Source organism: Sceloporus occidentalis, unplaced genomic scaffold, assembly GCF_023333645.1.
Source record: "Sceloporus occidentalis isolate IW3139 unplaced genomic scaffold, rSceOcc1.0.p SCAF_8, whole genome shotgun sequence".
In the NCBI taxonomy this organism is placed as follows: domain Eukaryota; kingdom Metazoa; phylum Chordata; class Lepidosauria; order Squamata; family Phrynosomatidae; genus Sceloporus; species Sceloporus occidentalis.
In genome coordinates, this window is record NW_028316988.1 from 43,167,530 (window position 1) to 43,278,843 (window position 111,314).

Genomic DNA, 111,314 nt, shown 5'->3' on the forward strand with positions numbered 1-111,314 from the left:
CTGGCCGTGCTGTGAAGCCCACGTGTTTCGTGGTCTCTCTGGTACTCTTCGTGGGCTTTCTGGAGTCTTTTGCTCCTCAGTTTCCATTTGTGAAAGCAGTAGGTGACCAAGGAGGTGGTGATCAGGGAAAGGAGAAGAGCCAGCACCACCACCAACGCCACGGCCGACGAAAGCGACTCTTCCGTTGGTTGCGCCTCCGCATCTCTCGTGGCGTTCAGGATGGCGTAAGTCTCATATTCCCCGGCCGCCAAAAAAGCCGGGGTAGACGTGCCTCCAACTCTGGGCCGCATTGTCAGGAAACCAACTTATTAGTTAGATTTCTTTCGTCTCAAAGGCGCATGGGATAGGGATCCCTGTTTATCATGAGACAATGGGTTCAGAAGACCATTTTCCTTTGGATTACCGCTTAGTCCAGAAAAGCAACTTGGAAAGGCTGGCACACTACAAATCATGCGTATCCCAACTGTGTGTGTCCTTTGCTCTTCACTGTATGGGAACCACCTTTCGATGATGATGATGATGATGATGATGATGATGATGATGATGATGATGATTTTAAGCCTTGGACGGTTAATTTAGAAACATTGCAACAGTGAAGGGTTGTCCGCAGGGCTCCACCGGAAATGAGTTTGGATTACTTAAAATGAGTGGATTGCTCTCAACACTGAAGCGGTCATTCAAAAATCTCTTTACTGATGGCAGGAACTGGTTCTTCCAAAGGCTGCCAGTGCGACGATGAATTCCACCCAAGTAGTTTGCATTCATATATTCATGCGCCTTTCTTCTTCTGAGCTCTTCTGACGTGCAACACTCACTGCTCCTTTAGGGCTGCAAAAAGGGGGGGTTCATCCCTTGGCAGGAAAGCGAAGGGTTCTCCATGTAGTTGATCTAAGCAAATGAAAAGTCAGGGGGTTAGTTCATGATCACTTGCATACAAAAATGTGTACATTTTTTGGGAAGGGGGGACTATACAGGAGGTAGGGCCTAAATACCATAAAGACACCAGATCCCATCTGATCTTGGAAACTAAGCTGGGTCTGCTCTGGTTATTCCTTGGATGGGTGACCACCAATGAATGCCAGGTCCTGGAGGCTGTATTTCAGAGGAAGGAACTGGCAAAGCCACCTCTGAGTGAGATTCCTTGCCTAAGAAAATCCTGGATCTTGCTTAGCTTTCCAGATCAGATGGTTTCGGGTACCTTCAGGGTATGTAGGCCTTCTTTTGTTAATATGAGGGGTCTAAATACACCAAAGACACCAGATTCTCCTTTTTAAACATGGTGATTTTCAACTTCTCTTTCTCCAAATAGGGGCCTAAGGCAGCTGACATAAAGTGAAATGGTTTTAGCTAGACTTTAGTTTAATTTTTTGTAAGCCACTTTGCCTTGCTAGGAGAAAGCTGAGGTATTTATCTATCAATAGATAAATACATAGATAGACAGACGGACAGTCAAAATGCAGCTTAAAATGCAATAACGATAATAAATGCAGTTCAAAATCAGTTACTCAAACTGTCCTATTAGAGAGCAGAGATTTGAGTGTTTGAATACAACTCCGGAGACCAGTTTTCAGTTCCCAGCTCAGCCATGAAACCCATTGGTTAGTCTTGGGCAGGTCACACTCTCTCAGCCTCAGGGGAAGTCTTGGCAAAGGTCCTCTGAACCAATCTTGCCAAGAAAACCCCATGACTTAGGGTTACATAAGTTGGAAACCTTGTTCATCTGGATGTTTTGGACTTCAGCTCCCAACATTCCTGACATCTGGCCAAGCTGTCTGGGGCTGCTGGGAACTGAAGTCCCAAATGCCAAGAGGAGCAACTGTTCCACTGAGGCAAAGCCCTAGAGCTTGGCACTAGGAAATGGGTGCAGGCAATATAATGTTGCACTCCTGGTGTATGGCTGTCACCAAAGAGAACCTATAAGCCCCTATTAGCACCGATGGTCAAGAGGAATGCGTGTGAGAGAGAGAGCAATTGCTTTTAATATGAACAGAAGGCGAATAAAAGGATCACGATTACTTAGTGCGCAGAAACATATGGTTTCAGATGAGCATTTTCTTAAATGGTGCTGCAGTTCCGATAATCACTTTCTGATGAAGCGTTGCTAAACTGAGGTCTTTGGCCAGCACAGACCATCTTTCTTTTTCTCTCTCTTTCTCTCATTTATACTCCATCTTTTTCTCAGGACAAGATTGATGATGATGATGATGATGATGATGATCATCATCATCATCATCATCATCCCACCCTTCTCCCAAGACTGGGACTCAGGTTGGCTTACAAACAAGCTTAGAATTTGGCCTGCTATTTTGACTTAGTATGAAGCTTGTTTGGCTGAATTGCATGATTTTGAATGAAGCTTGTTTAGCCCAAAGGCTAGATTTCATCTTGCGCTTGTTTGGCCCAATGGCTTGACTTATTACGAAGCCTAAGGGAGCTGACATAAAGCGAAACAATATTAGCTATAGATTATTTTAACTTTTTGGTATGCCCCTTTGAGTATGCCTTGCCAGGAGAATGCTGCAGTCTAAATTAAATAACAGATAGGTGTTGGGTCCGATGGTTGGAAACATTTTGGAGGTCTTTAAGCAGAGGCTGGATGGCCGTCTGTCAGGGATGGTTTGGTTGAGATTTCCTGCATGGCAGAATGGGGTTGGACTGGATGGCCCTTGCGGTCTCTTCCAACTCTATGGTTCTATCATTTTGTGTGCATTTGGGAGAGCTGGGTAGAAGCACTATTCAGTCAGCTTTTGCACACTTGCACCTAGGCCAATAAAGTAGTGGAAGAGATGGAAGGAAGAGGACACCAGATGCTTTCTTCTGGTCTCCAAATGCTTATACCAATTGTATATGGAAATGTCACCCTGCTTCTAAGCACCCCCATTTTTCCTTCTCTACACTGTCCTCCTTCAGTGCATCAATAAAGTTGGTGGCATCCTACCAGACAAACGGATAGTCCTTCAGGAGTAGATAGGACCATTATGGAAGAGAAAAGATCTAGTCTACTAGTTGACTGGTCTTCTGAAGACGCCCGCCACAGATGCTGGCAAAACATCAGGAATAAACTCTTCTGGAACAAGGCCACATAGCTCAAAACCCCACAAAAAGCTATGGATGCTGGCCATGAAAGTCTTCGACTTCACACTGACTGGTCTTTTTCAAGTCCTTCAGACTGCCAGGACTCTCTCCATGGACAGACACAGCAATAGACATCAGTAGCCCATCACCTTCCCACAAGCGCACTAGGAGACACTGCTTTCCAAAGTGGCACCTGGTGCAGGGTCTGCACCCCCTAAAAATGCTCCCGGCACAAATCCAGATGTGCTGCCAAGTGGTGGGATGGCTGTGCCAAGGAGCAAGAGTCAAGACCTCTGCAGTAGGAAATCAGTAAAAAAAAAGGAACAACCCCAGGGTCCATATGTGCATAAATGCCCAGCGGGCAACCTACAGAAAAAGCTACAGTAACAGATAACAACAGATAACAACAACTGTGCTGCGATTCTTATGTCATGGAATGTGCAGGCTATGGGAATGCCATTGATCTGCAAGATTAGCCATTTCACCTTATTTTGGTTCTTTATCATCTTCGGCTTTGTCCGCGAATGCAGGCGGCAGAACACCCAACGCATCTTTTCTCGAAAGGCTGTCTATCTGATTTAAGCCATTTAATCCTAGTGCAAGGAGCCCTAGCATGCTATTCATTGATACATTTTAAGTTCCTTCACCCTGCTGCCCTTTATGGCTGTAAATGGGAATTCATGCGCATGTTGTCATATGGCATGTGTTTCTCTTATCTAGCAGGAACCCTTTGAGGAAAGCCTTCCTTCTTCTTTTCCCCCAAGGTCAAACGGCAAGGCGGCCACATCCCATGCATCTTAACATTGTTGCTGCCATTCAGCTTCTCATGCTTATTTTAAACCAGTGGCAAAAAATAAATAACCAGGGTCATTCGATGCGGTGCGAGATTTGCACGCTCCATCTGAAGCAGCTATGAAGTGTTCACATTTTGATTTATAGTTCGCTCCCTAGCAGTCGAGTCGGAAAAGGACAGCATTGTGCCACAGCAAAGCAATGTAGGAAGGAGTCACACTCTTTCCTCTTTTATATTAAAGATGCAAAAGGAAAAGAACCCTGCTTGGTATTCATCTTGCAATTATTGCAAAGAAAGTCTCTTGTTCCTTTTGACACTTTAGGTTGTATATATAAATATATGTATGTATATATGTGTGTGCATGTGTTTTAAAACAAGCTCCTGCACCTTTCTTTCTCTTCTCCGAACAGCATTTTGGAAACTAACTGAAAATCAAGGGAAGCAATTGATTAAAAAGAAATCAGCAAGGAAGGTTCTTCCAATCCCGCACATTGTTCTCTGTTCATAAGCCACAGAAAGCAGCTTGCGTTGGTAATATAACTATTGCAGAAGGGTTTGCAAGACCTGCAGGGAAATAATGGTGCAATAGAGAGGAGAGCTGGAGTTTCCAGGCTCTGCAGAAGGGCTTCCCTTTGCATGCTCTTTCCATGCCTTGGAAACTAGAATCTCTTTCCAAGAGCAAAGAAATGATTGGACTAATGCTTTCGGTCTGAATTCTGTATGGTGAATGGGGCAGAAAACATGATGCATTACTCTTGAGGGAACCCACCCACCCCCAGAGTCTGGGCCTTGCAATACATTTTTGTACATGATGTGTGCTTGGAAAAGGTGTAACGGTGCAGGAAAGAAGTGTGAAGATCACACACAGTTACAAGAAAATTGTGTTTTCTCTCTGTACTGCACTCACCCACCCACACCTACTACTTGTTTGCACACTGAAACAGATGCTTGAGCAACCAACACATCCAGTCGCTTACACACTTGACACATCAATGTGCTTCCCCACCGTAACCTCCACAATATATTTCGCTCCCTGAAATGCCCCTTGAACACAAGAACAAACTATCCTCTTCTTCCCACCCCACAAAAAAAGTTGTGTTGCCCCATTCAGACCCCAATTCTATGCCCTTCTCTTGATGGCAAATGGAGGTGACCACTTCGCCCTATGGCATGGCAGGGGCAGCCCTATAGAAAAAGGATCATTTCGGATGGGGCCATCAGTAGAAAGGCCATGCGCATGGACAGCCCATCTTCCATCCTTGAGGTCTATAGATTTCAGGACCATTTTATTTAGAGACCTCTATCAATATGATATCAAGATGCCATCATCATTAGTAGTAGTAGTATTACACAAAGCAACTTGTGCAACTATTGCTTAGCAATGCAGAGCTTTCGGAATCTCCATCAATATTATTGACATGCCACCCATAATAATATTAATAATACCAATTTTGCACTGCTCCTTGTTCGGTTATTACTTAGCACTGCAGCTCTTTGGAAATCTCCATACATATTGATGCTAACATGCCATTATTATTCAAAGACATAGCCATGTTAGTCTGGGAAACTAGTCTGCAAAGGTATCCTGCGGCACCTTTGAGACTAATTGAAAAACAGAAGTTGGCAGCAGCAGCTTTCGTAGACTTACATCTACTTCTTCAGATGTATAATAATAATGCCATTATAATTACGATTACTATTATTTATGCATTGTAACTTGTGCAGTTATTACTTAGCAACACAACACTTTAGAAATCTCTATAAATATTGATATTAGCATGCCACTATTATTATTACTTAGCAATGCAACATGTCCAGTTATTACTTAGCAATGCAGCTCGATGGAAACCTCCATGCATATTGATATTGATATTAACATGCCATTATCATCATTATTGAGCAGTGCAACTTGTGCAGTTGTTACTTAGCAATACAACATATTAGAAATCTCTATAAATATTGATATTAGCATGCCATTGTTATTATTTAGCAATGTAACTTGGGCAGTTATTACTTAGCCATGCAGCTCTTGGGAAATCTCCATAAATATTGATATTTAGCATGCCATGATGATGATGATGATGATGCAATGCAACTTGTGCAACTATTACTTAGCCATGCAGCTCTTTGGAAAGCTCCATAAGCATTGATATTAACATTCCATCATCATCACCACCATCCAGCAATGAAACTTGTGCAGTGATTACTTAGCAAGGCATATCTTTGGAAATATCCACAAATATGGACATTATCATCATTATGATGCAACATAACTTGTGCAATGACTGATTAGCAATGCAACTCTTTGGGTTTAGCAATGCAAGTGCCTCTGTGGGGCTTTTGTGGTGTAGTGGGACATATTTCCTCTACAGTACTAAGGTAGCAGATGACATGGGAAGGCATTGAATGGGGAAACCTCCATTCCTCTTGACTCAGGCTGCAAAGGAAATCCAACCACCTCCCTCCCTCCTTTTCCTTCCTTCCTTCCTTCCTTCCTTCCTTCCTTCCTTCCTTCCTTCCATGCAACCGCTGTCCCTGGTGCTGACTTGCATGCAAAGAGGCAAAGCCTTGCAGTACTGGGAGGCAGAGAACCCCAGAGGCTTTCTTCTTTGCATTCTTTTACAGTTCCCTATATATATACAGTATATGCACACCCCCAACTGCAAAAGCCCAGCTTGGCACATGCTGGTGGACTTGCATTTCCAAGCAAAGCAGTGGGGGGAAAGGTTCCCTTTTCCAGGAGAGCAAGGAAGCCTGCAGAGATCCCTCCACCACCAACTTAGTCCCCTATGCATCCAGGGGACCGATGCAAAATGCCAATTCAGCATCCCAAATGTCGCACTTACCTGGCTTGGGCTGCATCCCCTCCTTGCTTCCAAGGCTCCTGGTCCTCTTCCTTGCCTCTCTGTCCGTCTTTCTTTCTGTCTCTCTGCCTTTGTAGCCTTCCTTTTCCCGGAGGCAGATTTTGCTGGAGGTCTAGGAGCTCTCCTTTCTCTCTTTCTTTCTCTCTGCCAGCTGGAGGCATAGAATGCTGAATAGGAGGAATTCTTCCCCTCCTCTCTCTCTCTCTTTCCCCTTTACAGTACTGTACTGCAGCCTCCAAGAGGCTGAAATAGCATCACACACAGGCAGGTTCACAACAGGCACACACAGAGAGACACACATACATGCACATACCCAGAGCACCCACCTGGGTGGCTGCGAGCAACTTTATTTGCAGAGGGATGGCATGGAGGCAGAGCAAGGGAGGAGCATAGGAATGCAAGAGCATGCTTCTAACCCTGGAGTTGCCTCTGGTCTCCTTAGACACAAAGAGGAAGGCTGGCATAGAAGATGGATGCTATCTCTGGGTTGGAAAAGAAGAGACAGTAGGCTCCCAGGAAGGCATAATAAATCGGTTTTCAAACCGATCTGAACCGGTTTAAATGGCTCTTGTTCACACTTGCACCAAATTTCTGGTGCGCTTCGGTGAGAAGGGGGCACACCCATTTAAACTGGTTCTTCCGGATCCATTATTATAATTATATTTATGTAATTAATAATCATAATCAATCAATTAATTATGATTTTGTAATGCAACTTCTGCAACTATAATGTAATGCCACCTGTAATAGTTGCAACTTGTGTCACTATTGTGCAACTGTTACTGAGCCATGCAGCTCTTTGGAAAGCGCCATAAACATGCTACTACTATCATCATCATCATCATCATCATTCAGCAATTCTCCTGCCTCTTTTTGAAATGAATCTATTCAACACAAGTGTGAACGCACTGTCTATTTGATTCGGTTCCGGTGGCGCAATTATTCCTGTGAGGTGACTCTGTGTTGAATGGATTCACCGCTGAATGTGAATGCCAAGTGGGTTAAATGGAAATGGATAGCTGCAATCATGGCTTGAATACTGCGAACGTCTATTCGGCACTAAATCGCTTCATCGATTCAACTCAAAAACCCGATTTGTTTTGTAGTGGGAATGAGGCCCTTGTGTTGCTCCATGCCAATGGGGTTGAACTGTAGCATCCAAGAGTTGGAAGAGACCCCGAGGGACATCCGATCCAAGCCCCTTCTGCCACAGCCAAAGCATTCCCGGCAATGCATATTTTATGCACAGTCGATGCGTTTTTGCACACCCAAAAATATGGCCTGGGGATGCTAGCAGTTACAGTCCAACAGCCTGTCTTTACTTAGGCCTACACAGCAACATACAACATACAAAATTTAAAACATACTATTTAATAATCAATGTTGTGAGCCTTCAAGTCATTTCCAGCTTATGGCAACCCTAAGGTTCACGAGGGGTTCTGGGCAAGTTTCTTCCGGGGGGGGGGGGTTGCCATTGCCATCCTCTGAGGCTGAGAGAGTGTGACTTGCTCAAGATCACCCACTGGGTCTCCATGGTCGCAACACGATTCGAACCCTGGTTTCCAGGGTCCCAGTCCAGTGCTCAAACCACTATGCCATCTATCTATCTCTCATCTATCTATCTATCTATCTATCTATCTATCTATTTTTCTATTTAAAATCTACCATTTTAAATACACACACACACATATAGATATCATATATATATATATATATATATATATATATATATATATAGTAACATTTCTTTTTTGTCCAGCAAGCACAAGGAAGACTACGTAGCTTTCCAATCTTCCTTCACTTTATTTTCACAACAACCCTGTAAAGTAGATCAGGCACTGAATAAACATTTTTTCGGGGGGGGGGTAACCTTTGCTTTCTTGAGCGTTTCCTCCAAAGCCTTCTATTTTTCATCATTGGAAAGGAGTGGAAATCAATAAGTGAGGTTTCTCCCAACAAAACAAACAGCCACCATCTCTTCCAAACCTGGAATTTGTTCAGTGCGTCGAGCATTTCTTCTTGCTCCTGGTCAGATTTGACAGAGCAAGATTGATCTCCTTCGAAAGGGTGACTGTGAAAGCTGGACAGTGAGGAAAGCTGGCAGGAAGAAAAATTAACTCATTTGAAAAGAGGGGCTGGAGAAGAAGGGTCTTGCAGACCTCCAAAAAGACAAATCAGTGGGCCCCGATGCAAACTCTCATCGGAAGTCAAAATGACTACAGTGAAGCTGCGGTGCTTGACATATCAAGAGATGGCATGACTCACGGGGAAATATGTCAAAATATGAAAAGAGGAAGGCAGCAGGAAAAGAGGGAGACCACATTCCAGATGGATCGACTTAATGATGTCTCACGTTGGATGCCTTTCCTTCATGGCATCACCATAAGTCCAAGGCAAACGGATGGTGCATGGCACAGTGGTTTGAGCATTGGACTATGATTCTGAAGACCAGGGTCCGAATCCCTGCTCAGCCATGGAAACCCACTTGGAGACCTTGGGCAAGTCACATTCTCTCAGAGGATGACAATGGCAAACCTCCTTTGAAGAAACTTGCCAAGAAAACCCTATGAGAGAATCATAGAATCATAGAGTTGGAAGAGACTGCAAGGACCATCCAGTGCAACCCCATTCTGCCATGCAGGAACTCCCAATCAAAGCATCCCCGACAGATGGCCATTCAGCCTCTGTTTGAAGACCTCCAAGGAAGGAGACTCCACTACACTCCGAGGAAGGAGTGTCTTCCCCTGTCGAACAGCCCTTACTGCCAGGAAGTTCCTCCTAATGTTGAAGTGGATTATCTTTTCCTGGAGCTTGCATCCATTGTTCTGGATCCTGTTCTCTGGAGCAGCAGAAGACAAGCTTGCTCCCTCCTCAATATGACATCCTTTCAAATATTTAAACAGGGCTATCATATCACCTCTTAACCTTCTCTTCTCCAGGCTAAACATCCCCAGCTCCCTGAGTCATTCCTCATAGGGCAAGGTTTCCAGACCTTTCACCATTTTAGTCGCCCTCCTTTGGACACATGGCTCCAGTTTCTCAATGTCCTTTTTGAATTGTGGGGCCAAGAAATGGACACAGTATTCCCAGTGGGGCCTGACCAAGGCAGAATACAGTGGCACTATTACTTCCCTCGATCTAGACACTATTCTTCTATTGATGCAACCTAAAATTGCATTGGCCTTGTTAGCTGCCGCATCGCACTGTTGACTCATGTTCAACTTGTGGTCTACTTGGACTCCCAGATCCCTTTCACATGTAGTTTCATTCAGCCAGGTGTCCCCCATCCTATATCTGTGCATTTCATTTTTCCGCCCTAAGTGTAGTACCTTACTAGGTTTGCCTTAGTCACCGTAAGTCAGAAAGACTTGAAAGCACCCAACAACAACAACAAGAACAACAACTTGCTTCTATCCAGAAAGTGGATGCAGAGCAGAATGGAGGTGCAACACTGACTGGAAGGAAAGAAAGACGCTATCTAAGTACAGGATTATTTTTAGAGAATGGTGCAAAAGTAAAGCTGTTCTTATTCGGTTTCACACCATTCTTTCCGAATCAACCTGTACATAGGAGAGGCTTTGCAAGTTGCAACAACAAATAGGGGAGGCTTTGCAAGTTGCAACAAAAGTTGTTGGCAGGTTCAGTCGGAAATGACTTGAAGGCACCCAACAACAACAACAACAACATGCTGTTGGTGCAAATACAACGAAGGAAAAAGAAGCACAAAGAAACCAACTTCAACTTTATGTCCTGGTTTATTTAATATCGTGTAAATTAATCGGCTCAGTTGGGAGGAGATGCAAACCAGTGCAGTGCATAACTATGTAAACTTTGCATAAAGAATGAATAAATAAATAACAAAATTGTTCAAAATTATTTGAAGATGCACGGTCTCAACAACCCCCAAAGTGCCAGGCTTTATCCCTGAAATCGTTCCAAGATCTTGGATAACTCCATTAAAATTAGGACTAAAACCCAGAGCAGATTCCCTGTCCGATTGGCCAAAGGAGCCTCCATGAGATTTAAATCTGAGCAAAGAAATCCATGTTGCTTTTATTGGTGTCAGCATCATTCATTGGCTTTTAGAAATGGGAAAAGAGATTAAAAACCACTGAAGAGAACCTTTGATGTAGATACTTTTGCTGCAAAAATAATCAAAGGCCTTTTAAAAATGTTGCACGGATTATTATCAGGTGATGATGACAGGTCTGCTAAATGTTGTGACCCAGTTTTCAAGACGGCCCTAAATAATCCTTCCAATAAAGTCCCGTGTTCAGTACTCCTTCTATTTCCATTGCTTTTACAGGGAGCCAGAGGTCTTTATATCCGGAACAAGGCTTTTGAATGGAAACTTTGCATTGAATAAGGATATAGGGCTGAATGGAGTCCTCCCATGAATGAAAGCTGACTTTGGGATTGGTTTAATGTTTGGCTTGTTTGTTTCCTTGGGCTTTTCCCTTTTAAAATTAAAAAATAGGAGGTGGAGTTGCCATTTATTGATTGTTGGAGGGAAGGCCATTTTTTCCCCTTCAGTTGCAATGTGAAAGCTGCTGCTTTTTTACCTAACCATTCTGGATGTAGGATGCCAACCACAACAGATCCTTCAAACTAATCTCCTGACATTTGAGCCTCAGCATTCAAACTTGCCTGGGTTTCCCTTCCAAAGACCAATCAGAAAATGGTGCACGCTAAATGCAAGATGAGTAGGTGAGGAGAAGCATGTGCTTTGGTGAACAGATGGTTTTTGCTAGATTTTGGGTCTTGCGTAGCTGCAAACCACTGCCAAATGGTGACTAGGCACAGCTCTATGGGAGTGGAATAGGCTGGGAAAGATCCAGTATCTGGATATAGTGGCTTCCAACCTTTGGTCTTCCATTTGTTTTGGACTTCAGGTCCCAGAATCCACATCCAACTTGGTAAACAGTCTGGAGTTATGTGCAGGGGTAGCTGCGTTGGCCATTTAGTAAATCCAAACAAAAATCCACCAAACAGCGATAACTTTAATGTCCAACTGAAATGTACAATTTACTCGTTGCAAGCTTTCGAAGCTCCTTGGGAGCTGAAGTCCAACATATCTGGAGCACTGAAGGTTAGGAACCAATGTTCTGGAGCATGGATGAATAACAGTCAGGGTTTTACAAAGAAATAAACAGCAGCAAATATTTACATGACAATCATGCATTCCAAATGTTGGCCTGCAATCCGATCATCCTCTTTGCGTCGGATGGTCTCGGTCCCTGCTAAGAGGGCACTGTTTCTCCTTTACTCGGGCAGCCTGCCAATAATAGATTAAAGTCGAGGGATTCATGTCCGTGAAAATATTGAGCAGATTTCCCCCCAGGGCTTGTAAAGATGGATGACTCCACGCCAGCCGTCACGCGATCCTAGCTGCCGAACCTCTTCCGTGAGGTGCGCCGTTGGCTTGATTAAAACCGCCAACAATCCCGAGTAATTGCAAAACCAGTCTTGATCAGCAATATGGCGATATTCTTAGGATTTATATCCCAGGAGGGCCTCTCTTTCTTTTTTTCTTTCGGATTCGCACACAGCTTTCTCCATCTAAGCCCCAGTCGAAACCCTAAACAAATGTGTTTACTGTGCCATGAATGTGTTTACTGAACTGTGAAAGGATCATGGGTGTGGGATTCACACTTGCTCCTTCCAAAAGAAGATGGAGAACTAACTGTAGGGACTTGGTTGGGACTCGGGACCAAACTGACCCTCTTGTCTTCTCTAGAAGGCCATGGAAAGGGTTAGCCAGCTTTTGTATGGTTCTCTTCTGAAATATTGAGATGCCTTTCCTAAGGGTTTAGTTAAGACGTAAGTAAGAGGATGGCTGTGGCAAACCCTCTCTGAAGAAATTTGCCAAGGGAAAACCCTGACAAGGTTGCCTTAGGGCCGCCATAAATGACTTGAAGGCACCCAACAGTAAGAAACTTAGCTTTGTTTTCCATGAAACCACCATAAGGAAAGTGGTTACCTGAATTTTGCACCATCCTAACCAAATGTTGAGAAGCCTCTCCTAAGGTTTACTTACTGATAGTAAGAAACTGATGCTACAATTGATTGAAGGGCTAAGCTATGGTGGGGAAAAAACAGGAGCGCATAGGTCCCCCAAATGGGAATCCTGCACAGACCCCCTAAAACGTTCCTTCAGTCCTCAGATTTCTAGCATTGCAGAGTGAGACTTTGAAAACCATTGGCACCAAGAGCGCTTCCATTCGCTGTGTTTGCATTCCCTCGGTCTCTTTGCCTGCCTCTTTTCTTTGGATGCTTTAAACAATATTTTTTTGAATGTTCGGCTTCATCTTTAAGTTATTCCAACGCCAGGGATCTGGAGAGTGAGAGAAAATTTCAGGGTGGGAGGCTGAATTCCTATTTGCAATGCCCTCACCCACCCACTCCCAGATCCACTGCTGAGATGCTCTTAGAAAAGAGAGTCATGGGCGTTCGGCGAAGACAAAAAACCACAGCTGGGAAGCTACATCATGCTTATCTAGTGCATAGCTACAATCCCATAGTTACGAATAGGTTTTACACTGTGCATCCTTCTCCTGACTACTAACATTGTGTAACTAGTTGCATGGGTCCACACTGGGCAGGTCGTTTCTGCAATCCCAGTGGATCAGGTGGACATCACAAAATTGCAAAGGTGGACACCACAAAATGTAGAACGTTCCAGGAAAAGGCAGGCCATAACAACATAAAACCTCAAAACACAACTACAAGTATAAATTCATGCTCTTTAGTCATGCTCAAAAAGGGCACGTCCTGCAAAAGGAGGATGTCTGGTCACTCTGAATTCGTCTGACCCTGCAGATCTGAACTCATTCAGGTTAACCTGGAGATTCCTGACTCTCTCTTTCTCAATCTGGATTTGCAATTCATATCCAAGGATTAATGTGAGAATCCTATTCATTTCTTCATCCACACAGATATGAGTGGCCAGTTGGGGACTTAGCTCTTCCTAAATGGAGTTACATCTGCAGAAATTAAAATTGGGCAGCTCTATAACATCTCTATCTAGTAGCTGGCTACTGTTACGTTACTATATAGCAGAGACGACAAAGTGGCCATTGTGCAAAGGGACCAATGCACAACAGGATCTTGTTAAGCATTTTTACAACTCACTAACAGAGTTCCTTAGCATCTCTGCTATATAGCTAAGTGTATATAAAGTTACATAATGCAGATGGTGATGTGGGATTCCTGCATATGTTTGTGCTACTAGAAATGGTAAGACAATTTCATCGGCGTTTGGTTTCGGGTCCTCCCATGGATATCAAAATCTGTGGATGCTCAAGTCCCATTAAATACAATGGCTTAGTCAAACGGTGTCCCTTTACAAAATGGAAAAATCAAGGTTTCCTTTTTGGAAATGATATATTTTAAAAATATTTTCCAACTGTGAATGCTTGAATCAGTGGATAAAAAATCTGTGGATATGGAGGGCTGACCATGCATTTGGCATTTTGACAGGATCGCTGACAGATCCATTCGGCCAAAGTGCTGAATTTCATGGCTGGCAGTTCTGGCAGACCGGAAGGCCTCTCTAGCATCACACATGAGCAACCGTGACAAGTCAAACATACCGAGACAATATGCCACCTCAACAGCACACTTTTCTCAGTCGCGTTTCAGAGGACAACTATCGCATGCCGCAGAGAGAAAGCAGGGTCTGGATTTTGCTCGGAGGGGAAAATAAAAACTGGTGCAGGTGGCATCTCACTGGCTTGACAAAGATAGATCCCATCACATCGACCACTCAAGTCTTTAACCTTGTCAGTCTCCAGTGTCCCATTACTCCTTTTTAGCATCCCAGCTGCTGCCCTTTGCGTTTTGCAGAGGTAGGCAGTGCAAAACCAAAGACGTGGGTGTCAGGACAATTTCATTATAAAAAGGCAATTTTGCATAGCTATATTGCATGAACAGGTGCAGAGTGAGAGCAGGACATAGCTAGCCTTGATACATGCTTATTTTGGGGTCTGGAGTGACTGGTTTTGACTGGGGATTGAGCCACATGGGATGGTGGGGTAACCATTTTGATGCCCTCCAACTCCTTATATACTATTCACATATATTTTAACTGTCCAGATTTGGCAACAGATCCTTTCTCATCTCACATGGGTCCTGGTCTTCATTTGTGAAATGTATAGGATATATCCTAAAGGTGAGATAGTCAGCATGGTGTAATGGTTTGAGCATTGGACTATGGGTCTACAGACCAAGGTTCGATTCCCTGCTCAGCTATGGAAAACCTCTGGGTGAGCTTAGGTGGTTCACACATCCTCAGCCCCAGAAAACCCCATGATAGGTTCACTTTAGGGTTGCCATATGTCAGAAATGACTAGAAGGCACACAGCTACAGCGACGGTTGTGTGGTATAGTGGTTTGAGTGTTGGACTGCAACTCTGGAGACAATGTTCGATTCCCAACTTGTCCCAAGAGTTCGATTCCCAACTTGTCCAAGAAACCCACATGAAACCAAAGGTACGTCGCATGGTCTCCGCCTCAGAGAACAGCCAGAGCAAACCTTCTCTGAACAAATCTTGCCAAGAAAATCCCATGATAGGTTCATCTTAGCGTCGCCATAAGTCAGAAATGACTTGAAGTCACACAACAACAACAACAACAACCCAAAAGGTACCAGATCCTGTCTGATCTTGGAGGCTAAGCAGAGTCAGCCCTGGTTAGTATATGGATGGAAGACCACTAACAGGCGATGTAGGGTCTGTTTAGAGGAAGGAACTGGCAACACAACCTGTGAGTTTTCCTTGCCTAACAAAAGCCCTAGGAAGTTCGTGGGGTTTCCATAAGTCAGCCAGGTGACACAACACACACACACACAGAGCGAGAGCTGGTACCTCATTTTGTTAAGCATTTTAAACAAGCTTGCATCAGCTTAAACCGCAAGTTCCCAGGCAACATTGTCAAAGCGGAGCAAAGTGGATTTGCCTCAAAGGAATGCATTTTCTGGTACCAGCAGAGAACAACAAAAGGTCTGACAAAGAGGTGGCAGGTACATCATTTTCGACAATGATTTTAGGAGCTGAATAGATGCTCTTTTATTCCCCCAGCATGTGCCAGAGGCAGATTTGAAGCACCAACCAATGTGACTATCAGCACAATGTCAAAATGCACATTTGCCTCTTTCAGTTTCGACATATGGGTATACCTTATTGCCTTTATGAAAATTGACTTTGAGGGGATGTTTCTATGCACTAAGCTGCAGTTCTGGTGCAGGATATCTCCACATGCGCATACTTCCTCTATGCTGAGGAGGTGTTACATTGCAGCCTATAACCCACTACTTTTTGAAAGTAACTTTCCAAGCCTTGAATAGGACCGGTCAGTCTTTGCTGCATCCATCCTGGTACAGGAGATCCAGCAGCATTTGCAAAACAGAGCTCAGTCCTTGAAGGCAAAGAACAGGAGCTTTGCATCGTGCCGTTCGTTTGTACAATATCGACGCCGAGTACTTAAAAAGAAACTGGTCATGTTGCAAAACTTAATGTAACAACACTTTATGGAGGGAGGATAGGTGTTGGCAGATCAGTTAGTAAAGCAGCTCTAAATAGATTGAAGAAAAACAAAAAGCAGGGCAGGTTGGGAAGGGATGGTGCCCAACGAAGGAAGCAACGTTGACTTTCAGCTCCCAGCAGGTTTCATGGAAGGTGTTATTAACTTTTTCCTGGGATTGGCGTCCTTTGCGTAAGAACAAGGAGCAAGGGCTCAGCCCCTGCGGTGTGGCCCTTGTGTCACTGTTCTGTTCAGTCACTGGAGCAGAGGAGTGACATTCACAATATTCGCAATGGGGATCTCAGCATAAGCCCCAAGACCAGGGTCTCATGAGGAAAAGGAGCACATTGCAATGCGCCACAGCTGGAGACAGATTGCTGCTCTTGCTCTCCAGCTAACAAAACGTGGTGCATGGATTAGGAAAGAGTGTGTCCTCTCCCCCGCGTCTTTTTCTATTGTAACCCAACACAGCTGGAAAACTAACAAGCAGGCATCACGCTACCTCCTATTTTATTTTTTACACCCAGGACCAATTTTCATGCTGTTCTTTCTCCTTGGATAGTGGCTTAGTCTTTGGAGGATTGGCTCTCCAGATCGGAACAGGTTGAGACTGCAGAAACAATCCAGTTTGACACCACTTTAACCGCCACAATTCAATGCTACAGAATCCTGGGATTTGTAGTTTGATAAAAACACTTATCTTTCATCATCCTGATCCGCAGCACCTTGGAAACCCTTCTGCAGATCCACTGTCCCATTGAAAGTGTAGGTTTTTTGGGTCCCATATAGTCATTAATAACTGCAAACAAGAATCCCCATCAGTTACAAAATTGTACAGCTTGCAATCTCATAACTACTGAACAGAACATCAACCATTAACTATTCATAGAATTAAAAGTATTATTTTAAAAATACCCATTAAAAAGCAAGATAGAAGACTGGGACAGTGCAGTTCTTAAACAAACTTTAAAAGCCCTTTTGCAAAGTGAAGTACCAAAGGCCTGTGGAAGTAGTCAAAGTCTTTGCTTGGATTTAAGATTAGGGTTGGAATGATGAGGTCCAAACATCAGACTACAATTCCCAGCATTCCTGACTATAGACCGACTGGGGCTGCTAAGACTTGCAGTCCAACAAGGACTTGGAGAGATACAGAATTCCCATCTTGGATTTTGGCCTCATACTTCCTCCAGGGATCCTATGAGACAGTGTCATTAGAGCTATCACTTGCCTCATGAGTGACAGCCGTCACTCTCTTGGAGAGAATGAGGACTCCAACCAGACTTGTCAAATGTTTTCTCTCCTTGCCAGCGCATCAACATTCCCTCCACACCTTTCACCAAATGATGGGGGGAAGAGAATTCTGATAGGTTAAATTCCATTATAGTTGCCCTGACATGTTCAATTACATTGCATCCCAATGCCAGGTAGTGTGATCAGAAGTGACGGCCCTGAGTTAAGAGCTGGAGGTGATGCAGAGTGACAGAAATGCAAATCTTGCCTGCGACAGATGCCCAAGGCATCACTTGGATGCAGAAAAGGAGGGGAGGGAGAAGCCATTGCCAGGGGTGCTGATGCGCACAGAATGAGGCTGCCTTGTCCTTCCTTCACTCTCTTCTGAAGGCTTTGCCTGAGGCAAGAAGTCCTGTGCACAAAGGATTATTGACTGAGATTCTGCATTGTGTTCTTAAGAACAGCGCACTGGGTTTACTGTCTTTTTTGGGGGATGAAGCTCCTCCCGATGCTCTCTGCAAGATCTGATAAGCTAAGGTTTTAAAAATGGACAGTTAACCAGAATAGCTCCCCTTCCCCACAAATAAAATAATCAAACTGAGGACAAGCAGAAACAAGTCAGGAAAAGGTAGCAGCAGAAACCAACAGAACACTTTACATTAAATGCAAGGGAAAACGGCACGGGTGCTAAAATCCTACTCCTAATCAATCTAAGCTTGTAGTAGCTAAGCTTAAGGGACTAAAGACTAAAACGTACACATGGATTTTCTCATCCTTTGATGTGAAGTAGAGTCTAGGATGGATGGAGATCAGAGCAGCAGAAGGCAGGGAAGCAAGTTCTGCTCTTCTATCAGGAGCATCCTTGTCTCGCTGTCGCTTTCTCCTTTTGGTTTTATTCAACCTTCTCCTAACTTGGTTACTGTCACCTGGAATAAAGAGGACACCTCTGACTGGAAAAAAAGTGACTTCAATATTATTCTATGGAGGGTTCAAAAAGAAAACCTTATAGAAATAAGTCCAAAATCTTGTGCTAAGGTCAGATGCGAACTCTGGGCACCAATAATGACTGTTAGATGGTCTTGGTAGTCAAAAACAATGGAGTTGCATCCAAGAGGCGAACCCAATTAGGTATAGACATTAATCCTTTTACAAGTCTAGATAGGGTTGGCCAACATTTCTGGATCATAGAGTTGGAAGAGACCTTAAGGGCCATCTGTACAATCCCCTGCCATGCAGGAATACACCATCAAATCACCCACAACAAGAAGCTGCACAATACCTCACAATGGAGTGTGCGTGTACTAGTCTGAGCCACTTTGGCAGGTTTCCATTCAATGGAGGTAAACTAGAACAGTGAGAGGCTACAATTGGAGATGGAGGTATGAGCAACTGGCGGCTTCCATATCAGTGGAGGCATCTGTGTCAATCACTATAATAAAACTCAGTTCCAGAAATCTCTATCCCCATCAAGAGCTGGTCTTTTGTAAAGCTAAAGGATCATAATTGCACATTCAAGAGTAAGCTACACCCAGCATTCTGGATCATAGGAATAACTCATAACAAAGCATTGCTGCTAAAAGATAAAAATAAATTTCGTTCCTCTCCCAATCCCTGCTACTATGAGGATTGCAGCCAAACTCAAAGGGAATAGATGGGGAGGTGGGGAAATGACACCATCCGCAGCTCCGTTAAACATAAAATGCCATTGTACAGCACTGTTCCCAGGGCTTTTAGAAAAGAACATTACGGCCCAATTCACAATCTGAGTCCCTCTTTAGTGCGGCCGCAAGGAGAGATTTAACACCTCAGGACTTTTTGTATTTTTGTATTTATTTTACAACTTTCTCTGGTTGTAAAACTAAGGGGTGAAAAACCCATTCGTTAATTTTGCAGACTCCTGGAAAAGACGCATCGATGGCCACCGAAGAACGGTTAAGTGCAAGTTATCAAATGATTTAGTGCTAAGGTATCCAAGGGAGAAAGAGGAGATATCTTCTTGAGGACTTGCTGGCCTTATGGGCTGAACGCCCCGCCTCTACTTCTCTATTTTAAAGGAACATATTGGTTTGGTGTGTAACTCATCCTTCCTTCACCCCATGAGCATCCTAGAAATGATGGCTTCTCGGATACAGAACGAATATTACATGTCTCTAGGTAATGCATTTGTCAGACGTAAACCTCCGTCTGGCATGCCGACTTCGTCAGAGCCCTAATTATGAATAATTGAGATTCTAATAAAACAGACTCAGGGAATAATCTGACAAGGTTCTTTTTTGAAAGAGAAAAGAGAAAGAAAGATATGATTGGTTTTCATTGATGACTCCCTGCCATGTCTCCAACAAAGGATTAAGTTGGTAGGATGACACATCCCAGGCTCATAGCAATCTACCTGTTTAATGAGGAATGAACTATTGGGGGGGGGGGGATGAATGTTAATGTGGATTCATATTTGCACCAAAATAAGTTCTGGCAAATTATGTCCTGCCATCCTGTGCCCACTTTTGGGGGAGGAAAATGGACAAAAACAAACCCCAAAGGCACCAGATCTCATCTGAGCTTTGAAGCTATGCAGGGTCAGCCCTGGTTAGTACTTGGGTGGGACGACCTACAAATCCCAGGTACTACAGGCTATATTTCAAAAGAAAGCCATGGCAAACTACTTCTGAGTATCCCTTGCTTAAGAAAGCCCTATGAAATCCATGGAGGACCTGTAATTGATGGGTAACTCGAAGGCGCATACTAATAAACCTTGTTGAACAGAAAGGGGCTTGTAGTAGTGGTAGCAAGAAGGCTAGCTCTACCATTAGGCAATGCGAGAAAGGCGTCTCAGGTAGAAGAGGTTGGCAAGTGGCAACAAGGTGTTGGAGGAAGGAGCTAGTTGTGTGATATTCTCCTGTCTTTCCCCTCTGCCCCCAGTTAGCCTTTAGTGGATACTGTTCTATCAGGATTACCGATGGAAGATTTAGCCACCTGTTCAATTGGTATTGCTGGCCTCCTACACTGCAGTTACAGATTTGTAACCTACAGTGACGGATCCCTAATTGCTCCATATTCAACCATGCTCTGTATTCATGATTGTAGTAATATTGCAAATGGCTCCCAAACCAATGTGAAGAGCTAGTAGCTGCACTGAGCCATGGAGGTCTGTTCTGCTGGATATCAGGACACTGCAGGATGACATTTCCAGCTCCTTCCTGCAAACAATCTGCCTTGCAAAAAGGGTCTGTTGCATCATGCTGCAGTGGCCCTCACTTTCAACTTGCTTCTCAATCCAAAAGGGAAGAAAGCTGAAGACACTGTAATCCATAGCTGAACAATTGTGGCATTCCAGATGTTTCTGGCCAACAACTCCCATCACCCTTGGCCAGCACAGCCAGTGTTGACGGCGTTTGGGGACTGCAGTTCAGCAACCATCTAGAGCAGTGATGTCCAAACTCTGACCCTCCAGATGTTTTGCACTTCAGCTACCAGAGGCCTCGGCCACCTTGGCCAATGGTCTGGGATGCTGGGAGCTGAAGTCCAAAACATCTGGAGGGCCAGAGTTTGGACATCACTGATCTAGAGGACCACAGTTGCCCTGCCTTGCCATAATCATCTGTAGGCTTGCAGCTTCTGTTCAACTGGTGTATGTGTGAAAAGAAATAATGGTAGTCTCCATACTGGCCTGAGCTTTTCAGCCTGTCTGAGTCTCCTTGGAGGTCTAAATGCATTCCCAGGTGCTACATTTACTTTAATGTCGCCCGTTCTGAACTCCTATCCTAGGCATCAAATGCTTGCATCCGCATCCCACTTTTTTCATCTCCCAGATGGCTTTCTGAGAAGGGTTACAGCATGTGTTGCGATGCCCTTTTACATCATCTGGATAATATTAATTACTGGCCCCAGGGAAGACGTGGTTCCAAGTTGCTGCCTTGCAATGATTTGTGCTGCAGACGGAGCAGAAGTCCAACGCTTCAGAGGTGACAAGCGGTCTTCCGCAAAGAGATTAATTAACCACAACTGGCTTCATGCCTCTGAATATCTCCCTCTTTCCAGGTCGTAAAAGATAAACTTGGAAGTCCAGCATCAAGTCAGCTATTGCAGAGCGGTGAATCTCGAAGCTGGATGCTGTGCGAATGTGTACACAATAGCAGACTCCAGGAAGGTGTTGGATGCAATTGCTACAAGGGGCAATGGAAGTGGGGAGAGGAGCAGAATCATGACTACTCACAACACATGGCTGCCTGAGAAGCAGAATTGCAGCAGAAGGAACTACCTTGCAAGGCAATAATGGAAGAGCAGTGACATTCGGAGCCTATTGATGGGTTTTGCCCATCAATGAAAAGGTGCACCACAGTAACCAATGGGATGCAAGGCAGCCTTGGGACAAACAGGTTGTTGCATGATAAATACCAGCCAAAAACACTTTTATCCTGTTCAAATGCTACTTTGCAGCCTCATATGATAAAGTCCTACGCTGAAGATTGTTGAAGGTACACAACAAGAAATACAAGTGGCTGAGACCCTACACCGTACTTTGCAATCTATACTCATGTAGTTAACCATGTTAACTACATCACCTTTCTGCTGAATACTTTATTTTCCCTCCACTTTCACCCAACATCACCAAAAAACAACATGCCACATTATATTCAAAATTAAAGATTCAACGACAACAAACATCAACCGACATAAAATACAAAACTAACATTCATAACAAACAGTAGTACTTCCAATCCTTTAGTCTTGATTCATACTATTAAGGTGCGCTATACAGTCGGCCCTTCTTATACACGTATTTTTTATACACGGATTCAAGCATACACGGTTTGAAAATGTTCCAAAAAAGTATAAATTTACCTTGATGTTCCATTTTTTATAAGGGACACCATTTTGCTATGCCATTATACTTAATGGGACTTGAGCATACACGGATTTTGTTATACACGGGGGATCTTGGAACCAAACTCCAGCGTATAACAAGGGTCCACTGTACTTTTAGTTTCAGAGGTAAATATTGTATCTACAGCTCTCTAGCCTATCTAGCTTTAGTCCTTTTATATGAGGATGAAAAAGAAAGAAAGAAAGAAACTATAGGAACAAGGCTATAGTTGTACTGTATGTAGATTCTCTTTAGATACTACTCCCCTTCTATTCGATAGTAATATTCTGTGCGTCATTAAACATTCTCCATAGATGTTACTTCCCTTCTATTCGGCACTAATATTCTGTGTGCCTTTAAACATTTTATACATTTATTTACTAATATTAGTAAATATTACTAATATTTACTAATATTAGTTTCCTGTTGCCATCATTTATTAATCTGTAACTTGTTTAAAGTTTGTTTCTGCTGAATAGTGAGATTGTGCAACTTTGGCATCATAGTGGTGGGACAAACCAGAGGTCCCACATGTTTGTTTGTTTATCTTTCACTTTTACCCAAGTACGGTGTCCATAGCGGAGGTCATCACTTTGGTGTTAGTGATGAGATAAGTATCGTTTTAGCATGGGATGCTTAGGTTTCTGTGCAAACTGGGGCAACTGGAGTGGGATTTCTCATCCATCTGTTAGGATATAACCCCAGGGGATGATGGGAGCTGTAGTCCAGCATCACTGAAGGCCAACTGCTTGAAGAAAGCTGGTATGGGTGCCAAGACATTCCTCACTGAGACGCAAGTCATTGTAATATCACAATGAGATACAACTCATTGCAGTATCACAATGCCATTATCAGAGAAAAGACTTGCTTTTGATGAGGAAGCCAAGACACTTCACTGCATCCAAGGGAAATCGGTTTGGAAAAGCATCACCTTTTCAAGACTGGAAATGCCATTAGGTTTCTGAATGATGCCCCCCTTTTCTCAGTACCTTCCCCTAAGATCCCCCAAATCTTTGTGCCCTTTCCCAACTGCCTGCCATGCCATGACCTCCTCCTCTGGAACATCTGTATGCAATTCTGGGCTTTCGGCCAACCTGTCGGTGGCAGTCATAACTTCTGTGTCTGGCAACATCGGGGGAATCGCCTTTTCTCATCATCTAAGGTTTCGCCATGCTGTGGCAGTAGCCAGAGGTTTAACTGTTTCGTGTGAGATACACAAGGAAACTCAATCTACTGTAACAGCATTCCATTATCTTTCGGACTGCTATTCCACACAGTTGGCCAGATTTCGTATTGCTCAATTATAATGCCATAGATAGCGCACTACAATCGCCATGGCAACATCCCAGATTCAGAGAACCTTAACTTCTTGGATTCGATGCTCTGCACACCAGTGCGTTGGAGCAGGCTGCATCTGCACTGCAGAAATAATCCAGGTTGACACCACTTTAACTGCCACGGCTAAGTGCTATGGAAGGCTTGACATATCACCAGACTACAGTTCCCAGAATTCCATAGCACTGAGCCGTGGCAGTTAAAGTGGGCTCAAACTGCATTATTTCTATAGTGTAGATGCAGCCTTGGTGAACTGCTACAGCCACCTAGACCTCCAGCAACAAAGGTTGCATCTGCACCACAGAAATAATCCAGTTTGACACCACTTTAACTGCTGTGGCTCAGTGCTATGGGATTTTGGGAATTGTAGTTTGTTGCGATACTAAGGCTCTCTGCCAGGGAAGGTTAAATATCTCACCAAACTACAATTCCCAAAGTTCCATAGCACTGAGTCAATGCCGTTAAGGTTTATTTCTGGATTATTTCTGCAATTTAGATACAGTTATAGATATGTGCATATATAGATGTATATAGAGATATATAGATATATCTATATCTATACCAGTGTGGTGTGATGGTTTGAGGATTAGACTATGGCTGCATTCCCACTTACAAATAAATCACTTTGCGATCCGAATCGATAGATCGGTTCGGCAGCGGAGTGTGGTTCTCACTACATTTGCCCCAATTGCCTTTTCTTACTGCAAAATAAAATAAAATAACCCATTTGTGGTTCACATTCACGAATGAATCAGTTCAAAATGGACCCGCTCCAGCCGGCCAAAGGGCAAATTTAAATCAATTCCAACCCGCATCTGGTTCACACTTGCGCGGAATCAATTTATCCAACAAGACATGGAAAAAATCTGAGTCTAAAAGAGGCAGGTTAAACGGGTCTAGTGCATGCACCCCTCTCCGAATCGCTGCAGTGATTCAATTCAAGTGCGAACCAGGGTCATTTAAACCAGCTCAAACCAATTTGCGATCCAATTTAAAAGGAAGTGGGAATGAGGCCTATGACTCTGCAGGCCAAGGTTCGTATCCCAGCTCAGCCATACGAACCCAATGGGTAACTTTGAGCAAGTCACAGTCTCTCAACCTCTCTTCATCTGAGTCATACCTTCCAGCACTTCATAGATGAAAACACATGTGTCTAAGCAATGTCAGAGTGTGATCAAGATGGCAAAAGTTATTAACGAAGGCAGCAGTTTCCTTTTGCCTGAGACTACTGGGAAGGACAAGATCCATGCTGTTAATTGCATCCAAAGTATTTTTTACACTTTGAACTCAGTTTGCAGTAACTGAAATAAATTGAGGAGAAAGAGGGAATATGGGAAGAGGAAAGAGAAACTAGGGCATTGTAAAAGCAGCAGAAAAATTGGGATGGTAAAGGATTAATTGGGAATGCTTGCAAAACTGAGACCGTTGAAAAGGTAAGAGATCAGAGAGTGTTGGTTTTGGATAGCTTAGTATATTTTGTCTAAAAACTGAGCTCTATTTTATTTTTTCCCTTGCTCTGAAAATCAGTCTGCCTCAAAGCAGGTTTATTTTAATCTAAAGTAAAACAGCTCTAGTTCTCTTATTTTCTGCTGGGCCTCTATTTTGCAGAAGCGAAGCCTTGCCTTTGCTTTGTCATGGCAGCGCTGCAACCAAAAAGAGCTGTGCACCTGGAAAAGGCGGCTCGCAAATCGAACGTGATGTTCGTCCCACCCGCAAACAAGAAAGAAAGAAGAAAGCATTAATGCACCTCATTCCCGGAGGCCTTCAACGAACATTATGGTGTTTATCACACTATACTCTTATAGTGCTACTATTCCACTTTAACTGCTCTAGCTGCCTCCTGTTGCATTCTGGGATTTGCAGTTTTAAGGAGGGGTATTCTTCTCTGCCTGAGAATTCTAAATACCCCTCCTTAAAACTGCAAATCCCAGAATGCAACAGGAGGCAGCTAGAGCAGTTAAAGTGGAATAGTAGCACTATAAGAGTATAGTGTGATAAACACCTATGTATGAAAACCTCCCCGAAAGCAGAGCAACACCTGGCTTTAAAGGAACATAACCAGTGCATGGAAGGATCTCACATTCATCCTACATTGGGTATATACAGCATTATGACCCTCAAGCTTTCCAGGATGCATCTATATCAAACTTTGGTCCTCCAGATGTTTTGGACTCCAGCTGCCTGGATTCCTATTAACCCAGATGGCAAGGGTTTCAAAGTCGAAAACACCTGGATGGCCAAAGTTTGGGAACGACTCATCGGCACTTGTAGAAATAAATGCAGTTTGACGCCACTTTAACTGCCATGGCTCCATCTTATCCAGGCGTAGGGTTTTCTTGGCACGGTTTGTTCAGGGGAGGTTGACCATCGCCTTCCCCTGAGAACAAATCTTGCCAAGAAAACCCTAGGAGAGTTTCGCCATAGCATCACCATAAATCGGAATACAGCAACAAACACAAATATGGCTGTAAATGAACATGATATACATTTCTATTAGTGTTTTTGACTTTTAGTTGGTAAAGTTCTACGTTTTTCTTGAATGCTCTCCCTAACATAAGCGGACCTAATTAACATCTATAGGAATTAAAATGGGACACTCTTGTCAATGTCCTGTTACGCATTTTTGCAATCCACTAACTGGGTTTCTTAGTGCCTCGGCTACGTAGCTAAATATACACCAAGTTACATAAGGTAGACTATAACAGAGGATCCCAACCTATATTCCTTCCATATTAATGATCATACCTTTACCTTTATGGTCCTTCAGATTCGTTGGGATTTCTTTCCATCTGGAAGTGTAGGAATTAGAGGGAAAGAACCTTTCTCCCAGATGAATTTTTTAAATCTCCATGAGATCAAGGGAGGGGGAAAAGGCAGTTTTTAAGGATTCAAAGGGACTCTTGAAACACACCGATGGCTGTGATGAATGGGGCATATTATCTAAATGCTAATAAATACTGAGCCACAAATGGGGGCCATTTTTCTTCATTCCCAGGCAGCCTTTGCTTGGTGAGTGGCATTACATCTCAGCATCAAGGTGCCATAATACAAGCCAGCTCTGATTCCTTTCTGTGTTGTGTGTTTTCAAACACCGACAGTAGAAATAAAGCAAATCTCCGTATTTTCCCTGTTTTAACTATCAACAGAGCATAAAGGTTCAGCCATAAATCAAGGAGCTGGAAAGATGCAAACGAGAGCGGCTGCTGCACTACATCTAAATGCTCAAGAACAGATGTATTTCTTTGGGGTCGGTTTACCATTATCATCCTCTGAGGCTGAGAGAGTGCGACTTGCCCATGGTCACCCAGTGGGTTTCATGGATGAGTGGGGATTCAAACCCTGGTCTCCGAAGTCCTAGTACAATGCTCAAACCACATCACTCTGGCCCTCATTTTACATGCACTGCATTTGCAAATGCACCATGCAGAAGCTTGACCTCCATCTCAGTCCGTCCCTCAACCATCCAGGCACACAAAACACACCATTATGTGTGTGCACATTAGTGTATATATATATATATTTAAGAAATCCTTGTGCTGGAAGCCAAGGAACGGATGCTCAAGGGAAACCAGGGAGGGCACTCGGAGGACGCGCAGCTGTGACTCAGACTCATCGCTCCTAAGCGGCCGGAGAGAGACAGTTCCATCAGGTCCCTGGCTTTATCATGGCTTCGCAGATGGTCTATAAATAGGATTGATTCAAGACGTGACACGGCTCAGAGCACATCGCCCCTCGTGTTTCACGCTCCTCGACTCTCAGATCCATCACTTCATTGTTATTTCAGGGAAGGAGATGCCCTCCTTGGTTTCTGTGCCCCTGGTCCCCGGCTGTTTCAAAAGGAAGGCCCTGAATCGGTCCATGATCTTTGCATCGGTCCATAATATTCTGGTTGGATCACCAAGGGATCTTGAATAGAGCGATAAATAAAGAGAGTTAGAAAGAGCAAGATGGGATGCATGCAGGTGGGTGGTAGGGAAGGTTTCTATGACATTATTATTATACCACTGGATGGTTTAAATGGTATTATTGTAGTAATCATAGGTAATGTATAAGCTCAGCCATGTTTGAGTGTTGGAGACCAAGGTTCAAATCCCCATTCTACCATGGAAAGCCATGCTTTCTTGGGCAAGTCACATCCTCTCAACCGAAGAGGAAGGCAATGGCAAAACCCCTCCAATGAAATCTAGTGAAGAAAACCCTTGGAAAGGGTCACCATAAATCAGAGTCAACTTGAAGGGACATAATAACAAAAGACATCCATTGAGTTTTTACATCTGAATAGATAGATATAGACGCAAACTTGTTCATAGCCTGTCTTTCTAATCTTAGAGTCTTCCAGTTGAATCCATCCTGGCAAAAGAGTAGACAGAAGGGGCAAAAAACAACACCTTTACAACGCCTTCATCCAACTCTATGGTTTGAGGCATCCAACTTGGCAATGCATTTCTGAAATCTGGCAACTTCTGGCTTCCAGCTATAAAAGGACGCACGAGTCATAAATCGTTTTAGAAGTGTAAGGGACTTTTTCTTTTTGCTTTACCTCTTTATGTCTTCCAGAAATCTATTTCCTCTTCAGACGCAAAGGGCATCGCTTTGGCCCAACTCCAAACGCGCGAGGATTAACGGCGCTGGAAGTAATGAAAGGAGATTTACGTTGATGGGGAGAAAAGAGATGAGCGTGTTCTTCTAGTTCCTCTTGGCAGGCTCTCACCAAAAAGAAAAAGGGAAAAGAAAGGATTAAATTAAAAATGAAATTTAAAAAATGCCAAGCTGGCATGTTTAATGCTGCCTGGAAACAAAACGCAGAAGGGACCGAGTAAGGAATGGCTCGCTCCAGAATGGAATATATGCTCTGAGTTTATCACACAAAGAAAAAATTGCACTATTACACGAAACAATTTCGCACGACGTCGCACAAAACCAGCCATTAAAGCAGTCACAAAGAAGTAATAACATGCAATCACTCTTTAATGCTGAAAGTAGCCCCAATGTGATAAAGTCTGAATCTTCTTGTTAGTCCCAGTTGGAGAAGATCCATTGACTCAATGGTTTTGGTCTTTGAATCAACTCACCATACAACAACTAAGGGATGATGATGGTGGTGATGATGGTGATGATGATTCACCGGGATCCTATATCATGGACTTGGTTACCAATGTGTGACTACAGAGTTTCTGACATGAAGATGCGCCCCGCAGGACATGGTTTCCAGACCTTTCGCCATTTTGGTGGCCCTCCTCTGGACACGCTCCAGCTTCTCAACATCCTTTTTGAATTGTGGGGCCCAGAACTGGACACTATTCTCCTAGTTGCCCCTAAAAGGGGGATTTATAGCCACTGGTGTTTAGTCAAACCAAACCAACTCTGGACTGGCCCTATCCATGAAAACAGAGCCATGGCTCAAATGGTGGAACTGCATGAAGGAGAAGGCTGCATTTGTGCTGCCTTCTCCTTCACAGTAAAGCAATAGTGGTTGGTATGTGTACATTGGGGTGTAGTTATGGGTGGCCAAATTAAGGGATTGCACTCCCAAATCCTGTCTTCATAATTAAATTTTCCTTCTGTCCCCAACTGTATTGTCAGAAGCATTAAAAATCACCTAGAACATATCTATTTGTTGTGTTTGCACGCAACCACAACATGGGAATGTGGGGGTAAATCTGCACTGTAGAAATAATGGAGTTGGACATCCCTTTAAGAGCTGTAGCTCTGTCCTATGGAATCCTGGGATTTCTATTTTTACAAGGCCTTTTGCCTTCTCGCCAAGCAGGGAATCAAACCCTGGTCTCTCAGAGTCCTAGTCCAGCACCTAAAATGGTGTCCAACTGGATTATTTCTAGTGTAGATTGGTGGCTGTTTTTGACAAATTGCCAAAGAATCCTTCTCGAAAGCTGGAAAATTGTTTGTTTTCATGGGACTTTGTATAATACTGGCTGGTGTGAAATGAATAAAATGGCAACACAGGATGTAAGGTGTAGAGAGAATGGATTGTGTTTGACATTGCACAAATCTGACCTTAACTGATCTCAGCACTCCTTCTACTCTGGGTTGTAATTCTTTACTGCTGTTTCTTATTAGTGCTTCTCACCCTGCAGAAATAACACCTTGGCTGTTAGATTGTGTTGCACAATATACACACACACACCGGGGGGGGGGGGGGATTCTGCTTTCTGACTCTTCTTTTAAATCCCTTAGTATTCAGCTGTCACTGCTGCTGCTATCCTCATGGGTCTGCCACAGTTGCCGACCCGGTCTAACAGTCCTCTGCGGCGCATTGTTAGGGTGCCAAAACCATTTCCCAGACTTGAGAAAGGCATCGCTTGGATAATGGAAGGCAGCAGTGACAGCTCCTTTTCTAAAGCAGCCAACCAAGCATTATTCCCTTGTGCCCCTGGCAGCCTACTTCAGGATTCCTGGCACAGACTGGGTTGGCACAGAGAAAGCTGATAGGGACCGTTTTCATCTTGGCCTGAACCAGACTCACTGCCTTTTAGGAAGACTCAACAGCCTGGGGTTATGTTGGACTATATGTTTGACCGAAGAAGTGCCCTTCTCACACACACATTGGGGCAACAGGGGGGCTATTAGGGTTGCCAGAGCTCAGGTCTTAGCTCTTAGTCTCCAGCTTTTGTGAGAGTCAAGAGTGCAAATTCTCCACTTTTGGCAGGCTCAGCTCCAGGCAAGAGGAATGGGCTGCGTGTAAGGTCTCATTCACACTTAAAAATACATCGGTGTGCAATCCGAATCGATTTGACAGCAGAGCGTGGTTCACACTACATTTGCCTCGATTGCATTTTTCCCCTCTAAAATAACCCACTTGTGGTTCACATTCACGAATGAATCAGTTCAAAATGGACCTGCTCCAGCCAGCCGAAAGGCAAATTTAAATCAATTCTGATCCGCATCTGGTTCATACTTGCACAGAATCGATTTATCCAAAACGACGGGGGGAAAATCAGTGACAAAAAGCTTAAATGGGTCTAGCGCATGGCCCCTCTCCCTCTGAGTCGCTTCAGCAATTCGGTTCAAGTGGGAACCAGGGTCATTTGAACCCTGGTTCAAACCGATTTGCGATCCGGTTTAAAAGGTAGTGAGAATCAGGCCTAAATCTCCAGCAAACCTAGAAGAGCAGCAACTTATTCCTGACTTCAAATCTTTATTTGTTGTTGCAACTTGCAAAGATTCTCTATGGCTCTATGGAGTTACTGAGTTACTCCTTCTCGCTCAGGGCTAGCATACGCCTAAGTGTAAGATGCAAATTGCTGCAGATTTCTGTACATTTGCATTGATGATTGCCTTCACTTTCCTGTGCAAATTCACATCGATTTGCCCTCCTTCTGCCAAAAATACACATCCATGATATTCATGCAAATCCATGCGAAGCAGACAGATGGCCACACACTTGATAACGCACTTCCTCATGGATACTTATGGTTACTCCGGTAAAAACTGCAAACCCATGTAGTCAGATCACAGTCTATTCTATTCCAATGAGGAATATTTTACTATGTTTGTCAAAGCGGCAGGATTCACTCTCTCCTCTATTATGCATCCACCTTGTGTCTCGAAGTAAGTCGGTTAGATTACATTGCTCTTGATCCTGTTTCCTGACGTAAGCAAGATGCAATAAAACCCTCGTTTCACCTTGATCTGAGAACAGCCCTTTAATTAAGATTTCTGTCTTAATCTATAGCAAGGAGCCACTACACCAAGCTGTTTCTCCAAAAGAAGAAAAATGCAGACTGGAACTCATTATTGGACTTATCTCTTTGCATCAGTCCATAATATTCTGGTTGGGTCACTAAGGAATCTGGAATAGAGAGGTATTTATATTTTTCCCCCTTTAAAATAACCCACTTGTGGTTCACATTCACAAACGAATCAGTTCAAAATGGATCTGCTCCAGCCGGCCGAAGGGCACATTTAAATCGATTCCAATCCGCATCTGGTCCACACTTATGCAGAATCGATTTATCAAAAAAGATGTGGAAAACATCAGCATCAAAAAGACGCGGGTTAAATGGGTCTGGTGCATGGTCCCCCTGTTCGAATTGCTTTAATGAATCAATTCAAGTGGGAACCAGGGTCATTTGAACCAGTTCAAATCCATTTGCGATCTGGTTTAAATGGTAATGGGAATCAGGTCTCGGTATATAAATTGCCGAGTTTCCCTGCTTAAAATGGGTTTGTGTGTGCATTCTTCTACATTGATAACAACTTGCCATCTTGTTGTTTGGCCAGATCCTAAACAGTAGCTATTATTATTAAATAATAGATAGATAGATAGATAGATAGATAGATAGATAGATAGATAGATAGGTGGGCTACATGTGTCCTGGTTTTCATTTGTAAAACATTGGAGAGTATGCTGTTGGTCTGTAAATTGTTACGATTTGGAAAGACCAGAGATCTCAATTTTGAATAGGTTCAGGAAATACAAGACGTGAGTAGCTGACTCTAACCCTAACTCTAACCCTAACTCTAACCCTAATGCTAACCCTAACTCTAACCTAACTCTAACCCTAACTCTAGCCCTAAATCTAACCCTAAATCTAACCCTAACTCTAGCCCTAAATCTAACCCTAACTCTAACCCTAACCCTAACGCTAACTCTAACCTTAACTCTAACCCTAATTCTAACCCTAATGCTAACCCTAACTCTAACCTAACTCTAACCCTAACTCTAGCCCTAAATCTAACCCTAACTCTAACCCTAACTCTAACCCTAACGCTAACTCTAACCTTAACTCTAACCCTAACTCTAACCCTAACCCTAACCCTAACTCTAACCCTAACTCTAACCCTAACGCTAACCCTAACTCTAGCCCTAATGCTAACCCTCAACACATTGGACCTCCTTTGGGAAATTCCAGATAGCACTCCAGACTTTTAAAATCCAACCAGATAAGGGTTAATGTTACTCAAAGGCATCACAGATTTATTTCGATCTGTTGCCAACTTTTAAAAAGCTCCTGCGGGGTGTGAGCTGTGAATGTGCGTTCCACCTACACAGCCACCACAGATAGCAACTTAACCTGAACACCAAGGGAGCGCGCCAAGTGCCAGAGATGTTCCCTCGATGCAACAGAAGGTGTGCAATGAGCTGATTTACATGTTGCATAAGCGAGGCTTTGGTGTCAGTACAAAATCCCAAAGGAGGCCCGCACCCCGTCCCCGCGACCCGTGCTGAAGCCCCTAATCTGCTTATTCGGTCTCCAAATGAGAACTTGACAAAGCGCATCAAGGTTTAAGGGAAGAGCATCAGCTGAAGGAGGCAGGAGAGTCAATCCAAAATGAAATACTTAAGCAGCAGGACTCAGCGTCTCAGCGTAATGAGTTTTGGGGCGGAGGAGGCAGATGAAGCCCTGAAAGGAACAAGGATGAATTACTTTCATTTCTAATCAGCATTTCAGCTCTGTTTCAGTGTTATACATCCAGGAAGATGTGCGCGCACACTCACACAAGCTGGCATCCTCTTAGGCTGCGTCTGCACTGTAGAAGTAATGTCATTTGACACCACTTTAATAGCCAGGGCTCCATGCTCCAGGATTTGTAGTTTGTGGTGGGCACCAAAGCTCTCTGGCAGATGAAGCTGAATACAGTCAGCCCTCCTTATCCATGGATTCAAACATCCACAGCTTGAAAATACAGTGTGCCCGCACAAACGCAGGCACACTATATGCAGCTTTCAGCTTGCACTGAAAAGAATGAATGGTACACGCACATAGTGCACCTGCTCTGCTGCACCATGAGCATGAGCCCCATTATATTCAATGGGGCTCAAGGATACATGCTTTTTCTCTTACACGGCAGGGTCCAGAATGGATCCTCCACATAAGATAAGGGCCCATTGTACTTTAAAAATACACAAGTTCCCATAGGCGAACCTTGATTTTGCTCTTTTATAGAAGGGACACCATTTTCCTGTGCAATTATACTGAATGGGACTTGAGCATATACGGATTTTGGTATCCATGGGGGGCCCTGGAACCAAACCCCAGCGGATACCAAGGATACCCACTGTATCTCACAAAAAGCTACAGATCCCCAAATCCCAGAGCATTGAGCCATGGCACCTAAAGCGTCACCAGATTACACTCTTTCTGCAGTGCAGACGAAGACCTGTTGTTTCCAAGTTATGGGGACACTATCATAGGGTTTTCCTTGGCAAGGTTTGTTCAGGGGTTGGCATGGTTTTCCTTTGAGGATGAGCAGGTATGACTTACTCAAAGTTACCCAGGGAGTTTCCATGGCCAAGTGGGGATTTGAATTCTGGTCCCCTAGAATCCTATAGTCCAACACTTAAACCATGTGCGCTCTTGCCCAGACATAATTCCTATTTTGGGTGATAATTAAAACTTTACGATACCCTCTCGTATGCATAGACACATATATATTAAAGTCAATGAACATGTAATGTGTAGTTTGGCCTGCCTTTGTGCCGAAGGTTCTGGAAAGGTGCACCTTGGACAGGTGAAGGTGTGCCCTCTTTAACAAGGGCATCATCGCAAGGGACAGCAACAGTCACTCTTTTGCCCTGTCTGCCAGCCGACTGCCTCCCCATCTGCCTGCGTCTCTCATCTCCTTCCCTTCATTTATCAGCTTGCAGCGCATCAGGAGAGGGATGATGGAGGTCACCTCTGGCTCTCCTCAGCTGCTTTGGATCCGATGTGTTTGTCTTTTGTGTGACGGCCTCTCAGGTGCCAACCTTTTGAAAAATGGAAGGAAATTTGGTTTTGACAACGGCAGCTTTGGCAAAGAGAATAAAATAAGTCACCCATGATACCTTTACCACTTCACGGTTTTGCCATGAATTCTGGGGAAGGCAGAAAAGATTGAGTCAAGCTTTCGTTTTATCTTTCTTTCTTTCTTTCTTTGTCTGTCTGTCCATCCATCCATCCATTTATCATCTATGCATCTGTCCTTCCTTCCTTCTTTCCTTCCTTCCATCTCTCTCTCTCTTCCTCTATTTTCTTTCTTTCTGTATCTGTCCATCCATTTATTTACCATTTATCATCATCATCATCATCATCATCATCATCTTATAACCCACCTTTCTCCCAGGGACTCAAGTTGGCATCTATGCATCTATGTTCTTTCTTTCTTTCTTTCTTTCTTTCTTTCTTTCTTTCTTTGCATCTCTCTCTCTCTTCATTCTTTCTTCCTTTTTGATATTCATAATAGCAACCTCTTAAGCATGGATAACCTTCAAGAGGGCATCCAACTTTTCTTCTTTTTGGATTCTATATCAAGCCCGACTTCAAATAAATGACCATAATACTCAGCCTGGCTTATTTACTCATATTCTTTCCTTCTATATCCTACTTTTCCCCCCTTGAACAGGAAAGATGAAGGAGAAACTTAGCAGTTTCTTTCACACCGAACAGTTACACTTCGATATTACTTTAAATGCAATGGCTCCATCCTAAGGAAAACTGGGATAAAATAATTTGAGGAGTTGGAAGGCATCTTTGCAAGATGGATCCGTGTCTCTTGGATGTACGTACAGAGCGAGAAAGAGAGGCAGACAAATCTGCCTGCTTTCCAGGATCATCCTTTATTTCCCCAGGCGCTGACTATTGCTTGGCGGAGTTTTATTCGGTTTGCAGGAGGCAATGTGACTGGAAGAACATCAGCCCCGGGTTGAAGCGATCTTTAGCAAAACGTTTAATGAGTTTCACCAAGGCCCTCATTGAAGAAGCAGCAGTTTGTGAAGAGCTGCTGGGAGACTAAAGAACATCCTTGGTTTAGAGGAGAAGGAGGAAAGGAAAGGAGGGAGGGAGTAAGGGAAGAAAGAAGGAAGGAAAGAAAGAACATAGATGCGTAGATGATAAATGGATGGGTGGATGGATGGACAGATACAGAAAGAAAGAAAATAGATGAAGAGAGAGAGAGATGGAAAGAAAGAAAGAAAGATGCATAGATCATAAATGGATGGATGGATAGGAGAAGGAAGGAAGGAAGGAAGCTGATAAAAGTGGGGAAAGACAAGACACCAGAGTGACTTCTTTCTGTCAGCACTGTCTGGAGCTTTCCAACTTAATTCTGTTTTTCCGTGCTTTCATCTCCAAAAAGGCCTTTGCTGAATGATTTTCCCTCTCGATCATTTGCAGGCGGTGACCCTGTTTCCTTGTGCGTCTCTCACTCTTTGCATTTGCTCTTTCTTTTTCCCCTCGACAAACTCGGCAATAACATCCATCCCTATGCGTTGCTTTGCAAATAAGAAGGGAAAAAGACTCAGTACATGTGTGTGGCTGAAATGGTGGAAACTGTGGGTAGGGTGAGCTGCAGCCTTGCTGACCTACGAAAGGTCCTACGAAAGATCCTAATCCAACCTAAACCCTTCTGCTAGGAAAAACAAGAAAACTGATGTCTGGAATCCAGTTTGGGACTTATGTCTACGTAAGTGGACTCTGTCCATCCTTCTCTGTACCCTTGTGGTTACTATATATATTCAACTATAAATTGACCTCATGTATAAGTTGAGGGCACGTTTTGGGGCCAAAATTATGGTTTTTGCTATGACCCATGGATAAGTCGAGGGTAAAACCTAGGGGCATGTAGCAAAGGATCTAAAGGATTGAGCAAAGCAAAACAATGTGAAAGAACTCACAAAATCCCAGCAGAGATAACTCTTTGTGCTCACTCTTAAGGCTGGATGGATGAGAGAGTAGTTTGGGTCAGTGCTTCACATATTATACTCTTGCTTTGCACCAGGGGATGGTTCCTTCTTTTAAATATGAGTCAAGATACAGGACTTACTTTGACTCATGGATAAGTTGACTCAGGTTTTTGGGGTCAATTTTTTGACCTAAATTTCTAGACTGACACATGAATATATACAGTAAGCCACTTCCCAGTAATTGTTCCAGGAGTATAGTCAGCCCTCTGCGTTTGCGGCTTCTGAGGCTTTGATTCTTCACCAATTTGGTTAATATGTCCTCTCTAGGAATCTCTAGGTCCTCCAGTGAGGCTCTATGGTCAATATACAGGTTGTGATATAGGATCGCATCCAACTGTTTGTAGCATCCTTTACCCAGCTCATAAGGGTGCCATTTTGTCCATTGCCTCCGACAGCAAAATGTCTTTAGTTAAGCCTCTGGTAACAAAATGTTTGGGTTTGTGGATTTCCAAGAGTGGATAGGAAGTCTCTTTTGACTCCAGTCCAGAGGTAGTAGCATCTTCCATTTGTACGGAGGAAACGCCGAGGGAAATCTTCTCCTTGCTGTTCCCGGGTTTGTTTTCATTTCTTCTTAACATTCGCAAGCCCTGCCAACAAAGAGAGCAAATCTTAAAATCATTATTTGTCAGCAGGGTTGCAATTTTGCTGCCATCGACACCGGAATAGACATTGCAGTAACTCCCATCGGTGTCGCCAACCCTGGGAGCATTTGTGGCTCTTTAATGATGCAAAACCGGTTTCAAAAAAGAAAAGGAAGGAGTTGCCAATTTGCTTTGGTTAAGAACCGCGTTCAATATTTACAGCTCAAGGAATTGATTTCGCGTTGCGGGGGAAATGCCTCGACCAAACCCAGCTAATAATACATATACATACACAGGCATCCTATTTGTGAAATATACAGGCCTGAATTGCTTTAAGCCTGGAGAGCAAACTTTGGGATTGTTGTCCAAGGGAGGTATTCATGTTTCCACTGCAAAAGCAGAGTTTCTCATGTGGTGGTGTTGCTCATTGTGGCACATTGTGCATTGGTGCACTTGGGTGTGCATGGCACATGTCCCTCAATGCACATCACACATGGGCATCAGTGTGGCATGCACATTTAGCCATGCAATGCTACAATTCACTGTCCATCCATCCATCCATTCATCCATTTATCATCATTCCTTCTAAGACTTTTTCTTTCAATCCATCCATTTATCATCTATGCCTTTATCTATCTATACATATCTATCTGTCTGTCTGTCTATCTATCTATCTATCTATCTAGCCTCTCACTCTCTCTTTCCATCTCTCTCTCCATCTATTTTCTTTCATTCTCTAATTGTCCATCCATCCATCCATCCATCCATTTATCATAATTCCTCCTAAGACTTTTTCTTTCTATCCATACATTTATCATCTATGCCTCTATCTATCTATCTATCTATCTATCTATCTATCTATCTATCTATCTATCATCTATTATCTTTCATTCTCCATCCATCCATCCATCCATCCATCCATCCATCATTTATTGTGATCATCTTGGTCACCCTTCTCTGGACACCTTCCAGCTTGTCCATATCCTTCTTGAACTATAGTGCCCAGAATGGAACGCCTTGAGTCCCTATATTGGGAGAAAGGCAGGATATAAGATGATAATAATAATAATCATAATAATAATAATAGAGGTGAAGTCTGACCAAAGTGCAATAGACTGGCACTACTCTTTCCCTCAGTCTGGACTCCATGTCGACGAAATGCGCAACATCCTGAAAAATCCCTGGGCTGCAATAACACCGAAGACCAGCCAGAAGACGCCCAACCAGCTCTCCATGTTATTCATTTCCAAGGCTGATGGATGTATAGCCTCCCTTTAGCTGGAATTAACATAAGGAACAACTGGCCTCCAGTTGCTGTTGGCGCATGGACCAACGCAAGCACACATTTCATTAACCTCCCGTTCACCCCAAATGCTATAAGCCGGACTCCAACAACCGTTATGGCTGGAGTGAATTGATTCCTAAAAAGGACCCCGCTTTCCAGTAAGTCTAGGCTTTTCGCTCATGCCAGGAATGGCATTCAGACCAGCAGCAAATTCAGCAGTTTTGCCATGTCTTCTCCTCTAAAGGGAAACATCATCATAATATTTGGAGGTGCAACTTGGGACCAACTCCTGGTTAAAAAGCCTCCTCCTGCCAATATAGCATTGGAAATAAACTGCCTCCGGAGTTCATAAAGTCAAACGAGAACCTGTTTGCAAAGCAAGGCATTGGCTCCAAAAAGAGCCAGATGGCTTTGTATTGCAAAGGCTGGCTGTCGTTTAGTGAAATGGGAAGAGAGACATGGATGAAGTGTGCCTTCATACATTATATTGCAAAGTTATATATACATATACATATATATATATATGTACACATACATAGATATTATATATACACACACACACTGAGACACATATACATACACATACATATATATAATATTATACAGTTTATATATATATTTGAATTTTATACATATATATATATATATATATACTGGTAAAAACACTTGTAAAAACAGGATTGGTGACTTGAATGTCTGTGTTAGGGGTCTTGGAGGACACTTCCCATCATCCTCACAAGGCACAGCATGTGGAGAGGTCTTGGAGGACACTTCCCATCATCCCCAGACCATGCAGAGGTTGGGGGAGGTCTCCCTGCAGCCTGTCTGCGCCCTTGGCCCCCTCAAGCCCCTTTCTGGGAATTCCCAGAATCCCTGAGTCCTCCTCCAGGGCCATGGGCATGTGGGTTGGTTGGGGGTGATGGGAATTGTAGTCCAAAGCTAAGTCGCTGCACTCGCTAAGGGCGCCACCCCTTTCCCTGTTGCCCTGGACCGCCCTCTGGCGGCAGCAGAAAGAGCGGCTTCTCCCCTCGAGGCTCTCTCGCTCTCAGGCGCCCTCCTGTGGCTTCATAGCCAAAGAGCAGCCGGCTAAGATCTTATCCGGCTAAGAGCCATCGCTGCATGGCTCTCGGGCGCCCTCCTGTGGCTAGCATTGGGAAATGTGCTTGAATGCAGCCACAGGAGGGCGCCCGAGAGCCAGGAATGAGTCCCTTGGAGCCTTCAACTCCTTTGCCAGAATCGATGGCTCCAATGGTCTCCTCCTGCGCAAGCGTTTGTATACATACATACATACACACATATACACACATACATATTACACATATGGTTATACACACACACATATAATTTATACACACACACATACATAAAATAGCCATATATATATATATATATATATATATACTGTATACACACACATATATATAGAGAGAGAGAGGTTTGGCTGTAGAGTGGGCCTTTCAGGTGAGCCCTAGGAGGGGAGGAGGGATCTGTCCCTCCCAATCTTTCTCTCTGGATCCATCTAGAGGCTGCAGTGCCCTGAGTCTCCACAAGAAGGCGTCCTTGCATTAGGAATGTTCTTAATTGATAAAACCCAAGTCTATGGGGACACAGGGGGTTTTCCCATTGGCTCCCCATCCCTGAGGGGGTGTGGCCTCCTTCCCTTTACCTGCACCTTTCTCCGCTCCCATTGGCTGCCAATTTCCAAGGGGCGTGGCCTCCCTCTGCACGTGGAGCATCCTCATAATAATCATTTTAAAGGTGAATGGTTTATTATTATTATTATTATTATTATTATTCGGGAGACGTTCAAGAGCAAGGCTCCCCAAAACTGTTGGACCTCTGCCTCTGGGTTCCCAGGAGAAGGAAGAAGCAGTGGCCAGTGGGCTTTGCAAAAGGAGGCTCTTTCCCTGTGTCCCTCCGTCCTCCATTGAGGCCAATGCTGCTAGAAAGACTTACAGCTGGACAGAGGAGGAGGAGGAGGAAAGACAGGGCCCTTGGCTTTGCCAAGTGAGGGATGCCTCTGCACCTGGCACTTCCGTGTGTGTGTGTGTGTGTGTGTGTGTACACACACACACATATATACATAAACCACATTCAAACTGTGGCGTGGGGGACCTATGGGACGAAAGTGCCCCATGGACCCCAGTGGCTCTTGTCCAGGCACAAAACCATACATTTGGTCAGATAATTCTGCGAGAGCATCCCGAAATGTTAAAAACAGCAATGAGACTATCAGGAGAAACGCAAGTCAGAGAATGAAGGTTATTCATCGCTGGTAGGAACAACCTTCAGAGGGCATCCATTCCCTTCACATTCATGCCCAGCATTATTAAATAATTAGTCATGTTAAATGATGGGACAGACGTCTCCTAGATTCCCAGTCAACCGTTTTTGATCTCGACCCACGTTTTCATCCTTAAACAGCGGTGAGTCCAAGGAAATGAACAAAATGGCGAAGGCTGTCTTCTTCCCTTGCATCCTTTCCTGATGCAAAAGGAAACACAACGGTGGCTGGCTGGCGGTTGCCAAGTCCACTGGATGGTGAAGCCACTCTCGGTTTTAGCCCGAACTTCGGGAGTCATCCAAAATATTGGACACGTTTAAGCAAGAAGGTTCAGGGTTTGAGACAGTTCTTTGAGCAGAGATCTTGGCCTACCCTAAAGAGTGAAATGGCTTGTATTACATGCCAGCAAAATTAGGTTTACTGGACGGGGGTTGCATCTGCACTGCAGAAATAATGCAGTTTGACACTGCTTTATCTGCCATGGATCTCACGTTTCCCAATGGCAATTCAGTGCTGGGCACATTCAGAGAGGTAACTATGTTAGGAGAGCTGGCATGCTGTTGTGGTTTGAGCACTGGGGGACTCTGGAGACCAGGGTTCGAATTCCCTCTCTGCCATGGAAACTTTGTGGGTGAGCCACACTCTCTCGGCCTCAAGACAAACGCAAAGGCACACTGAACAAATCTTGCCATGATACGTTCACCCACCGCAAAACCCCGTCCGCTCCGTTAATGAAACTCGGCGTTGAAGAACCGGGGAGGGAAAGTGATTTGGTGCCGTTTTAATTGCAATGTCGTCTCATGTGATAAATGTTTGTATTAGTCAGAGAGAGCAAGGCGTTGGGCTCCTGCCAAAAGGTTCCTTCTCTGCCAGGAATGCTTTATGAATATGGAAATGGGATGATTCATTAGTACAATTATAAGACAAGCTTGCAGGTTCCTTGCCTTCTCCAGGCAGGTAGAAAGGTAACATATTCACTGTGCAGCGTACGATTTCTGCTTGCAGTGAGAAATATCCGTCGCATCGGAAAGACAGGTTTCATGTGCAAACCTACCTGAACTGGTTTAAGAAAGAAAGAAAGAAAGAAAGAAAGAAAGAAAGAAAGAAAGACTTGCCAAGAAACAACGCGTTTCTTGAAAAAGCGAAGCCGCTGCAGCAAGATAATGAAGGCAGTCCATCTTCTTTACTATTTACGGAGACCCGATTTCCACAGAGCTGAAGGCAATTGTGCTTCACTGAATTAAAGAAGTCTAATTGTGTCAGCATTGCCGCCGGATTTGATACGCGAAGCCTAAGTGAGTTAAAAGCCAGATGGATCCATTTAAAACTTGGCTGCAAACGTTCTGTGGGCTGGAAACCACCAATCTAAGCCTTTGCTGGAAAGCCATCGTTTCGTGGTGGTCACTTTTTGGGCGGTCATTTCCTGCTGAAGACATTTCCTCAATATTTCTTTTTTTAAAACAGAGCGAACATGAAAAATATAGTGTGACAAAGAAAATCGGAGAACACTTCTCTAGGCATTTGTAGGTCCTCCAGCTCAATTCATTGGCCATAGTCATGCTGAATGCCATACAGATGCCTAGAGAAGTTTGTGGAGGACCTACAAATGCCTAGAGAAGGTTTCTCTCTAGGCATTTGTAGATCCTCCAGCAAGACTCTATGGTCAGCACAATTCTGTGGTCAACTTCCACCAGATATTGACCATAGAGTCATGTTGGAGGACCCACAGATGCCTATGGAGAACACTTGGCTAGGCATTTGTAGGTCCACCAGCACGACTCTATGGTCAATGCAATTCTATGGTCAACTTCCACCAGACATTGACCAGAGTCATGCTGAACACTTCTCTAGGCATCTGTAGGTCCTCCAGTTCAATTCTATGGTCAGCTTCTACCAGAAACTGACCAGAGTGTCATGTAGCAGGACCCACAGAGAGCACTCCTCTAGGCATTTGTAGGTCCTCCAGCATGACTCAATGGTCAGCACAAATTCTGTGGTTTGATGCCACAGCTGCTGGCCAAGGTTGACCATCGAATTGTGCTGGAGGACCTACAAATGCCTACGAAGGTGTTCTCTTGGGTAAAAAGAACAGCAGATCTATAATCTCTAACGTCCACAAAAGTTGAGGGATAACTGTATTTGGATAAACATATATACTGTAAAGAAACTCAAGAACCACAGCAACAAACAACAAAACCTCCAGAGACATTTGTCCAGTCTGGAAGGGTCTGCTGCCACCTGAAATGTTGTCAACAAGGCCACCAAGTTCTAATCTCTTAATATGTACAGAAAAGTAACCTGCGGCATCTTCTGAAAGACCAAGCAGAAAGGAGGTCTGCCAGCTGACAATGAAGCAGGATTCCTCCTCCCCAATCTGCAAAAAATCCAGATAGAAAGACCTCTCTGGACCTAAGTTATTTATTAATCATCATCTTAAAGTGAATCTTAGGGTTAATGTGCGAGCCCTAAAAAGTACATTTTGAATCTGTTTATCATTACACCAATGAGTTACCTTAACTCTGACTGTAGGCCATGGCAGTTAAAGTGGGATCACAGCAATACAATTGCTGTGTAGTGTAGTATTGTGTGAAAGGGCCCCAGGTCTTTGCTAGTCAAGACTTTCTTTGAATTCAGCAGGGACAACTCACAGTGAGCAATGCTAAGGAAGCATCTCTTCCTCCCATTTTGAATTCCAGTTCAATTCCCAGTATTTCCAGTAAGTATTTGCAGTTGTTCCGTGACTGGAAACACCGTTAAACATTATGCAAATGGGTAAAAATGACAAGGTAGAGATAGGGAGCAAAGTTGCCGAATTAATTAGAAAAACAATCACTGTACACAGATTATGCAGAAGCATGGATTCTCTTAAGCACCAAACTTCACTGTTTTGTTTCTTAAAAGCAAAGGAGACATATCCAGCAAGCCTGGGGAACTAAAACAAGAGTAAGCAAACATTACGTGCTCCATGAATACACATTTCTCCCATGAAAGATTCTCAAGCTTTGGAGACGACTGGAAAAGTAGAACCTCAGTACAAAAATACCGTAGCCATCAAAAGCAAAAAGGGGGAATGGGAAGCAAGGGCAGGTTTGTGAGATGAGTAGAAAAAAGTCTTCAGTCTATCTACTAAATAAAAGATGAAATGTAAGCTGGACAGAGGCCATCCTTCATTTTCCCTGTACAACAGGTCCTTCCACCTTCACCCGAAGCCTGGTACAGGACTTATTTGTGAGTTCAACAACAGGGACGACCAACCTATGTAGCACCATTAATACTTTCCTAAAAAGCAAAAGGATCCAAGACTAGACCGAAATAATAATAAAAAAAGAATTAAGCCCCAACAAAACAGTTGTGCTTACATCACATTATTTAAAAAACGAAGCTCAAATCACACTCTTGTTTTGCCTTGGGGTGAATTCGGGTCACAAGTACAGTTCTACCGGAAAGGGAAGGGGACGACGGGTCACAGGGTTCCTCCTCCAACTGCCTTTTCATTCATCTTGCTTCCTTTTGGGCTTTTTGGGGTTTCGGGAACGGCTTTTGGCTTTGCACAGAGGACAAATGGGTGCGTTCCGGTGGATCTGCTGATGGCACGACAAGCAAGCCTGAAAACAACACAAAACCATTGCGTGAGAAAACGCAGTCAGCCCTCCGTATCCACGGATTCCCTCCCCCACGGATTCAACCATCCACAGCTTTAAAATATTAAAAAATAAATGCAGTGCGCCCGCACCGTACGTGGGCATGCCATACACGGCATATATATAAGTTCCATTTTATATAAGGGACACCCTTTTACTATGCCATTGTATATAATGGGACTTGAGCAACCACGGATTTTGATACCCACGGGTGGAGGGTTCCTGGGACCAAACCCCAGCGGATACCAAGGGCCCACTGTACAAGTACAGATTGTCATTGTGGCTCCTTTGATCAGACGCTCCTCCAAACGGATGCACGCGCACATTATCAGTGCACAGAAATATATGTACTGTACAGCCAGTGCTCAATATCCATGGCTTGAAAATATTCTAAGAAATATATATAAATTCCAAAAAGCAAACCTTGATTTTTCCCTTTTATATAAGGGGTAGCATTGGACTATGCCACTGTACATCATGGGACTTGAGCAACCATGGATTTTGGTATCCATGGGGGGATCCTGAAACCAAACCCCAACAGATACCAGGGGCTAGTTGTACAAGTATTCCCATTAAGGCGGGCAATTCTGGCTTCTGCCTCTACACCAGCTCAGCACTCATCCTACTGGAAGAAGGGTGGACAATGTCCCCAAATGGCCTGCTTTCACAGACACAGCATGCTCCTATCATCCCCCAGAAAGCTCATGTGACCCACTCCACCCCCATGTTTGTGTGCCTTTTCCAAATAACAGGCTTGTTTTCAGTCTTGACACAGAAAAGGCCTCCCATGAGCCCCCCCATGCGCTAACGTTTTGCTTTGCAGCTGGCATCAGTTGGTGGCCCAAATGCCCATCCTTACCTTCATGGGTGGCGGCTGCTGTCGGAAGGTTGCCGTCTGTCTGGTGTCCTGTTTTCTGGCGACTTGCAATTGCTGGGCAGCTGCAGCTGCTGCTGCCAAGGATTCTGGAATTGGAGGCTCCTGTGGCTCCGTCTGCCACTCAGCTTTCTGCTTTTCAAAGTAACTGGACCAAGAAGGAAAAACCAAGCAGAGATATCCATAATCAGGCCTGGAGATCTGGAAACCCTACACCCCTCCATTTGCCATTAAGAAAAACAGAAGTGCATGGTTGCAGGATCTGCTAAATCCATTGCACCAGACAATTTCCCCCTCAAGTCTTTACAGAATGCAAACATCGGCTTACTCTAGGGAGAGCTTCTCTTCCTCCTCACACAGATCTGGCAACCGCTGCAAGCCCAAAGTCATCCTCAAGGCATCTACATGCTCCTTGAGAGGTTTGTACTCTTCATGCAGACGCCGGGTGGACTCCAAGAGCTTGTTGAGGTCATTCTCAGACTGTTTGATCGTGTTCTCCATCTGGAACAGAAGGAAAGTGACACTGGCTGAGCATGTCCCTTCTCTGGGGACATCTGGCCATCGCAAGAGACCCACACAATATTCAGTTTATTTGACATTAAGTTGCATCTTTAGGAGAGAGGACTAAAGAGCAAGCACCTGAAGGATCTAAGGACAGTAACACTGGTAACTTCAAGGCTGGACTTCTGCAATGGACTACCTCTACACCAAACTTTGCTCCTCCAGATGTTTTGGACTTCAGCTCCCAGAATTCCTGAGTGTTGCGCCAAGGGCTTCTGGGAGCTGAAAAAGGGGCTTACTCTCAGCCTGAGTGATTATGGAAACCTTCCCACCCCAACCTAGTCTATGCAACCTCTGGCCGTCACTCACAACGTTGATGTCGGCGTGGATGAGGCGCAGTTCCTCCACGTGCGCCATCTTCTCCTGCAGCAGGAGGTCCATCTCCTGCTTGTATTCCTTCAGGTGCCTCTCCTCTGATTCTAGCGCTTCAAATTCAGCCTTCAAGCGGGCCTTGATCTTCTCCATCTGCAGAGTCTTATTCCTGCAAAGAAGAAGGTGGAGGAACAAAGGCAGACGAGATCAAAGACAAAACAAAACAAAAAAGGGACTGCAAATCACCCAAAAATGGCAACTAAAGATGGATGTGAGTCTGAGGTTCATTTCCCAATTTCGTTGAGTAGAGCTGGGAAAGTCCTTTCTCTGAACTCATGAAAAGCTTCTACCACCAAATGGGGCACTTGGTTTCCTTCAGAGGTTTGCTAATGGAAGCAAAGAAGATGGTCATGTCAATTCCTAAAAACCTAAAGCAATAGGAAAAGCTCTCACTAGCTGGCAAAAGAAGAACCTCCCTAGTTGAGGGAGATCCAAAGCTTTGGAGCAGCCACCAGGAAGGCCCTGTGCCTTGTTCACACCAAGCAAACCTAGAAAAGCAGCAGTTCAGGGACAAGATCCTCTCTTGAAGATTTTAAATCTGAATTGGAACTAACCAAGAGGATATTAGGGCTCAAGGGTCCAGCCACAGAACTCCCATCCCTCCCTGCTAGATCTCAGCAGTGGCTCTTGCACATCTTTTGCTAACCATTGCGGCCACTGCACCACTTTGTTCATTTTTGTCTCTGCTTGTCTTCTCTTTTGGGGCACCTCATTAGCACCAAGGTTTTCGCAGCAGCAGGAAGCCATGGCATCCCTTTGAGCCGCCAGCTCTCTCCGAAGTCCTCTCACTTCAAATGCTATGGAGATGATCAGAAAGAGGAAAGGAAAACACAACCCCGTTCTCATTATGGGTTCACCAGCAACCTGGACTAGTGTGAAAACCCTACAGTTGCTTTCTCTGTGAAGCCAAAAGGGCAGCGAAGGGAGGTGAAAGATACTTTCCATGCACCAGCCAGCATCGCCTTGATTTCATTACCAAGAGCTTTGGACAAATAGGAACTTGAAAACCATCAGGGTTATAAGCTTTCATTTAGAACAGAGATGAATAATAATAATAATAATAATAATAATAGTAATAATAAAATAACTTTATTTATACCCCATCTCTCCATCAAGATCAAGTACCCTTTCATCCTTCAAAGATGGATGAACTACTATTTCCATCACACTTCAGGCAGGCTATGGATGATGGGAGCTATTGTTGTTGTGGGTTTTCAAGTCAGTTTCATCTTACGGCGACCCAAAGGCAAACCTTTTCATGGCAAGATTTGTTCAGAGGAGTTTTGCCATTGCTTTCCCCTGAGGCTGAGAGTATGTGACTTGGCAAAGGTCACTCAGTGGGTTTCGTGGCCAAGCGGGAATCGAACCCTGATCTCCGGAGTCATAGTCCAACTTCAAACTGCTATGCTATGGTGGCTCGATCTGGACAGTTATAAGTTCTCCAATCCTTATTTATTTCTGGGTCCAAACCCCAATGGATACCAAGGAACCGTTTTATTCAGAAGGTCCTAAACCCAAAGACTCCCACCTCCAAACAAAGGATCCCAACTAGCAAAGACAATGGGGAAAGCCTTCTGCCTTATACCATAGAAGACTGAGAACATTTCATATTCGCGTAAGTAGGTCACAGGCTTGATTTCATATACAGCAGATTGAGACGGCTGATTCATCTTAGATATCATTTTGGGCATTGGAAGCCTTGAGCAGTCTTGAAAAAGACCAAGTGAAAAAGCTAGAAGCAGTTAATGCCTTCCTTTTCATACTTGCTATATGACCAAAAATCGGTTGGCTGAAGAAAGATATCCCTGTTTTATGGATGTTATCCTTTGTTATATGGCCAACAAGGCTACCCCTGAATAGTAACTGGAGGAGGGCATTAATTCTATATGTCCAAAACCTGGTTTCCTATATGGTCAAAAACGGGTTGGCCGAAGAAAGGGCTCAGTTTTGTGGATGTTGGGTGTTATTGTCCTCTCCAGCTGCTGTGGGACTTGCATTGGAGAACTCAGGAAAGGTATCACTGTTCTGTGGATGTTGCACTTTGCTATACAGTCAACAAGTCTACCCTTGAACCATAATCAGAGGAGGGCATTAATTCTTTATGGCCAAAACTTGGTTTGTTATATGGCTAAATATTGGTTGGCTAAAGAAAGGCATGCCTGTTTTGTGGATGTTGTCCTTTGCTATATGGCCAACACAGCTAGCCCTGAATTGTAACTGGAGGAGGGCATTAATGCTATATGGCCAAAACCTGGTTTGCTATATGGCCAAAAACTGGTCGGCCGAAGAAAGATATCCCGGTTTTGTGGATGTTGCACTTTGCTATACGGCCAACAATGCTACCCCTGAACAATAACCGAAGGAGGGCATTAATGCTATATGACCAAATATTGGTTGGCTGCTGAAAGGGATCCCTGTTTTGTGCATGTTGTTTTCCTATATGACTAACACAGCTAACCCTGAATTGTAACTGGAGGAGGGCATTAATGCTAAACAGCCAAAATTTGGTTGGCTGAAGAAAGGGGCCACTGTTTTGTGGATGCTGGATGTTATTGTCTTCCTCCAGCTGCTGTGGGTCTTGCATTGGAGAAATGGGGAGGATGCTGCAGCTCTTGCCCACCAAGCCCCCTCCAATGCATGCATGCCCCAAAGGGATGGAGAATCCCCTCAGAGAGGAGCCTTTTCTTACCTGATCTCCTTGATGCTCTCCAGTTTGCACATGATCTCCTGCTCCTCAGCCATGCTGCCTGCCCTCCAGCTTGCAAACCTCCCGAGGAATGGACCCAACCAACAATGAATGCCAGGGAAAGGGAGGGGGATCCAGTACAATGGACCCAAATGGAGGCGCCCCCAACAGGGCTCTGGGTGCAAAGACAGCAGCCAGGACTCAAGAGGAGGAAAGGGAGCTTGCAAAACCTCTCGGGATTTGCAGTCCGGGGCTTTGCAGCAGCTCAGCTTCTAGAGGCTTGCAAAGACTACAAGTCCCACAATGCAAAGCGGAGCCAGGCTTTCACTCTCGCTTCCGGCGAAGCAAACTGCTTGCATTTGTGTCAATGCTAATTTGTATCAAAGGTTGTTTGGGGTGGAAAGGATGTTGGTGCTTTTTGTTTAGCAGATTTTGCTTTTTTGGAGGGAGGGAAAGGGATTTATTATTATTATTATTATTATTATTATTACATGGTGCATCTTTTTTAAATGCTTTGAAAAGAATGCTAAGCTTTGCAATAATAATAATAATAATAATGATTTATTTATAGCCCGCCCAATCACAAGGGATTTCATTGCAATTGCAGAATCTGGATGAGAATCTCTCCTCCCTTTTTGCTTTCTTTGGTGCTATGATGCATTCTAATGCATTGCAACATTTTAATACCTTATATTTTAAAGCAAATCAAGCCTGAGTTCTCCCTAGAAACCAACATTACTGAACTAAGGCTATCATACTCTGGGCATATTATGACCCACCGCAAATGACAATAATGCTCAGCAAAGTGGGAGACGTTAAGAAAAGAGGAAGACGGCAGTCCCAGTCTATCGGTTCAATAAAGAAGCCAATACTGGCCTGAGGTTGCAAGACCTGATGACGGTTGGCAATCATTTGTAAGATCACCAAAAATATATAGGATATGTTATTCCACAGCACTGAAAAGCCATGGTTTGGGGGGGGGGGGGGAGGACTATGTAGTCCAACACCTCTGGAGGGTAATAGTTTGAAAAAGCGCCTCATTGCAAACTGATTGAATCTACTGTGTAAGAGGCAGATGGAAATGTTTTTGGTGCAAGACTAGGTGCGCACATCTGTGGAACAAGGGAAGCAGTGCAATGCTGCTGCCATTTGAACCAAGTTAATAATCCCCTCCTTGGTTCCAGGAGAGCAATGAAAAACTGGGTCAGTTTCCTCCAAGTTGTATCATTGGAGGACGCACCTCCTTTTTATGCGCGATTGGACTAAGAGGAGTTGCACACAATTGTGTGGCAATGAATTTTCTCCAGTTGCTAGGACACTGAAGGAAGATTGGCATATTGGAGAGACGAGGAGAAAAACGGAAAAAGGCCACAAAATAGACGCAAAACCACACTCCGTCTTTGCCTACGTTCTGCATTAATCCCACTCCTTTCCTTTTGGTGGTAGTAACTTATTTTTTCCCCTTCAAAGAAACCTTTGGAAGCTGGAAGAACCCCTGGGAATGCGGAAAAGCCACAAAACCAAACACAACCCTATTCTTTTTCCCTAAAAAAATACGTCTCTAGGAATCTCTAGTCCTCTGATGCAACTCTATGTCAGACCTTGATCATAGAATTACACTGGAGGACCCACAAATGCCTAGAGAAGTGTTTTCTCTAGGAAATTCTAGGTCCTCCAGCACAACTCTATGGTCAACTTCTGACAAAGTTGCGCTGGAGGACTTAGATTCCTAGAGAGAACATATGAATCAAAGCCGCAAATGTGGAGGGCCAACTGTACGCATAACGGAGCTCCAAAGCACACTGCAGAAATAACATAGCTTGAGACAGCTTGCCCTGGCTTAGTGCTAGGGAATCCTGGGAATTGTAGTTTATCGTGGCACCAGAGCTCTCTGACAGAGAAGGCTCAATGTCTCACAGAACTACAGTTCCCAGGATCCCCTAGCATTGAGCCAGGGCAGTTAAAGCGGCCTCAAACCGGATTATTTCTGCAGTGTGTTTTGGGCCAAACTGGCTTATTTCTACCGTGTGGTAGAATTCAAAGATACAGCCGTGTTAGTCTGTAGGATCAGTCTGTGGAGAGATATGGTAACTCCTTTGAAACTGAATGAAAGAAGGAACTCAAAGATATAGCCATGTTAGTCTGTGGGATCGGTACGTAGAGAGATCCTGTAGCACATTTTGAGACTCAATGAAAGGAAGAAGTTGGCAGCATGAGCACAGTCTACACAGTGATCCCCAAGCAGTGCCCTTGAAGGGATTTTGGACTTCATCTCCCAGAAGCCTCAGCCATGTTGGCCAATAGCCTGGGATTCTGGGAGCTGAAGTCCAAAATCCACAGCCTAGGAAAAGCTCCTACTGCCAACTCCTTTCTTTCAGCGAGCCTCAAAGGTGCCATGAGAGGCCTCTCTACATACTATCCCTGCCCTGAGTTTTGCACCATTGAAGCCTCTATGGCAACCTGGGCGCCTCAGTCAGTCAGTCAGTGCCCGACTAGGCCCAAGCGGGCCTGGAAGTAGAGGCTTGCTGCGCATGCGCACAGGAGCATCCTTTGCCTCAGCCGCATCATCAGCGTCAGCATCCTGAGGAGGGAGGGGGGAGAAGGAGGAGGAGGGCTGGGCGCGGTTGCTAGGCGACGGTGCGGCCTAGTCGAGAATCCGCCTCAGACGGAGCCTGAGTGGAAGTAGAGGCAGCGGCGGGCGGAGGGGGTCCATCTCAGGCCCGGTTCCCTCCCCGGCGCAGCAGCCCTCATCGCCCCCGCCTCTGCCCCTCATGCGGCGGGCGCCGAGGGCAGGGAGCGGCCGCCAAGGGCCCCCCGAGCCCCGGCCATGACGCTCCTGCCGCCGCCGCCGCCGCCGCCGGACCCCGAGCGGCCCTGGAAGGAGAGGAAGAGCAGCGGGAGGAGGAGGAGGAGGAGGTGAGGAAGGCGAGGCCGGGAGAGAGGGACCGGGGCCTCGCGGGGGAGGAGGAGGGGGCCTAGGGGCAGAGCGACGGGAATGGAAGCTGCTCCCCTCCTGAAGATCAGGATAAAGATACCAATCATAATGATCATGATGATAATGATAATAATAATAATAATAATAATGCATGTTCTGCTCCTGAAGCAGTGATGAAGATCATGATCATGATGATAGCAATAAATGATAGTCATCATCATCATCATCATCACCATCACCATCACGCCTGCTGGGAACCTGTAGCTGTAATGGTGATGAAGATAATGATACCAATAATAATAGTAATAGTAATAATAATAATAATACTTGCTCCGCTCCTAAGCTGTGATGAAGATGAAGATAACAACAACAGTAATGACGATGATGATGATGATAATAATAATGCCTGCCCTGCTACTGAAGCTGTGATGAAGATCATGATCATGATGATAGCAATAATGATGGTAATGATGATGATGATAATAATGCCTGCTCTGGTCCTGTGGCTGTAATGATAATAATGATAATGATAATAATAATACCAATAATAATAATAATTGCTCCGCTTCTGAAGCTGTGATGAAGATCATGATCTTGTTGATAGCAATAGCGATAGTAATAATCATCATAATAATGCCTGCTCTGAACCTGTGGCTGTAATGATGATAATACAATAGTGATGATGAGGAGGAGGAGGATACCTGTTTCGCTCCTGCAGCTGTGATGAAGATAATGGTAACGATAGCAATAATGATGGTATTAATAATCGACATGATGCCTGCTCTGCTGCTGTGGCTGTAATGAGGATGATAACAACAACAATATTAGTAATAGTACCTACTTGGCCCCTGCAGCTTTTCACATGGAACTGCCTTTGTGCAAATGGTGATACTTAGTGGTGGCACTGTACATAATGGTGCATGTTCTGTCGCCTCTCTTGCCACATGAACTTGGAGGTGACCACAAGCTCCCCTCCAAGTTCATGTGGCAAGATTGGTTTGGGCTACAAAAACACATGTGTGTGTGTGTATGTCACATGCCACTTGCGAACCACCTGATTGTCGCTCCTGCTTTAACTCTTTTTCCAATGAGGGTGTATCCACACTACAGGATTAAAGCTGTTTCACACCGCTTTAACATTGAAGTGACCAGTCCTGGGATTTGTAGTGTGGCGAGACATCAGAGCTCCCTGACAGACCAGGCTGAACACCACACCAAACTGCACATCCCAGGATTCGGTAGGATGGAGCCAAGGCATCAAAAGTGGCGTCACACTGCTTTAATTCTGCAGTGTGGCTATACCCTGTGTCCTTTTCCAGTGGCCCTGGCATTAGAGATGGTGTCACCATGAACCACTGGGAGACGGATTCTGCTTGAATGACCCTTGTCTGTGTCTGTGTGCCTTCAAGTCGACTGATCTGTTTAGGAGACTTTGGAGCAATAGGCGTTGTCCTTCTTTTCCTCCCCAGGGACACCATTTTGTAAAATACCCAGACTTATCTGTTGCCACTCACCCGCTTCTTAGAGGACATAAGGGTCATTTCCATCTTCTCACTTCCGCCTCATCTCAAAATGGTTTCTTGTCGAAGTCTGGCAAAGTTTATCGAACTTTGGCAAAGAAGCGAATAGGAACCATTGAGTCGTTCACACACTGGGTTGTGTTTCTTGATTGTGATGGAGAGACTTAGATTCTTATGTGGAGTATTGGGGGGGGGTTGTTGTGATTGTTGTTAACTATCCTTGAGTCGACTCAGACTCATAGCGACCCTATGAAGGAGACACCAAGACTGTCCTCCACTGCTCTGCAAATTTAGGTCCATGACCTCCCTGGTCAAGTCTATCCATCCGGCATGAAGTCTTCCTCTCTTTCTATTTCCTTCTACCTTTCCCAGTGTTATTGTCTTTTCCAGTGAATCATGCCTTCTCATGATGTGACCAAAGTATGACAGCCTCAGTTGGATCCTCTTGGCTTCCCAGGAGATTTCAGGATTGATCTCTCCAGGGACCCATTTGTTTGCCTTATTGGTCGCCCATGCACTCTTCTCCAGCAACACATTTCTTTCTGGCTTTTTAAAACTTGACTCCAAAGCATACTGTGGGATCCCATAAGGCTCAGTCTTACCTAACATGATGTCACTCGGTGAGGTCACCTTCAGATTTGGAGTCAATAATGCGATCAGTATGTCAATGACACCCTTCTCATCTGACTCAGGGGATGACACAGAGATTGCGAACAGGTCTGGACAGGGCTATAGGCACAAGAAGGAACAATGTGATGCTGAACCCTGCAGAACAGAGGTTTCTAGGTCTGGGGAGCTGGTGTCCAACCAGTTCTGGAGCGGTTTGTGTTTCCCTTGAAGGAGCAGGTGTGCAGCTTGTGGGTAAATCTTGGATGCTCTGGGTATGTCTAGCCATGCTCTTGTACCTCTCTGGGCTGGATTTCTATGTTTTGCTCCTAAAGATGTTCGATAGCTTCAGCTAATACTGTGCCAATTTAGTTCCAGATGAATCTGGCCATAGTCTTCTGTCATCTCAGTCAGTGTGCCTTCAAGTCATTTTTGAATTATGGCGACTCTAAGGTGAACCTATGGCAGGTTTCTTCAGAGCGGGTTTGCCATTGCCATCCTCTGAGGCTGAGAGAGTGTGACTTGCTCACGGTCACCCAATGGGTTTCATGGCTGAGTGGGGACTCGAACCCTTGTCTTCATAGTCCAATGCTTAAACCTCTACACCACATGCCTCACTCAGAGAGCAAAGTGAAATCCCTTGCGATAAAAGAATTATTATTTCATTATTTGCAGGTCGCTATTTTGGGAACAGAAACCTTCTCTTCCCAAAATAGATAACAACTTCTGCTTTTTGGAACTGTCATTGGTGGAAAATTCCTATTGATTTCTGTGGGCTCTGAACATTCAGCGACAGCTTGAAGAACCTTTCCATAGGCATTTCATTGCCTGCATCTCAACCAAACATCCTCTGTGGAAGTGAATCTCGGTACATTGTTTGCTGTTAGGAAGATAAAAACAGTGTTGGGTATCACGATTTTTGCTGCCTTTGTGCCTTAATACATTTAAAGCTGGGGCTGAACACAAACAAATTGAAAAATTAGTATTTCCAGCCTATTCTAACCTTGTAGAATGTAATTACCAGGGAAGCATGATTCCTTTTGATTTTCCTGTGCAGAAGGGATATTGATACTTCAGACCCAGCACTATGAGAGCAGAATTCAAGTACTTCTCAAACACACGTTGGCTCTGAGTTGCATTATATCAGCCCCGCCAGTCGGTCGTGACTCTGCTGAAAAGCGGTGTTTAGCTAAGGATGCCCAGTTGCTAAGCAATGAGCATCCGAGGCTTAAACACTTAAAGCTGTAGTGCAAAGTTTTCCCTTCTGAGCCATAACATATTTTGATGTTGCAAATGGGAAGGTTGCGGTCCTTCTTCCCCTTCCTCAGCTTATCATTCAGAAGGCATTTTGTACAAGGGCGACTCCGTTATTGTACAAAAGGTTTAACGTCTGGGAATTTTGCAGCTTGTTTCTAATAATGTTGCCTCGCATTATCTACAGCAGCAGACCAAATAAATGAACAAACAACCCTAACCCCTTTCTCTATTACAGGGGAGGGAGGATGTGTTTGGCTTAGTGTGAAACAGTGGGCAAAGCCCAGTTTGCAAAAGAAGGCTTAGCTGGACAAATGCATCCAAGGAAGTAGATGTAAGTCTACAAAAGCTCATGCTGCCAACTTCTTTCTTTCAGTTGGTCTCAAAGGGGCTACAAGATCTCTTTATACACTGATTTTACAGACTTCTTTGAATATTAGCTGGACAAGTGATGCTGCACAAGGAGCTGGAGAGCAGCGTTCAAGAAAAGAGTAGAACTCCCCGTTCTTTCCTTGAGCCCACCAGTGTAGATTATTGGTCTTGACCGGCTAGAAGAGCAGAAAAATGTTTCCCAAACAGTATGGAGTTCAAGGTAGGCTGAATCCTGGTGCACAGCTATTACAATATTGAGGGATGGATGAGAGAGTATTCTCTGTTATTCACACCTGAGAGGCAGGTTCAACTCGAACATCTTGCAGCAGTCAGGACCTGTGCCATAACCTGGTGGCTCCTTCGCAGTACACAATTGTAGTGTTGTGCTTTTGTTTTAACCTCCATGCAGTAGTCTATGGAATCCTGGGATTTGCAGTTAGTTGAAAGGCATTTTGAATTCTCTGCCAGGGAGCCTGAGTGGCCCAGCAAACTACAAGTTCCAGGATTCCATAGAATGCTTTAGTGGCAAGGAAAGTGGGGAAAAACACTGTAGTTCTGTAATATAACAGGGTTCAGGGCTTGGCTACTGAGCGTTCAGTTGGTTTCCAGAGCTCTGGTGCATTCCCCCCCGCAATTTCTTTTTTTCAGTGGCAGGACACAACTTGCTGTGTGACTGTGTAACAGCACAAAGACTAACCTTCTCCCCCAAAGAGCACTCAACCGACTGTATACATCCAACTATATGTTGACCTCATGTATAAGTCAAGGACAGGTTTGGGGGCCAAAATTATGGATTTTGGTATGACCCATGGATAGGTCGAGGGTAAAAATTAAGGTCAGTGCTTCTAGGACAGATTGTACTCTTGCCTTTCACCAGAGGATGGTTCCTTTTTAAAATAAGAGCTAAAGTGCAATACTAACATTGACCCATGGATAAGTCGACCCAAAAAATTGGGGTCAATTTCTTGACCTAAATTTCTAGACTGACACTGTTCCTTGCCTCAGGATCTTGCAGTGCAGCCTGAAGAAAGAACTCTCCTGCAGAAGACTTGAGATCTCCCAAATATGAAGTACCTCCCATCCATTTTTTTCGGTGCTTGAAGTTGAATTTGACTCCTGAGGATGCCTCAACAGCACATTTGTACGCATTACATTCTTGAATCATCAACCCTCCTCACATTGCACAGAGCACCTGAGGAGGTCAGGCAGTCTCCTTCCAAGTCAAAGGATGGACCAAACACTAACCATTGCTCTCTTTCTGCTGTTCGGAGGCCAGTGCTATTGCTTGTACAGCCAAGTCACCACTGTCCTTGCACAAGAGGGAAGTACTGGTAGGCTCAAGGAGACACCAACGTTTACAGAAGCTCCCCCACCACCCCTCCAGAAATATATATCTTAATATTCTTAAAAGGCAGGCATCTGGGATGCAGCATATCCGGCCGGCATACAATGCTGGCTCTCAAGGTAAAAAACCCTGAAAATTAGGCCAGAAAAGAATAGAATATTTGGAATCCTGACTGGCAGCACTCAACGCTGCAGTGTTTTGTTGCAATCCCCCATGGCTTTTGCACCAAATATAAGGTCGTCTCTCTCTCTCTCTCCGTCTTTTAAAATCATGTATAATTACTTCCTCATAAACATTAATTTGGAGGCAGTCACGATTCTCACATGACGGTACCTTCCCCACCTGCCGGCTTCGAATGGAAAAGTGACACAGCTGAATTTTTTAAATAGCTTTTTTCAGCCCATTGACAGTCACTTAAAAAAAAAAAAAAAGATATCAGCAACCCAGAAGGAGAAGAAGCAAGAAACTCCAGTGAGTCATGGAAGAAGTGGGTGTGTTTCTGCAGAGAGCAGCTTTCGTAATGCATCCCTGGAACAGAAAACCCCTGTACGCAGGCTCTGTGCTGGCAGAGCGCTCTCCTCCTCCTTTACTACCAGTGTGGATAACAGCTGAGCCGCTTTCTTTAATGGCAATTAGAAGTGAGTATGCTAGCATGAGTTGTAATGGCAGCCGGCTTGGAGGTGGCTTTTCCCTCCTCCTCCTCCTCCTCTTCTCCCCCCCCCCCCCAATTGCTTTTAAAAGATCTGTTTAAAGTGTCTCTTATTCATAATAACTGGAAAGAAGGCAGCCTTGAGGAAGTGTTTGAGTGAATTTCTTGGGGCTTGTTGCCCTGTAAAAATGGAAGCCGATCAAAAGGGCGAAAGAGCCATAAAAGGTAAATAGAGGAAAGTCAGCATCTTCTCACATTTTAATCTTGAGCAAAGGGTGCCTTTGTTACATTTTAAATGTGTGATGCTGGTTTTAATTACCATCTTAAAGATGTCTAAGGTCCAAAACACACTGCAGAAAGAATCCAGTATGAGACCACTTTAACTGCCCTGGCTCACAGCTAGGAAATCCTGGGAGCTGGAGTTTATTGTGGCACCTGATAAAGAAGGCTAAATGTCTCACAAAACTACAGCTCCCAGAATTCCCTAGCATTGAGCCAGGGCAGTTAAAACGGTCTGAAACTGGATTATTCCTGCAGTGTGTTTTGGACCTAAGTCATACTTTGGAGGAGGCAACTACCAATGAAGAAAGTCTTGACTTCTACATCTGTCAAAGGCAGACTCATCCATGTCCTTTCAGATGGTTTTTCTTCTGCTGGTATTTTAGATGCATATGTTGCCCATGCAGAGAACTGGGACACTCATTTTAGGGGTAAAAGCAGACTGGGAAAGAGGTGCAGGAGGAAATGGGATTAAATGGCCTCTTGAGGTTACTTTGCAATAGATTCTCTACATTTAGTAATCTGCCCTGTACTTTCGGCTGCGGAAACCTGTATTCTTACATTTTGGGAAAGACGTAAGGTACAGGGGCAAATGTGAAGTTCCCAACTAGAAATAAAACTATATGGTTGCTTAATCAGACATTGAGATATATGTGTTCAAACTCTTCATTATTGGGATACTTCTCTAGAAACTAGAAGACAAGCCCTCCCTTCAGCCACCATCTTGGGGGGAGAGAGGCAGGCTGGCTCCAACTGCCTGCCTGAAGAAGACAAGCCCTCCCTTCTATTGTTTTTAAATTGTATGGGTGGGTTTTTGTATTGTTGCGCTATGTATTGGCTTTGATGGTGTTTTTGTAAACCGCTGTGATCTACAAGGAATAGCGGTCTAGAAATAAAATTTCATTCATTCATTCATTCACTAAATTAGAGAGAAGGGAAGCAATGACTGGATTAGAAAATCTTTAAGGTGCACAAATATTGTTTAGTTACATTAATTTAATTTCTGCATTGTCTCTTGTTTTCCACTTGCGTAACATTTTAAAATTGGGTACCGTTAACCAAAGGGGCAGAGTCCTATTATTATTATTATTATTATTATTATTATGATGCTTTATTTTTAAAGCCCTGTAAATTAAACAGCACTGTACATGCAATATATCTTTCTGCTTTAACCAAACTCAGGTATCAGGAAAGTGGCCAGGATTTGTGTGCTACAGGGTTGTAAGGAAAGGGCTGTTTCTCTCATCCATACACATTATTTTCTAAATTGTAATAATAATACTTTTTATATCAGTTCTGAACCCATCCTTCACTTCTGTTTATCAGTGTAGTAGACCTAGGCTGAGGTTTATACCTAAAAGCCAGCCATGGTCCACTTCCAGTTTGGCTCTTGCTGATCACAAAACCGTCTCAGAAGAAGAGCAACACCTTGAAAAGCTTATTCCCTAAAACGTTTGGGACTTAATTACTTTTACACAAACCCTCATGTGTACATAGTTTTAAACCTTTTAATTGCTTTAATTTGTCTCTTTTTAAACTTTTTAATTGCTTAATATGTTCTTAGCCTTCTTTAACATCATTTTTATTTACACTGCCTTAAATTTCTCAGGTTGGCTTTATGGTATACCACCCTGAGATCTCTGTGTTTTAAGAAGAACAAGCAAAATAAATAGGATGTTGAATTTTCGGCACAGATCCTTTTTCAGCCATCACCATGTTGTTCCTTACTTTTTCTTTCCCTCTTTGGAAACTTTCTGGAGCTCAGAGTTCAATGCACTAGGCTGTATCTAGCAGGCTTTTTAATGGTTGAATATGTTCTTACCTCTTTAACATCCTTTTAAAAATGTATTTACACTGTCTTACGTTTCTCAGGTTGGTTTTATTGTATACCACCCAGTTGCTTCTGTCATGACATTAGATCAGGAACATGAAAATGCCTGGCTTTTTCCAAGCAGCTGTGAGAATGGCTGTCAAGCACAGTTGGGGGTTGTGTGTGTGTTGTTGGTCTCCACACAACTCCTATCATATCTGGCACCAGTAGGTGGAAGTCAGCATGGCGTGTTTTCACAACTGGGAAGGTGGAAATGAGAACAAGGCCCTTGGTTCCTTTAAACCGAGATGTGTTTTCTAAGCTCAAAATTCCCCTTCTTCATTTGCATAGTTAACATGGATAGCTAAAGGAAGGATTATGCCATTCAGAAGCTTAAGTTTCAGTTTCTTTTTCAGAGACTACAGGCATTAGTAACACCATATTTGTGGCTAATAGATGCAACTCTTTCTTTCTTACCTGGAAACGCTCTCTGGAGCATCACCAATCTGGGGAACCACAGCTTGAGTAACACGGACCTACAGTACATGTTCCCATAAGACATAAAGCAATGGTTTATGCATTGGACTCCAGATATCGGAGTTTGATTCCCTGCTCAGCCATGGAAACCCACTGGGTGACTTTGGGCGAGTTACACATTTTCAGCTCCAGACAATCCCGTGATAGGTTCTCCTTAGGGTCACTATGAGTCAGAAACAACTTGAAGGCATGCAACAACATGTTAACTATAATGAATTTATCTCTTTAGGTGAGGCTGAGATGCAGTTCCTCCACCCAAGGTGGCTGTGGGGAGTGAGATCCTGGGGCAATGAGGGACCTTCTTTGCTTTGAGGAGTATAGGCCTATAGGGATCCTTCATGTTGCTGCCACATATGTCTCAGTGGGATGGGTAGGGCTACAAAATGGACCTCCATAGGCCCATTACATATGTTCGTTCAAAGGGGGTTCAGATGCACCACCCTGTGATTTCTGTGCATTGAGGATGCAGTTTCTAACCCACAACTCTGTTATGACAGACAGCTATCTGAGAGCACATTAATTTCAACATTGAATTTGGTGTGTGGGCCCTGTAAGTATAATTGCTATCGCTGTCTTAAATCCAGTCATTGTGGGGTGTGGGCAAAGGAATTAAACTCAAAATGACTTTAAAAAAAGCATTAAATGAATAATCAAATTAAGTAAAAATGTATTTTGTAAACATGTTAATTACGTCACTTTAATAGTTCATAACATCTAATGAAGCTTATTGTATATTTTGTCTCCCAGGCCGCAAGGAACTTATGGTTGGCTTTCTGGGTATCACAGATCAAATCCAACCTAAGAAGTAATTGGCAAGATGGTGCAGTGGAGGGAGAACTCTGGGCAGCTTTGGCAGTGAGAGGCATTTGGGGATAAGTGGCTAGAAGGTGACCGTGATGACGGCCTGGTCTATGGTGGAAAGGCTGAAAATGGAGAAGCGGCGCTCCCAAGAAGAGAGGACGGCAGAACAAGATGGAGGGGATTGCAGCCCGGAATCGGAAGAGTTGACAAGTTCCGAGAGCGAAGCGGAGCAGCCCTTCAGGAACAGCTGCATCAACCCACAGTGGCGGGAAACAGAGATCCCCCACAAACCTCACCGGCAGCTCTGCCGCTCTCCTTGCTTGGATCGCCCGAGCTTTTCACAGAGCAGCCTCCTTCAGGATCTGAAACTGGAAGAGCACAAAACGAACTTAAACAAAGAATATCAAGCCAAAATTGATTTTGCTTTAAAACTGGGGTATGCTGGGGATCAGATTCAAGCTGTGTTGAACAAGCTGGGGGCAGACGCTCTCATCAATGACATTTTGGCAGAGCTCGTGCGACTTGGAAACAAAGCGGAGAATGAAGGACAAGCTGGTGCTGGAAGTACTTCTGCTACCGCTGGCACTGACACAAAGGAGACTGCCAGCCCTGAGCTGTCTTTGGAAGATGAATTGGTGGACAGTTCTGACAATTTGAGGCCAATCGTCATTGATGGAAGTAATGTGGCAATGAGGTAGCTTGGCAATAACAGAATACTTTTGAGCAACATAGTCATTCTGCTCTGTATTTATTTACTTAATTTTAGTTTGATATATTTGCAATGCCACCATTTTTTTAATGACTGTTAAGAAACATGAATGGTGGAGGGAATTATGGGAACGTAGTGTGATGATGGTTGGGAACCAGAAGGGAGATGTGACAAACTGGCTAAGAGAGCCCTCATGATATTGGGGTGTCAACTATTGTTATATATATATAGTTTGGTAGGAAACCATTGTCTCTGTTCAACCCACTGTCAATGGACTGAAGTTTGTGGATATATTCATTCCAATCTTTGTTTTTAGATTTTTATTCAAGGACTGCTGTTCTATGGTCCAAGATGGAACATGCAAGACAGTTGAAGTGTCCTGCAACTGGTTTTTGTGTAGTTCCATTCCTAATGATTGATTTATGTCCATTTATCCTCTGGCGCGGAGACTGGCCTGTCTGCCCAAAGTAGAGCTCTGAACAGCATTGTTGACAGGGGATGGCATATATCAGATTAGAGGAAGAGCAAATGAAAGTGCCTTTGATATTGTTAGCGATGTGATAGGTCCTGCCATGACATTTCCTGAGTGTGGGCAGAGTTGGCATCTAGGTTTGTGGCAAGGTCTTGTACCCATCTCCCTATCCATGTTGTGTCTCCTCCTGTTAGGTAAATAACTGAGATTGATAGGTTATCTGTGGGCAAGTAAAGGCCAGCCACCAAGAGCCATTGAAAAGGCTTGTGGCTTGCTTAGCTATAGGAGCGATTGAGCATTGTGAACACAAAGTCCTGGCTTATTGTGATACCTGAACTGGGCCAGAGATTGGCTCAAGATTGCCAGTGAAGCCTTGTAGCCGAGCAGAAATTTTGAATGTGTGTCTTTTTGGCTTTGAAACAATGGGCAGGTGCAGCCAACATGCTTCTGTGTATTTGTAGACCTCTCTGGTTGCCTAGCCCTGGCCTCACAGTTTACTAGCTTAACTGATTTTAGGTATTTTCGAAGCACACTGCAGTACTTAAAATCAGTGTTCCCTGATACCCTTTTGCTCTGTTTCGCAGCCACGGGAATAAAGAAGGATTTTCTTGTCGTGGGATTCAGCTGGCTGTCGACTGGTTTCTGGAGAAAGGTCATAAAGACATTACAGTGTTTGTGCCTGCGTGGAGAAAGGAGCAGTCTCGACCAGATGCACCCATTACAGGTAGCTGTTTTTATGTGTTTTCTTTACTGGCTAAACAGTATCCATTACCAAGATAAGGATGTTGTACTGTGGGCATGGATAAGACAAGTCACAGTGGCATTTTGTAAAGAAACAGATTTGTTTCCCGGGACTTGGTTAGTATTCTAATTGAATAGTTAATGTGTCTTACTAGGGTTAGATATCACCCTTTGCCTTTATGATCACATTGTCAACATGTAACAGATACTTTATTTTATTTACACCCTGCCTTTTTTCTAGTATAGGACCGAAGGGATCCTACACTATGAGATTAAAACCAAACGCTGTTACAACAATAAATAAAACAGAAGTTTAAAAAACCCAGTTGAGTAAACAACCATATTTGGGGGAGAAAAGTACTACAGTTTAAAAATCAATTGCAACATAATAATGCTGATAAAAAAATACTGTATGCCACCATTAAAAGACCCTTTGTGGTGGCCAATTAATGGTAAAAAGACTGGACAAATAAGGTTTTTGCCCACTGTTGGATTCTATATCATGGGGGCAGCTACTGAGAAGTCTCTCTTCTGTGTCCTCAGCGCACTGAAACAAGCATGGGAATAATGTCATGATTTCCCCTTCCTTGTGCTTCCTTGTGTTTTTGCAGAAGGGAGACTCTAAGTTATTTTGTTTGGCACAGCACTTTTGTGCAGTTGGGAAATGAGCCTTTTCCTGTAAAGTGTTTACAGGGTATTCCAATAATCAAGATTCTACTAGTTCAGAAGAATCCACGTGTGCCTAGATTGCAGTACACTCCTCTGGCAGTCTCCGAGAAGCAATTCCTCTTGCCAGACATTTCTCTGCTGCCGGACACCTGCAACAGATAATCAACTTGGGCACAATCCAGAGAAAGGCACATGTACCCAATGTCTGTTTAAATTAAGATTCAAGATCGTTCATTTAAACAAGATCGTTCATTTTTACCATACATCCCCGGACATTTTTTCCCTTTATCCCTTTCTTAGATTTTAGCAACCAACCTTCATTTTATTATTATTTCACCGTGATGAGAGGTCTATCATTTACATCTGTTCACAACCAACGTATTACTAGTACCTGTCCATGAATGCAATTCGGTCTAAAGAGGATCTATGTCCACATTCCGCCTTTACCACAAATTCTCTGGTGAAGTTGTACAAAAGCATCTTCTTACAAATCCCTTTGTTGGCTCTGGTGTAAAAGGATAAATAGGGGCTGAGACACATATGCCAGGTGTGCAATCCATTTCCAAGGGGAAATGTGTATATGGGGATTAATATTAAAGAAATTGGGCTGTATCAGGTGTATTAGCATATAACTATGTGGACAAAAATGCCTCTGTATTTTCATGCAGGTTTCTAAAAGATCAGTCTTAACAGGTTCTTAAATTATCCTGTTTTTGCAGATCAAGAAATTTTACACAAACTAGAGAAGGAAAAAGTCCTTGTCTTCACTCCGTCTCGGAGAGTTCAGGGGAGGAGGGTGGTCTGCTACGATGACCGCTTCATAGTGAAACTGGCTTACGACTCTGATGGCATCATCGTATCAAATGACAATTATCGCGACCTCCAAAACGAAAAGCCAGAGTGGAAGAAATTCATAGAGGAACGGCTACTGATGTATTCTTTTGTCAATGACAAGTAGGTTCCCCCCTCCTCGCCTTTAGAAGCACATAATAATACTGCTTAATGTTGATGTAGCACTGAAGTGCTCAGAGTGTTTTGCTTACAATTTCATTGATCCTTCCAGCTTCCTGTTAAGATGCTAAGTAATTTGATCTGTTAGATTGTTTTTTCCTGGCACATTCTAGCCTCTCTACATGTTTAGATAAATTTAAACACCAATAAGTGACGCCTGCCTGGTTTTTCCCCCAGGTTTATGCCACCTGATGACCCATTAGGACGCCATGGGCCTAGCCTTGAAAACTTCTTAAGGAAGAAACCTGTTATTCCAGAACACAAAAAACAACCGTGTCCTTATGGTGAGTGTACGATTTTTTAATATTATGGCAGAAAGATGGAAATAATTGTTGTGTGCCTAATATCTTGGAGAATTGCTGCCAATCCAAGTTGATATTGAGTTAGTGGAACCATAGGATTGATTCGATATGTGATATGTTCCTTTGAGTGAGCATTTTACACATACCAGTATATGTATTTGCTGCGTTTAGGGAATTTTTATGTCACTCCAGGATTTGTTAAAACTAAGGAAACATGTCAACCTTTTATCAGATCATATGAAAACAGGAGGCATTCTAGTATTTTTACAAGAGGAAAGGCCCTTATAATATCCAATTCTTGCAAAGATCATGCCTAATCTGAAAGGTGTTTTTTCTTCCCTCTAGGCAAAAAATGCACCTACGGACACAAGTGTAAATATTACCACCCAGAACGTGCAAACCAGCCGCTGAGATCCGTAGCAGATGAGCTTCGCATCAGTGCCAAACTATCTGCTGTAAAAACCATGAGCGAAGGAGCATTGGCTAAATGTGGCACAGGGGCAGCCCTTTCCAAAGGAGACATCACTTCAGAGGTTAAGCGCATTGCCCCGAAACGTCAGTCTGATCCAAGCATTCGGTCAGTGGCTGTCGAACCTGAGGACAGGCTGTCAATGACCCGGAAGCCTGAGGCCAACTCTGTCCCTTCCCTTGTTTCAGCATTAAGCGTTCCGACCATTCCGCCTTCCAAAAGCCATCCAGTTGGGGCGTTAAATACTCGGTCAGCAAGTAGCCCTGTACCAGGTTCATCTCAGTTCACACATCAAAAGTCCTCCTTGGAACATATGGCCAGTGTACAGTATCCTCCAATCTTGGTCACCAATAGCCATGGGACCTCCATCAACTATACAGATCAGTACCCAAAGTATGAGTCTTTGGGAGACCACGGCTATTACTCTATGCTCAGCGACTTCTCCAATTTGAGCATCAGCAGCATGCACAACACAGATTATTACGGGGCTGAGGTAGACCAAGGTATATACTCCAGAAACTCGAGCCCATGTCCTGACAGTTGCCTAAGCCATACAAGCAATGATTCTTACTCCTCATACACTGACTTGTATCTGGGTGTGGGAGAGGCAAACCCAGAAGACAACGTCAAGGTCCGACTCCCGCCACAAAACCGTCTCCAGCCTTTTTCTCACGGATATCATGAGGCCTTAACAAGAGTCCAGAGCTATGGCACAGAAGGGTCTAAACATCCGCCTCGTAAACATTCGGCTTCCCATTTAGCGCTTCATGTCCAACACCCCGTCATCGGGGCACGGTCCAGTTGCCCAGGAGACTACCCCGCACCTCCAAACGTTCACCCGTTGGCCACTGCCCAGCCGAGCCGTGCCCTTGTTATGACGCGGATGGACAGCATTTCTGACTCACGGCTATACGAAAGCAATCCCACCCGGCAGAAAAGGCCTCCCCTCTGCCGAGAACAGCATGCCAGTTGGGATCCTTTGCCCTGTCCAACGGATACTTACGCTTACCACTCCTATCCCCTTAGCAGCAACCTCATGCAGCCATGTTACGAACCCGTGATGGTGAGAAGCATGCCTGAGAAGATGGAGCAGCTCTGGAGGAATCCTTGGGTCGGGGTCTGTGGGGAGCTACAAGAACCTCACATCATCCCAGAGCATCAGTACCAAACCTATAAGAATCTCTGTAACATTTTTCCTGCCAGCGTTGTCCTTTCTGTAATGGAGAAGAACCCCCATTTGACCGACGCACAGCAGTTGGCAGCTATGATTGTTTCCAAATTGAGAACAGGGCGTTAAAAGCCACTCCGTTTTGAGAAGATAAGTGTTGAAAAGACCCATCCAGGCATCCCAGAGGAGATCCATGTCAACAGCCAGGGATAATTCTGCCCTTGTAAATAGTTTCTAACTGTGGTATATGACTCTGTATATATTGTTGCGGTTATTTAAGATGTGTGACGCATTCTGTAAAAGCAGATATATTATAAATAGAAATATTTAAGATTTTTTAAAGCCGTTTTTTGAAAAAAAGAAAGGCATTTTAACAGGGAGTGCATACCTTATGCATGGATGTATCACTTATTGAATCCAAAAGGTCATGTGTTGATATGTCTGAAATAGGTCCTTCAAAACTGTTAGCAATTATATTGCATGAGTCAGTGTATAGTTTTAAGTATTAATTGACATGTTGCTCCAGTAAAATAAGCTCTGCGCACTTAAAACATCCTCTTAGGTGAAGAGAAGCTTGGCCTGCTCTTCTTAAGCATCTGTCACCAATGCGCTTGTCACGAGACAAAGACCAGTCAGTTGACAATGCCCTTTGCTGTGCTGCGGAAATGTCCTTTTGTAAATAAGGGACATTCCCCAGACTTGAAGAGAACAAGGTAAGATGTAGGATTAGCATACCCAATGCACCTTCCTTAGGAAACACTCTTTGAAGAATGGAACACCCATGAGAAATTGAATGCTTGCAAGCAAGTAAAATAAGTTTCAGCTAAATACTAGCGGAACACTGTAAGTGTTATAACTGGGCTTTTTTGCAGTCCAAAAAGCAGAAAAGTTTTAGTATCCCAGATTTTTCTGCATTATTTTTCTGGCTGTTTTGACCAAGCACCCATAAATTGTGCCGAATTTCGATACTAATGTAGGAATAAGCCAATTTGGAGTTTAAAACCAGCCAGTTTTATCTGATAGCGGAAGGCAGGCTGAAAGGGGTGCTACACAATTGGGTCGATTGCCAACTTGCTTTGCATTTGTATGCTGACATCCATGCAAAGGTGTGCGTTTGCTTCCTGAAACCCCTTGTCCGACAGGCCAGAGCCGTCGCCGTCGTGCTGTGGGTGGCAATGTTTGTGTAATGGATATTTTTTGCTCAGGGTGGGCAACTTTATAGGCAAATGTCTCCCGCACGAGGCATTTATGGCGGCAGTGATGGCTTTCTTTTCTTCTCTCTCTTTTTTAAAATACGTAAGCTGCACTGACCGGACACCCTTTTAAAATCCGAACGTGTATTTCAGCATTTTGAACCACTACTAACTCGATACGTCTCGAGCTAGGACTTGTTGACTTCTACTGTAGTTTTTTTTCATGAAAGTCGAGAAGGCCCGGTTTCCGGCCTTTTGTTTCTTCATGAGAAGGTGTGACACTGCCTAAATGTTTCTTACTTTGAAACACACGGAACGTGAGGCTGCAGTCAGGGTTGTTTCTGGTGTTTTGATAAGGGCTTGCCAGCTGCTTTCGGGTTGTTTTTGATCCCCGGGGGAGATAAATTTGTTAAAGAATGGATCTTGTGCCCTTCCTTGAGTGAGCACACCGATGCTCAGGACAGATGATGGCCCATCTCAAGCCTGGGCCAAACAAGTACCTCTGAATCCCATTGTGAGAAAGGCGAAATAAGTAGTTCTGTTGAGGGATGAATGTGCCTTAGGTAGGACAGATCCATGTGGATCCAATCCTTATTGTCTACAAGAGGTTCTCATCCAGGCAGCATCCTTAGTGGTAGTACATTCATGTCTCTCCCCAGAGGCAGAAGGGATTTTGCATTTGATTTTAGGTAGAAGAAGGATCTTTGCAGACCCACTCTTCCCAACATGAGGAAAGATGACAGGATCAATTCGCCCACCATTCTAACTTCTTCACCATCAAAAGGGACACGTAGATTCCTTGCAGACACTGCAGTTGCCATTTCAGCATTGCTAACTAGATCCCTTTTCCCAAGTTGTTGCAGAAACCTGCTATGGACACACTGTTCTCTCAACAGTTCTTTGTAATCCCAGGTTGGATTTCAGCATGTTGCTCAGTTGGTTTTGGAAAGAGGGACACCATGCTGACTTACGGTTAACATGGCGCCTGCCTGGGAGCATCAGTTCTTTCATCCAGTCTTTTAGAGCTGCCGAGTGGCAATGCAAATAGGCCCTAAATGTGCTTTAGTTAGTGTGCAATGAGATGTGCAGACCCAAAAGAAAAATATTGGGATTGAGATAGGAATAAAAATTTGGAGGGGGTTGGGAAAGGAAAACCACCAATTTCCGCCACCAATACTTTCCCGGCCAGGATGGGATCCCTTTAATGGTTATTTTCTAGCTCCTTTCCTTCTGTGGTCCAAAAAGCAGCTGAGAGCAATGCCTCAAATAACCAGAAACGACCTTTTGTTTGTTGATACAAATTGTATCTTTCTTGATTGTATAAAAAAATATGTACAAAAGCCGTCTGTAGGTTTAGCTTCGGTATTGTATTTTCATGACTATGTTTGTGGCACCGTGTGTCACAGGGGTGTGTCGCCCATGGAGGATTATGAATCTTTTTATTTAAGAATGGGCACCTAACCAGTTTCTAGGACTCAAACTTAGTTAAGCAACTTTGGGAATCAACTTTATTACTATGATGTGCACAGCGAAGGTGCGTGTGCCGAAGGCCACTGCGCTGCGTAAGTTATATTAAGTCTATTTATTAAATGAATGCATTCTTCCAGTGATTTTTCTTTCCTTTTTGTAAATAATAAGGTTGGTGTTCATATTTATATACGGAGCTATTGACAGTAATGCTGCTATACATCTTGCTTTAAGTATCATTTAGATTCAGCGCAAATAGTTCTGTATGCTCCCAATTTCTTGCATGAATTCAGTTTACGTATGTATTAAAAATGGGCATTCACCATTTTATTCCTATTTTAAGGCCACCTTTTGCAGGGGATTTTAGAGCAGTTGTTGGCGCATGTGGCTTTTCTTGGGACTAAAATATTTCACCGTTGCTGTAAGCCTTCTATATACCGTTCTCTATTTTTTAAAACCTCAGTATATTTTGCGTTTCTCTCTTTGGAAGAAACATTGCTGTACCATAACTGTAATACTCCTTTTCTTTTTCTTAACCAAGGAAGGAGAGCCTTCTTTCCCCTTAAAAGAACGTTTCCAAATCTGTCTTCTCCGCAGTTAAAGCGAGGAGAAGGAAAACTCGGGAGCGGTTTGCCAAATGCCATTTTGCGTGCCAATGCTTTATCTTCAGTGACTTTGATACATTAGTTCTGTCCTCACTTCTTTTCTCTCTCTCCTGTGCCAGTCTAAAGACTAGCATTTCACCGACACATCATCTCTTATTACAGAATTTCTTCTAACATAGAAGAGATGGTATATTTGAAATATAAAAAAGCCACAGTCGCCTGTATTGTAAATACCAGACTTTGCTTTAAAATGCTCTTTTTGAGAGCACAGTATTTAATTTTTTTTAAATTGTGTACCAAACAGCTGCAGAACATCCATCCATCTATCTATCTATCTATCTATCTATGAACTAAACATGCCCCGGTTATTTCCCTCTTGTAAAATATTTATTTGAATTTAAGATTTTCCGTAATTTATTCTGGAAGAGTGCGCAATATTCAGCTTGCTTGGCAAGTGGTATATCTGTGTGGGAAAACCCAAAAGGTTGTTCTGGAATGCAATTCTAGGTGAGGCAGGTTTGTAAATATCATTTTATTTAGTCTCGTTTTTGCTTGTATGCATTCATGCGTTGGTTTGTTTTTTAAGTTGTTCTGGTTGTACTACGGTAGTTTGCTTTCCTTCTTTGTAGAATTAAACATTCTTGTTTAATTGTTGTTGTAAAAAAAGAACCACAAAATATTTATACAATCTCTTTGGGTTTTTTGGTTGACCCAAATATAATGTAAGTCTCAATGACAAAGAGTGAAGATAATAAAAGACTTTTCAGCCAAATGGCCCGGATCCAGCAAGAGGCAGGCTGGAAAGTTGGCTTCTCCAAGGGCAGCAGAAGCGGGTCACGATGGCAACCCTGGCCCTGTAGAATTGGGCTGGGTGGCCATTTTGTGGGGAAGGGCATGTGCCCAGCTGGGGGGCACTAGTCCGGCGCGGTTAGAGCCGGCGCGGGGTGTCTCTAATCTGTATCTTTTGTGCAATGCTTTTATTGGCAGCTGCATGTTTAAGGCGTTCTTTGGTGTGGGCATGCGTGTTGTTGCCTTTTGTAAAAAGCGGTTTTATAGAAACTCAAAAGCTGAGATAATCACCAGAGCATCAGCTTCGGTCGGCGGGTGGGATGGGGTTTAGAGAAACTAGTTTTCCCCTAAATGTGAAAACGGATGGCTTTATATCAGTGATTCCCAAACTTTGGTCCTCTAGGGGTTTTTTGGACTCCAACTCCCAGAAACCCCATCTAGCTTGGTCAGGAATTCTGGGAGATGAAGTCCAAAAGTTCTGGAGGACCAAAGTTTGGGAACCACTGCTTTATATTTTTGGTGATCTACAGATGGTGGTAAGCAGTTGTTTCCCTTGCAAGTTGGTTGTCAGTGGGCTAAAACACCCTGCATGAATAACCCAGTTGGACACCACTTTTAACTGCCCTGGCTCAACGCTAGGGAATTCTAGGCATTGTCGTTTAGTGAGGCATTTAGCCTTCTCTGTCAGTGCCACAACAAACTACAGTTCCCAGGATTCTCTAGCACTGAGCCAGGGCGGTTAAAACGGTGTCAAACCGGATTATTTCTGCAGGGTGTTTCGGCCTAGTAGCTCATTCTTAGTACCTACGGATCAAATGGGCCTAGTATCACAAAGCTGCTTTCTGGTGCTACCAAACCAATAGCAGGCATTCCTGATCTGCAAACCAGGCATTTGTTTGGCCTGACACTTAGCCAGACATACGCTTGGAGACTCTTTGCTGAGAGTAAGAACAACCAGCACCATGTTACTCATTCAGACAACCAACTTGAGAAGGATTTCTTTTTTAAAACTGCGAATTAATTGCTTACCATGTACTTGACTGCTGAATGTTTTCAGCCTTCAGAGCATTAGCTTTCTGTTGGAAGTCTTGCCAAAGTGATGATGGTGGTGACGAGAAACCACTTTTACGTGGATTCGGCAGACTCAGCAAAGTGAAAGAGGTTACCCGACAGCAGAAAACGCGTTGGGCAGCTTGTGTGCAATGCCTTACATTTGTTTCAACAGGGCTGCTAAATACATGCACACACACTCTTGTGCAAAATTTGTTGTCATTTCATGCTGAAAGATAGTAAGCGCCCATTAGCTCACACAACCATTTTGGGGGGCTTCGGATTGCTTGTATTTAGAACTCACAATTTTTGGTGAGCGATGCAGCCAGTGAGGTTTGTTTAAATACATCTTGGACTGACAACTTCTGGTTGATAAGGTTTTGTGTGGCTGTTTTCTATCTGGACGTTTATATAAATGTATTCAATAAACTGAGTCACTTGCTGAACACCTTGGACATCATCTTTTCTTTCTCTTTAGTTTATCATGGTTATATAGATTCATTTAAACCAGTTTTTTAAACCAAGCCCCAGATCTGGCAGAGATGGACATGTGCATCATATCTGGCTGCCAGGTGGGGGATGCCTATTTGGACACGTTATTCAGATGTAATATTTGAAACAGCCTCATGCTTTTTGTTGGATTCAAATCTCATTGTAAAAAGTCACCATGCTATTAACATCTGGGAATACTGAATAATGTTTTATTAAAATACTAAACAATTTTTAACACTAGGTAGCTGTTACACATCTGAAGCACTAGCACAGCTGCTCTCTTACATTTACAGAAAAATAACATTTCAGTACGAACTGCTTTGAAATACTTTTTTTAAAGTCGAAAGTATCTTTCCTCCCCTTGCAGAAGGGAATCTCTTCCGTATACTCCTGTGCACCACCAATACAAGGTCTCACTTCTTAGAAGAGCTGAAGACTGCTTTTCAACTTGTGGAGCTCACTCTGGGTCCAAAACAGTCCTTCTGCAACGGAGCCACCCCATTCTGAAGCGCTGCAAGGAGAAAAGGGGAAAGCTCATGAGTAGAAGGAACCAAAACACAAGATTCAAGTCTTGCCAAAGTAGTCCTTGAAGCAGGCAAGCATTTGTGATAGAAATCAGTGGCAAAAACCCCTGAGAGGGAGCTGTGTGTTTACTCCAAAGGAGTCTGGCAGAGAGGCAGGTGACATACACCTACATTTAGGCTCCTCCCTCCCTAACTGTCATCTTTCGGCCTCTGAGGGAGAGAGAAGGCTGGCCCAGTACCATCAGGGGCTAGCCTGAAGAAGAAGAGCCCTCCCTCCGGTCCATCTGCCTTGGTCCAGGCCTCAGAGGGAGAGAAGAATGCTGGACCTGATTCCCTCCCCCCCTCACCATTCCCTTCTCCTTTTGTGTCGTGTCTTTTAGATTGTAAGCCTGTGGGCAGGGAACTGTCTGTTACCCCTCTATTGTAAACCGCTCGGATTCCCAGTGATTGGGCGGTATATAAATAAAACCTATTATTATTATTATTATTATTATTTAGCATCATCTAAGAGCTGCAACTCACTGCTCTTCAGTGGCCCAAGCTCCCTGTAGTGAGTAAGCGATAGAGTTTGTGGTCTTGATCATGAGCTCTGGAATAGAGCTCTTTAAATGTGGAGTGGACCAGAAGCATCTACTGCTTGCCCAGTGGGCGCTTGAGAGCAAATCAATATGAAAACCAATCTAAGATTCACTAGTCAAGTGTGTTTCTGAGTTACGCTCACACCCTTGCTTGCATTCAGAATTAGTGTTATATTAAAATACGAAACAAGTTTTAACAGTGGGTAGTTGTTACACATCTGAAGCACTAGCACAGCCACTGTGTGCCATCTCCTGTGTGCTTTTGCATGCATTCACTTGTCAGCTGCCCTTGAGTTGGCTCCGACTCATGGTGGATGAGACATCTCCAAGAACCCCTATCCTCCACTGCCTTGCCCAGATCTTGAAAGCCCTTGCCCATAACTACAACGGGGGGGGGGGGGGGGGAGTCTTGTGCACTGATCCGATAACAAGAGTGCTCACAGAGAAGGGGTTCTCCCTACAAAATGCAAACACACTCAGCTGGACACATTCTAGTTGACACAAGTGCTTCAGCTACCCAATCCTGGGTGCGCTGTTCAAAAGTAAGGGCTGCATAGGGCTGGCAGATCAGATCTGTTCTGTCTCGCATTTGCAGCCGTTTCTTCTTTCCAGCCCCGTCAGGACACATGTCACTAGAGTACTTTTAAGCAAGCAGGAACAGGAAAAGGTTGAAGAGCACCTAAGAATTTCCCTAAAGAGATAAGAATTCCCCTGAGGTCTGAGCAAAGAGCCGAATCCAGTTCGAGTTCTTGCGTAATGGCAAACAAATGAGCTTCCTGGAGAAGGTGCAGGATTTTGAAAGGGGTGGGTGGGTGAGTGCAATAAAATATAAAGGGGGCCCTAACTGAGGAAAAGCCATGTTTTGACAATTTCTGTTCTGCAGAGTTTCTAATTTTACTGAACTTGCATTTGTTTTGGCCTGATACTGTGCACAACAACAGCAACAACATCCCAGAATCGGCTTCCCAGGGCCTTCCCTGAAGGCCCATAAAATGCCGCCAAGCTGTCATCTCCCCCTGCACCACTAACATAGAGCATGCACAGAAAGTCACACTCACATGCTTTGTCTCCAAGGCTGGTGTTTTTGCTTTATTTGCTTTCCCCTTCTGTGCCTAATTTAAATTTTTAGAGCATTAGGAAAACTGCCAGCCACTTTTTCAAACTGCTGTAAAACTATGGACAGAATACTACTTTGGTCATATTGGGCATCCCTTTGCCCTCTGAAACCTACCTTTTCTTATTAAAATGAAGAAAGGCCTCCCATCCTCTGAAGGGATCAGAATGTCCAAAATCTAACTTCAGGTCTATTTATTTGAACTTAATACTAATACAGTGGTCCCTCCACATTCGCTGGGGTTGAGTGGTGAAGGACCCCCGTGAATGTGGAAACATCTCTCCAGGGATCTCCAGGTCCTCCAGTACAACTCTATGGTCAACATATGCCAGAAGTTGATCATAGACTCATACTGGATGAACCTACAAGTGCCTAGAGAAGCGTTTTCTCTAGGAACTTCTAGGTTCTTCAGCACAACTCTATGGTCAACTTCTGGCAGAGTTGCGCTCGAGGACCTCGAGAGATTCCAAGAGGGAATGTATTAATCAAAACTGGAAATAATCAAATCTGCAAAAGTCAAATCTGCAGATATGGGGGGCATGCCTGGCTCCTATGTCTTGGTTACGACGCGTCACGTACTAAGAGGATGTTGTAATCCCAGGATGGGCAACTGTATACAAGCCGGAGGTCAATGTACAACCCTCTACTCCTGGTGCCATCATACTTCCGTTTTGATTCAGAGTCCCTTTCAAAATGATGTCTGGTTCAACACTGACTTATTTTCCAGTCACTATTTTGAGAGGCACTTTGACAAAAACAAAGGAATTTGAGGCTGGTTGGTGGTTTGGAGGGTTTTTTCCCCCTCTGCTTTCCCACATTTGGGGGCTTTGTGTACAGTTTCTGGCTACAAATGACCCAAAAATTGTATTTATTTTTTTTAAATGGGGGAAGTGTAGTGGAGTCTCCTTCCTTGGAAGTCTTCAAGCAGAGGCTGGATGGCCATCTGTCGGGGATGCTTTGATTGTGATTTCCTGTATGGCAGAATGGGGTTGGACTGGATGGCCCCTGTGGTCTCTTCCAATTCTATGATTCTATGAAGTTGGGTCAAAATATGGGGTTCAGAGGCCATGGACTGTACATTCCCCAGCTCTTTTATGAATCATGCTTCACGGTCTCTCTCTCAGTACCTATGAGGTTAGAGTGAGTTGGTCTCTGCCAACAGGCACATGGGTTTTGGAGTCCTGGCTAACATCGTGCCCAAACATTAACAGGTACTCTGTGGTGTAAAATAATTCACTGGAATTACAGGTTGAGTAGGGAGAGCCCAAGAGTTGAGTAGAGTTGCGAGAGCATCTAATGGTGATTTCTTTCCGAAAGCAGCTGCATCCTGTACGTCAGCCAAGGCCTTCCTCTTTCGCTTGCTAAAAGTAGATGGGGAATACCGAGGGCTAACCCCGTTCTATTCGCTCCATCCTTGGCAGGGCTAAGGTCTGTGCCTAACAGAAACAGCTGATACTAGGCCACCAGGTCAGCCATCAGTTGATGTGGGAAACTTATTTCTTAAATGAGGTCTAGCAGCTGGAACAACCGTTATTTCAAAACAGATTCTAATCACCATGACATTCTCAATTATATGAAAGGGACATCTCCCAACCTAGGGTCTTCTTGCTAGTCGCAGCAACCCCCCCCCAACCTTTTTTGCAATGATGCAAGAGGAAAACAAAACCCCAAAATACATATGTCTGTCTATGTCGGTGGTTCCCAAACTTTAGTTCCCCAGATATTTTGGACTTCGACTCCCAGAAGGCCCACGAAGCTTAGCCAACAATCAGGAATTCATGCATACAAGGTGGATCTAGTCTGCTATGGATAAGACAGCATCAACAAATTAAGTTGAGGAGATGAGAATGCACAGGATTTGTTCTGTCTGTTTCTAGGGGACAGTGCCTCTTAACATCTACTTCAGAAAACAAATGTGTGCGCACACACACACACAAACGTGCGCAACTCAGGAAAACGGCCATCATAGCAGGAACATCCGATAAATTAGCACAGCTGAACAAGTGGGACCAAAGTGGCTATAATTGGCCGTAATTGGGCCAGCTGCTGTGGCAACCAACATCGGCTTCCTAGTGACAACAGGACGCAAGTCCGCGACACTGACTCAAGCGGACAATTAGAAGTCATCCTGCTGAAAGCATCTGGCGCAGTGGAAAAGTACCCAGGGCGAACCGAGGGCTCGCAAAGGCCTAAAATAGACACCGGCTAGTCTAAACTAGGAATGGACGTAAGAGGTGTCGAACCTCTGGGAGTCTTTATTGGCACCGACGCCATAGCGGCACCTGATGTTTCTGACCCTGAGTGAAGAACATGCGCCAAAGCAGACAGATGTCAAGACCAGGGAAGAGTCCGCGGCAGAAAAAGAAAAGTGTAATTAGGGACATTGTCCCATTGCAGAAGTTTCAATTTTGCAAGTTATGTACATGATTAAGTAAGGATCTGTTAACCCTTTCTACACCACCGGTTAATTTTTGGCCACGATGCAAAGAAGAACCCCCAAACCAATCTGTTTATTGTCAAAGGTCCATCTCACCACAACTGCTCAGGTTTGAGCTGCAAAGTCAGGACCACGTTTTGCATGAGCGAGCCAATGATCAGCTATGCATCGAGAAGAAGAAAAGGGGAAATCCCTGTTTTCCCAGTTACTTCCTTCAGTATATTTGCTACCTGTATCAGCTGGCGGCAAAACACCAACAGGCTAGACACCAAACAAAGTACGGATAGCACACGACAGCAGTTCGATGTTGAAAGTTAGGCAAGCCAGGACATGAAAATGGCCTGGAAAGGAGAACTCCTTAGAATCTCTGTTGTAAGAGCAGGTTTGTAAGTAGTCAGTGGATTAAATAAACATGACATAATGCTCTAAATACAACCTACGTTAGCTGCCAGCTACAAGCAGGATGTCCTCTTTACTACACACCTCAAATTCCTGCTGCATTTATGTCTTACGTTTCCCACACCTTTCCTTCCAGGGCAGCCTTTCTCAACCTTTTCACCCAGGAGGAATCACCGACGAATTGATCGAATGATTAGGTTTATCACTTTTCTCCTGAACGGGAGTCAAAGTGACTTACAATATACATTAAAGCAGAGCATCTAAAAACAATATAGAGTACTAAAAAAAAGCATTTTAGGGATATAGCTCACCAACTTCAGGGAGTTGGACACTGCTATTCTTGTCTGCCAGGCAATGCATTATTTGCACTGGGCTGTAGAAAGGCCAACCGCCCAAGAGCGTCTTACTTACACCGTGCCAGGTGAAGTTTTCTTGTCCCTGTTCACCATCTGGTCAAGCGCTGTTATCACGGTGTAGTTGTCCACTAAGAGGGCGTCAGGATCATCATTCTGGCCAGGCAGCCGCCCCAGAGGGAAATTTCTCCACTTCACCTCATCTGTAGGAGTAGACCATTTCAATCAAAGCAGCTAAAAATGAAGAAATCAAGGACTTTTAGACTGGGACTGGTCTATCATGAGGATGTAGCCTTCTCCACTCTCATAAAAACATCAACAGAGGTTTAAATTTAGGTAGAAGGTAGCAGACAAAGAAAAAGACTGCATTCCATAGAGATAGGCTCATTCAAGGAAGCCATGGCTGCCCTGAGACTGCAAGCCCTGAGCAGGTCAGTGGAGGGCAGCGAAACATGGAGGTCTCTCATTCATAGAAGCCAAAGTTGCCTTGATGGCAGTTAACACAACAAAGAGGCATTCTCTGTCAGTTCAGCCTAAACCAGAGTCCTCCAAATATACTGGATGGCAACTCCCACCGTCCACCCCATCATTCTTGCTGTTAAGGACTTTCAAGCTGATTCCAACTTACGCCAACTGTATCAATGGGTTTCCTTGGCAAGATCTGTTCAGAGGAGGTTTGCTTTTGCTTTCCTCTGGGACTGAATGAATGCAACTTGTCTGAGATCACCCAGTGAGTTCTCAGGGCTGAGCAGAGAGTCAGGTCATGGTCTGCTAGAGTCTTAACTCAACACCTAAACCACCATGTTATGCTGGCTCTTCCTTTTGTCCCTCCTCCCTCAAATCCACAGTCTCCAAGTCTTGACCACTGTGTACATGGACAGTCAGAGGCCAACTTGGTTAGAATTTGTCCCCACAAACCAAAGGGCAGTTTTTACCTGTGCTGACCTGCCAGACAGACCCCTGCAGTGCCATCCTCTTCTCAGCTAAGGCTGCTGCATTCTCAGGGAGGAATGGCTCCTCCAGAAGTGGTGACTGGGTTTCCATCTTCTCTTCCTCATCGCTGTCGTCATCTTCTCCATCTCCTTGTTCCTCCTCCTCTTCCTCCATCCCTTCCTCTTCAACACCTCCCAGCCCCAGCTCTTGTCTCCCTACTCTTTTGCCAAGTCCTCGGGACAGTCGGCTGTGCTTCAGTTTGCACTGCAAATTCTCCACCGTGTAAACGGGCTGCCTCCGAAGTTCCACAACCGAAGCTGGGCTGGGATGGGAGGCGTCTTCTTGGGTGTAGATGGAGGTGAGATAGAGGAGTTTCTCTTGAGATTCAGCCGGTAAAGGGGGCTCCATGCTTGACAGAATCCTGGCCGGAAAAAGGAAGAAATGACAAATGAAAAGAGAGGATGAAGTGAAAGCAAGACAACAACTTTCAGAAGGATTGGGCAAAGAATCTTGAACTGAACAAATGACTTAGGCTGAATACGCACTGCAGAAATAATCCAGGTTGGCATCACTTTAACTGCCATGGCTCAAGGCTATGTGATTCTGGGATTTGTAGTTCTGTGAAACACTTAGCCTTCTCTGTCAGAAAGCTCTGGTGGCACAATAAACTACAATTCCCAGAATTCCACAGCACTGCATCACAGCAGTTAAAATGGTGTCAAACTGGATTATTTCTGCAGTGTGGATGCAGCCCAAGTCCCCATATATGGCAACAAATTCTATTCAGGTAAGTATATGGTCAGTGAAGGTAAGTGAGAGAGCTGGCAGAGGAAAGGCAGGTTGTTCTGTCATTAGATTTTTGTGCTTTCCTTCCTTCGTGACTGGCAGAGAAATGAAGCTTCACCAGATTATTTCACCAGCTTGCTTCATTTCTCTGCTACGACAGACCATTCTGTCAGCCCATTTGGTAGAAGTCAATGGTTATCACAGTTTAGTCTAAGATGAGCGCAGCCCAGATCTTCACTGCAATGTCCATTCTGGCTCACATACTCACAGATGGAGGAGGTGAGGACTAGCCCAGCAAGGTGCTTCAAGGCAATCTTCAAGGAGCTTCAGCCACTGCAACGAAACAGGCCGGAGAAACGGCGCCGAAGAGCCTCTGCGTCTTCTCTTCTCTTTAACACAGGACCATAGAGGATGGGAAAGAAGAAAAGGAAAAGCAGAACTTAGGACTCAAACTGAAGAGGGGACGGCGAAAGACACTTTCCGCACAACAATAATGTAGATGCCTCCTAACAGAAGACTGAACAGTGCCTGGACACATTTATGGGGATTTACTGACCACTTTATAAGAAGCACTGTCCCATGAAGAACGTCAAACCTATTTGACAACACTTACTGTTAGATATCCTGATACAGAGAGATTATTATTCTTGTTTTACGCAGTGAAAATCACGGAGACTGAATGTTAGTGGTCAGTCAAGCACAGAGAATTTCCACAAAGAGCAGAATTCTCCCTTTTCTGTCACGGTGCTTAGTCTATACTTGCAAACCTAAAATTAGCTTAACTTTTTAAGAGCAGATTTTGCATTATTTTTCCCAAAGCATGCCAGTCCATTTGGGAGCCAACAGCACTCCACAGAAGACTCTTGTATTTCATAACATGCTCTCTTGAATGCCAGTGGGGAAAATGGAACATCTCAATCACAATGCAACATGAATTGGCTCACTGCTGGTCACGCACCTCCGTATTCAGCCAACATTTCCAAGCTGTTGCATTTAAAACCGAGGCCAAAGAACAGACTGACAGATGGGTAGGGCTGAGCCCAGAATGGTGTTGTGAGCTTGTTATGCCCCACAAGTTAAGCTCACACACAGTCAGGGTACTGCCTACATCCTGAATGTGAGAAAAAATATCCTCTGGTCCTGCACACATTCAAAAAAACACATTGGAGAAGTTGTTACTAGCCATCTGTCCATGCACAGCTTTGTGTTTAGTCACCTAGGAAGCAATTCTTCCTTATCAAGTAAATTGCCTATTACAAGTGATAGGGAGTTCCCTAAGCCAAGCTCATGTTAGGTAAAGCAACCTGTTGCCTGCCTTCAAAACGAAACAGCGTTAGAGAGGCCTTTAAAAGATGTGTGTTGCCTAAAGCGGCCCCATAAGTCTCATGGAGTTTCCTTAGGCAAGGAATACTCAGACGTGGTTTGCAAGTCCCTTCCTTTCAAATACAGCCTACAGCACTTGGTGTAATGCAACCATCAAAATGACACAGCTATACAACTGCTGGAGTTTTTTTTTAAACAGTAACCTTCAAGGTTTGCAAGCCCATTTTCAGTTGAAAGATTTCCCTCTGGCTACTTCGCAGCAGCAATATAAAGCAGAAAAGACTAAACTTAAGATACTTTCCTGGCCAAGAGTGGCAACCATGGGGTCTGAGGCCCTAGAAAAAACACATACACACCCACCCAGATTTTAATCGCTGAATTGCACACTGAAAAGTTGTGATCTAACACTAGGTAAAGGGACTTTCCATACCAAGCACTGGTTGTAGTGAAAAGAAATACTGTTGTTTGAAAGGGCTTGTTTGGGGCTTTTTGCAACTCATGGTTTTATTTGTAGGGGCTGGTGTACCCCCTCAAGGTCCTGGGTCGGGAAAATGGTCCGCAAAACTGACTCTTCCTAGACTGGGCAAGATGGGAGACATAGAGAAAGGCTTTATCTCAATGAGAAAATCTCACTGCTGTCCCCATACGAATCCTCTTTCCCTCCACCCCATGTTGATGCTCTTCAGGAATCAAAAGAACAATCCCAGGCAGAACGACGGTGAGAATGTTTTATCTTCAAATCAAGTCAAGACTCACTGGATTGCATGACGGCTTTCAGGATTTTTGTAATCCAGTTGATGAGGAACTGCGGCCGGAGCGTCGGATCCCGGGCGTGTTCCTTCAGCTCAGCAAACATGGTCTCCAGCAGAGTCTGCGTGAAATCTTTGGAGTGAAGGCCCTTCAGCAGCAGTTGCCAGAAGTGGAGAAAGGTCTGAGGGATTTGGAAATCCCACTCTTTGGTTTCTACACAGACACAACACATAAGTGGGTAGGGGAAGGTTACCGTTACAAAAGGTATAGACGGAAAAAACTTTGAAAATCACCACCCATCCCAGTGTATTATTTGGGGGAAAGGAGGATCCAAACCCAAACCTGCAGAAGAAAAAGTGAACATTTCACGTTTGCTCTGGTGGTTCCCATGCTGCTGAGACGGTGCATTCATTCCAGCTTTTATACCCTATTCCTAAATAGATCCAGTACCATGGATAAAAACTTTGAAATTAACTAAAAACTGGCACAGATTCACTCCCCAACAGACATGGGAATTAAAAACGTATGAGCACACAAACAAAATCATCAACAACAACAAACCTAGAGAAACATCTCAAGGTGCCCAAGAGATGAACACTTACTGATGAAAAGCCCAACCTGTTTTGGACTGTATATGCTCCCAAAGACTTCAGACGTTTCTGGAGCAGTGACAGCATTTAGTAAAAGGCGAAAGATTTATATGATCTGAAGAGAAACCAGCATTGTGTGGACAAAAGAGCCATCATGTGGGAGCCATCATGAGCAATTAATATCCTGGTAAGGTTTTTTGACTTGCTGGGATTTAGCACGCGTTTCTTTTACACATTTTGATAGCCAGCAGGAGAAGAAAGGACATTCAACCATTTGTCCAAGGAATCAGTGATTAATCTAAGACACCAACCTTGAGTGTTGATGTTCAGGATCTGCATGTCTTCTGGGACTGGGATGAGAAAGCCATCGTCGAGCAAAGCTGTGGCCACCGCTTCTCTGCAGAAACGACCAATTCTGGTGAACAACCTTGGAGCATTACGTTTACCACCATAGATCTTGCGCCAACCGACATCCGGCCCTGCATGCAACCCTCAATTTTATGTACATATCGATCACATTCCTCTCAGATAAAGAGGCAGGATGGCAGATTCCCTCTGCTTAATGTATGTGCCTTCAAGTTGCCTAATGACTTATGGCCACTCCATGAATTTCACAGGGTTTTCTTAGCTACTCAGAGGTGGTTAGCCATTGCCTTCCTCTGAATATAGCCTACAGAACTTGGTTTTCCTTGGAGACAACCCTCACCTCAATTCTCTATCCCCATAAGCAACAAACACACTTTCTCCCCGAACCTGACCTATTTGTTTTCTGGCATTGAGAACAAAAATAGAAAACTGGAAACATATCTCAAGATAAGTAATGGTTATTTCATGAGTAAAATAAAATGGGCAAAATCATTATTAGGTGAGTACAACGAGTATGGCCTCTACATACTAGTTTAGGATACAAAAAAAACTACAATGGAAACTAAAATAGATGAAGTAGTTTCTTCCACTTACAGCTTCTTTGTAAGATGATTTAATGTTTTGGGCGTTCTTGGTCACATTATTGTTCCCACAGAAACTGAGATAGTGGAAATTTCAGAAGAAAATAACAAGAGGAAGGTGGGAAAGGGAGTTTCTCAGCATGCCACCCAAGATGGTTTAGTTTCAGATGGAGCTTGGTCACCAAGCAAACAGCTTAAATTTCATGTTCCCCTTTTCACTGGAGAGGATTTCCTTCTCATCAGAGATACTCAGCTGGGACTCAAATGGAAAAAGGTTGCTTTCCACGGTCTTGAAACCTCCCCTTTTTTCGCAAAGCCTCCTCTTACATTCATTGCCCGAAGCTGGCCTTCTTTTGGGCTTCCTCTAGGACATATGATTAACAAGATGCTGGACCAAATAGGCCACTGATCTTCTCCAAGCATGGCTCTCCTCAGGTTCCCATGTGGAGAGAGAGGAGCTGGGATTGCTTCTATTGACCCCACACATGACCTCCCTAAATTAAAAGAACCATCTGCACGGAGTCTACAACTGGGCACACAAACACATGTTGTTGTTGTGTGCCTTCAAGTCATTTGTGACTTGTAGCAACCCTATGGTGAGCCTATCACGGTGTGGCTGAGAGTGTGTGACCTGTCCAAAGTCACCCAGTGGGTTTCCATGGCTGAGCAGGGAATCCGAACCCTGATATCCAGAGTTGTAGTCCAATGCTCAAACCACTACGCCACACTGATTCACATGCATACATATACATAGGTTGAGTCTCTCTTATCCTAAACGCTTGAGATCAGAGGTTTTTGGATTCCAGCTTTTTTTAAAATTTGATTTTGGAATATTTGTTAAATCTAAACATGATAGTCATATATGTTTTGCATACACCTTATACAAATAGCATGGAGGTACTGTTATACACACTTTTAATCGTTTTGTGCATGAAACGAAGTTCAAGTACATTGAACCATCGAAAAGCAAAAGGTGTCACTATGTCAGCCAGCCACCCATGTGGACAAGTATGGATTTCAGAGTATTTTGGAACTCCAAATAAGGGATACTCAAGTTGTATAAATCTTGACATTCATCTTCTGTTCTACAAAACCAAGGGTTCTAGGCTATACAGCTAGACATCCAAGCATGCTTAATGTATACACACCAGCACAATGCCATTTCAAGTTCATAAATACTGGGGTTTGTAGGAAGCCAACCCTGATTAATCCCCTTCCCTTCCCTTCTAAGTCAATATGAAAAGGGATGATACACATGCTGAATGTGAAAAGCAGGGAAAGATTCAGTCTCATGTGAGGCTTCCTCCCCTGGGGAAGAGTCATCATCTAGTCTTGTTTTATTGAGAGCAAACAGATGCTCTGAATGTAGAGACGGAGAGAAGATGTTCTCACTTCTCCAAAGCACTTCCCCATACACAGCGCACTGGAGGATTTCCAAAGGTTTATAGCAACCAATGTCACAGTCAGGTGCCCGATTTCTTCAAAGATAATAAAACAAACCGGGGAAGAAGAGGAGGCAAGCACCAAACACATTCTCTCCCATAAGCATCCTGAGATCTCTCCTCCCAATCACTCATCCAGAAGGACATCTGCAGTGATTCCCCAGGAGCAGAACTGAAGATCTGTTGAACCGATGTAGTATTGATATTCACCAAAAGAGAAGAAAAAGGAGAGGCTGACCCACAATTACTGTCATCTTAAAAGGTGCAAAACAGCCATCTTCGAGTTCGCTCTTCCTGACTTCTGGTTTTGTTAGCCATTTGACAGAAATCAGATTAATCAGTAAATTTATAAATTACAGTATATCTGAGCATTGTGGAATTTTGCAATGCTGCTGTTCTTCACAACACTGTGTATTAGGTTCTTGAACACAGCACAAATGAGCTGTGATAGCTTTGTGACCTCCTCAAATATTCAATTCTATTGCCATCTGTTTGAGGGAGAAAAACCTCCGTCAGGGAGGGTTTATGTATGTATGTATGTATGTATGTATGTATGTATGTATGCTTTTCAAGGCCAACTTTACTTTTATTTTGACCTGTGAGCCAAATGTTGTTAGTGGTGTGTGCCTTCAAGCCATTTCAGATTTCTGACGACCCCAACACAAAGCTATCATAGACTTTTGTTGAAAAGGGTTTGTTCACAGCAGATTTGCCATTGCCACTGCCACTTTTGGAGGCTGAGAATGTGTGACTGGCATAAAGCCACCCAGTGGTCTTTGAATCCTGGTCTCCCGAGTTTTACTCCACCGTGCAAACTGCTACACCATGATAGTTTTCATGAGTAGAATACTAACACAGAAAGAACGAGGCTGGGCTAGAAACTATAACATGTAGGTTTTTACTTACAGAGACTGGCTTCTTGCTGTTTCTGACCTACTACTTCAACACTGTTTTAAACACTGCTAAAAACATTCACCAAAACCTCAAATGATTTTTTAAACTACGCCCATTACTGTTCACCTTTTTCACTGAGATGGTACTGAATTGAACACTCAACGCATTCAGTTGTGTGGGTTTGCCGACACCAGCCACAGTGGCCTTTGGTCTTCCGCAGAAATCGAAACCCTCACCTGTTCTCTTGCATCAAGTCCTTGATTTGGGCTACAACCCACTCCACCTCCGAGGAAGAGCTGCACCACACTTTGCAGGCCTGGTCAATGTTCTGCAACTCCTGAAGGACCTATTGCAAACAGGAAGGATGTCGTTGACTGACCGAAGGTCTCATGTTCGACCGTGGCAAAGAACAGAAATGATCTGCTATAATGTAATTTCTCACAGCTGGGGTGTGTGTCTTGTTTTAGAACCAACTGTAGCTCCAGGCTTCTCCAAAAGTTATTTTACTGTGCCAGATCCTGACACATGCTACAGCTATAGCATAAGCTTCATTGGCGGTAAATGATGCAAAGGTACACAGCAAAGGCGCTTTCTAGCCTTTTCACTGATGACCTCCAGCATCATCTCAAAGCCACTGGTAGAACCGAGCCTCTAAAACATATAATAATCCAGGCTGACACCACTTCAACTGTCGTGACTCAATGCTATGGAATCCTGGGAATTGTAATTTGTTGTGAACACAGTTTCCTATTTCAAGTTCAAAGCAGCGTTTAATTTCCTTTAGCTGTCGTCAAGAGGTCCAGGGGAAATATAAAGTCGCCTACGAACTTTATTAGTTTTAATATGAGAGAGAAATTTCTTGCTCATTAAAAATCTGTGGAACCTACCTTAAATTGTTGGGCTTTGTAGGAAGTCAAAACATCTGTGACTTTCTCTGGGGGAGAGAAAAGAAGAACAAGAAACCATTTTGAAGTCTATGAAATGGAATTAGAGGAAGTAATACAAGCCCTAGGCACCATCGGGTAGAAAGGAAGGACATGCTTTTAATAGTATAGTAATTTTTATTCATCCATTAAAATATTTCTCTCTTGTACTCTGTTGTCAGATCTCAGAATGGCATAAAAATAAAACAGCATAAACAATTCCAGGGAAAAAAACCCAACAGAATAATTTCAACAGGACAAAAGAGTATTAATCACTAGACTTAGCAAGAGAAACAGCTAACATAGTCGGTTAGGTGTAAACTTTAAAAGCACTAAGATTAGGCCTGAAAACTTACCAATGCTGGCACAAACAAGGCCTCCGCTATTCATGCAACACAGGTGCTAACTAGACCTCTGGGCCTCCAGGTATTACAACATCAAAACTCTGGGATTTGTAGTCTGTTGTGGCACCAGAGCTCTCTGACGGAGAAGCCTAAATAAGCTACAAAACTACAAAAGTAGAGGGCGGGAGGAAATTCCTGCAGGGTGCTCCAGGAGGGTGCATGCCAGGAACCAATGGCTCACATAATATTTTTCATCTATGTTTGGGATTCAAATAGGTCACATTGTTCCCTGTCATTCCATTTTTCACTTCCGTGGAAATTCACCTTCAACATTCTGTGGCCCAACTGCCTCCAGTGAGAGACTGAATGGCCAAATTCACCCCGTCTGCCCAGGTGGGATTTTAGGACAGCTCCCTCTTTGTGGCAACTACCATATATACTTGACTATAGGTCGACCTCATGTATAGGTTGAGGGCAAGTTTTGGGGTCAAAATTATGGATTTTGCTATGACCCACAGATAAGTCAAGGGTAAAATGTAACAAAGGATCTAAAGGATGATGCAGAGGAAAACAGTGCCAAAGAACCCACAAAGTTCTACATATATACAGTGCCTATATTCACCTGTGGATATGTCGACTCAGTTTTTTGGGTCAATTTTTTGACTAAAATCTCTAGACTTATACATGAGTATATACAGTACACATACCATGGACCTCTCGGTGTTTCTGCGATGCCAGCGACTGCCACTTCTCAGGTTCCTCTTTGCTGCTGTCCGTCCCGCTCTCTGTTGCTGACGCCTCTTCTCCATCTTCCTCTTCCTCACTTTCCCCAACTATGTTGCTGCCCAACTGACGGCTCCAGTATGTCCGTCGCAGCCATTCCAGGACCACATCACAGCCTGGAGGGGACAACGGATCACAGCATTTGAATCGCAAAGCTGCATCACTATGGCCAACGTGGCACTGGAGTAAAAGGTTAGGATTCACATCATGTTATCTTGACATGGATTTCCATGGATATTCTGCTATAAGTCCTTTTCTACACAGTTTAATGAGTTTTCCACCCTGCCCTCCATAAAACTCAAACTCCTTGAAATGCTGGATCGCATTCTATTAAAGAGCATTTTATTTGTATAGACAAGTCCTGGGTTCATCAAGTTTTGGCTTCATCTCAATGATCCCTAGGCTTGTTGGAAACAGGAAGATGCATTAGCTGTGGTTCTCCAGTCTAAAAGTATTGAAACCACCCCACCTTTTAAAACTCAGCACTATCTCTGTTGTTGAAAGAGTTCACCAAACCCTAATAATGCCATATAGTGCCATCTGGTGGGACTCTCAAAACAAGGCATCTAGTACATGTCATTACCAAGCTGCCCACACGGCACAACTGGAACAATTTGGCACCGATTTAATTGCTATTACTCTGTCTCAAGGAATCCTGGGTTTTGTAATGTGGGGAGACACTTCTGAAAGAGAGCCGTAGCCCAGAGCAGCTTTCTCTTAGCCAAGAATTTTAAGTATCTCCCCGAACTACAAGTCCCAGGGTTGCACAGGAAAACAACGAAACTGGTATCAAAGTGCTGTGATTGTGCAGTGTGGATGCAGCCTTAAGGCAAAGAGAGCAAGGAGGGATGAAGTTCTGAAGGTGGGATAAAAGTATCTGATGCTTTGCTTTCAATGTTGTTCCTGAAGCAGTAAGGTGCTACAAGATCACCAAAGCAAAGTAAAATTTGGCCAACCATCAGGAACAATGGGAGCTGACGCCCAAGACATCTGGAGGGTTTTCCATTTGTTTTGGACTGCAGATCCCAGAAGTCCAGCCAACTTGGCCAACAGTCAGGAATTATGGGAGCTGAAGTCCAAAACATCTGGAGGACTAGAGGTTGGGAACCACTGCTTTAACATATGCCCTCTCTTCCCATACTTTTCTGTACATAAGAATGCATAATGTCGTCTGCAAAACCCTTAGGATGGGGGCCTCTCTTATACTTCGGGAACCATAATGTGCAAGAGGCTACTATAAAACCAACTATCAGAGTTCCTGCATGGCAGAATGGGGTTGGACTGGATGCCCCTTGTGGTCTCTCCCAACTCTATGATCAATAATCACTGTCATAATTTTAATGACTGCGCTCACCTTTGCGGCAAGCAGCCAGAGGAGGAAGTTTGCCGTGGGTCAGTTCATGACGAAGGTCTACAATCCAGACCGGGATGTCCAGCTTTGGGCAAAAAAACCAATCACTTATTAAAGTCACCCAAAGCAGAGATTCACAGAGAGCTTGAAAATGCTACTTTTGCAGACTACAATTTCAAAACAACAACAAGTGAACCTTATGGGCTTTACAGTCCAGAAAAGCTTTGGATCTGTCACCACCACATGTAGAAATTTAGCTGAAATCCCTTCTGAATTCATTCCTGGGCCGTAATCCCTCTGGCAGGAGGAATAAGAATAGCCTGCAAGTGGTTTACACTCTGGACTTTTCTTTACCTCTTTAGCCAGCCATCTCAGAGAAATGGTGTATTTTTTCTGCCTCCGCTCTGTGATGAGATTCAGAAACCTGCGAACATCGAAAAAGAAAAAATGAGCTTACGGAGAAGCGTTCTGGGATTTCAGGGTGAGAACGGTTATTTCAAAACGTTACTTGCAGAGTGACACTCATCCCACGTTTGCAGGACAAACCAGAACAAAACAGAAATGGATGCCTGGCCACTTCCAGGTGGTTGTTTCCCCCTCCGTTCTTTGGCTATTCTATTTCATGGATGCAGCAGTTTAGCATTATATTTATGGCTATTACACTGACTCCACCTCTTTCGATTCTTCCATCACAAAACTTATATGGCTTTATTGATTTCATCTCTTCCAAACTCAACCCTTCCTCCCTCTTCCTACCATACTCCTTACCTGACAAGAGCAAGACCGTACGTGAGGACAAGTTCGTGGGATTTTAAATCGCCAGAGGCATCTAGGAGTTTGCAACGGACTAGATCTGCGGTGGACTCCACAGCTAAAGGCATCCTGTGCCCATACCTAGTTTCAAAGAGGAAGATGCAGTGAGGATGAAATTATTTCCACCCAACGGTCAAAACAGTTTATCATACACACACCCCAAGATCAATCGTCCGGAGAGGAGCTTTTCAAATACATCTTTAGAAAACCTAGAAGTGTTTGAGTTTCTCAAAACTACTCAGTCCAATTGTGTACAGATGTAAGGCCGTTTACAAAGACCTAAAGCCCCCCAAGGAGAACGCCAACTGCTTTTTCTATCCCTACTTTAAGCAGAACCTTTAAAATTTGGAACACAAAATGGAGCAGATTTCCTGCCTAACTGATGCAGAAGCCACCCGCTGCCATTGGTTCAAAGCACATCATGCGTCATTTGCTACCTTTCCCCCCAGATATGATCAGCTGGAGAAGATAAGTTTATCTGAAATATAGGCCCCATACAGACAGGCCAAAATAAAGGTGCTTCGGGTCACTTTGGAGGTACGCTGTTTAAATGATGCATGCGTCCTAAGAAACCAGAAACCAGAGGCTTCCAGACTCTTAGGATGCATGCATCATTTAAACAGCGTACCTTCAAAGTGACCCAAAGCACCTTTATAAAGCCAAGAGTTTGGACCTGAGAAGAGAGAAAGGATGTGTAATTTAAGGTCAGAGCAGGACTTGACATCCCAGCAAGGAGACACCATGCGTCCTTTGCATCCGCACATTCTGCATCCGCACAGATTCAACCAACCCCAGTTCAAAGATATTCACAAATACGACAGTAAGGGCTGTTTGACAGCGACACACAGTCCTTCGTAGGATTCTGGAGTCTCAGTCTTTGGAGATTTTTACAGTGAAGCCGGACGGCCATTTGTTGGGGGCGCTTTGATGGAAAGATCCTGCACGGCAGAATGGGTTGCACTGGAAAACCCTTAAGGTCTCTTCCAACTCTATCATTCTATGTAAAACGCAAACCTCGATTTTGCCCATTTTATATACGGGACACCATTTTACTACGCTGCTGTTTACAATGGATCATTGTGGATCCATGGATTTTAGGATCCACGGGGGATCCTGGAACCAAAGCCCAGCGGATACGAAGGACCTGCTGTACTCTTAGGACTTATAGGACAGGGCCTGACCCCCCTCTTCTCCAGTTTTAACCTCCAACCACACTCTTTGCACGTTGCCTCCAAGGACCCCTTCCCCACTCACCTGCTCTTCCAAACGGACACCCGGTCCAGTGCATCCTGTTGAGTCTTGCAATCCCCGCAATAAAGCCCCACCATCACTTGGTCCCATTCGGCCTTGTTCTGCCACGCCACAATGCTCCGCGGATGCTTGCGCGGCGGCTTGGCCGCCCTTTGTCTTCGCCCCGAACTAGCCATGCCGCAAATGGAGGCTGCGGTACCTGAACTGAGGGTAAAAAGAAACAGCCATGAGCAAACTGCGTCCAAAACCAGACAAAACCCCATAGCAAACTCCTAATTGTATCTTCATTTAATCAAAATTTCATATATAGGTTTATGTGCCTTTCAATGCTATGGGACTTGTTTCTGAGAAGAGGCCTAAAAGTTTCCCTGGAGTTTAAGGGTTCGCACCCAAGAAAAATATATAGGCAACACTCCCAACATCGCCTTCTTTCTGTCCTACTGAAACTGAGCCTATGAGCAGCTGACTTAATGTTCCCTTTCCAGACTGACAAACCTCATATATATATATATATATATACACACACACACACACACACATACATTATATAGTATTGCATGTGTTACATATTGTAAATAGTATACATATACACACATATTTACCTAGTATTGCATGTTATATATTATATATAGTATACACAGTATATGTATATGTGTATGTATACATATATAAACAAAAACTGTACTATATATATATTGCACTATATTATAGATATAGATACACACACACTGTTCTATATAACAGTTAGTGTGTGTTCATCTATCTATAATATAGTGCAATATATATAGTAGTTTGTGTGTGTGTGTGTGTGTGTGTGTGTGTGTATATATATATATATATATACACCCCTTTATATACTGTGTATGCTATATATCATATGTAAAACATGCAATACTATGTATATACGTGTGCATACAAATATACATAGTATTACATGTATTATGTATAAAGGATATGTATATATGTAAGTATATATATATATATATATATATATACACACACACACACACATACACATAAATATACAAACTGTACTATATATATTTCACTATATTATGTACAGATACACATACACACACTATGTACTATGTAACATAGCCAGTGTGTGTGTGTATCTATCTATATATTATATAGTGAAATACATATATAGTAGTTTGCGTGTATATCTATGTATATGTACATATTTGTATATACTGTATATACTATATATAATACATAAAACATGCAATACGATGTATACAAGTGTGTGTATATATATATATATGCATAGTATTGCATGTATAACATATTATATATAGTACATACAATATATGTATATATGTGTGTATATATATATATATATATATACACACACACACATACACACAAACTGTACTATATATGTTGCACTATATTGTATACAGATACACACACACAGTTTGTATGTACACTATAATAACAGGAATAAAGAGTAACAAACATATTTTGCTACTACTTATTGCTCCTTACTCTTACTCCCCAGTCCTGGTTTTTACTATATATACTCTATAGAACACATACTAGTTTATACCAATATAGTATATACTCATGCTATTTATAATATTGTTGTATATGAATAAGAGAATACATCTTTAAACCCCTCCCGGCGCTCCCCATTTCAACCCCGCTTTAAGCTGCCCAGCCTTGCCTCGCTTCCTTCCTGTTCGAAGGCTGGCGTTGAATGAAACCTCCTCACCCAGCTCCAGCGAGGCCGCCGGAGAGAAGGCAGCCGATTGGCCAGGAGCGAGGCAGAACAGCCAATCACGGCAAAGCGACTCGGGAAGGGGCGGGGCAGGGAAAAGAAACGGGGCGTGCGATTGGATGTGTGGCACTTGCCCCACCCCGCCCCACCTCCGCCCAGCCCCGCCCCACCTCCATGTTAACGAAATGGCCGCCTGTCCAGAAGCGGAAGTGACGAAACAAAAAACACAGATGTAATAAATCAGAGAGTGACTCACGGAGCTGGACTTCCGGTATTTTGGGACTCTTTTTATTTCTGTCCTAGCAGCACCTTTTAAGACTTGGAGGTGCATCTACACTGTTGAAATAATGCAGTTTGGCACCACTTTAAGTGCTGCAGCCCCATCCTGGGGGAAAATCCTGGGATTTGTTGTTGCGCAAGGGCTTTAGGCTCCTCTGCCAATGAATGCTGGTGCCTCACAGTACTATAAATCCCAGCACTCTGTAGGGATTACACTCCTCCCTCCATATTTGATATTTGTGGCTTTGATTATTCACGAATATGATTCATATGTCCTCTCTAGGAATATCTAGGTCCTCCAGCGCAACTCTATGGTCAACTTTAACCATAGAGTTGCACTGAAAGACCTAGAAATTCCTAGAGAGAATACTCTATTTGGCCTTTGTAGCTCTTCCAGCGCAAGTCTATGGTCAGTGTCTGTCGGACATTGACCATAGAGTTTCACTGGAGGACCTAGAGATTCCTAGACAGAATACTCTACTAGGCCTTTGTAGCTCTTAAAAAGCAACTTAAAAAGCAAAAAAAAAAATGCTCCATGTGTTAAACTGCTGGATAAAATGATGGGATTTGTAGTTACGCAAGGACTTTAGGCTCCTCTGTCTAGGAAGACTATAAATCCCAACACTCTGTAGAAAATGTGAGGCTGAGCTCCCGCAACAGAGGATTCGGCGTTCGACGTCGCAACGGTTCAACTACATCCCTCGCACCGACGAAGTCGCAATGAAACGCATTGGGATATTTCACAACATTTCCCGTTGCGCCACAAGACCCGCTGCAATGCTAGGATGCCCATTATCCCCCTGGAATCGCTGTACAAGGGGCTCTTTGGTGGCTCTCCTTGCACTACGGCCCCAAAGAAGTAGCTATGCTTCTGCTCCTTTCTTGAGAACACGGATGCTGCGCATCATCATCATCATCATCATCACAACGACAAACAAAAACGCTGTGGAGATAAACGCCAAAGGTGTCAAACATTGGATGAAATGAAGGAAATCCTAGGATTTGTTGTAGGGCTTTAGGCTCCTCTGCCAAAGAGTGCTGGTGCCTCAAGGTACTTTAAACAGAGAGGCTGGGAGCATCAAGAGTCATAGAAAAGTCCCAGATTTTGTTCCTGTCCTTCCTGATTTTATTTTGGAGATCCATATATGTCTTTGGAGATCCATAGACGTCAGATTTTATTCCTGTCCTTCCTGAATTTATTTTGGAGAGCCATACATGTCATACATTTTATCCTGGAATATTTCCTTTTGGCTGCCGGTGCCGTCAGAGACCCTTTTATGCCAGTTCCCCAGGTTGGTTTATTTTAACCCAGAACAGGAACAAAATTTGAGACGTCTGTCCGGATGCACCATCGGTCTCTTTGGATGCGCCCATAGGCAGCAGTGGAGCTCTTGCAACAAGGGTGCTGTGCGTTCCCAACAGCAGAGGGCATATCTGAACTACAAAAGATGAGGGAAACAATGTCACACCATTAAATTTTGCCATTATTACCAAAGGGATCAGGGTGCAACACGGTGACAGAACAGCCGGGGATGTTTTCAATATAACAAATGCCCATAAATCAAAGGCTGGCATGTAGCTGGGTCTGTCAAGCCTTTTTGTGTGTTTAAATTGATTTTATACTGTATACACACACACTTCGGTCTTTGCAACAACACAACATTCCTTCAATACAGACATAACAAACAACCAAAACTGAGGATCAGGCCGTGCGTCATCCAGATTGATCCCTGCGAGGATGGAGGAAAGACATGGTTTTTGTTGGTTTTTCGGGCAATGTGGCCATCTTCTAGAAGAGTTTATTCCTGACATTTCACCAGGATCTATGCCTGACATCTTCAGAGAATCTGAATCTTTATCTGAATCTGAATCTATATGCAGGGCATCATTTTACTACACTACTGTTTACAATGGGGCTTTGAGGGTCCATGGATTTTGGTATCCATGGGGGATTTTGGAACCAAACCCCAGAGGATACGAAGGACCCACTGTACTCTTAGGACTTGTAGGATAGGGCCTGACTCCTCTCTTCTCCAGTTTTAACCTTCAAACACACTCTTTGCACATTGCCCCCACTTTTTGCATAGAATGGACGCCAGCCATGACAGCCTTCGACTTCACGAAAGACATATTATTTGGCCCTTGCAGACACACGACCCATATCTCAGATTTACGTCTGGAAGCCACAGGTCCCGAGACAAACCCAAACTGCTAACCCTTCTCCCTACTGAAATCACAGCTATTCTTCTTTTGGTAAGCGTGGCCAAAACCAGACCAAAAATGTCTTAGCGACCCATGTTGCCCAACTATAAAAAGCCTTGGCAATCTAAACAAGTGCTGAGCTGCTTGCGCTCTTTGTTGGCTGTTGAAGCATTTTGCAAAAGACCGCAAATGGAGGAGGAGGAGGAGGAGGAGGAAGAAGACCCCGGGAAGCGCTGCCTTTGAGTGGGATCGGCATAATGCAGCATGGCTCTGTCTGCCCAGCAGCAGGACACTGGGTTGAAAGGATGGAGTGGCACATTGTTCTCTAGACCTGCAATTAGGTTGTCGCCATAAAGCCGCAACGACTGGCGTGGGTGAGAAAACGGCACACTCTGTGTCTGTGACACAATGGGTCTGCAGCCTCGCTGCCACAACGGGGGCCAACTTGTACCCAAGATGTGCCAATTCAGATTGCAACTATTGGCACGATAGGTTTTTTTTTTTTTGTATGTTTTTCGGGCTCTGTGGCCATGTTCTAGAAGAGTTTATTCCTGACGTTTCGCCAGCAGCATCTGTGGCTGGCATCTTCTTCTCAACCAAGGGTCACACAGTGTGTGTGTGTGTGTGTGTGTGTGTGTGTGTGTATGTATACCTTGTAAACCTACAAATCCCTGGATTCCATTGGACAGCCCTATAGCGCTTAAAAGTGGAGAGCGACAGCTTTATATTTACAGTGTAGATGCACCCCTCAGTTATACATTTCTACCTAAGCAGGTGATGTAAGATCTTGGTCCTGTCTCTCTGTCCTTCTTTTCGGAATTGGCTTTTATCTGGTTTCATTTTGACTTTTTTGCTGCATCCTCCAGAGGACCTTGAGACTAGAAAAAAGTGGTCTTTGGAGACTCAGAACTCAATAATAAAAACTGAAAGCAAACTTTTCAGAAGCCCCTTGTGAGAGAAATGCTCTTTAGGAATGTATGCAGTAAAATCTGCTGGGGCAGGTGTCTCATTCATATATATATATATATATATATTTATTTCATATCCCCTCTCAGGGGATATCTATATCTATATCTAAATCTCCATTTGAGAATAGCAACATTCCCTCTAGAAGATATTAGAAAGATTGCAAGGGAATCACAATCTACAGACGTGAACTGCTCCTCCGGCTGAATGTTGGCAGCCAAAGATCTATAAAACAGGTGCAACTTTGCAACCATTGGAAAAACTGGCTGTTAGACTAAAAGTATCATTAAAAAACCCTTCTGCTCCTTTCAGTTCAGCCCTGAACCCCAAGTGAGGATGCAGGGACAAATCTATCTTCATCTATATATAGATGTGGGCACAAAACCACCCCTGCGAGCATTGCCTCGAAGCTGAGTTTGTCCTGCACAAAGCTTGGGAAAATCTCTTTCATGCGCCGCAGTTGCCCAAAGTCATGCCGTTTCTGTGGCTGAGCAGGGATTTGAGACATCTTTGCCGAGGATAAGATAAATGGTTTTTGGTATCCACCGAGGGTCCTGGAATCAAACCTCAGCAGATACCGAGGACCCTCTGCATTTTTGTTTGTCGTTGTGACGACGCACAACATCCATATTCTCGGGAAAGGAGCAGAAACACAGCGACTTCTTTGGGGCCGTTGTGTGAGTCGAGCATTTCAAACACCAAAAAGCTCCTTGCGCAGCGATTCCAGGTGGATAATGGGCATCCTAGCACTATGGCTCTTGTTGCACAATTGGGTGAAATATCCCAATACGTCTCAATGCAGCTTCCTAGAGGTGAGGGATGTCGCTGAATCGTTGCAACGTCGAAAGTTGTCTCCTCTGTTGCAGGATCGCAGCCTAAACATTTCCAAACTTGGGCATCTGCTTAGCAAACTCCATTGCCCTCAAAATTAAGCCCTCGAGTCTCAATTCCTGATGCATCTCTCGTTCACCTAAAAGCACCTCTTCTTCACAAGCATCCTTCCTTTTTCTATATCTTGGAAACCAAAATTAAACATTCGAATGCTCTCTTTTTTCCCCTTTTTGCTTTTGCACGAATAAAAGATAATTAGCAGCAAGGTAAGAACATGCAATTAGAGCCCAACAGGTTATAATTTACGTCTTATCCTCTGATGTGAAACAATTAGTAGAGCGTTAAGATGGCTTCCGTGTCCAACGCTTTAAGGTGAGGATGAACTCCCTCTCCATCTAGAGAGAAACCAACAGCATGGCGACTCCATGCAAGACCCTTGGCTTCGCACCGACAGATCCAACTCATTCAAAGACTTAGGGGTTTATCACACTGGGGCTGATTTCAATATTAGTGCATCTGATTAAATGCATCTGAGGAAGTAGACGCATTTCTATGAAAGCTCACACTGCCAATTTCTTTCAGTTCGGTGCCAAAGGAAGGCGCTACAAGATCCAATTCACATTAGGAGTTTGTCTCACTGGGGCTGGTTTTGACATTAAAGAGAGAATTAGAGCACATTTAAAGCATCCCGCAAATGAAGCAAAAATAGCACATAACTGCATGAATGATCATCACACGCAATTGCGTAAATGAAGCGATGTCGGAAATGCATCGTCACTGAAATCCCAAAAGTCAAAAGATGCGCGTTAATGCTTCTTTGGGACCACTTTAATGGCGGGTTTTGTGCGACGCCGTGTGAAACCATTATGCGATTTCCCCAGGATATTCATGGGATAGACTCCCGATCTCCTTCGTGTGATAAACTCCTGAAAGTGTTAAAAGATCAGATCCTCCCTGAAAGGGAATAATATAAAAAATGTAAGAAATGGCCATAATAGACGATAATCCTTCATGTAAGCGGGATTCACAAGGGGATTCATCAAAGGCTCGGCATATTTCAGGATGGCCCCCTGCCAGACTTTCCGCGACGGGGATCTGGAAATGAGAGATCTGTGTTATTTAACCCTCTTTACAGCCCTTCTCTTTACCTCCATTCGGAAACAGCCATCTTCCAAAAATGCAAAAGAGCTTTATTTAGGAGGTGGAACTTGTTAGGGATTTAATGAGCATCCGGCAGTCAGCTGATTCTGCTCCTTTGGGCTTTTCATATTGAGGCCAAGATTTCCAGTTTGTTTTAGTATTTTTTTTTTTTTTTTTTTTTTTGCATAACGCTGAATTTACAAAGGCTTTTGGCTCATCCGCAGACAGCGGACGGTCAGCGAGAGAGAATAAAAAGTGACAGGCAAAGCAAACCGAGGAAAAGAAAACCATAACACTTTGCAAAAACCAAGAAACGAGCAGGGAAATTGTCTTTAAACTCTTCTTCTTTTTAACCTGAGTAAGGGAGGCTGGGCAATTTAATGCCCATTTGCCTCCACTTCCAAACATCAGCCTTTATTACAGTCCCGCCGTTGGTGCAAATAATCGCCCGCCTTGTATCTCCAACATCGCATTGTTAGCAAAAGGTTGCGCGGAACCATTGTGCGATTGGGCCAGTTGGCATTTCCTGAAATGCCACCCCAAAGGACACGGCAATTATAAGTTAATAATAGAAGCAAAGCATGGCCCCTGGACCTGAGATTCTGGGATCTTCAGTCTCGCAAAATAACTTTTCCAATCTCTGGGTTAGTTTAAGCTAACTCTGGAAAATCTCTCACCACAACTGTGCAGATGTAGCTGGTGGCGGCACATTTCAGTGTTCCCGAAGTGCATAATATCACTTCCAGCTGTTATTATGGACAAATTTCGGACAGTTTTGACATTTTTCTTTTGTGTTTTGCGCCTCAGCGGCTTTGGACCACTATAATTTGGACACAACTGGGGTGGATCTGGGGAGTTTCAGGGTGGATCCCTTTACATGCCGATCTTCTGTAAATCTTTCCAGCCAGATGCACAAACATTTGGCTACAGAATATAATCCTAACCTCATTCTTTCAGCTAAAGAGGCGAAAGATAGCCTTTATTCCACTTGAATCTTTGCTCAAACTGATTCCCCCCCCCCCTTTTCTACTCCCCTCTTATGTTCTTTGGTATTTGTTTCTCTCTTGCCTATTTTCCCACCAGGCTTTGGTTTCTGGAAGTGAGGCGAAGTAGTCACTTTCAATGCGCTTGGGGTGCTCTGCATTGCTCAATTAACTTCCGTCTGGAGGCCATTCTCTGCTTTTTTGCGACCTTTAGGAGCATAAATGGAAGCTCATTACGCTGCGCAAGGCTGCTTCCTTTCATCTGGAATGCAAAATGTAATTTTGTATTTTGAAACCTTCCCCTCGCTCCCTTGATCTTCCTGAACAACAACAACAACAACAACATGTGCCACCTGAAGCAATGTTCTGTTGACAGGCAATGCACAATGCTTTGGTAAAATTCTCAGACAAATTCCAACAAACGCGCACTTATTTCATCAAATGATGAAACAGCCATTGAAATGCCTGTTGGATTTTCATGGCCTTGAGCATGCTTTGAGCATGGAAGTAAGTAGTTCACAAACAATTACAGAGAGTTATACAGCTTGTAATGAGTAACTTGCCCAATGGCAAGAGTGTAACTACAACACACTACAACTGTAAGTTAAATGAAGGGTAACTTTTCTCCTTTTCAGGGGTATAACGGTAACTTATTTGCTTTCCAAGTTACCAGATTCTAGGCACACTAAGAAGCAGAGGAGGAAGATCACATTGTTCAAGTGCTGGCTCATGTTGCGCCTAGTGCTGCTGATTTGCATTATGTTGTGGATGTTGGAGCAGATGGTATTCATGAAATGATGATGATGATGATGATGATGATGATGATGATGATGATGGCTTGAATCCTTGCTGGGTAGCTACGAATGCACAACTTACCCTTATGTAACTGCTATATATAATATGTTCATCGTTCCCATAATTGGTTGCCATATTCCAGTTCCATATATCCAGGCATTTAATTTGCATGTTATTACAATTATGCACATTTTAATTGTGCAAGTTCAGCGCATGAATAGTTGCACTTTTTTCTACCATTGTGTTTCGACCTTGGTATGTATTTTGTGCACTTTGGTGGGCCAAAGAAAGGTGTTTTGTGGATTTTGGATGCTATTGTACTTTGCAGAGTGCTTTGGAAGGCAGTGGACTACCCTTCTTTGGAGATCTGCAAACCAAGGTTGGATGGACATCTTTTGGGATGCTTACAATAGTAGGGAGCTGGACTACATGTCCCTTGTGGTCCATTCCAATTCTAAATCATATTTAAAAAAAAAAAAAAGGGGGGGGGGAGACTTTCTGTACCCTGGTTCAGTCATCAATAAAAATGGAGACTGTTATCAAGAAATCAGACTTAAGAATCTGGGTGCATCTGCACTGTAAAAATAATGCAGTTTGACACCGCTTTCAGTGTTGCTGGAGCCATGGCTGTTAAAGCGGTGTCAAACTGCATTATTTCCACAGTATAGATACACCTAATTAAAAAAATTAGAGGATGCACCTAGACTATAGGAATAATGCTGAAGACAAAACTGGAGGAGGCATGTTTGCAAACCCTTTAGATCTGGGAGAGGTAGGTTTTCCACTTGGAGCCCTCCTGCCTTACAAAGGTGCTTCACATGGCTTGGATTTGGCTTGAGATTTGAGTAAAGAAGCCATTGCTTCACTCTCGGTAGGGGTCCAGCCTTAAAACATAGCTGCCGATGCTCCAGGTACAGCCAGCCGCCACCACATCAAACCAGGAATATGACAGGCCTATAATCAGAGTCTTGGTTGCGCATATTTTCCTTCCAGCCCTTCTATTTCCTTTGCAAAAAAAATGTGCATTAGGCTAATTTTGTTTTCTCCCCAAGGCCTCCAGTCGACTTGTAAGCAGCAACACCTGCCTCGAATGCAAAGGTAGGATTGGTTGGGTCTCTGCTGTCCTCTGAGGCGCCTTTCTTTCCCCCCGCTTCCTGCCATGAGACTTTCTTTGCCATGCATTTGCCAGCCAAGAGGGTGACATGAGTGACACGCGAGTAGGAGGGAAAGTGACAGATGGATCAAAAGTAATTGCCGAGTGCGGTGCACTTACAGGGTTTTCTACTTGTTAAGGCTGCACTGGAGCTGATTTTTGCTTCTCGCCCGGCTGCTACAATCCTCCCCATCTGTTGCTTGATCAGCTTTCTGACAGAATGGAAGCTGATCTCGAAAATCTGCTTGCAAAACGTCCTCCAGAAGGATGCTCTCTCTTTCTCTCTGTGTGTGTATGTGTATTTGTGTGAGAGGTGCCTAGCACTGTATGTATTTAAGGGCTGAGATGGAGTAGGATGTGCAACCCTTCATCAGTTCATGGATTGCAGTTCTCAGCTGTAATGTCCAAAGACTGCTAGAAGTGGCACAGTGCTATGTATTCCTGCATGGCTGAAGGGCATTGGACTAATCACTAATGGCTCCTTGGGGTCACTTCCAGCTCTAGGATGCTGCGATTCTGTCATATCTGGAGGATGGTTGCTGGTGTTGTGTGCCTCCAAGTCATTTCTGACTTCTAAGGCAAACTAATTCTAGGGTTTCCTTGGCCAGTTTCCTCTTAGGGATTTGCCATGGCCATCCTCTGAGGCTGAGAGAGTGTGACTTGCCCAATATCACCCAATGGGTTTTTTTTATACTCAAGTGGAGAATCGAACCCTGCTCTCCAGCATCGTAGTCCAACGCTTGAACCATGCTGGCCTCCCATCACTTTTAAGTGTGGTTGTGTCATCCTATGGAATCCTGGGATTTGTAGTTTCTCTTCTCCATAGTTGGTAGCTTATCCCAATGGGACATTCGTTTTGCATTTCAAGCGAAATGGTTTTACCAAGGCCCCTTGGATGGTTAACCTATGGCAGCTTTGTTTTATCCATTTCAATTTCTGGATTGAAGACCACTCTTGTCTGTTCTTGATCTACTTTAGTTACAAACTTTCCCAGCATTCACAAGGTCTTTGTCCTTCTCTGCCAGATGCTGGTGACTCACCAAAACTACAAATCCCAGGATTCCACAGGATGGGGCCATGACAATTAAAGGGATGTCAATCAGCATTATTTCGGCAGGAGGCTCAGAGGGGAATTTGGCATTGCCTTCTTGTGAAATATAGTCTAGAGCACCTGGTATTATTCCCTGGCGGTCTCCCTTCCATGTGCTAACCAGGTCTGACCTGCTTAGCTTCTGAGATCAGGCGCAATCTGCTCTTTCGCACATGACTCCTGTAATCCACTCTTGTTACACAAGTATAGCTTGTAACATTCATAATATTACAAAACAAATGAACTGATTATCATATTGCAGCCTTGGGGCGATTCCAGGTGGAAACAGAAGTTATACATGAAACACTGGATGTTGCAAATGCTGAATATTCAGAAATGGAGCATCACTGAGTGCATGCTTTGCCTAATAAATTTGCATTGAGTTTCCAGGACTGACCGCAACAGTTATATTCCCACAAATATACATTTCTGGGTTTCCTATTTTTAATTTACTGGGGGAGTTTGAAGGGTTCAGGAAACAATAGGTCTCCATGCTTCCTCCTTCACCAATTGTGCATCTGGACTGTAGAAATAATGCAGTTTGACACCACTTTAAGTGCTCTAGCTTCCTTCCTATAGAATCCTGGGATTTTATAAGGCCTTTAAAGGTTTTATAAGACCTTTTATAAGGCCAGAGAGTGTCGTGTAGTGGTTTGAACATTGGACTAGGACTCTGGAGAGCAGGGTTCGAATCCTTGCTCAACCATGGAAACCCATTGGTTGACTCTGGGCAAGTCACACTCTCTCAGCCTCAGGGGATGGCAATGGCAATGGCAAACCTCTTCTGAACAAATCTTGCCAAGGAAACCTTATGATAGATTCACAGAAATGACTTGAAAGCACACAACACACACTCAAATTGCAAACACAGGAGGTGGCCACAGCAGTTAAAGTGGATTCATAGCACTATAAGAGTGTATTGTGCGATATTCTGCTCAGTCTCAGAGGATGGCGATAGCAAACCCCGCTCTGAACAAATCTTGCCAAGAAAACCCCATGATAGGTTCGCCTTAGGGTCTCTGTAAGTTGGAAAAGATTTGAAGGCACACAACAACCAACAAGGTTGGATTCATGGTGGAAATGGCCTTAGCGCATGAACGCAGTCCACATTTGAACTAGGATTTGCCCTTGTGTGTTGTGTAGTCACACTGGAGGGTTGCAGAAACTGGTGCAAGAACTGGCCTGTGTAGACATGCCCAAAGATAGAAGCACAGTACAGTTGGCCCTCTGTATCCGCGGATTCCTTATCCACGGATTCGAGCATCCATGGCTTCAAAGTACTTTTGAAAATATGTTAATCTCAATAAGCGAAGCCTGATGTTGACATTTTATATAAGCAGAACCATTGGACTTTGCCATTGTGTTTCATGGGTCTTGAGTATCCATGCATTTTGTAATCCACGGAGGCTCCTGCACCCAAAGTCTAGTGGATACCAAGGGCCCACTGTGCAAGCAAATTGCTCAAAGGAAATGTGAAGTCGAAGGCTTTCACGGCCGGCATCCATAGTTTTTTGTGGGATTTTCAGGCTGTGTTGCCATGTCCTAGAAGTGTTTATTCCTGACGTTTTGCCAGCTGGTGAAGAAGCCAGGGGAGCTTCGAAAGCTGGCAACGTGTCTGTTGTGCATTTTGGTTGGTCCAATAAAAACATCCCCAGGATCGGCAACCACAAGATGGTGGTCATCCTACTGATGTTGGGTCGTTTTAAACCCACAATTCCCTTAACAATGATAGATTCGTCTGGAAGAGACGGAGGATGTCTTGGCAGCTTGGCAGGTACTTAGTGCCCAGAGATGAATAAAAGATAAATCGCCCCTTGTGTGGATGAAAGAACCAAGCTGTCAGTCAACACAGAATTGAGGATGAGATGATTTTGGCACGGCGAGGACGACCGCCAGCAAAGCGGTACAAGGGAGAAGTAATGAGGATTTAACAAGGGTTTCAGGATGACGTGGCAACACCATCCTTAGAAATCAGGATGGATGGAAACCTGATTTTTCATTTTAAAAATTGGCGTGTTTCGAATTCCCTTCCTGCCTCCTATCCCTACTATCCTGAAATCAGAAATGATGCCCTAACCCTAAAGGAGGATAAGGCACCGAAAAGTGTAGGACATTGAAGAAAAATGTAGGGCATGACCAAATAAAAGCTAGACAGACTCTTAGAAATGTAAATCCACACTTCATAGTCATGCTCAAAATGGAGGACCTTTTGGAATTCCTCCTGGACAGAAGGCTGAAATTGCTATGGAATTCTGGGAAATGTATCTTGGCCTCAGAGCTCTCTGACCGAGAAGGCAAAATGTCTCACAAAACTACCATTCCCAGAATTCCATAACAGTATAACCGTTCTATGGAGGTTATCACACTGGAACTGACTGTGGCATTAAAGAGAGATTGAAGCGCATTTAAAGCATCCCGTGAATGAAGCAGAAATGGCGAGTAATTGCGCAAATGATGATCGTGCGCAATTGCGCAAATGAAGTGATACCAGAAATGAATTGTCACTGAAATCCCAAAAGTAAAAAGATGCGCGTTAATGCTTCTTTGTGACCACGTTAATGGCGGGTTTTGTGCAACGTCGTGTGCAGTCCTCTGCATGCTTGAGCTGTTATCTTCTATATACTCTTACCTGGGAGAAAGCTCCACCGGACAAAGTGGAACTGACTTTTTGGGTAAATATGGATGGCATTGCAGTGTGGAGTGATGTTGTTGTTGCAAATAATCAATGAGAGCAGACATATTGACCTTTCAAACAGACATAATGCAGACTGTGTGATGCCACCGTCTTTTCAATAGCTACTTCCAGCTGTCTCTGGTGGAAATGACTTAAACCTTTCTTGAACTGATGGAAGGCCGATGCACTGAGCGACCCGAAAGATAGACAAGACAGAGAGTGCCCTGTCGCCTCTCCTTACATCCTCTCCAGATGCCTTCCGTCACTCCGGCCACAGATGACTTTATTGAAGTTTTCGTTCTTGTGCACCTTCAAGGCATTTCCGACTTATGGCGACCCTATTGTGAGGTTTTCTTGGCACAATTGGTTCAGAAGAGGCTTGCTATGGCCTTCCTCTGAGGCTGAGAGAGTGCCATTTGCACAAGGTTACCCAGTGGGTTTGCATCGCTGCGCCGGCAATCGAACCCTGGTCTCCAGAGTCATAGTCCAGCGCTCAAACCACTATGGCGCACTACACTTTCCAAAATAAAAATAATCTCTTTCACATATGTATATATAGTGCTTTAATCCCATTTGTACCGACAGGGCTCTATACTATGCAGTCTTGGGATTTTCAGTCTGGTGAACCCCTGTATTCCCTTACCTTACAGTAGACCATATGAAATCCCTCACGAAACTATATAACCCATGTTCCCTTGGATGGCGTCCTGGCTGTTAAGAAGGGCTATACAGTACTTGTAAATGCAAACCATCCTTCAACATTTCACAAATGGTAACCGGGACTCATGTGGCTGAGCGACATCATAGGAGGCATCTGCACTGTGGAAATAATGCCGTTTGACACCGCTTTAACTGCTCTGGCTTTGTCTTCCCAAACCCTGGCATTTGCATTTTTGTGAGGCACCCGTCCAATTTGGTAGAGAAAGTTAAAGACCTTGTAAGACCACACATCCCAAGGTTGCATAGGAGAGAGCAACCGCACTTAAAGTGGTGTCAAACTGCGTCATTTCTCCAATGTAGATGCACCCTTAGCATGGTCAAGAAAGCAAAGGTTATTAATGAGGAAGATCATACAAGTTAGGAAAGGCTGCAACAGTTTTGCTTTTGCCTTAGCCAACTGGGAAGGGCAAGACTCAGTCGCCTCCTTGCTCCTTCTCCTTGTTGAGCTTATTGAGTTAGTTAACTCAATGCTTTTGCACTTTGCCGCAATTTAAGTAAGGGGAAAATGGAGGAGAGAGAAACCGGGACATTTTGAAAGTGGACGAACAAGTGGGATGGCAGAGGATTAATCCGGACGGTTGCTTCCAAATCAGGACTATTGGAGAATATGTTTTTTTCCAAACTCTGCAGAAACGCGAAGAGGGTCAGAGTTTTTCTGGAGAGCGTTGTACGAAAGTAGACGCAGGCGCTAGAAATTTGCCAGCTCCTCGGGCGTTAAAATGCTCATCCTCACTAAGTGCAGCCTCTCTTAATGAATTAAAGATGAAAAGTCACAGTAGGGGGCAAAACTGTGAGAGCGGGGAAAAGGGTTTCCTTAAAGGGCCAATTTTCCAACTATTTGAAATCTCCAGTCCTTTTAAAAGCAGTCTTTAATCTCAGAGCATGTGCATCAAAACAATGTGTATTGTAAATCTCCATATGCCAAGTGGTGCATTCATTCTGCTACGCAACTCTTGTGTTGAATAGCAAATGTTGCCCAACTGGACCAAGACGACATATAAATGCATGCACACCCATGTGTGTTTCCATGCACTTCCATGTGCAATGGATCACATGTGCAACTCCACTTCTCTAACTTGAACTGAATGTCCTTGCTCTGCCTCAGGCAAATATGCGCAGACGCATTCACAGGGGAGCTTACACATGTGTAAGGCCCTAACAAAATTTTAGCGTCTCTTCCACACTGCAGAATTAATGCAGTTTGGCACCACTTTAAATGTCATGGCTCCATCCTAAGGAATCCTGGGATTTGTAGTTTGTTGGAGGGAGGCACCAGAGCGCTCTGATAAAGACGGCTAAATGATTATGCAAAATGATTTCACATGACATCTCACAAAATCTGCCATTAAAGTGGTCACAAAGAAGCATTAACACACGCATCTTTTTACTTTCAGGATTTCAGCGACAATGCACTTCTGATGTCACTTTGTGAAGTTGCATTTGTGGTAATCATTGGCTCAGTTACTTGCCGTTTTCACTTTGTTTGCGGGATGCTTTAAACGCGCTTTAGTCTCTCTTTAATGCTGAAATTAGCCCTGGTGTGACAAACTGGAAAGGTAGGTCACCTCAGAGTTGCCATAATTTGGAAATGCGCACACATACGCATGCACACATCATGAGCACTCATCCTTCTTTAGACCAAGCCAGAAGGACTTGGTGCCAATGGAAAATAAGGGGAATATAGTGGACATATCCCATTGCTTGGACAACTGTTAAGCCAAAGAAATGCCAGCCATTTCCAGGGAACAAACGGTTCCTTTGGTGGAATCTGTTGACTGGGTGAATGTAAAGGAAACACCTTTTGCTCCTTCCCTGCTTTAATGCAAAGAGAGGTGGAGAGACGGATTGATCGCAGCTTGCTAAGGAAGGCTCAGATTCTATTACAGCCATCGATCCCCATAAATAAACATGTAAAGCCCGGCAACAAATCATATTGGTTTGCAGACAAACCAAAGCAATGTTCATGTGAAGACTTGTAATTCCTCTGGGGAAGGATCGATTTACTTTGGCTCACCCATATCAACCTGTTCAGAGCTATCTCTCACAGGCAGGAGGCAAAGGCACAAGCGCAATTAAAATTCCCTGCGCATCAAATCGCCCTCGTCCGCATTATCTTCATCCTCATCCAATAATCGCTCATCAAAACATTAGGAAGAACTTCTTTACTGGAAGAACCGTTTGGCGGTGGAGCAGGTTGCTTCCAGGGATGCGGTGATGGATCCTTCTTCTTTGGATAGGCAACTTTGTAGTTGTGCGTTCTTTCATGGCAAGGGACTACATGGCCTTTATGGTCCCTGTCAGGAAAAAGCCACATGGGATATATAGTCACAAGAAATATAATATGTATATGGATGTATTTGAAAGTAACACGACACAGCAAAAGCAATTGAAATGTCACATAGGTGTTGCATATAATGTAATTAGAAGGTCCTAAAAGCCAAGGACATATGTGGCAAGGACAAAGTGAAAAGGTGCAAATTGATATCACCTGAAAGTCATTGAGTGGACAGTAATGTATGATGCAATGTGAGGTCAAGATTGAGCCAAGTATTGTATGTCAATCATAATGTATGTACACGCCCAGGAGGTGGCAACTGTATAATCAATAGAGAGACAAATGTCTATATAAGCAACAATGTATGGCAATACTTTTTTGTGGGTATGAGGAGTATAGTAGTGTGAGTTTTGTGAGTAGTGAATTGTTTTGTGCATAGTGTATATATTAGAATAAAAGTAGATCTTTAAAGAAGACTACTGTGTTGACTGGTGTCTTGAGAGCAGAACAAGAACCAGCAGATTCCAGAGAAGATTAGAAGACATCTTCAGCCAATTCTCAGAGCTACTGGTCAAGCTGATTGTTCTTCCGCTAACCAGGGGGTGAGAGTGAAAGCCAGGAGAAGAGCTGCAACTCCCATCATCCCTAACAGTCCCTTCCAACTCTATGGAGTTTATCACATGGAAGTCAAAGTGCCCAAATTTGGTACAAAAATGGGTTTTAAATCCCGGGAACATCCTACAAGAGCGGGATTGTTTTCAGACAAGTCACGCGAATTAAGCATTAACGTGACATTCAGCTGTACAAAAAGCGACACAATCGCACCACTTTTTAACGTCGGGATTTAATGCTTAATTTGAGCGATGTCGTCTGAAAACAATCCCTCTCTCGCTGTTCCCTAACAGATATCCAATTGCTTCCATATTCATGAATGCAAGAAAAAGGAGAGACCAACAGGTTGCCACCAGTCCCTCTCTTTGGTTTCCAGCCAGATCTCAGAGAAAGAGAGAGAGAGAGAGAATGAAAGACGGAAAGAATGCAAATTATGTCACTGAGCCACACTGAACAAATTATGTTAAACCTTTGATCAATCGTGAGACAAGGCTGCATTTCAGAAGTTTTCTTTTGATCTGGGTTGACGATTAAATGTTTCCCGAAGTCTTCCAAATACATTTGGGTGTACTTTTTTCTTTTTGTCAAGGTTCCTTGTTCAGCACACACAATCCTCCGCTAAAAACAAAGATGTTCATGCTAAAGGTTGGACCGGGATACTTCTAGGAATAAGGATGGTGTCAAAATGGAAGCAGATAGTTCCAGCCTCAATTGAGTGATGTATCGACTCGAGGAGTGCATCCTTTTGTTATTGTGTGCCTCCAAGTTATTGCCAACTTCTGGCGACCCTAAGGGAATCCTATCATATCCAGGGCTGAAAGTGTGTGGCTTGCCTTGCATTGAGTCATGACAGTCGAAGCATTGTCAAACTGCATTCATTCTGCAGTGCAGATGCAGGCTTGATTCCCCAACAAGAACATGCGTTGAATGATAAGCTGTGAGAAACTGTGGTTGGGATTCAATGCACCATTCTTAATGGCGTCACCAAAGGAAGGGAGGGATTCCTACCTCTCATGTTTTGACTTGGAAACTGCAAGGTCTGAAATGATCTTGAGCTGGTAACCCTAAAAGGAACTTAAGTTGACATAAAACACTAACAGGATGCCACGCACCAGAAAACAGGTCTCCAAATTTTTCATATTGCACAAAAATGAGCCAAGTGTCGATGTTCAGCCGTAACCATTCTCAAAAGGCACTGAGGTCAGGATGCGACACCCCTCTGCCAAAAACCCTATTAACAGGCATCGGGACTTTAATAGGAGATGACACTATAATTAGTAGATCAAATAAGGATTAATGATGTTTAATCCTCACCGTTCTACTGCTTTTCTTTGGAAGAGGCCATCTCGCCTCCGGGCTAAATAAACCTCAGCTGTTCATGGCCATCTGGAACAAAACGTACCCTATATGGATAATGCCCAGGTGATATAATGTCTTGTCCTTGCTTACCAAGCGTTTGCTTCAGGAGAGTTTCTCTCTGTTCTTCCTGCATCTGTCTAGCCTGGAACAGATTTGGAATAAACCAGCAATTGGTTGTTCGTCACAACAGCTATCTATTAAGGTCTGCTTTCAGAGGCAGCTGTTGTTGTTAACTGCTGGCAAATCGACTTCGGGTGACCCTACGGACAAGAGACTTGCAAGACAGCTTATTACCAACAGCCTCAATGAAGCCTTGCAAGCTCAGGGCCATTGGCTTCCTTGACGGTCGATCCATCCATGTTGTGGTCTTCCTCTTTACCTACCGCCTTCCATTTTACAAAGCTTTGGAAGGCGATGGACTTTCCTTCTTTGGAGATCTTTACAAAGAGGTTGGATGGCTGTCTCTCAGGAGTGCTTTAGTTGTGTATTCATGTATGGTCAGGGGTTGGACTAGGTGGCCCTTGAGGCCCGTTCCAACTCAAGATTTCATGTTTCTAAGGATTACTGTCTTTAGTAATGAGTTGTATGGTCTCATAATACATCCAAAGCAGTAGGCCTTTGGATACCAGTTGCTGAAGGTTTCAAGAAAGAGGACATTACTGCTCTCAGGCCCTGCATGGAGGCTTTTCATAATCATCTGACCACTAGTTTTTTGTGGGTTTTCCAGGCACAGGTTCTAGATGTTTTTCCTGATGCTTCACCAGCATATTTCTCTGAAGATGCCAGCCACAGATGTTGGTGAAATGTCAGGAAAAAAACCCTCTTCTAGAACATGGTCCCCCAAAAATCCCACAAAAATCTATGGATGCCTGCCATGAAAGACTTTGACTTAACATCTGACCACTGTTGGAACACAATGCTCTGGTCTCAACGAGCTTCAAAACCTTTCTTATATTATGTCGTTGGTCTTTTTAATGTTCCTGTGAGAAGCAGCAATCTACTATTAAGTCTGGCAACTGAAGGCATCTAGCATGAGAGATTATGGTCCAGCAAAGACAGGAGAGATGCATATCCTTCAACTGTTCTTGATTTGGCAGGGACAGTCCCAATAAAATCCACTGCCTTCATACAAACTCTATGGCAGGGGTCTTTTCTATCCTGGCTGCTGAGGGTCATTGCAACCTGAGCGCCTAGGATGGGAGCCTGGATCTTCTAAGCCAGCAGTTCTCAACCTGTGGGTCACAACCCCTTTGGGGGTTAAACGAATCTTTCACAGGGGTCACCTAAAACCATTGGAAAAGACATATTTCTGATGGTCTTAGGTACTGAGACTGTCAGTTGGGGGTCACCACAACATGAGGAACTGCATTAGAAAGGTTGAGAACCACTGTTCTAGGTGAATGTGGGGCAACCTTTGGTTCTCCTCCAAGTATTTTGTCCTAGAACTCCTCTTTAACTACATCATCATGGTCAATAGTAAGGGTCTGTAAGAAATCTAGGATTGTAGGAACCCTCTGGAGGTTCTTCACTATGTAACAACACTGCTTTACCACTGAGACGCAGCTCTTCCCATTAGGACCTTTGTTGCTCTTTCCTACTAGAGAGCTTGCAAGCTCCATGCAGATGTGTCTTTCCCTCTTTGGCTATTTTGTCCTTGTAGCCATGTATCCACCTCCCTCAAAATCGCTGCCAGCTGCTTGGACCTTTGGTTGTTGGGCCATTCTTGTGCTCTGATTTTGCCCAGTGTTGGCAACCATGGCTGGTCACCGTTGTCGTTGAACAAAGCAAGGTTTTGACCCTCTGGGATCCTCAGATGAGTTGCGTAAGGACCATCTGCACCGCCTTTGTTCTGACTTGCAAAGCAAAGAAAGCTGATCCCCATGAGAGTCTATTCTTAGACCTTGTCTAACACAATGACACAGCGATGGGTTGGAAGGACATTTTTTGGTACTGACTTCGCCGTTGTGTACGGTTGCTATAAATGGAGTCCGGCATTGTGTTAGTCGGCTCACGGCCTCCCAGTCACCTTTCTACGTCTTATTCCTTCATCGTCCATCTTCTGCTACAGGGTTCGGACACATAACCAGAATTA

General features: G+C 43.9%; 3 protein-coding genes across 9 annotated transcripts; 1 reads left to right on the top strand and 2 right to left on the bottom strand.

The window, feature by feature from the left end:
* Positions 1-42,967: 42,967 nt before the first annotated feature.
* LOC149308781 (zinc finger C4H2 domain-containing protein) lies at positions 42,968-52,442 on the bottom strand. 2 transcript variants are annotated; one of them, XM_089536457.1, is made up of 5 exons: positions 52,420-52,442; positions 45,895-46,066; positions 45,353-45,525; positions 45,010-45,172; positions 42,968-44,114 (listed from the first exon to the last, which is right to left on the bottom strand). In XM_089536457.1, exons 2-5 carry the CDS (start codon positions 46,048-46,050, stop codon positions 44,001-44,003), a joined length of 606 nt encoding a protein of 201 aa, XP_089392583.1. In that variant the 5' UTR covers positions 46,051-46,066; positions 52,420-52,442; the 3' UTR covers positions 42,968-44,000. The 2 variants fall into 2 exon arrangements, with proteins under 2 accessions (XP_089392583.1, XP_089392580.1); XM_089536454.1 differs by lacking the exon at positions 52,420-52,442 and adding an exon at positions 48,647-49,154.
* LOC149308782 (putative ribonuclease ZC3H12B) lies at positions 51,285-71,830 on the top strand. Of its 4 annotated transcripts, XM_089536451.1 has the most exons (7): positions 51,285-51,559; positions 55,382-55,550; positions 60,698-61,445; positions 62,517-62,656; positions 64,062-64,296; positions 64,531-64,637; positions 65,001-71,830. In XM_089536451.1, the coding sequence occupies exons 3-7, from the start codon at positions 60,847-60,849 to the stop codon at positions 66,419-66,421; spliced, it is 2,502 nt and encodes an 833-aa protein (XP_089392577.1). In that variant the 5' UTR covers positions 51,285-51,559; positions 55,382-55,550; positions 60,698-60,846; the 3' UTR covers positions 66,422-71,830. The 4 variants fall into 4 exon arrangements, with proteins under 4 accessions (XP_089392577.1, XP_089392576.1, XP_089392578.1 ...); XM_089536450.1 differs by lacking the exon at positions 55,382-55,550; XM_089536452.1 differs by lacking the exons at positions 51,285-51,559; positions 55,382-55,550 and adding an exon at positions 51,979-52,042.
* Positions 71,831-72,083: 253 nt separating this feature from the next.
* Positions 72,084-92,102, bottom strand: LOC149308783 (ribosomal biogenesis protein LAS1L-like). Of its 3 annotated transcripts, XM_089536458.1 has the most exons (14): positions 92,090-92,102; positions 90,427-90,627; positions 89,128-89,253; positions 88,714-88,783; positions 88,363-88,444; positions 86,933-87,124; positions 85,846-85,892; positions 85,195-85,304; positions 81,987-82,072; positions 81,092-81,298; positions 79,281-79,401; positions 78,229-78,647; positions 77,352-77,496; positions 72,084-72,399 (listed from the first exon to the last, which is right to left on the bottom strand). In XM_089536458.1, exons 2-14 carry the CDS (start codon positions 90,597-90,599, stop codon positions 72,309-72,311), a joined length of 1,869 nt encoding a protein of 622 aa, XP_089392584.1. In that variant the 5' UTR covers positions 90,600-90,627; positions 92,090-92,102; the 3' UTR covers positions 72,084-72,308. The 3 variants fall into 3 exon arrangements, with proteins under 3 accessions (XP_089392584.1, XP_089392586.1, XP_089392585.1); XM_089536460.1 differs by lacking the exon at positions 72,084-72,399 and having other exon boundaries at positions 77,404-77,496; positions 78,239-78,647; XM_089536459.1 differs by lacking the exon at positions 72,084-72,399 and having other exon boundaries at positions 77,466-77,527.
* Between the last annotated feature and the right edge of the window lie 19,212 nt (positions 92,103-111,314).

Bases quoted from the DNA above. Each gene is read 5' to 3' on its own strand.
- LOC149308781 (XM_089536454.1), bottom strand. From the start codon at position 48,699: ATGGCTGAGGAGCAGGAGATCATGTGCAAACTGGAGAGCATCAAGGAG. The intron at 46,067-48,646 runs GTAAGAAAAGGC...TCTTCTTTGCAG, and splicing joins GAGAGCATCAAGGAGATCAG to GAATAAGACTCTGCAGATGG. The intron at 45,526-45,894 runs GTGAGTGACGGC...CTTCTGTTCCAG, and splicing joins TCCACGCCGACATCAACGTT to ATGGAGAACACGATCAAACA.
- LOC149308782 (XM_089536451.1), top strand. From the start codon at position 60,847: ATGACGGCCTGGTCTATGGTGGAAAGGCTGAAAATGGAGAAGCGGCGC. The intron at 64,297-64,530 runs GTAGGTTCCCCC...TTTTTCCCCCAG, and splicing joins TATTCTTTTGTCAATGACAA to GTTTATGCCACCTGATGACC. The intron at 64,638-65,000 runs GTGAGTGTACGA...TCTTCCCTCTAG, and splicing joins AAAACAACCGTGTCCTTATG to GCAAAAAATGCACCTACGGA.
- LOC149308783 (XM_089536458.1), bottom strand. From the start codon at position 90,599: ATGGCTAGTTCGGGGCGAAGACAAAGGGCGGCCAAGCCGCCGCGCAAG. The intron at 79,402-81,091 runs GTGAGTCTTGAC...CCTGTGTTAAAG, and splicing joins GAAAGCCGTCATGCAATCCA to AGAAGAGAAGACGCAGAGGC. The intron at 72,400-77,351 runs GTAAGTAAGACG...TTCTCCTTGCAG, and splicing joins AAAACTTCACCTGGCACGGT to CGCTTCAGAATGGGGTGGCT.